Below are 144,179 nucleotides of genomic sequence, written 5' to 3'. Positions count from 1 at the left end.
AAAAGGGTCACAAGGCTAGTGCTGACTTTCTCTTGGCTAGTGCTGACTTTGCTACAACTATTATCGGCCAGCCTTGATACTTACCTATATATGTCGGTATGCAGCCATAAAGGTCTTCAGGGTCCTCTCACCGAGTACCTATGGAAATTAACTGATGTCTTGCATGATAGTTTTTCATTGTGCATCAATACACATGCATTGCAATGAGCATTCAAACTGTCTTGTGGTCTATTGTCATGGATACCCTAGTGATATGTTTCAGATATTTACCATACTCGTTGATATATACACATTGTAACCAGCGGCATGCGCTCTGTGTTCTGTATAACCAATTCCCTACGCGCATGCGCCTTTTGTCATTGTGGTTGGATTAATTACAGCTTGTGATGGGGTTATTTATTTTATTATTTTTTTGTAGAGAGCAACCAAATTGCCTTGCCAGCGTCTGGTTTATTCAACACGCCCCTTGGTCTATTAACAGGGTTACTCTAGCAGTATTTCCCTGCGCTTGCCGATATGTACATATTATAATTAGCGGCTTGCGCTGTGTGCTTTGTACAATTCACCTTTATACAGATTCGATCCTGCCATAGCGGTTGAAGTAAGCAGCTGCTCTCGATCACGTTACATTCATGAAGTGTAGCTCCCTAAACACGCATGCGCGAGTCAGAGACACCGGCCGTATTCATCTGCATCGGCCGGTGCGTGCAACGCGCATGCTTTGAAATGAGTGTCTCGAGTTGGGGCATGCTCTATGTGTTCTAATGACAGTACACATACACTGCACGTCCTCGCACCTGATTCGGATTGAATCGTTTTAGCATAATCAAGGCGGGTACTTAAGGATCCTCTCCCTTCCTGCCGCCACCTCCCAGACAGCTCGGAGGCTAGTCTGAAGTACCGATGGACAGGTAAGGAAGGGGGTCCTCGTGTTCTGGTGTTTGGTCTGTTATTGTCAGTATTAAGAGGTTTCCATTGAGAGCTCAGTGTTACTTGATCAACATCTTTATGCTGAACTCGACCTATATCATTTAGGCTCAATTTAGTCTCATTTTATATAAAAGGCGTTTTTATTTCTTTGTCTAGGGGTCAACACTGTTGGCAATTCTTTACATTTAAGTTCACATGGAGACTACTTTAGTTTGAGGGTTCTTTTAAGGGTTCAGAGTCACCAGATTACATCCCCTTGTTGAACTTTGCTTGTGTAATCTAGGTGTAATTTAATTTTACTCAATCATAAGGTGTCTTTGTTTCCATGTTGGGGTTCAGGTTGGTTGACATCTATCTAAAACATCTTATATAGATAAAGATTGTGCTTCTTCTTGAACCCTGATACATTTGGAAATGACGAAACAGTTTTTGGAAACATCACTTGATCTACCTGCAACAGCATGCCAGTGGGTGTCTTCTTTAGGTCTTTGACATTTTAGTTTTTTAGGTTTATTAGATTGTTTAAAGTTATGTGTATAGAGTTTGGACAGATGAGTATCAATATGCAACTTGTCTGTTTGCCCTTACATTTAAACAGAGCGGTGCCTCCATCTCCGAGCAGTCAGCTGGGTGAGGTGAGGCGTTTCTCCCACAAAAGGCTGGGTGAGTTCAACAATAGCACGTATGCTTGTTTGTTCATACCAATAATTTTGGGTTATTGTAAAGATGGCAGTGCATAATGGCCACTGTCGAATAGCGGCCATGAATGTTGTGAGTTATGTGTAAGAGTTCTTTTTTCTGACGGTTGATTCTCCGGATTCTCTCTAGGAAAGAAGATATAGTTCTTTCGTCCAAGAATGAGATTGCTTGTCCGGTAGGGTGGCTTTTGCCACAAGTTTATTTGACGTTTGTACTTCCACCCTCTTAACTTTTTTGTTTATAAATCACAATTAAGGTGTTTTTCCTGCAGTAGCTTTAATTTATCCACCTAGTTTTTGGTCCTGAAGAAAGCCGGGTCAAGTGACCACAACGGCTGAAACATGTCGACCACATAAAACCACGCCAAGAGTTAGTCTATTATTTCAAGACTATAGGTTTTTTTAGATATGGAACCTGGATAATTTCTAATAAACATATTTTTTGCCCAGGTCTTCATTTTTAATACACTTTCACACTTGAGCACTGCACACCACCGGAGTCCTCAGGGTTTGAGCGCACACCCTGGCAGGAGTATTTTCCTTTCTGGGAAGTATCAGGCTGTGCATCTAGCAGAGCCTTTGGCTCATGATTGTGGGCCCAGTCTGAGATTCCCTAGAGTCACAAATGACGAAGTTCCGCCAGTAAGGGTGGGCCGATGGACTCTTAACTCCTGTCGGGTGGTGTACTAACGATCCGAGGCGTCCCTTGCACTCCTTCACAGTGCGTAGTGGCCTGCTATTTCTTTTGTATGGACTTTGCACCTTCTGTTAGTTGTTGTAGAATCTCTGACAGCGCCAACACCATAGCCCCCTCAAGAAAAACAACAACACCCACGCCAAGAAAGCTAGATGGTTCACCACCGAACTTCGAGAGTCCAGATGCACTTGCCGCTGCCTCAAAAAGGCCTGGAGGAACACCTAATCCACAGAAGCCCACAACAACTTCAGAGCTGCCACCAACGCCCACCACCAACTCATCAGAAAAATTAGGAAAAAAGTGATTGAAGACAGAATCTCCACTCATGCACACAACTGCAAAGAACTCTTCAACATCATCAAGGAGTTCGCCCAACCCACCAGCGAGTCCACCGATATCTCTCCCTCACAAGACCTCTGTGACAAACTCAGCACCTTTTTCCACCACAAAATCAAGAGCATCTACGACAACTCCGACAAAAACAACTAACACACTAAATCCTCACCAACCACCCCCGATGCCCTGAAGCCAGCGATCGACAACTGGACAGCCCTCACCACCGAAGACACACTGAAGAAGATGAAGTCAATCCACCCCGGGGCCCCCACGGACCCCTGCCCCCACCACATTTTCAACAGCGCCTCTGACACCATCGCACCCATGCTCTGCCACACCATCAACCGCTCCCTGGCAACCGCCTCGTTCCCAGACGACTGGAAACACGCTGAGATCAACCCCCTCCTGAAGAAACCCTTGGCGGACCCCACCGACCTCAAAAACTACAGACCCATCTCCCTGCTCCCATTCCCAGCTAAAGTCATCGAGAAAGCCATCAACAGCCAACTCGACACATCAATCCGGCTTCAGAAAAAACCACAGTACGGAAACCCCCCTCCTCACCGCAACAGATGACATCCGCACCTTACTGGACAAAGAAGAAACAGCAGCCCTCGTCCTTCTTGACCTCTCAGCGGCGTTCGACACAGTCTCTCACCGCACCCTAATACGCAGACTCCACGATGCAGAGATCCAAGACAAGGCCCTCGACTGGATCCGCTCCTTTCTCTCTGGCAGAATGCAGCGGGTCAGACTCCCCCCTTTCCTCTTGGACCCTACACTTACCACCTGGGGAGTCCCCAGGGGTCCTCCCTCAGCCCTACGCTCTTCAACGTCTACATGGCTCCGCTCGCTCCCATTGTCAGAACCTACGGACTCAACATTGCGTCATACGCAGACGACACCCATCTCATCCTTTCCCTATCCAACGAACCCAACACCGCCAGACACAACTGTGGAGAAGACATGGAAGCTGTTGCCAAATGGATTAAAATCAGCTGCCTACAACTAAACACCAACAAAACGGAAGTACTCATCATGGGCCCAAACCCCGATGCCTGGAATGACACCTGGTGGCCCCCCGCCCTCGGAAGCCCGCCCACCCCCACGGACCATGCACGCAGAATCATCCTGGACTCAGAGCTCAAAATGGACCGCCAGATCAACTCCGTCTCGTCCTCCTGCTTCCACACCCTCCGCCTCCTACGTAAGACCTTCAAATAGATCCCCCTCAAACACAGAAAGACCGTCACTCACGCCCTGGTCACCAGCAGGCTCGACTACGGCAACGCACTCTGTGCCGGAATAAACAAAAACCTCACCCGCAAGCTACAGAACATCCAAAACACCGCCGCAAGACTGGTCCTCAACCTGCCAATACATTGCCACATCTCCCAGCACCTGCTCACACTCCACTGGCTCCCCATCGAAGCTAGAGTCACCTTCAAGATGCTAACCCACGCTCACAAGGCCCTCCACGACACCGGACCAGCATGCCTGAACAGCTGACTCAAATTCCACGCACCCCAAAGGACCCTACAATCAGCCCAGCTCTCATACGCCGTGGTCCCCCGCACTAGAAAGACCACATCGGGAGGCCGCTCCTTCTCCTTCCGCGCGGCCAGAGCCTGGAACGACCTTCCGCTCCACCTCGGACAGACAACATCGCTCTCCATCTTCACAAGAAACCTCAAAACCTGGCTCTTCGGCAGACCCCCTACTTGATGGACTGGAACCTGCGACCCCCCTCCCACCCCCCCCAGCGCCTTGAGACCCTTACGGGTGAGTAGTTGCACTTAACAAACACCTGATTGATTGATTGATTGATTGATTGATTGATTGATTGATTGATTGATTGATTGATTGATTGATTGATGCAGTTCCATACACACTGCTACCAATCCAATTGCCGTCTACACCTTCCATGTGTGCAGTGCTCTTTTAGCCAGCCATCTCAGGATGGCTTTGCCCATCGTTTATTGATAGTTTGGGGTTCCAAGCTTGCCTGCATGCTGAAAGTAAACCATGAGCCAACTTGAAACATTAACTAAAAGGTCTGGCCACTGCAAGGTACGTTCTTTGTGGTGGAGGTACAAAATGGCCCTCGTTGCTGCTCCTAAACGCACCAGCCATCTTGAAATGATAAATCAACGATATGCCAAAAACATTTTGCACGTACGCTTAACAGTGGCGTCTTTGAATAGTGTTTGTCACATTGGTTTGTGGCTATAAGATGGGCAATATGTTGTTTTCAATACATCAACCATCATGAAACGATAATTAATGAATAACGGTTTGGAAAATACCAATCTAAGATGCATGTATGCATGTCAACAAGCATTAGAAAAGCCAGCAGAACTGCAGGTGGTCATTAAGAGCCAGCTCCATGGGATTTACCAGTGCTTGTTAACTGTATAGTTTTTGAATGGTTTTATTGCACGCAAACAACTTGTTCACATTTGTCCAGAGGGTTTCCTTGCTGTGCAAACCAAGCTACAAAAAATGAAGGGAGCCCTTTAAAAACAACCATTGGCAAAACCAATCGGTCTCACCTATTGGCAAGTTATAGGCTATGCCAATCAGGTAGAGGTGCACAACTGTAACTGAGATGATCAAAATGAAAAGTTCTGGCTGTGTCATACTGCTTTAGCACTTTTTTTATTGCTGTTCTGGGGAGGGGAATAAGCATAATCAACAGGGACAACGAGGGGTGGGAGGGAATTAGGCAACATGGACAATTATGAAGTGGGAGGGGATGAAGCAACATGGACAGGTATGAAAGCGAAAGAAGCAAAAAAGACAGGGGGATGGGAGGGGACAAAGCCACGCGGATGAGGGATGGGAGGGAAAGAAGGAACACGGACAGAATGATGGGAGAGAAACAAGCAAGAAAATACAAAAATAATACCTCTATTAGAGTGCCAGAAGGGGAATGACCCTAATCCTGATATAACAATCAGTACTTGGCCCTTGCTCCAGCCGAAAGAAGAGGAAGTGAAGCTTAGCCAGCTTGCACTACCTAATTAGAAGCCAGCAAATGAGAGTGACAATGCAGCCCATGAATGGTAAGTATTGAGCGGGCTACAAGCCCATTGAAGAACACAATATCTCTCGCAAGCGAGAGATTATGGGCTAGGGCATGCGCTGTCGCACGCAAGACCTAAAAATGTGGCAGCTAATTTGCAACTCGCTTTAATTCTGTGACCTCTATCCCAAAACATGTGCCAGCTCAATTCCATAGAAGAGGTATTTACGCATACATTCCTAAGTATTGACAAAACTGGAATTGCTCACATGTTTGCCGTATATAATGGGAAACCAATATATTCATTCATTTCCTTGCCAAAAACTACTAGTCAGTGAACAATGAATAAAAGTTATGTAAAGCATTGTATGCTCATCCCACGACCTCAAAAAGTCACAGACTTTTCACATTGGGCAAGGCTCACTTTACAGAATCCATGTAATTAGGAACATCTGTCTTTATTCATTCCTTATGCTTTTCGTAGGCAGCTAGGATTTTAATCTGCTTTCTTCGCAACGGACCACACACTTAGTCGAGGAAGAATCACATAGATAAGTGATGCTAATACAGATGGAAAGAGTTCTTTGTGACATAGACTGCACAGTTTCTCGAGCTTCCTTTTTACTACACGTGTACATATAGGTATATCGAAACCAAAAAACTGGTTTTCCAAAAAAAAAAATTGCTTGCAAAGAAAATATCAAATTAGTTCTGTCCCTTAGGTTGACACAAGCAAAGATAAAAATGTTGTGATCTCATACTGCTCTCTTTTGACTAATTCTCAGATTCCCTCGGTAGTTTGTTCTCCTGAACTATACATAGCTCTTGGTATTTTTGATTAATGTTTATGAAAGATTATGCTGCCCCTTTACCAATTCATGTCTTTGGTGACACTAGCCTGGGCGTAGTCACGTAAGCCAGAATGCAATGGAATAGATTCTTCCCTGGAACCAGTGGTTCCAAATGAGATGTTTGTGTTATGTTTCCCTTTGCCATCATTATGAGTCGCCAGTAATGGTCCCCAATATTTCTCTTCCCTGGAATTACTATAACAGGGGTCTCAATAGTTACTGAAGGGGGAAAATAATGGTGATGACATTTTTTTGAGGAATAACATGTAGGAATCCGATTTATCATCCCCTGAGTTTCACTCAGTGGTGTCACCTTTTTGAAGCAGATGAGCTGCATGGGTGAAACGCCAGGGGTTGTGTTACACCATTGCCCCAGTGGGGCAAGGGGTGTGTGCTATTGGTTTCTGAGCCACCATAACACCTTGCTTCTACAGGAGGAGCTGCAGACGCTAAACACCGATCACACTGGTACTACGTATGCACCAGCGCAATGTCAAAGGGTTGTTCCCTCAATAAAGGAACTCTCTGTGTATGCGCCTGTGTCGTATTATAGGTACAGAGACAAAGGTCCTCTCAAGAGGTGTGAAGACTGTACACCACAAAGAGGTGCCTACAGTCATTGCACCCCCAAGGTGGACCCTTAAACGGAGGGATGGATGACCCACCAGACATCCCCCTGCAGGGGGAGCAGTCACTCACAATCATCCTGTAGGGGAATCACTTTGTAAGGCAGGCCATGTTGCAGCCTACAAAGTGAAAGATTGGCTGGCTGTTTCAAACAGTCATTCCGCCTTTCACTAATACGTTGCCCCCAGGGCAGACACAAGTTCACAGCTGCCCATGGGGTGTAATAAGGTGCATGTGGTATCCTGTGTAGAACTATATGTGCACGGTATTCCACCCAGCTTCTTATGTTCTGAGAATGATGGTAATGTTGTTATTCAAAAGGTGACTGTTGGAGGAGGCCGAAGAAGCTGGATGGGGTGATACTTTCACCTGAGGATAAAGTTCTTCTGAGAACTATCCACTGCCTTCGCCTGGCGGTAAGTAAAGATGCTAACCTTTGTGAAGAGGAAGGGAATGCTTTTGGTGGGGAAACTTATAAGGAGGAACTTCAGATGTGTGAGGATACCGGTGGAGCCATATTAAATAGTGAGAGTGAATAGAATTGGAGAAGGACCAAGGGGCATATCAAAAAGGCGGCGATAAGCCGCTTTTGCGGTCGTGTTCGGCCGAAAAGCGGCGATAATTTTATCGCTATATCAGCAAGGTCACGCTATCACGTGAATCCTTGCCTTAGCGCCCTTTCCCGTAACGCCCACCTTTGCATCTCTAATGAGATGCAAAGTGGGCGTTCCAGCTCAAAATAACTGGAGAAATGTCGCTAACCGACATTTCTCCAATTATCAATGGGCACGCTAACAAGCATAGCGATAAGAAAAGTAGCGCTAACCATGGTTATCGCTACTTTCCTTATGCCTGCTTTTAGTTTGACTTAGCCATGATATCCAATGGAAGGTGGATATCATGGCTGAGTCTGCCCTGCCCTATCAGCAAGCTATCGGCAAACGTTGTGCGATTATCGCTGTATTTCCAGCGATAATCGCACAATTGGCAGCTTGCGCCTGGAATTTTATCGCTTTTGAGATAAGCGTTGCTAATAGCACGCTATCTCAGCGATAAAATTCGGCGATAGCTGGTGATAATTATCCTAGCGCTAAGTGCGCTTAGCGATAATTATCGCCGGTTTTTGCTGATATGCCCCCAAGAGTTGCAGCAGGCGATTTAATTAGTGGTGACTTGTTCTGGCTGGTGAAGGGTGCAGGCGTGTGATCAGGTACTGAGGAGCTACTGGGAGGTGAGAGATTAGTTATTGGTCAGAGATGGTCTTCTAAGAGGGGATAAGTTGATTCCTCCCGTCATTTTGAGAGCTTGTGTAATTTCGCACATGAGAGTAATCTCTGTACTTCTACGACAAACATTCGGGCTGATTTCTGGTTGCCAGGTGGGGATATGATGATGGGAAGGAAGGTAAGGGAGTGTGCTGAGTGCCTGAAAAGTGACAAGATTTTGAAGTGTGGAACCCAGTCCATGATTATCAGAAAGTTACCTGCTGGTCAGTTGGAGAAAATCTATTTGAGAAGGCCAGAGGTAGCGATAGTGAACTCAATTGACTCAGGTGTGGCAATTCAGTTTCTTAAGCCCCTGTTTGATCGGGAAGGGTATCCTTCAGATCTCCAAATGGATAATCAAGTTGAATTTATATCTAGAGAGATTGCAAATGTTCTTAAGGAGGGGGGTATTATTCATAAAAAATCTGTGGGTGTATCATCCCGAATGGAAGGGAATAATTAAGAGGTTTAATAAAGTACTAAAGGAACCTATACAGCAATGATAGGCAAGTGGTAAATTGTGGAAGGATGAAGTCAGTGATAAGGTAAAAGTGTACAGGCTCCCTCCCCATTCCACCACTGGGTTAACGCCCTTAGAGTTATTAAGAGGCAGGAGCCCAAATTGATCTATGTGCCCAAGTTCGATGAGGATAATGAAAAACTGTGTTGTAGAAAGGAGGATGATGCATGGAAAGAAAGGGTCATGGAGAAGATGCAAAAGATTTGAGAAGGGTTTGACAGTTGTAAGGGTTTGAAAGTGACTAATGTGGTAGTTGGAGATTCAGTGACGGTTAGACTTCCCGGTGTGGGGTCAGGAGGATACATATTTGGCAAACCCATAAGAGTGATTAAACTGTTTAGGAATGCAATCAAGACAAAGGACCACGGGGTGTGAAATTTAAAAAGAGTTGCCATATACGATGAAGAATGATATGGAAAGTAAGGCTTTGAAACAGGAGAAGTGTGCCACTAATCAGAAAAGTGTGTTAGTTGATGACGGTTTAAGAAGGAGTTCAAGGTCAAGGGTTGTACCACTGTGCGTGAAAGATTATTCTATGAATTGATTGTATTTTACTCAATAAAACATATTAAGGTAAATGTTTAGGAACAATCCTTGGTAAACCATGTGGTCAGGTATATCCAATATTATGTATGTATAGTGTGTGTAGTTGTGTTGTTGTTAAGAAGGGGAGGTGTGTGGTATCCTGAATTATATGTACACGGGATCCCACCCAGCTTCTTATGTTCTGAGAATGTTGGTAAAGTTGATATACAAAAGGTGACTGTTGGAGGAGGCTGAAGGAGCTGGATGGAGTGATATTTTCCATGTAAGATTAAAGGGGCATATTAACAAGCCCATTGAAGCCCATGTTAGATGTCCTTCACATTTAACATGGGCTTCAATTGGAATTCCATAGAGCATATTATCAAGCCCATTATCGCCGTTTTAGCGGCAGTTTTCTGCCGCTAAAGCGGCGATAATTCTATCGCCAGGCTTGTTAATATGCCCCATAGTTCTTCTGATAACTATCACCTGCCTACGCCTGTACATTTCTACAGTGCACTGATTAGGTCTGAGGCAGGCAGTAGTTAGTTTGAGCTGGTGGTTGCTGGTGGGGGCCACCCACGCTCTTGGGGGCTGGCATTTATTTTTCTACATTAGACATATTCTGACAGCAACAGAGCAAAATATAAACGAATCAGAAAGATGAGGAAGAGAAAGATGGGAAACCGTCATAAGAGAAAAAGCAGGAACCTGCAAGAGTAAGATAAAGGGGCAGGGAATGGCTGGTGGTGGATTAAAGCGACACAAGGTGGTTTCAAGACTGCGCAGCCTTGGTATCTAACACACCAACATTTGATTGCACCAGTCACAGGCTTCTGAGCAGAGTCTGGGCACTGGCACTCAACCTTTTACAAACTAAGCACTGGTGTCATGTGCACCCAGTTAAATGTGCGCCATAATGCAAACCAGAGCAGTATGTCCAGTACACAATACAACTCCAGGGATTCCAGAAAAACTTCAAATTCCAATGGGTCCAGTTTTACTCAAGCTACTGGCCTCAAGAAATTATCGGACCACTCATAATGAGGGACTAGATTGCCAACTTACACCTTAAAGGAAAATATCCTGATTTGTATGTACTATGTTTTTAATGATCTCTTTTTTCATTTATTTTGCCTTATCTTTAAAGCATGTGCCATCTTTATTTGCTATAGAAGAGTACAGTGCATACTTGGACAGAAGAGTTTATTCAGACACTGCCATACCACCTCCAGAAATGTCCTGAAGTCATTGATGATAACTGTAGAGTTACAAACATGAGGAAGGAGTCATGAATATGTGCGTCCTCTTTAAGCTGTTAACATCCAAATGTGCAGCTGTTCCTGGATAAGCAGTTGTGCACCTCCCTTTATCCTGCCTCATGGTCTGTGGGGGAGCCAAGCAGAAAGCAGTTTGGTACATGAGTGATTTCATGGCAGATGCTGCTGATCTGATTCAGAGTGACACTAGTTTTATAGGGAGATTTTGTTTTTATCTACATCGTTAAAAAAGTATAAATGAAACCATTTTACGCACAAAAGAGAAAGCTGCTGGAAAGATTATTACACACAACGAGAGCCGATTAAGTGATAGGGGAAGGCGGCACAGCATTAGATTTACACAGGCAGGAATTCATCCATATTACACATAGCAATTATGTGAATATCTGGAATCGCTGGAATAGTAGATGCCCAGCAGAAGACCCATGAACCCATGGACGTGTGCCGAATACTTCAGGATTGATATGGAAGCAAGAGTAGAGGGTCCAACTCCTGGAAGTCCAGTCCAGTGTGCAACAGCTCACATTGGCGCACCATACACCAGCTTGAAGAGGAGAAGGACAGATGTCTTGCTCATTGCCTGTTACCAACCCTGTTCAAATCCTTTTTTTTCTCAGATCCTTCTTGACGGATTACCTCAAAACTTTGCATGAAGAAACCAGCCAAAAAGAGAGAATCTTTTTGGAAAGTGTTGTGAAGAATCGTTAAATTCCACTAAAGTTATTAGAAAAACAAAAAAGGCATTTCTATAACTATAACTGCCATTGGGTAAAATAAATAAATGTATAAAAACCCAGTAGCGTTCTCGCGAGCATCCCTCGAACCCAATTTCTTTAAATAGAGCATTCTGATTGGCCCAGGGAGTTTTTTTCCCCTCAGGCCACTTTGCTCCCATGGGAGACACACTCCTACGGGAGTGAGAGCTCCAATTGGCAGCCAGCAACATGAGAAAATTATTACTAGCACCTATTACAGGACTCGCAGACTTAGTCTACTGTATATATATGCAGGGTAGTAACATCCTGGCCCAATAGGCGGGACCCAGAGAGACCTCCCAGACCAATTTTCTTTCTTTAAATCTGCAATTTTTGCTGCAATCCCTAGGGGGGCTCAAGGGATTGCAGCAAACAAAATTATTAAAAGTGGCCTGCCATTTTATTATAAATATAAGGCGGTAGTGTCAGGTGGGCCCCCCTTTCCCTTTGCTCCTATCTAGGGAGAACATTTTTAAATCTCTCATAAAATAGTAGTAAAATAGTAGTAAACACTAAGTTTGCTCCCAGCCCATGGGAGATTTAAAAATGCTCCCATAGGCTGGGAGCAGACTTGTGTTCTGTTTACCTGTCTCCACTCCTCCAGACAGTGAAACAAAACACATATTGCTAACGCTCAGAGGTAGCATGCAAAAAGCAGCTGCCCCCTCAGGGCAGGCATAATCTCGGCTCCAGCTCCATGCATAGCAGGCAGGGGCCACAGGGGCCCTGGGGCTCCCACCGTGGTACCAGCATGTTGGTTGGTGGGTGCACCGGGTGGGCTCAGGGTCGCCCACCTATTACAAAGAGAGGCCCCCGGAAATGGCGTCCAGGGAGCCCGAGATAGCTCAGGAAAGGGGGCCACAGGGCCCCCTCCCCTTTTTAATAAAATACAGTTCGGGGAATGGGGTCCCAGGTGCCTATGAAGGCTCGATCAGGGGGCCCTCAGAGGATCGGGTCCCAGAGGCTCAAGAAGGATCAAGGAGAAGGGCTGCATGTCTCCCCTTCTTATTGGCTTTGTCCCCGGCGGCTGGGGTCCACAAGGCCTATTATGGTTCGAGGAGTGGAGCCACAAGGCCCCCTCCCCTTTTTTTATTGTATTTGGCCTGGGGGATGGGATCACGGGGCTTATTAAGGCTCAGGGAGAGGGGCTGCACACCCCACTCCCTTTAGATTTTGGCCCGGGGCGATTTGAGATGTTCTCAGTAATGCCATAAATGTTGCCACAGAACATGTTATGAGTGATGTAATTTGTGAGTTCATAAGCAGTGCATGGCAGGGGCACCAGTTATAGTTAGCAGAGCTAACTATGACTGGTGAATTTCTGTGGTTTTGTAGTTTAAAACCTCAATGTTGTCACCAACATATTTACCTATTTACAACGTTACTTTAACCTTTGGGTTTATTCTGTGAATTTTTAAACGAAAACAGATCTTTATATCACACATAACTATAACGTTATTTTAACCTCTGTTTTTTTCAGTGAATTTCTAGGATTTTTTTTTAACGTAAAGTAATATTTTATTACCATGCGTACAGCCATCTACTTGGGGGTGGGTTGGGTGCAGGTCCAGCATCAAACCCCTCTACCACACGATGCACAGGGTCCCAGAGCTGTGTGCGGTTTTTTTAAACGGGGAGGGGCCCTTAGCCTTTTTAGACCCCAGGGACCCATTCCCTGGGGCCAAATATATTAAAAAAGGGGAGAGGGGCTGCGTGGTCCACTCCCAGAGTCTTATTAAGGCCCATGGACCCGACCCTCTGGGATCACATTACACTATAAAGTGGAGAAAGGCCACTTTACTCGCCCCCTCAAGCCTTACTAGGCCCTGGGGACCCCATACCCCGAGGCCGCATTACAACATAAAAGGGAGGGGGCTGTATGACCCTCCTCCCAAAGCCTTATTAGGTCCCAGTAACCCAATCCCCTGGGGCCTAATATATTTATTAAGGGCCCCTGAAATAACCTGAGCTGGAATAGATTAATTCAAACTCACAAGGGGGCGGGGGGGGTAAAGGCAAAAGTCCTGCACCAGTCAATGTACCTCATCTAGGCTATATTTCCTATCTTGAGATTGGTGCAAAGGGCCTGGGTATTGACCTCCATTTGCCCCAAGGAAATGACATACAAGTCACTTGAACAAATTAAACAATGTTTCGCCCAGCACTCAAATAAGTAAACTATAAGTAAATATTGTTAGTTAACCATAGTCACAATGCAAGAGAGAACAGTCCGTCAAAATCTTCCCAATCAAAGAAAGGCACTGGTAGATTTTGATTGTAGGTGCAAAAATTCTTTTTTTCTTTATTGGAATACAAATTCTTAAAATGTATGATCGCCAAAGCATTTTGTCTTCATGCGGACTTCTTCAGGGCTAAAATATGTACAAACAAAACAATATTTACAACAAATACACACAAATATTAAGACATAACGTACAGATGAACCAGACAAAATATAGCTCCAAAAGGAAGTGGAGCTCATTTACACATTTGTAATAACACAAGCCAAATTCTTTACATTCGAGAGAAGATCACTGATGAGCACAAAATTGACATAATTGCACAAACCAACATAAGTATATAAATAAAATATTCCAAAAGAAAGAAGCACATAAAGAGCGCAAGAACCTAAGATTATTACAGTTAGCCATAAGGTAAACAATATTCCAAACAGATCTAAAAAAAATCAAAATATGCAAACATATATCGGGAAAAAGCAGAGAAATCCAGACGAAAGAGCTAAATATCTGAACCCGCTATCTAATCATGCAGGCATACCGTGCTACAGTCAAGAATTTCTTGAGCTGAAGTATTAATAAAAATTCAATCAGGTCAAAATTGCAGAGTAAGTTCATCTGAAATGGAGTAAGACACACATTGTCCTTCAGTTTGTTGATACAGATGCCTGGTTCCATTCCACCTATGTTGCATAGCATTGTTAAACAATACTTTTCTTACACTGGAGAACAATGGTCATATTCTACTATTACATTTGAAACAAAAATGATTGTAACATTATCCCTCCTCAATTATGTTTTCCTTCTTCTGCCCCAATAATTGGAAACATTGCCTAATGAGCAAAGCATTTCATCACAAAAGATGTAAAACCCACAGAGACACAGACATTCCAGCACAATAATCTATAACATAATGTGATAGCACAATTTTAAATAGCGAGGTTGATGAGTAAACTTACATGAAATAATTCTTACAATTACGTACATCAAAGTCATGTCCCGAAACCTTAGAAGGCCTGATTAGCACATGTAGTCCTTTAACAACAGTGATGTCTGTGAAAGATTATAAAAAATATATATATATGTATAGAGATTTGTTCACCCCGCCCTGTCATTACAATATAAACACACAAAGCTCGAAACATCGTCAAAAAGTTGGGATATAGACAGTTATACAGAGTTCTCATTAATACTTCCAAAGGTAAATGCCTATCAAGTTGTCATTAAGTTAATGCCCATATTAAGCGTATAACTGTATCGGTTATAAATTATAAAGTGGAATCGTCATAAAGCGACTACCGCAAAACAAGAGCACGTATTGTTTTGCTAATATTTAAAAAGCTCCACAAAGGGGAGCGCCATGTTAAAGCGCTCCTTGGTACAGCTCAGGGTAACCGTTAAGCAGAGAAACTACACTGACGCATAGATATATTCCATAGAGCTTAAGCGTCATGATTCAAAAGTAATCAAAGTGCACAGAAGGGGTGAGTGATGAATTAACTTTGTGAGGTTGAACGGATTATACCTATGGTAAGCTTAAAGGACATTATCAAATAGCAGTTCCAATGATGACATGACATATATTTAGTAAAGCAATAATATCTTATTTTCATATAAACTAATGTTAGAAGCCACCGATAGGTGGAATATATTGCAAATAATATTCTATAAAACTATATATATATACATATATATATATCTACATATACATATATATATATATATATATATATATATATATATATATATATATATATATATATATATTATCTACTGGCGGTCGCCAGTAGATAGTTATAGTTAGGACCGTGTTTCCATAGGAAATCCGCAACATTCTATTTGGAATAACTTTGGCGCCGGTTGACGAATCCTCGTGAAATTTTCAAAATAGGTGGGGCGCTCCGCTCCTTCCCTTAAAGTCTCGGGGGGATTCGTCAAGCGGGGGCTGAGAAAAAGGGGGGGGTCCCAAAACGTGTTTTCCCATGCATTTTTCCATAGGACCTTTAGTCCAAGCTACAGCCCGAACGGCTGAACAGAATTACTTGAAATTTGGCAGAGAGGTAGTCCTCAGGTCAGGGATGTGCCTTTTGCAGGTCTGGTGTAAATCTGTTCAGTATTTCCAGAGAAAATAGCATTTAAATCAATATATATATCTATGAGCGTGCACCGTGCGCGTACGGTAAAATGTACCGTACGCGCACGCTGCCGTGCGCGAGCGCGATTCTGATTGGTTGTTAGATCTTAGTAAACATTTGAATCGGTCGAAACCAGGAAGTGTCGGCCGCCATTTTATCCCTCGCAGTCTGAGGGGGTGAAAAACAAAGGTGGAGAACGTGAAAAGGGGGCAGGGTGGACAGTTCCTGACCCCCTAGCCTTGGTCAGGGGGTCCCAGAAGGACCCCCAAGGGCCAAAATTTATTTTAATTTTTTTCGAAAAATCGCGGGGTACGCGTAACGTGCGCGTACGGTAGAAACGGAAAAATTCCGCGAAATGCGTAACGTGGGCGCTCGGTGCGCGAAGCGCACCGAGCGCCCACAGTACGCGCACGGTGAAAAACCTTAAATAAATAAATAAATAAATACAGAACTTAGCATTTAAAAAACGTACAAATTCACTGAAAAAACCATAGGTTTCACACACGTTATAGTTAGGAATTAGCATTTAAAAAACCTTGCAAATTCACTTAAAAAACCATAGGTTTCACACATGTTATAGTTAGCTGGACATTTCACTCGTGAAAAACCATTGAAATTCCCCCGTTATAGTTAGTGCATGCAACTATAACTTACGCGACCGCAATCCTCTGCTGATGACGTCAGATATTACATCACTGATTACATATGTGTCTTTCTGAAAAATAAATATTTGTAATATATGTATAGCTAAAGATTAATGGAAGAAGACATGGGTAAATAGGTGTCTAAATACAGTGATGTAATATCTGACGTCATCAGCAGAGGATTGCGGTCGCGTGAGTTATAGTTGCCTGCAATAACTATAACGGGGGAATTTCAATGGTTTTTCACGAGTGAAATGTCCAGCTAACTATAACATGTGTGAAACCTATGGTTTTTTAAGTGAATATATATATATATATATATATATATATATATATATATATATATATATAAACATATCCATAGTATAGGGAAGCACAACATAAGAATAGTGTCAGGGATCGGGTAGTGCACGCCTGCCTGGCCTACAAACCCCAGAATGCTCGAGGACCGGGTGGGGTAGGAGCCGCGTGTACAAAAGGATCGACGCACGCACAGGACGTCGTGTGTAATTCCGGAGTGCGAGACCGTTCCAGATCTCGTTTGGAGAAGGGAGAGCCCGGCATCGGTTCTCTTTCACGGTGAGGGACAGAGCGGACAAGCTGATCCCAGTCTCGGCCGTATTTCAGGTGCACTTTGAAAGCAGCAACGCTGCTGCTGAAGACGTCAGTGCAACACAGCCCCAGGAGACTACGGCTGTATCTGCCAGATAAGTGTTGGTTGTCCACGCGTCCGGCGGGGGGTTGTCTCGTTGCTTTCCCTTCATGAGACTCCCGCTCACACGGAGTGACCAACTGCTTTGAATTCGTAGGTGTGGGTGAAACATTTCTTACTTACACGCCCGGTCTGAGACCTTGTTAACGGTGTTTGGGGGAGAAGTCCAGTACTTTCCTTTCGTTTGGAAGCACATTCCACCAGCGGTGTTATAACCGTATTCTGTAGACTATTTGATTTAATCTCAATTCCGGGGGGTGTTTCTCTGAACCTTGTCGAAACGCTGTGTGAGGCCAATGAACGCAGCGAGAGGTTAATCGCCAGTTTTGTTTCATGAAGCCCTGTCAACACATTTCAGTATACAAGAAGGGGAAGGGGCATTATTTTCCCTCAGTTGCTGTCATGCCATGGATAAATGTGTGGTGCTGAGGGGGGCTGGGCTCTGTGATATTCGCTAGTATGAATGTGAGAACATATTGGTGCTAACAGTAATCAGTATATGAGTAAGAGCTTGGTATCCCAAAGAGGGGGTCTTCCTTTGTAGTGAGACTTTAAGAGAGTAGTCATTTTTAGTGAGAATGTAAGAGAGTAGCCTTACATGACATTACCATTGTATTGTTTCGTGTTTGTATGTTGTTTTTCCTTTACAGGTTCTACTCCCCGCTGTTCCCTTCCTTCCCTTCCCTCACTTGATCACCCTAACCTTCCGTGCCATCAGTGCAGGAGTTGGGGCTGTCGAGGGGTGGAACCCCTATTGCATCACCAGAATCCTGAGGAGAGTTGGACTGGGGGACAGAATCGTAACAAATAGTGTATATGGATGATCTCATAATAGGAAACATTTGGAGGAAAAAATTAATCAATAAAGAGAGCACGCTACTAATGGCTCAGTGTAGTCGCTCCAAACCAGCGCCATCTTTAAATGGCTATTTCGAGTTCATTCAATATACGTCTGACAACTTAAAATCAAGGCTGAGTCCCTTTATCGTTGCCAAACAAATAAATATAATGGATTCTATACACACACCACAAGCCTTTAACCCCTTGTGTGCTCATGACAAGCCCAGCTCATCATGAGGCACAGTGGAGCTGTGCTCATAACGAGCTGGGCTCGACATAACGGCCGCGCTCCGCCCACGCGCGATTGATTCCCCGCCTGTGCGGGGAAATCAATCAGTGGGTGGAGTCGTGACGAGCTCAGCTTGTCATGAGCACAGCTCCACTGTGCCTCATGACGAGCTGGGCTCGTCACAAGCACAGCGCCGCCGCTGCCCCCCCACGCCGCGGTGGAATTACCCCCGCGGCGAAGGGGTTAAGCCCAAAAAAACAACGCGTAACCTAACTTAAGTTTTAAACATTCTACCCGCTCAATAAACTTACGGGAACTGTATCACCCATGCTTCTGTGAGGCCGTCTGGTTCCGAAAGCAGAATCTAACCGGATGCCTCGCGGTGCCACAATATATACTCCCAGGGGAGTGGAAAAATGAAAACACCTGTGAGAAGATGTGTGAGTAGTGTTGCGGTGTCCGGCGCTTATTAAAGAACGTCACTGCCCCACGGTCACGCCATATTGGAATAGTATCAAAGGATCTTAAATACAATCAATATGTTTAGATCGGATGTTTGGTCTAGTTTTAACATTGACGTGATCCTAGATTCTTTATACATTAGAAAACAGAAGCTCTTACCACGTAGTACTGAATGTCAGGAGTTATATACAAAAGTTATTCTTAAATCGGCAAAGTCAAGTAAACTTCAGTTATGAGATCAAGAGGCATCAGTCATTTAGATTCATGCCATCTTTGAGTGGTGTTGGAATGCGATAATTCCAAACTAGGCATATGGATTTAATTGGAACCCATTATGAAGCCACATATATAATATTATTGGGGCTACACGAATATTGTATTCTTGGAACCCATTCCGATGCCACATGTACTATATTTTAGGGACTACAAGAACATTATATTCTTGGAAAGAACATGACATTTATTAGCACTCAGATAACGTGAACCTGTCCCCACATTTTTATGAAGCTGCGCCATCCCAAAAAGAAAAAATCAGTAAGAGGGCACATTCAATATCCGAGCCAGGTTAAAGAGGGGCACCATCCTGAAACTGCCAACAAGGCAAAAAATAAAATAAAATAAAAGTCTGCATCCAATATCACACATCTGATAGGTGAAAAGGTGTGACAGACATAAACAACCTACCATATCTACACAGAGGGTAATATATAGTGAGAAGGGTACAAGTTATATTCTAGTTTGACCCAAGGACATGTACAAGGCGAATGGAATCAAGTACCAGAAGAAAAACACTATATCATTATAATGACAGGAACGAATATGTACACGCAAATAAAACATATGGTATTGCAGAATAGTAGATTTCGGGGGACAGCTTGTGGCATGTAGCACACTATTGTCCCTTTACAGCGTACTGTAAAGGGACAACAATAAAACACATTTTATTTCCAAGCTTTGTAAGAGGACCAAAGATCATATCTTGAAATTGGTTGCCTAATAAACCACATGGCTTCTATACGTGTGGCAACTGCTGTGTTTGGAACTATGGAGTAAACAAACTCACCAGTTTTAAATATAACAACTCAAGAGAATTTAGGATTGCATCGTTTATCAACTGCAATACCACAAATGTTGTCTATTTGATAAAATGTTCTTGTGAGAAGGTATATGTTGGTAGAAGTATACGCAGTTTGAACATTCGTATTCAGGAACATGTGAGGAGTATTAGAAATAGGGATGAGAAATACCCTGTCGCACAACACATTCATAGGATTTACCCTGAAAATACCAACATCACCTTTCATGCATTAGATCATATCAGTGTGAATGATAGAGGTGGAGATAGGATCAATTATCTTAGACAAACAGAGGCACGCTAGATCTGCCGTCTGAGGGCTGTGACCCATGGTCTGAACATTAACAATGAGATTCACCATTTTTTGGGAGACTACTGTGCCTAGATAGGAGTATGTTCTGGAAGTTTTTCCCCACTTTTGTCCACTTTAGTTGGAATTGTACGGTTGCTTTTGGCTAAATTGACTTTCTGTGCGTGTTTTATTTGGGTGTACATATTTTCTCCTGTCATGATAATGATACAGTGTTTTTCTTCTTGTACTTGATTCCATTCCCCTTGTACATGTCCATGGGTCAAACTGGAATATGACTTTTATCCTTCTAACTATATATCACCCTCCGTGTAGATATGGTAGGTTGTTTATGTCTGTTACACCTTTTCACCTATCAGATGTGTGATGTTGGATGCAGACTTTTATTTTATGTTTTGCCTTGTTGGCAGTTTCAGGATGGTGCCCCTCTTTACCCTCGCTCGGATATTGAATGTGCCCTCTTACAGAATTTTTCTTCTTGGGATGGTGCGGCTTCATAAAAATGTGGGGACTTGTTCACATAATCTGAGTGCTAATAAATGGCATGTTCTTTCCAAGAATATAATATTCTTGTAGTCCCTAAAATATTGTACATGTGGCATCGGAATGGGTTCCAAGAATATAATATTCATGTAGCCCCAATAATATTATATATGTGGCTTCATAATGGGTTCCAATTAAATCCATATGCCTAGTTTGGAATTATCGCTTTCCAACACCACTCAAAGATGGCGTGGATCTGAATGACTAATACCCTTTAATTTCATTACTTGACTTTGCCGATTTAAGAATAACTTTTGTATATAACTCCTGACATTCAGCAATATGTGGTAAGAGCTTTCGTTTTCTGATGTATAAAGAATCTAGGATCACGTCAATGTTAAAACTAGATCAAACGTCCGATCTAAACATATTGATTGTATTTAAGATACTCGGATACTATTCCAATATGGCGTGACCGTGGGGCAGTGACGTTCTTTAACAAGCGCGAGACACCGCAACACTACTCACACATCTTCTCACAGGTGTTTTCGTTTTTCCACTCCCCTGGGAGTATATATTGTGGCACCGTGAGGCGTCCGGTTCGACTCTGCTTTCAGAACCAGACGGCCTCACAGAGGCACACGAGATACATTTCCCATAAGTATATTGAGCGGGTAGAATTTTTAAAACTTAAGTTAGGTTACACTTTTTCTTTGGCTTAAAGGCTTGTGGTGTGTGTATAGAATCCGTTATATTTATTTGTGGGGCAACGATAAAGGGACTCAGCCTTCATTTTATGTAGTTAGACTGAGGGCACGTTAATGTATATTGAATGAACTCGAAATAGCCGTTTAAAGATGGCGCTGGTTTGGAGCGACTACACTGAGCCATTAGTAGCGTGCTCTCTTTATTGATTAATTTTTTCCTCCACATTATTCCTATTATGAGATTATCTATAGACACTATTGTTATGTTGTGCTTTCCTATACTATGGATATGTTTATATATATATATATTTTTATAGAATATTATTTGCAATATATTCCACCTAGCGCTGGCTTCTAACATTAGTTTATATAAATAAAAATAAGATATTCGTGCTTTACTAAATATATTTGTCTTGGTATCATTGGAAATGCTATTTGATAATGTTGTTTAAGTTTACCATATGTATAATCCGTTCAACCTCACAAAGTTAATTCATCACTCACCCCTTCTATGCACTTTGATTACTTTTGAATCATGACACTTAAGCACTATGGAATATACCTATGCGTCAGTGTAGTCAGTGTAGTTTCTCTGTTTAACGGTTACCCTATTGGTACCCTGAGCTGTACCAAGGAGCCCTTTAACATGGCGCTCCCCTTTGTGGCAAAACAATACGTGCTCTTGTTTTGCGGTAGTCGCTTTATGATGATTCCACTTTAAAAATTTTAAGGGATACAGTTATACTCCTAATATGGGCATCAACTTAATGACAGAGTGATAGGCATTTACCTTTGGAAGTATTAATGAGAACTCTGTAGAACTGTCTATATCTCAACTTTTTGACGATGTTTCGAGCTTTGTGTGTTTATATTGTATTGACAGGGTGGGGTGAACAAAGCTTTATACATATATATATATATTTTTTTTTTATAATCTTTCACAGACATCACTGTTGTTAAAGGACTACACATGCTAATCAGGTCGTCAAAGATTTCGGGACATGACTTTGATGTACGTGATTCTAAGAATTGTTTCATGTAAGTTTAATCATTAACCTCTCTATTTATAATTCTGCTATCACATTGTGTTATAGCTAACTGTTTTACATCTTTTGTGATGAAATGCTTTGCTGATTACGCAATGTTTCCAATTATTGGGGCAGAAGAAGGATAATATAATTGAGGAGGGATAAGGTTACAATCATTTTTGTTTCAAATTTAATAGTAGAATGTGGCCATTCTTCTCCAGTGTAAGAAAAATATTGTCTAACAATGCTATGCAACATAGGTAGAATGGAACCTGGCATCTGTAGCAACAAACTGAAGGACAATGTGTGTCTTACTCCATTTCAAATTAACTTACTCTGCAATTTTGACCTGATTGAATTTTTATTAATACTTCATCTCAAAAAAATCTTGACTACAGCAAGGTATGCCTACATGATTAGATAGCGGGTTCAGATATTTAGCTCTTTCGTCTGGATTTCTCTGCTTTTTCCCAATATATGTTTGCATATTTTGAATTATTTTATATCTGTTTGGAATATTGTTTACCTTTTAACTAACTGTAATAATCTTAGGTTCTTGAGCTCTTTATGAGCTTCATTCTTTTGGAATATTGTATTTATATACTTATGTTGGTTTGGACAATTATGTCAATTTTGTGCTCATACGTGATCTTCCCTCGGATGTAAAGAATTTGGCTGGTGTTATTACAATGTGTAAATGAGCTACACTTCCTTTTGGAGCTATATTTTGTCTGGTTCAACTGTACGTTATGTCTTAAAATTTGTGTGTATTTGTTGTAAATATTATTTGGCTTGTTTGTACATATTTTAGCCCTGAAGAAGTCCGCATGAGGACGAAACGTGTCAGCAATCATGAATTTTAAGACTTTGTATTCCAATAAAGAATAAAATAATTTTTGTACCTGTTAGACCTGGCACATTGGCGTGAGTCTCCCTTCCATTTTTCGCTGTGCCTCATGTATTTTTTGCTGGTGTTAGTTGCTCAGGGCACTGTGCCACTGCTGTCCAGTGCCACAGTGCAAGTGCTCCCTATTGTAAATTAATGTATGATTTGTGATTCCATGATTGGTTGGTTTGGTTTACTTGTCAGACCCTAGTACAGTGCACCAGGAGTGCCCAGGGCTTGTAATCCAAATACTGCTGGTGGGCTTGCAGCACTGGTTGTGCCACCCACAGAAGCAGCCTGTAAACATGTGTCTAAGGTCTGCCATTGCAGAGCCTGCGTGCAGTCTGGTACTGTCATGCTGACTGGACAAGTGCACCCACTTGCCAGTCCCTAAACCTTCCCTTTTCTTCATATCAGACACCCCTATGGTAGGCCCAAGGGCAGGGTGCATTGTAAGGATAAGGTAGGACATGCCCTGGTGTGTGTGGCATGTTCTAATAGTGAATTACAGCCATTTTCGTTTTTCACTATTGCAAGGCTACCTGTTCTCCATAGGCCAGAATGGGCAGTTTGGTTATTAGATTTTATAATCCTAACTGACTCAGGGAACATGGTAGAAATTCGAATTTAGTGTGCCTGAACTCAGGATGATAAAATACATCTTTTAGTAAAGTTGGTTTTAACATTCTGTGTTTGAAAATGCCACTTTTAGAAAGTAGGCATTTTCTTATCTAACCATTCAAACTTGCCTCTGCTAGGCTGTGTGTACTCCTTTGTCTGGAGTTTGAGTGACAGGGCTGGGGAATTCCAGGAGACAGGGTGAGGTGTCCCAGTGGTCAATAGAGAGATCTGCATCCAGATGGGTGGGAGGAGTTGCACCTGGGACCTGAATAGGGCTGTGCCTGCCTTCCACAATGCTGGCTCCACCTCCTGGGGAGCGGCTGATGTCTCTGCCCTGCACAGTGAATGAAGAGGAGAAATCCTGCCAACAAAGTGCTCCAGAGCTGTACTTGCCTTCCACAATGCTGGCTCCACCTCCTGTGGGGCGTCTAATGTTTCTGCCCTGCACTGTGAAAGGAAAGAAGAAGTCTGGTAAACAGAGTGCTCAGGAACTGGTTTGGACTGGGCAAAGGCCCCTCTGCCTTCAGAGGACAAAGGATTTATGGGTATAAATGTTGGGACTCTGATCCCAAGAAATTAGATCACTTTGGGAAAGCAAGAAGAACCTTTGCTGAGGGAGGAACCACAAGAAGCTGAGGAGGAAAATATCCCTGAACCTGGGGGATTGGCCTGCATTGGTTGCCTTACTGCCAAAGAGAGGAGAAAGGAACTTTGTGTGTACTTTTGCTCAACTTGTGAAGGATCTCCAAGGGCTTGGAAAAGAGCTTGCCTCCTGCTGAAGTCTCAGGAACAACAGACTTCACCCCCCAGCTCCCCAGAGTTCTTTGGAAGTGCCTGATGCTGTTGTTGGGCCTTCTGAGGGACTGCGTGTCGCAAGGAGCTGGAAGCGCGACTCAAGAAGGAGAAGCGTGCCGCCATCAGAGCTGTTGTCGTCACATCTCGTAAAGTGTGTCGCTGCTGCAGCATGACATCGAGCGGAAGCGTCTCGCATCATCCAGGAAGTGTCCCACAACGCCGAAGAAGCATGTCGCCATCGCAGCCATCGTAGCTGACACATTGCACCGCATCAAGAGAAGAGTCTCGCATCGAGGAAGAAGCGTGTCGCCATCGCAGCCATTATAGTTGTCGCATTGCACTGCATCAAGAAAAGCGCCTCGCATCCACGGAGAAGTGTGCCGCCGTCGGAGCTGCTGTCGTCGCATCGTGTAAAGGGGTGTCGCCGCTGCAACATCGCATCGAGCGGAAGCGTCTCGCAAACGTCGGAGAAGAGTGTCGTTGCCAAGGCCGCTGTCGTCGCATCGCGAAAAAGGGTGACGCCGCTGCAGCTGAAGCATCGAGTCGAGTCTTCTCGCAACATCGGAGAAGCGTAACGCATCTGGAAGATCTTCACGACTTTATTTCTTTGCACCAAAAACTTCATCGCATCAACATCGTTGCAACACTTTCGTTGCCCTGCGTGTCGCATCTAAAAGGTACATTGACTTAAAGTGTCGCATTTAAGAACTTCCGAGAACTAAGCAAAATTCTACTATCTAAAGTAACAGTATTGTGTGTTTTTGTCATTTAATGGTCTTGTGGTAAATCTATATATAAAGAATACTTATTTTTTATATAAAGCCTGTGTGGTGTCCATTTGTAGTGTTGTCACTTGGTTACTGAATGTGTTCACAAATGCTTTACACACTGCCTCTGAGATAACCCTGTCTGCTCGTGCCAAGCTACCAAGTGGGTGAGCAGGGGTTATTTTAGGAGTGTACCCCCTTACCTTAACTAGAGGAGAGGGTCCCTATTTGTCACAAGTGCATACCTGTGTCAACTAGAGACCCCCAAGTCTAACAGTACCTACAATCAAAATCTACCAGTGCCTTTCAATGTTGAATATGTAATTTAGAATGTTTTGTGTGGGCTTGGTAAGGGAGTTCCACACGGGTCAGTTGGAGAGCTGGCGGATGAGGACGACTGCACCAAGGCCATTTTATTGGAATAAATGTAAGTGTTTTTATCAACACTTCATGGAGTGTGGTAATTCACAAGAGTCCCCCTTCCCGAGCTGGAACTGGCTCACTTACTGTGTCCGGGGGAGCCCACCCTTGGAACACAGAAGTTTACCTGCCCACACTACCTCGGTCAGGGAAACGTGTTTGGTCTTGTCTGGCGGGAGCATTTTTAAATCTCCCGTCAAACAGGAGCAAACAGGATGTCTAGTCCCAGTCGTCAGGAGCTAAAAAGAAATGCTCCCGCTGACTGGAAGCAGACTTGTGTTCTGTTTCTCTGCCTGTACTGATGCACCCTCGCCCCTTGATCCATACTTTGGGCCCTGGGGATGGGTTACCTGGGGCTTAAAATGGCTCGGAAGGGTGGCTGCATGCTCCCTCCCCTTAAAAAATAGATTGGGTCCGAGGGATTAGGTCCCTGAGGTTTAAAACAGCTCTGTGAGGGGGGCCACGCACCCTCTTCCCCTTAAATATACCCAGACCCAGAGAATGGGGTCCCAGGGGCCCTAAATAGGCTGGTGACGGGGACCTACTGACATACCCTCTGCATATTTATATTAAAAAATAGCTACCTTTGTTTCTGGTAGTGAGACCTTGTTTTCAAAGTTGCCAATGATTATCTCCAGAATCTTATTCTCACAGGAAATGAAGAAGAATTTAGTTTTCGTATGTCATGTACGTGTTCTCCAGAAAGAAACCTGTGTGCCTGCACAGCAAATCTCATAATTAACTAAACAGCTAAACACAGTGTTGGCACAACTACTTTGTATTGTATTCTCCACACGTCTGATGACTTCAATACTATCCCCATTATACCACTGTAAATCACACTGTTATCTAAGACAGCTGAGCATTTGAAGCCTAGGAATCATTAGGTGTAGTGCACAGCAGAGGTGTAGATGAGAAAGAACAGGTCACATGTGTCCTATTGAGCTCTGACAAGTTTGGATGTTTCAGCCCTTTGTCTGTTTTTTGTCTCGGATGCAACCACATGTTGCTGGTGCTAAATGCTAAGCACTTTATAGTTGAAGGGGGACACAGCATGGTTTTAGAAAACACCACAACACAGAGTCAGCCCTGGTGATAGCAACAGAGGAAATACGAGAAGTACTCCAAAGGGGTGGGTCAGCTGCACTGATCCTCTTGGATCTTTCAGCAGCTTTTGATACGGTCAGCCATGAGATTTTGGCTGACCGTATGCATAGTCTAGGGATAGAAAAAACAGCTTTTGATCTATTGCTATCTTTCCTGGCAAACAGACAAAATAATGTGAAGATGGGCCAATTTGTCTCCAGGTCTTTTTCACTGCCCTGTGGAGTTCCCCAGGGCTCAGCACTGAGCCCAACTTTGTTTAACCTTTACGTTACTCCACTTGCGCCCATTATTAAAGAATCTCGCTTCTCCCTGGCCTCATATGCCGATGATACCCAAATTGTGGTATCATTGGCAAATCCTGAAAGCAATTTGGGTGCAGCTTTCAGTTCATGTATGAGTATTGTGAGCAATTGGATGGACAGCAACTGCCTTAAACTGCATGCCAATAAAACGGAAGTTATCATCTTCGGTAATAACCCTTCTTTCTGGCCACCGGACTGGAGGCCACCTGAGATGGACTCTTTATCCGAACCCTCAAACAAAGTAAGAAACTTAGATTTCCTGGTAGATACGGAACTGAAGTTTAAAGACCTAGTAAACAAAATAACTTTGGCCGCTTTCTGCTCCCTAAGGCTAATAAAATAGATAGAATTCTTTCTGCCCCGCGAACTACTCAAAACAGTAACAATGGGTCTCGCAAAGAGGCTTCAGATACTGCAAAACACTGCGTCTCGCTTCCTTTTTAAAATTGCGAAATATGAGTCAGCCAGAGGAGCAATTAGGAAATTACACTGGTTGCCAGTGAAGCAACAATGTAGTTACAAAGCTCTCTGCATGGCCTATAAATCTCTGCATGGACTCGGGCCAGACCTTTTTAAAAAGAAACTCAAATGGTACGTCCTAGCTAGGACACTTCGATCAGGCTCTGCTAGGAACCTAATTGTCCCCCCATTTAGGAAAGCCACCTGGGTTGTAAAGAGTTTTTTAGGGCTACTGCATGCTTTGGAATAGTCTCCCACTGACATTAAAAGCTGCTCCCTCCCTACTAGAAAAGTCTTAAAGATCTGGCTTTTCACACAGGAATAGAAGTTATTTGCATATCTGCCTGATCCGACTAGGACACTGTCACAGCCTAATCAGACTTCGATAGCGCCAAGACGCTCCAGGGCATGAGTTTGCGCTTTATAAGTTACATTTACATTACTAGTGTTACACAAATTCAAGGTCTGCTGATATTAGGAGTCCAACTTCTCACCCATTAGAATTCTAAGTGCATACCAAGATTTTACTTTTTTACTATTGTCCACAAAATATCCTCCTGCCCTGTGGTAGTGCCCACTCGTTGCTCTTCGCCTAACAGCAAATGGAGGCTATTGACGGACTAAGGACAGTTAATGGAGTCATATGTGATATGTAATTTGGGGGCTCTTTTTTTTTTATTACTTTCTAACCCTGGTACTTTTGCGAATTATCTGCCCCATCCAAGCGGGAGAAACTCGATATTTGCCAACTGAGGCGCGGGTTTTAGAAACTGATGTGATGGTAAATACTGAGAAACAAACAGTTTATTAAGATACTGAATTTGACTCAAATTGGTGTCTTGGATGAGATGAATAATAAATAAAACTTTTCTCGAGAATTAATGAAAGTGGAATGTGATGAAAATACAAGCAGATTGCACCTGTCACAATTAAAAAAATATGCTTCTAAAGGACGATTTCTAAGATAAACACGTGTGTGTGACCAAAACTCATATATAGATGTGAGTGACATTGTTAGACTGTACGCACAATATCGCAGGCCTTGGCACTACATGCATAATGCATTACAGAACACGGATGATGAAAAAACTGAGCCACGCGTTTTCCACATTAACAAACTGAGAGAGCAACTCTGTTGGGAATTTGTTTGCACTCATTGTATCGCGTTTTCCTAGCCACCAAGAGCTTTGATTTAAAAATTTATTTTGGAAAGTCGGTCAAAAAAATGTTTGGAAAAGTCAAACGCATGCATGTGTTGCAAGCCCGCATTTAAATATCGCAGTTGCTGGGCATATGATCAGTGTAGCGGCCGCCTGGTCAACTTTCTCCACATCGTTCATGAATGTTGTTTTCCGGTCGCCCTCTAGAGAGGTTTGAGTATTTCTAACTCAGGACGTGATTCTTTCTAAGAGCAGGCGAGCTATCTGCTGAGTTCAGGTCTGTTCAGATCCGTCAGCCCTCCCACTGTTTGATGTGGCGCGAGAGCGGAAATGCAGATGGTTGCGTGACTGGAAGACGTTTCGGAGTGATCCCTTACCTCTTGAACCCGACGTTTTCATTTCTAAAAGGGCTATGATCGGGTTGACAAGTGCAAGCCAATACTCAACGGGTTTACATTTAGTTCATGTTCATTGTGCAGTAATGCACGAACATCAATGCGCTGGCTTGCTAGCTATCAGTGCGAGTCAAAAGGTAACGGGACTGGGGGTGGTGAAGGCCACCACAGCAAGCATGCCAACCCTCCCTATTCCGGCGGGAGATTACCGATTTCAAGGCTCGTATCTCGCCTCCCTATTCATGAAAGAAGAAACAAGATTCGGGGTGCCGAATCATAGGGTGATGGAAACAAGGCACCTTGAACTCCTAAATATATATCCTGAGTCCGAATGTTGTGTCCTCAGTTTTTGGAGGGGGAGATTAGAGCGTGAGGAGCTAGACATTTAATTTTTGGCAGTTTTACATGATAAAAAACAGAGTTTATAACTCTGGGGCAGATTTACAAGCCCTTTACGTCACTTTTACACCGTCATTGCATCACTTTTGTGACACAGCGGCAGCGTAAAAGTTGCGGTCCATTTACAACGTGACGCATCTAGGGAGATGCGTCACGTTGTGAAGCTCTGCGCCACATTAAACCTCCGTCAGGTTTAATGTATGCAGGGTGGGCGTTCCATCGCAGGAAGCCCCGTAAAAGTGACGCAATGAAATCTACAAGATTTCACTGAGTCAATTTTATGTCCATGCTCCATCAAAACCCTGCGCCTGCTTGAAGCAGGCGTAAGGAGTGACTCAGCATGTTAGGCATAGGGCGCCCCTGAGCATTGCTGGGGTTGCGTTGTGCTTGAGACACGACTCCAGCAATGCGTGACTTTTCCGTCAACAGATGATTCAGAATTTCTGACGCATCTGACAATCCTTGCGCCATGGTAAATACGGCGCATCCATGGTGACGCAAGGATTTCGCATGTTGGCGCAGGGAAAGTGACGCATCTATGCGTCACTTTATTGTAAATCTGCCCCTCCTTTTTTGTTTGTGCTATGTTATAAAACTGCCAAAAATGAAATTCTGATTGTCTGTCACCATACATGCCAAGAGACCCGATTCAGACTTGCCATACAGATTTCCTCTGCTTCATTCTAAGTCCGTGGGGAAATACATTTTTTTTTCTGCAGATTTATATAGCGCGAACTTGACCCCAAGGTATTGGAGCGCTTTACATGAGCACCAGTTCTGTTACACAAGGACACATTCATTTTTTTGATAGGCACAGAGAGATTAAGTGATTGGCCCAGAATCACAGGATGTGGAGTCGACCCTGAGGCTCGAATCTTGTTTTCCCAACTCCAAAGTCGGCAGTCTAGCCCCGAGACCACATCCTCTCACCGATATTGTTTAAAATCTCCCACTTGCCTGCTCAAAAATATAGCCATGTATGCGTGACTGTGGGATGTGGTTATGGCTCCAAATATGTCTTCTGTTCCAGCTACTTCAACTGCATATGTAAGATGATTCTAAGACTGCAAACAGAAATGTGGTGTCTATTTTTCAGTGATAAAAATGTAATATGGCTCCGTACGAAAGTTTACAAGAAATTGACACCAACTTGGGAACCAGGCTTGCCAACTTATTGGTTGGCCCTGATCCTAGTTCATATGACCAGCTCCATCAGGGTCAATGCCTGGCAAGGTCCATGGGATGCCGTGAGTGCCGTACCTCATGGGCCACTTGAAAGATGCACGAAGGCATGCACTTCCTAGAACCCTACCCCATTACTGAGTCCCTTATTTATTAACTCGGTGTAGCACCAACCAACCAGCGGAAGACATACAAGCTGTCCTCCATTGAATCTGAGAACCAAGAAATAAATCCTAAAAAAAATGATGGGTGACTAATTAGCATAAACAATGACATCACTTCTTCATAGGAATGTCTTTTACAAACTCATCATTCCTTTAGTTGCTATTGGAGCTGAGACACATTATCTATGCATGCAAATATCTAACTTGGAAGATATATTTTCATACATAACCCTTACATTCATTTCTATCCACCTACTACAGAAAAGCAGTAAATGAGGTGCTGCATGAGCCTACATTTGAAAAAAATGCATTCATCTATAAATATTCAACCATACCTGCCATGCAATAAAACAAATTATGGAATGCAAATGTTGCTTTAAAAACCTATGCACTGACATTAGCTTTAACAATGTATATCACTGACAATGTATGATATCAAATGCACATATTTGTGATTTATTATAAAATGTGTGCCATAGGAAAAGGGTTCTGCTTTACATGAGGAGCTCTCAGATGTCTGTGATCATGTGATTTTTATTAGTGATCTGACGTGCTTCCTGACTGTCTTGGCACCATGCAAAAAACAAATGAGATAATACAACAAATGGAAAGGTAAAAATATCATTAAAAAGCAATTTTGTTTATTGTAAATCACATACATGTTTTTCGCATGCTAAGGGGTTGCGAGGTCTAGTGGAAAGCAGTTCAGGTAGGAGACTCCTTGTGTGAAGTAGAGATATAGAGTATTTTTAGCAGAATTTGTATTATATTATACATGTGACGCATATCATAAAATATTTCAGCTCTAGTCAGCAATAATGAAGTCTGAGGAGAGTAAACTATTCACAGTTCTCATGTGAATCATGCCTGTGGGTGGTTGAGTCCTTCTGTGAAGAGTTAATTTGTGTGCTGTTATTTGCTCAACGTGCGCTGGACCAGAGGGTTGGAACTAGAACAAGAATGTATTGATGGTTAGTGGTGGTTAACAGAAGAGTTGAGGGTTTGGATCTCGGCAATATTTCAGTCTGTGTGACTATATAGGTAGCTTTGTTCAAGGTTATGGTCCTGATTACCTTGAGTTGTTCTGGCACTATGGTGTCTGGTTTCATTCCACAGGAGGTGTTTGGATGATAATGGAAAGATGGTGGAATGGAGAAGAAAGAGGTGGTGGTGTAGTACTCAATAGGGATGCAATCCTTGGTATCACTGTTAACGCCCATAACTAACTTAGAATCTTTTACGGTCATCAGTGTATAGAGTTGATATGAAAGTGAGAAGGCACTGGGCCTTTCTTACCAACTGTCTCCGATCGATAGATTTGTTTAGAAGCCTGAGAGGAAAAGTCGGTTAACATAAATTTAAATTTCAGATTACAGTGGGTAGTCTTTACGACCACACGATAAACTCTGAGTCCGTAGGAACGTTTAAATGGTTTATTACAGACTCAAAGTCAAGCTGATATAAATGAGTTGCAGTAACATATTGTAAAAATACAGAATTACTAATGGAAATCCAAAGCGTTGAACAAAATGTATCCTCAATAACAGGAAGCATATGAGGAGTTCAGTAGCCACAATGAAGAAAATGAGAAACAGAATCTGATCATTAGATAGCAGGTTTCAATCCTCCTGCCTATTCATAATGATGTCTAGGAAAATGTATTAAGCCCTATTCTAAACTAGGGATCAGGAAAACCCTATTTAAATCAGGGAAGCAAGAAAGGTGTCAGCATATTGGAGACTTCAGTACAAGTTCTCCAAGTCAAGGGGAAAGCATAGCAAAGGTCAATACCTCTCCAAGTCTGAGGGCATCTGCTATCCAACCAACAATGCGAACGAGTATTAACACATATAAAATCTGCATCATTATCTCCAGTAAAATAGCATCATCTTCACAATTGAAATTGGCTACATCCACTGATTCTACCACCTTAAAATTGGAACATCAGGGAGACCTTGAGTGTCTGTTTCAGTCATGGGAATCAGTCTTCTACTTCATTAGCACGTCTCCTTCTTGCCAAAGGATTCCTCCTGTACCTCGCTATTTCTACATTACACAATACGCCTTTCTCTAACTAATGAAGCCTTAAAACTCCACCAGCAGAGTGCGCTAGGTGGCGCTGGCCAAGATGGCCGCAACAGAGTGAGGCTCTCGGCTGCCGGACCCCTCAGCGCTGATCCTTGCTCGTGGATGCCGTCCTAGGTCCCATCTGCAGACCGGCACGGGTGGGGAAACTGCAGCCCTACCCTCAGCCCGAGTTTCACCGGATCCGGCGCCCCAGCGGTGGAGTTAGACGGCCCGCGAGCCGCGCCGGACACTGACTGCATCCCTCCGCTTCTGTGCGCGGCGCTGTCCGCTACGTGAGGCCCCGGCGCGCCACGAGGGGCGCGGGCCCCACGCTTGTTGCTGGCTGCCCTGCCCCTGCTGAAGATTACCGGTGCTCACCTGGCGGAGGAGGGGCACAATTCGGCGGGGGGGTCGACCCGCATTCGCCTCGGCGGCGCTGGGCCGTCTGGGGGTCAGTGCCTGCTTGTCCCCGTTCTCTCCGGCCGCTTGGCCCTGCTGTCGCCCCTGGGAGGTGGATCGCCCAGATCGCCCCGCTGTGCCCCCCTGCTGAGTCCTTGCCTGCCGGAGTCCGGGGGTGACACGGGGGAGAGGAGCTGTCGTTGAATGCCCCACGCCCGGAGGAGCTGTGATCCGGGCCCCAGATGGCGGCGATTTCGAGGTGAGCTGGGACGGGTGCAGCTAGAGGGGCGCTTCCTGGGGGTGGCGAGGCCCCCGTCGGCGGGCAGGCCGGCCCACGCGGAGAGTCCCAGGCTGGTGGGACGGAGCTGTCGTGTTGTGGCTGCCTGCGTGGGAACCCCCCCTGTTGGCCCCCCCTGTTGCTCTCTTCTGGCGGACTCCCGGTGGGGTGATCGGGGGGTGCAGCGCCTGGAATACTCATCTCTCTACGGCGCCTACCTGTGCGGACTGCTGGGGTGACCCCCTGAGGCCCTGAATCACTGCCTTGGGACCGCTGCCGGCGAGGGGTGGGGCCCCCCTGTCGCGCCCACTCTCCGGTGCCGCATCGTGCCCCCTGATCTGGGAGGGGGCTGGGCTGTCGGCCCTGGAGTTGCCTGCTGTCCTGGTCGGACGACGTCTCGGTGGCCCCCCCCGCGGCTGACCGTTGAATGCTGGGTGGACGTTCTAGCTTGGGGCTCCCGCCGTTGTGACGACGCCCTGGTCCGGTCCCGACGAAGCAGTTGGGTGGTGCCCGTGCCCTTATCCTCGACCTCACCCCTTGTTGAACTGGTGCGGGGAAGTGCGCAGTTCGCAAAGCGGGAGTCACCGGCTGCCCTCCGGGGTCCCCTCACGGATCGGGCCTATCTTCCCCCGGTCCGCCATGGGCAAGGAAAAAGGCCCCAAGCTGCCGGGCACGTCCCATCAGACGAGGATCGACCAGTTTGCCAGCTCGGACCCTCCGGGTGGGGGAGGGGCTCCGGCCCCGAACAAAGACTTGGCCGTCATCCTTCAGGCCATTGATGCCTCCCGTACCTCCCTGGAGGGGATGGTCGGCGAGGTGAAGGTCGATGTTGCGCTCCTGCGACAAGATCTCCGCAACGCCACGGCCCGCATTACAGAGGCAGAGTCCCGGATATACACGGCGGAGGACGACATCCACCTGCTGCAAGACCAGGTCAGAGAACTCACAACCCATTCTAAAGAACTGCACAGGCGGGCAGAGGATGCTGAAAATCGTGCCCGTCGCAACAACCTTCGCCTGGTGGGCTTTCCGGAGGGAGTGGAATCTGGCCGCGCCGACGACTTCCTCGAGCGATGGTTCAAGTCCTGGATGCTGGAGACAGGGCTGTCGACCTGGTTTGTGGTGGAGAGGGCGCACCGGTCTCTGGCGGCCAAGCCTCCGGTCGGGGCTCCCCCGCGCCCGTTTATCCTGCGGGTCCTCAACTGTAGGGACAGAGACGCTATCCTGCGTGAGGCGCGTGTGCGTGGCCCCTTGACTTTTAACAACCACACCATTATGATCTTTCCGGACTACACCCGGGAGGTCCAGGAGCAGCGCCGCTCCTACACAGAGGTGAAGCAAAAGCTGCGCTCCCTGGGTCTTCAGTACCAGCTCCAGTTCCCGGCCCGCCTTCGTGTTGTCTTTCAGGACAAGACTCTGTTCTTTGATACCCCCCGGGCGGCCTGGACCTGGCTCACGGAGGAAAAGCCTCTGCGCCAAACCGCGGCGGTGTCGTCCACTGCGGGGGCCCGGGGCGGGGAGGTACTTGGCGCCCGACGGCCACGGCGCAGGAAACGCACGCAATCCCGGCTGCGCCGCGGAGGGGCGACGACCCGGACCCGGTCTGCCAATGCTCCTGAGAGACGTGTGAGAGACTCCTCGGCCTCCTCTGGGGCATCGTCTCATGTGGCTGGGGGACCCCGGCGCTGCCTGTCACCCAGGCCGGGGGGATCTCCCGCCCCCCTCACTATACAGTCTGACTTGTCTGACCTCTCTCGTAGTCCCGCCATGTAACTTGTTGTCGGATCCAAGTTTCCACAGGGAGAGGTGACAACCTTCTTCAAGGGAAGGGAGGAAGGGGCTCTACACGCCTACGCTTTCCCGCAAACACCTAGGACGCATCACTGAAATCCGTACTTCTGGAGGGGTCCACTACGCTCCTTACACCTGAGCATCTAGGCTTGGGGTCTTGTGACTGTTGGGTTGTTCGGGCGACAGATGCTTCCGTTCTGAAGTGTAGGGTGGGGGGTGGGGGTCTGGGGTTGGGGGCCTGTTGGCCGTTTTCTCTTGGGGAATTGTTTTGTTTGGGTTGGATTTGGTTTTATTTGGGCATCTGTTACTGCACCACACTCTATACACTGCTGTGCCCCTCCCTGCGCTCACCCGTGCTGGCCCCGCCGCCGCTTGCCCTCATGCGCGCTCCACTGGCCCTCCCTGGTGCAGGACCCGTGGCCCTGGCTTCTTCTGGCCGCTTCCTCTCTGGCGTGCTCTGCTCCCATCGCTCCCATGGCTGATCTCCCCCCCAAGGCCCATATGCGCATTTTGTCATGGAATGTGAATGGTCTGCTGGATAGACTCAAGCGCACTGCAGTCCTTAAGTATGCTGAACGCAACGAGATCGACGTACTTCTTCTTCAGGAGACCCACCTGCTGGGCGAGAGGTGTCCCTTCATGGCCAGATACGGGTACGACCGGGTGTGGCACTCGGGATTCTCTCGCGGATCTCGGGGGGTCGCCGTCCTGCTGCGCCGTTCTGTTCCCTTTGTCTTTACCCGGGTGGCCCGTGACCCCCAGGGGATGGGGATCGCTGTCAGTGGCACGCTGGAAGGTCGGCCGCTTACTTTTCTGTCGCTATACGCGCCGCCCACAGGGCTGGCTCAAGCATTGTCTCATGCTGCGTCCCTGCTGGCCGCTCTCCCGCCGGGTGCTGTTGTTCTGGGTGGGGACTTCAACGCTGTCTCTGCCCCGCTGCTCGACTCTTCGGGCCCGGTCTCGACGCCCCGCGCCGCACGGGCTAAACAGCTGGTGGGGTGGGCGGAGGCCCAGGGCTTGTGCGACGCCTGGCGTGTCTGGCATCCGCGTGTGCGGCAATACAACCACACTTCGGCCGCCCACCATACTCACGCGCGGATTGATGCAATCTTTGTCCCATCCACCGAATGTGCAGGCATCCAGGACGTTCGCATTCTCCCCAGAGGGATCTCCGATCACTCCCCTGTCCTCCTGGGTCTGGGGCCCCTGCCCCACGGGGCCCGTCAGATGTGGCGCTTCAACGCCTGGTTTCTCCGGGATAAAAGACTCTGCAAGGAAGTAGGGTCCGCGCTGGCGCAGTACTTTGGTGATAACGATGGGTCAGTCTCCTCGGCGGGCACCCTCTGGGAGGCGGGTAAGGCCACCATCAGGGGGGCCGCCAAGGCGTTGGTGGTGCGGCACCGCCAGGCGCAGCTTCAGCACCTCACTGCCTGCGAGGCCCGGGCGTTACGTCTGGAACAATCTCTATCCGCGGATGGGGGTCCGGCCGAGGATCGTCAGCTGCGGCTTCTGCGGGAAGAGATTCGCCAGCGGTCACTGGATGCGGCGAAACTTCTTTGGCAGTCCTCGGTGGCGAGGGTCTATGGGTGGGGTGACAAGAATGGGGCTCTGCTGCACCGGTTGGTCTCCTACCCCAGGGCATCGCGCATTATCCCGGCGATCACCGACTCGAACGGCCAGCTTCAGTCCACCTCCGTGGCCATGGCCAATGCCTTCGCTCAATACTATGCTCGGCTGTACCGGGCCCGGGCGTCGGACTTATCCCTAGCTTCGCTGCTTGCAGCTCACAGTTTAAAACTTCCTTGTCTTCGGTCCAGTGACTGGGAGAGTCTGGAGGCGCCCATCTCTCTGGAGGAGATCGGGGAGGCGATCGGGCGCACGTCGGCGGGGAAAACCCCGGGGCCGGATGGATTTCCGCAAGAATTTTACGCCGCCTATAAGGACCTTTTGACCCCTCGGCTGAGCGCCCTTTATGCTGAGGCGGTTGAACACGGCTCCTTCCGCCCTGAGGCCGATGTGGCCACGATCGTGGTTCTGCCCAAGTCCGCGCCGCCCTCCTGTGACAGATCGGCTTACCGGCCGATCTCCCTCATTAATACAGATATCAAACTCTACGCGGCGGTCCTGGCGCAGAGGCTTCGGCCCTTTCTGTCCACCCTGGTCCATCCGGACCAATGTGGCTTCATGCCGGATCGTGGTACCCGCCACTGCCTCCGTCGACTTCACGTGGCCCTGGCCCATCGTCACCGCATATCCCCGTATCTCACGCTCCTACTCGCCGACTTCGAGAAGGCGTTTGATTCGGTTAGGTGGCCCTATCTCTTTGAGGTCCTGGCTCATATGGGTTTCGGCCCCAAATTTGTCGGAATGGTGTGGGTCCTCTACGCGCGTCCTCGTGCCCGAGTGCTAGTTAACGGGGCGTTGTCGAAGCCGTTTCGGATCGGCCGGGGGACGCGGCAGGGGTGCCCACTGTCGCCTCTCCTCTTTGCCCTTGCCATGGAACCCCTCGCTGCCCTCGTCCGCGCGGACCCTCTTCTTCGGGGCTGGGAGTGGCCGGGCCTTGCGCCCGACAAGATAGCCCTTTATGCAGACGACGTGTTGTTGTACCTTAGCGACCCGGCGCGATCTGGTCCCCGTGCCCTCCATCTTTTGGGCCTTTTTGGCCGTGCGTCGGGCCTCTATGTAAACCCGCATAAATCGGTCCTTGTGCCTCTGCACCCCTCTCGGGAATGCTTTGACTGGCAGGATAGGATTCCCCTCCGCCGGCTGTCATTTAAATACTTGGGTATCTGGGTCTCCCGGCTCCCGGAATTGAGCTGGGCCCTTAACGTGGCTCCCCTGGTCAAGAAGGCCAAGGCTGACCTGGTGCGCTGGCAACCGCTCCCACTCAACCCGCTGGGGAGGGTGGCACTCTACAAAATGATGATCCTCCCCCGGTTCCTCTACGTATTACAAAATACCCCCGTGTCCTTTCCGAGGCCTTGGTTCCGCGAGATGGACGGGTTGGCGACTCGATTCCTCTGGGGCGGTGGGAGGCCGCGGCTGGCTTTGTCGACGTGTCGTCTACCCACCTTTGACGGAGGGTTCGGTATGACCAACCTCTACCTCTACTATTTGGCCACTCGCCTTCTCGTCATTCACGATTGGTTCGGCGGGGGATGGTCCGACCCGGCCTACAGGGTGGAACTAACAGATTTGGGTTTCCCCTGCATTTTGGATCGCCTATACGGTGCTCCCATCCCCGCTTCTTGCCCCGGAATCACCAGGGCGGTTATTTTGGCCAGGCGAGCGGCGCTTTGCCATACCCAGTGGACAGGACGGCTGACTCGCGCCACTCCCCTGTGGCACGGGGCGCTGTTGCGGGATGTTACTGCCTTGGAGGGCTTTCGGTCATGGGACCTGCTCGGCATCTCCCAGCTGGGAGATGTCTGGCGAGGGGGGCGCATGTGCTCATACGCAGAGCTGCAGGACCGCTTCTCCCTTCACTCGTCACAATTTTATAAGTATCTCCAGCTGCGCCATGCCATACGCACCTATACTCCTTTAGACGTTCGATTGCCAGACCACAGTCCCCCGGAAGCGCAGGTCTTGCTGGGTAACCTGGGGAGGGGGGGTATTTCCCGTATACACCGCTCTCTTATTAACAAAACCCCCGCGGTTCGGGACGGCCTGAGGGAGAGATGGGAGGGTTGGGTGGGACCCTTGGATGAGGTGGATTGGAGGGACGCCCTTATGGCCCCCCGGCTGGTGACGGCCTCCGCCAAGTTGCGGCTGATTCAAATATACTATCTCCACACTGCATACCTCACACCGGAGCGTCTACACCGTGCGGGTCTCTCTGCTGACGCATCTTGCCCCCGCTGTGGCTTTGACCCGGCCGACTTTATCCATATGGTGTGGTCCTGCCCGGACCTAGGAGATTACTGGAGGGGCATAGAGGCTGACCTCACGGAGGTGTTGGGCTGGGAGGTACCACACAACCCTAGACACGCCCTGCTGGGCATCACAGATGGTCTACATGGCACCCGCGCAGAGAAGCTGTTTCTCATGACAGCGTTTATGGTGGCAAAAAGAGACATTGCAGCGGCATGGAAACACCCGCGACCGCCTACTTTGGCTAAATGGAGTGCTGGCGTGGACTGGTGCGCGGCCCAGGAACGAACTCTCTATCAGGCGAGGGGCTGCCCCGAGAAATATCGTAGGGTATGGGGGAAATGGTTGGGCAATATACTTTGATCGGGCGCTTTGGGGGGGCGGGGGTGGGGGACGGGGCTTCGGGGGGGGAGGAGAGGGGGGGGATCTCACTCTGTGTGATTGTACAGTGGTGGTTTGTCAGGTGCAATGTTTTCTCCTGTTGTGTTTTCAAAATCTCCAATAAAAATTGTTTATCAAAAAAAACTCCACCAGCAGAGAGGAGAACATGCAAAGCAAACAAACTTTCACATTGAAGGTAAATCACGAAATCCCAAAAGCTTAAGGCCTTTGGTCATGCTAACTTTACTAAAACAAATGTGCACCCGTCATTTACATAAACGTGCACAACCAGTCACAATATTATAGTGAATTTGTGAGGGTAACTTAAGCAGGAATCATGACTACATTGTTTAATTCAATTTAAACTAAATGTTGCACAACTTAAAGTATATGTGTAACTACATATGAGAACTACGATTTCATGATTAACTTGAACATTAATATTTTAACATAACGGAAGGTGCACTCAGAGTCAAGTCCCAGTTAGTACATAGATTCCAAAATAAGTTTATCTTCCTTTATTTTAGAACCAGCAAGCAGCCAACGCATTTCGTTCCCTTACCACAGGAACTTCTTCAGGGCGTATTAGTAACTAGATGGATATAAACCATTCCATATGATTTTAACATGAGGCAAACTATTCAAAATTCAGTTTGACGTATGGAATATTTCAATTTGCGTCTTCAAATACGTAGGTGTCAATGTAACCCCTCAGGGGAAATAATTGTTGTATATAAGGAAGTAATCCCTCAGACGAATAACAGTCCATATAAGACTATCAAATCAACGAATCCCAAGGTGACGGGCGGCATGATAACCAGCAGCTGGTTTATAGTCTTATATGGACTGTTATTCGTCTGAGGGATTACTTCCTTATATACAACCATTATTTCCCCTGAGGGGTTACATTGACACCTTCGTATTTGAAGACGCAAATTGAAATATTCCATACGTCAAACTGAATTTTGAATAGTTTGCCTCATGTTAAAATCATATGGAATGGTATATATCCATCTAGTTACTAATACGCCCTGAAGAAGTTCCTGTGGTAAGGGAACGAAACGCGTTGGCTGCTTGCTGGTTCTAAAATAAAGGAAGATAAACTTATTTTGGAATCTATGTACTAACTGGGACTTGACTCTGAGTGCACCTTCCGTTATGTTAAATTTTTGGATCCTTTGAACGTCCAACAACGACGGATGTTGGAAGTTGTTGCACCACATTTATAAATCTGCTATATATTCTTTACACGAAAAAAGTTTTGGGGAATTTAAGTGCTTAACAGTGGTCCGTCGTTGGTGTTGCTTTGTTTTTGAACATTAATATGTGTATGTTATTAAATCTCTAATATTCTACAATGAAGCATTTCAGAAATACAGTTGAATACTCCACTCTCATTAATGACGCTAAAACATAATGCATGACTTATTTATGAGAAGTGAAGTATCGCTGCGTGAAAACAGCGATGCGTCAGTTCTCAGTTCGCCCTCCTTGCGACATGATGGATTCGTCATATTTACTGTATGACGCATCATGTCCAAGGAATGACAGATACTATCAGTATTACTGACGTATCTGTCGGCGTAAAACTGACACATTGCTAGGGTGTGTCTGAAAACAGACGTAACTGCAGCAATGTGTCCGTTCACATGGGGCAAGCCCCATGTGAAAGAGCCTGCATCAGTCTTAGGACTGCTGTGAGGGAGGCGTAAGATATTGACGCAGTAGCGTCCTAGAAGTGACCACTTCTACGAGGCTTGGATATGGGGGAACGCCCACCCTGCATACATTATACCTGACACAGGTATAATGTAGCGCAGGGGTTTACAGAGTGACGCATCTATCCAGATGCGTCTCTTTGTCAATAAGGCGCAACATGGCGCATTTTTTACACCGCCGGTGCGTCACACAAAAAAGTGAAACACCGGCGGTGTATATGTTTTGCAAGGGATCATAAATGAGCCCCTGAGTATATAAAGTGTTAAAGATGAAGATTCCCATTTCTGTTATGTTTAGGGGTTAAGCTAAAATTACGTTGCTCCATTCCCCCCTCAGATCGCAAATCAAGCCATCACATCATAACTATCTCTTATGTGAAGCCATCTAGAACCGTGTGGTTTTTATAATTTTTCATCTAGATTCCTCCACACATTTCATATCATCATAGTATTTTCACTGACTCTCATCCAGCTCTACATCCGCTCTCTATCTTTTCACTCCCTCACTTGCTTTTATCCTCCGATACATCTTAAAGAACACAACTATAGATATTCCACAGAGAGCAATAATCACAAGAGGCTTAAAGATCGAACTTACTATTCCACTTCCCACATTTTCAAACCATTTGCCTACTGCACTGAATCAATTATCAATGGCTTCCCATGCACCTGTTGCCACCAAACCCTTCAAATCTTTGTGTAAGTCAGTAATATTCTTAATATACTTTTGCAAGTCCTTACTGTTATTCTGGACTATAAATCCAACACTGTTGAATTTTCAACAATCAACAGACTCCACCCTCCTTGGCGAAAAGGATGTCTAAAGCAAGTGTATTCTGCAAAACCATAGACCTAATTGCAACCATTTCAGTATCTATAAGCAACAAAGCTCCAGAATTACTAGTAGATAGCCTGCCAAGTACAGTGGACAATTTTCTGATCTTAATATCATGAATATCACTACTACCAATGGGATGGTGGCACCAAAAATATCTCTCACAATTTCTCCAGCACTAGCTCCTCGTTTGGGTCTATTTCTCTGCTCCCACACAGGATTATCGAAATTTTCTACATGACATATTTTTGGAAAAACTACACCTAAATAGCATGTGCAATACCACTTCTTGGGTAACATAAGGTAAACATACTTTCCACAAGTGAAATAGACTCCAGGAATCACAGGATCCTCTACATCCAACAAATACAGTGTCTTACTAATTTATACAATTTTGTCCACATAGTTTACCTATATAGTGCTAATCTAAAGTCAACTTTCCCATAGTCCCTGCTCTCTAATGTTTCATTTCTTCAAGTGACCATTAGGTATCCTTGTTAGCCTAGTGGCATTGGCCATCACTGCTCTGTGTCTATCCTCCACTATGTTTAGAATTATGTTCTCAATTTCAGTCAGTAGGCAAGTCAAGTTATGTCTGTAGGCATAAGCAGTGTCTAAGGTTTTAACAGGGACAAGATATTGTCTGACTGTGTCACTTATTTGTGAATATGCATATTTATTTAGGTGCTTGAACATAGGAATTTTTCGGAGAACTAAATCATAGTTCAAATAATAATACCGGAAATGACCCTGTCCATAGAAAAGGCTCAACAGAAGACTACAAGAAATACCATATGCCAAAGGTATATGGTGATAGGTTATTGCTTACTATTGCAAAAATGGGGGGACCCCCTCTAAGGGATACTTTTAGGCTAGGGAAGAGAGGGGAGAAAACCACAAACAACTAAATATATTCCCTCATAGCCTTAACATTTACAAAAAAATGTAATTAACCAATTTAACTCATCTATTAATTCACAATAGTGACAAGAAACATGAATTATTTCATTGATTTATTATTTTCATTTTCTTCAATATTTTTCATGACATTATAATTTTGTCTTCAATGTATAGATCTTTTTTTACATGAAAGAAACATGATTATTTACAAAAAAATATTATTCCATATCCACAATTACGTACAAAATAGAAAAATGTCCCTATAAATGACTCAAATAAATACAAACATACCACATTCATTCAAAGCATCCATACTCTCACAAAAATTCATACAATCAACATCTGTTTATAGGAAAAGATAATGTGTGACAAATAACACTTCTACGACCAATCAGATGTACTATTACAGAGCAGAACAGCTCAGTAAGCGGTTTTGTACGTAATTGTGGATATGGAAAAATAATGTTTTGTAAATAATCATGTTTCTTTTTTGTATTGTGTATAAATTGTGATTATTTAGTTTCTTTAAAAAAAGTAAAAAAGTAAAAAAAGATATTTACGTTAAAGACAAAATTATAATGTCATGGAAAATATTGATGAATATGAAAATAATAAATCAATGAAATAATTCATGTTTCTTGTCACTATTGTGAATTAATAGATGAGTTAAATTGGTTAATTAAATTTTTTTGAAAATGTTAAGGCTATGAGGAAATATATTTAGGTTATTGCTTACGCCACTGATGTGGGTAACAGTATACAGACATAGCAGTCCCTTGAATCCATAGTGTCACCATATTCATAAAACAATCTAGTAAAGGCGTTTAAAGTGTAATCTCCTCTAGATAAATCTACATGTAAGTCTTGATCGTCTAGTGAATAAAAATCACCATCAGTAACATGTAATGATTTGGGTTAGTTTTTTTATTTATCCTCCACTACACTAGATTTAGGTAAATATAATCCTACATGTAAGACAATTATTACCACCACTACAACTAATACTGCACCCCCTCTTATGTATCTACATATACGAGTATAAAGGTTAGGTTCCATTACTTCTCCAGCAAGAGAATCTTCTCCGTCAATCTCCACCTGTGCAAACAGAAAAACCAAAGTTTGTGTAGAATGTTGCAATTTGATATTAACAAATCTTTGTGAGACTTCTCGAGCCCTACTCCGTGTTCTTCTAAGGGACAGCCATCTGTTTTTTCAGCAACTCCGGTCTCGGTACTATTCTTACTTCTTTTACAAAGTCTATTTAAATGTCTCTGACATGAAATTGTTCAAGTTTATTTACAACTAGTTCCAGAATTAAATGTTTCAATTCCCCTACGAGCACAGAGAATTCACTCACATCCAAAAAAGAAAATTCAGCAACATCCAGGATAAGGTTTCTCAAGGCACTTAATCTTGTTAACAAAGGAAGTTCAAAGGTATGATCAAATTGGAGAACAAGTTACTAAAGTTTCAGTTGAATCCTCACCGTTATCCCAGGTCTCCCAGAATTCACTCTGTCTATCATTTGCAACAAAATAAGTCCATTCAGGGTAAGAATTCCTTTGACAGGGTACTCTAGTCTATTTTGATCTTCTGAGTAAAGTTCCTTCACTTTCTCCGGCACTCAAATCCGACTCAGAGTTCTCCAGAATGGGCTGAAGTTCACTCTTTGCTGGCAAATTCAGTCTTCCTCTTTCTTGTTTTCTTGACTAATTTTCTCTAGCTGCCTCTCGCGGTTCTACAGCACAAGCCCCTTTGTGGGGGTCAGACTGTGGCTTATTCACTACCACAGGATAAGGCTCTCCTTCTTCAGCTCCAACTGTTGATTCATCCAGACCCCCCTCAGGCCAACCAAGTGCTGTATCAGTTTCTGACTGATCCCCTACAGCTTGACTAACCTGCTCCCGTGGTCCTTGAACCACCACTGGTGCTTCTGGGAGAGGTGCTGTTACATCATCAAGGGGACACTGAACTCTGCGAGTATGGATAGCATGCTCCCAGTTGGGGAGACATCCGTACTTTATAGCAGTCGTGGTGATGAGAATCACCTGGTAGGGACCACGTCAGCAAGGCTAAAGTCAACTTTTCGTTACATTTTTCTTCACCAGGATCCATCTACCAGGATCAAGGTCATAACACTGCTCCGATGAGGTGGGACTGTGGCTCCTTCAACCTGACGAGACACAGAATGCACTACATTAGCCAGCCCTTTGCAGTAATCAAGAATCATGTAATCTTTAATATTCACAAGCACATTCGCAGGCACAGCTGCAGTCTCATAGCCCTGTCCATGGTGATTTCATGAGGAGACAATCCTGTCTTCCAATCAGGAATACTGCAAAGACTCATCAGTACAAGATGCCTGGCATCAGGCCACTTCAAGGATGTAGAAGCACACGCTTTAGACAACTTGGATTTAAAAGTGCCGTTGACCTCCTCCACTATTCTGGAAGCCTCAGGTCAGTAGCTTCAATGTAGTCTCTGCTCCACCTGCAATGCTGCACACAACAGTCTCAAGACCTCATTATTATAATGAGTTCCTCAGTCTGACTCCAGAGAAGTCGGAATTCCGAACCTAGGTATAAGTTACCTCAACAACAACTTAGATACTCTGAGACTATCATTCCTTCTGGTTGGATAAGCTTCAACCCAAGGGGAAAAGATGTACACAATCACCAGGACATATCTCAAACCATTACACATGGGCATCTCGATAAAGAACACCTGCATTCTGTTAAATGGACCTCCTGATTTCCCTGTGTAACTCAATGTTACTACAGTCGGTTTTCCTACATTCATCTGCTGGCACACAATGCACCTATGACATAATGCTTCAGCCATCAATCTGAATCTGGGATTAAAATATGTTTGTCGAAACAAATGAACTATGGCATCTTTCACAAGATGAGTCGGGCCATGAGAATGCCTAGCCAGAGGTGGCATCAAACTATTTGGCAACACAGGCCTCCCATCTCCTGAAACCAAAATGTCATCATCTCTCTTAATACAACCTGCTCAAATCCAACTCTGCTGTTCTTCCTCTGAAACAACTTCTTGCAATCTCTTAACCTCTTCCTAAGCATCAAAAGTAGTTAACAAAAGTTTGCAATTGGTTTCATCTGCTCATTCATTGGTGTATTCTCCATTAAATGTACAAGCATTGTAGGCCCAATGCCTTGGAACTTCATCTGCATACTGTTTTCTGACTGCAACTTACTAGGGCATTTGCAAAACTTCCACTTTGTCACTTGTTCACTGCTGTGAATGGGGGACCTTATGAGGTCATGAATCCCTTCTGGGACCATAACTCTCTTAAGTCATACACTACACTAAAGTCATACTGACTATCAGTGAATTGTCACCTTTAGCTGATCTGAAACCCAGCATTAGCTAATAGGAGCAATACATTCGCCCACTTGTACAGAGACTATTCCTTGAAGCCAAGCAGCTTCCACTACTCCTGAAATGGTACATACTGCATAAATAGCTCTAAAATTTCCTTCATAGTCTTCTATGCACGAGCCATCCATAAACAATATGTAAACAGTCAGGTAGTTGCTCATCCTGTATGTCCAATCTCGGCTTGGTGCATAGTTCAGTGAGATCGAGACAGTCATGTGCCACTTCACCATCATCAATATCGTTCTCTGGAAGGGGTAACAGTGTAGCAGGGTTTAGAACAGCACAGCGCTTCAACGTTACTTTCTCAGCTGTAAGTATGACCTGCTCATAGTTCGTGAGGTGACTGTTTGTGAGGTGCTATGGGCGTGTTCTGGTCAACAAAATTTCAACTGAATAGGGAACATATACAGCCAGGGGATGTCCCATTACAATGATCTCACATTTCTCTATGTGTCATGATTGCAGAGAAAGCGGACGGATTGCCGAGATCGGATGCAACATGGCGGCTCGCTATCGCGCATGCGCGACAGCGTCAGGCAAGTAGAAAAGCCTGCCTTCCGGTAGTCTCGAGGCTTCGTGTTCCAGTGTTGCCCCGCAGGCTGTTTCTTGCAACTTCCTGTTTTGTACTCGGATTTTGAACTCCTAACGCCTCTCGGCGTTTGCATCTCTGACCTCCGTTTTTTGTTCGGTGTTTGTTGTAAATTAGCTGTTTACCTTCCGTACAGCTATTTGTTCAGAGCTCTGTTTTTTCCCGGGACATCCTTTGTTTATTGTACGTGTAGTTTCCTACACGCTTGGTACTTTGCAGTACCTTCGGCTCCCTTCGGTTGGGGCTTTCGCGAGTTGTGGTGTGCTCCGCCCGCCTTGCCGGATTTTGTCCTGTGGGCCGGCCGGGCTTAACTACTCTCGCCTCCAGTCCTTGGACCTTTTGCAGACTGGCAAAATCCTTTGCTCCTATCAGTTTACTCCCTTGCCTCTTCCTACGCTGGCACCCCTGGAACAGGTCTTCATCACTGCTCCGTGTATTGAATGGGCTAGGTGAAGAACTCCACCTCCACCTCTGGACCTGATGTGACCCTGATTCGCCGATGGACTCCTCCAGTTTGAATGGACGGTAACATTGCACTGGGTATCAGGGGTATATAGTTGATCTCTTTCTCAGCACTATCTAATTTCTGCTCCTGTTTTTAGGAACCTTATTCTTAGTAGACGATGGGAGACTCCTCAAAGCCTCTGCGCTTTCCTCAACCCTGTTAACCCTGTGCCTTTCCTGTCTACTTCTTCAGAAAACACTACAACAGTCGTCACTGTTCGGGAGCTAGGTATCCACTACTAGTAGACATTCCATATTCCATTTAGGTGGGTTGGGGGGCTTAAGTAATCACCCTGTATTTTGTACTCACTCTGTATTTGTACTCTCCTAGATACACGGTTCCACTGACACGCAGATGAGGTGAAGACAGCAGCTCCAGGGATTGTTACCCCTCTTTCCTTGTTTTGTTTCCCTTCTTTCCCCTATTACCTGTGTACTCTAGGGTTCGATAGAGGCACTAGGTGGTGGTGGAAGGTTGGGATCTTTGCAACAGCCTCTTGGAACTCTGTGGCGCTCCTGCAGAATCTTCTCCCGGTAAGATCTTTACAGAACGCGAAGCCCAAGTGGTTTATTCTGCCCGAGCGCCATGGACATGCAACAGGTGACATTAGCAGATCTAGCTAATATGATTGGGAATCTACAGGTAGAAACTCAGGCATTGGCAACTCGGGTTAACGCCATACAGAGGGAGAGACATGGGGAAGGCAGTTCTAGAGATCCCGCCCAGGTAATACACGTTACTACGCCCCCATCCATCCCTCTTGCTCCACCCAAAAGGTTCTCGGGTCAATCATCCAAGTTTGCGGTGTTCGTCAGCCAGTGTCAGCTGCATTTCACATGTAAGGCTCATTGTTTTCCTACTGACCAAGCGAAGGTGGCTTTTGTAATTTCCTATTTAGGGGGGTCCGCAGCTAATTGGGCGATTCCATTGATTGAAAGGGACGACCCTTTATTACAGGATTATGGGGCCTTCAAAGGAGAATTCAAGAAATTGTTTGACAAACATACCTATACCCATTCTGCAGATACAGAACTGCTCTCCCTCAAGCAAGGGACTACTGATCTTGCTTCCTACATTACATCTTTCTAGCGGTTGGTGGTCGAGGCGGGTTGGCCAGAAGAGAAACGTAGCACTCTGTTTTATAGAGGCCTTAGAGAGGATATTAAAGATGCCTTAGCCCAGATAGTGGATCTCCCCAGCTCTTGTAAAGAACGTATTGATTTAGTGGTCAAGATGGATCATCGTATACAGGCACGTAAGAGGAAAATCTCTATCTGCGAGAATATCTGGACACTATGTTGGCTCTGGGTTTTATTCGTCCTTCCAAATCTCCTGCTTCCTCATCTCTGTTTTTTATACCCAAACGTGAGGGTGGTCTACGATGCTGTATAGATTATAGAGCATTAAATAAAATAACAACCAAGAACAGATACCCTCTCCCACTCATCTCCTCTCTCCTTGATAGAGTAAAAGACGCCCAAGTGTTTACGAAATTGGACTTGCGGGGGCGTACCACTTAGTACGGGTTGTAGAAGGAGATGAGTGGAAGACCGCCTTTTGTACAAAGTACGGGCTTTTTGAGTATCTTGTAATGCCCTTTGGGCTTTGCAATGCCTCCTCAGCATTTCAGTTTTTTTTCAACGAAGTCCTTAAGGAGATGTTAGACGACTTTGTTATCGCATATATTGATGATTTGTTGATCTACTCCCCTTCTCTACAAGAACATATACCCCACGTAAGAAAGGTATTGAAATGACTGCAGGACAATCATTTGTACTGCAAACTAGAGAAGTGTACATTTCATGTGCAAACGGTCCCCTTTTTGGGTTTCATCATTTCACCACAGGGGTTAAGTATGGATCCACAGAAAGTAGAAGCCATTCATCGGTGGCCGCCGCCCCAGAAGGTAAAGGACATACAAAGTTTCATTGGCTTCGCCAATTTTTATAGGCAGTTCATTAAAGGATTTTCAGGATTGGTAGCGCCTATTACAAAATTGTTAAGAAAGGGGGTTCCCTTTTTGTGGACAAATGAAGCCGACAAGGCGTTCAACGCTTTGAAAATAGCTTTCACCCAAGCTCCAGTGCTGCAACACCCAGATCCTAGTTACCCGTTTGTGTTGGAAGCCGATGCTTCCCAAGCAGCGTTAGGTGGGGTGCTGTCTCAGGCGGACAAAACTACAGGGGAATTGCACCCGGTAGCATTTTTTTCCCACAAACTAACACCAGCCGAATTGAACTACGCCGTTGGGGATAAGGAACTATTGGCTATTAAAAAGGCATTTGAGGAGTGGCGACAGTATCTGTTGGGCGCTAGACACACAGTGACGGTGTATACGGATCACCGTAATTTACAGTTTTTGAAATCAGCCAAGGCTTTATCCATGAGGCAGTTACGCTGGGCTCAATTCTTTAGTGAGTACGATTTCACTATTCAATACCGTGCAAGAAAGGAGAATGGCAAGGCAAATGCATTGTCCCGGCTAGGGTTTGATCTTCCAGAAGAACAAGTTGAACCACCCCTCATAATACCTCAGAATCGATTTGTGGGAGGGACATCAGAAGAGGAATTCCTCACGAAGGTAAAAACAGACCAACAGACTGTGAGGGGACAAGAGTTGGTAGATGCTTTGGAACACGTTCTTAAAGCAGGATTTATGTACGTACAAGGGGGATTGGTTCTGCCGACCTTAGATCTGCAAAAACAAGCATTGGAATGGTGTCATTCACACCCCTTGGCCGGACATCCTGGGATTAAAAAGACCATTGCATCCTTACGAAGGTGGTTTTGGTGGCCTACCTTGGGAAAAGATGCTGAGCAGTTCATAAAAACATGCCATGTTTGCGCCCAAAGCAAGGTATCCCATCAAAATCCCACGGGGTTGCTTCAACCGTTGCCTACACCTCCTCGTCCATGGCACACAGTGTCTTTAGATTTTATTGTGGAATTACCACCCACTTCTAAGGGACATACTACTCTGTTGGTGGTAGTTGACCTGTTTACGAAAACAGCACATTTCATCCCTCTAAAGGGTCTCCCTACTGCTGCAGAACTCGCCACTATTTTCCTACAGCATGTGGTCAGATTACACGGTTTTCCCTCTGCGGTGATTTCGGACAGGGGTACCCAGTTTGTTTCCCGTTTCTGGAGGAAACTATGCTCCCTTCTGCAAATTGATGTGCGACTGTCATCTAGTCACCACCCGCAAACTGATGGACAGACCGAGAGGGTAAACCAGTGTTTTGAACAGTATATGAAAAGTCAATCGTTACACTCACGTACAGAATGGGATAAGATGGTGTGGGTAGCAGAATTCGCGTACAATAACAGTCAACACACGTCCACCAAGTACACCCCTTTCTTCTGTTCATACGGTTTTCATCCTAAATCCTTTCTCTCTATAACTACTTCAGAATGCACCGCTCCGGCAGTCAGTGAGTTCATTCAGGACATTCAGAACATACACCAGCTCACACAGATCAATTTAGACCAAGCTAAGGCCAGCTACAAAAGAGGGGCTGATTTATATCGGCAAGCAGAACCTTTGTATAAACCAGGAGATGAGGTGTGGTTATCCTCCAAATACATACCACTACGGGGTCCTTGTAAATTTAAGCCAAAGTTCCTTGGACCATACAAGATCACAAGAGTAATAAATCCAGTAGCTATGGAGCTGAACCTTCCTGTGACTTTTAAAGTGCACCCAGTCTTTCATGTATCCCTGTTAAAGCCTGTGGAACCTGGCACCCGGCTTCCTACGACCCCTGCTCCAGTGTTAGTAAACGGAGAGAAAGAATACGAAGTGGAAGCCATCAATGACTCAAGAAGGAGTAGACACCATTTGCAGTATTTAATACATTGGAAGGGTTACGGTATAGAAGAACGCACCTGGGAACCGGCCAGTCATGTGCATGCCCCTAGACTAGTGTGTCTGTTCCACAAGAGACATCCTCACAAACCCAAACCTGTGGGAGGTGTTCTGGGGGGAGTGTACTGTCATGATTGCAGAGAAAGCGGACGGATTACCGAGATCGGATCCAACATGGCGGCTCGCTATTGCGCATGCGTGACAGCGTCAGGCAAGTAGAAAAGCCTGCCTTCCGGTAGTCTCGAGGCTTCGCATTCCAGTGTTGCCCCGCAGGCTGTTTCTTGCAACTTCCTGTTTTGTACTCGGATTTTGAACTCCCTACGCCTCTCGGCGTTTGCTTCTCTGACCTCCGTTTTTTGTTCGGTGTTTGTTGTAACTTAGCTGTTTACCTTCCGTACAGCTATTTGTTCAGAGCTCAGTTTTTTCACGGGACATCCTTTGTTTATTGTACGTGTAGTTTCCTACACGCTTGGTACTTTGCAGTACCTCCGACTCCCTTCGGTTGGGGCTTTTGCGAGTTGTGGTGTGCTCCGCCCGCCTTGCCGGATTTTGTCCCGTGGGCCGGCCGGGCTTAACTACTCTCGCCTCCAGTCCTTGGACCTTTTGCAGACTGGCAAAATCCTTTGCTCCTATCAGTTTACTCCCTTGCCTCTTCCTACACTGTCACCCCTGGAACAGGTCTTCATCACTGCTCCGTGTATTGAATGGGCTAGGTGAAGAACTCCACCTCCACCTCTGGACCTGATGTGACCCTGATTCGCCGATGGACTCCTCCAGTTTGAATGGACGGTAACATTGCACTGGGTATCAGGGGTATATAGTTGATCTCTTTCTCAGCACTATCTAATTTCTGCTCCTGTTTTTAGGAACCTTATTCTTAGTAGACGATGGGAGACTCCTCAAAGCCTCTGCACTTTCCTCAACCCTGTTAACCCTGTGTCTTTCCTGTCTACTTCTTCAGAAAACACTACAACAGTCGTCACTGTTCGGGAGCTAGGTATCCACTACTAGTAGACATTCCATATTCTATTTAGGTGGGTTGGGGGGCTTAAGTAATCACCCTGTCTTTTGTACTCACTCTGTATTTGTACTCTCCTAGATACACGATTCCACTGACACGCAGATGAGGTGAAGACAGCAGCTCCAGGGATTGTTACCCCTCTTTCCTTGTTTTGTTTCCCTTCTTTCCCCTATTAACGGTGTACTCTAGGGTTCGATAGAGGCACTAGGTGGTGGTGGAAGGTTGGGACCTTTGCGACAGCCTCTTGGAACTCTGTGGCGCTCCTGCAGAATCTTCTCCCATTAAGATCTTTACACTATGCTGACACCTGTCACTGACACAGATTTGAGACATCTGGGCAACGGTGCATCCACTGGATATAATGTGGCTTAGAAGTAGTCAACTGGTCTCTCTCTCACTGCAGAAAAGTGAAAACTCTTTGTTGTAATCAGGCTTTCCAAGTGCCAGGTTGCAGCAGAGACTTTCTCTCAGCACTAGGAATGCAACCAAACGATCGTTATCCCAAGGTACCGAATCACACACATCCTTTTGTGTCAGCCTCTGTAAAGGCTTGACCAGTATGGAAAAATTGGGTATCCCCTGGAGATAGTAGCCCACCATTCCCAAAAACATCCTGACTTCCTTCTGGCTCTTTGGTGGATTCATTTGCATGATCGCTGAGATTCTCTCTTGTGACACCTTTCTTGCACCTTTCTCGATATGCTCACCTAGGTACAGAACTTCTCTAAAACAATACTGTTACTTAACATGTTTTTTGTCCATTCTCAGCCAAGTGGTTCAACAACGCAATGGGGTCGGTGCTGAAGCTTCCAGAGTATCTGACTCATAACAGCAGATAATCAATATACTGGACAAATACTGAGTTATAGGGCATAATTAGGGACTCCAGTTTATTTTTACAGATCTTATTAAAGATGGACTCTCTGTACACCCTTGTGGAACACGGCACCATGCCAAAACATAGCTGCCGAACCAAACACTGTTCTCATGCAATGGTTTGTAGAAGAACACCTGCCAAGGATACATGACAGTAAACCACTCACTCTCACATGGAATCTGAATCAGTATGACAGCTGGATTCAGTACCACGGAACAACAAGGGATCATAATACTATTTATCTTTCACAAGTCCTGGATTATGCTGTACTTTCCGCCGGGCTTCTGTAGGCCCATAATGGGTGAGCTACCTGGACTCCCCATATTCACCTTCACAATACCCTGTTGAGTCATGATCTCGATCACCGGAGTAACCCTAGCAATCATTTCAGGGGTTAAATTGTATTGCAGGGTTCTTGGGTACTCAGCATTTGACTCAACTTGTATCTGGACAGGGCTCAACTATTTTGGTGAGTCCAATGTCCTTTCCTAAAATATCCCAGTCTTCATTCATCATTATTGGGAACAGTTCAATTATTAGGTTCTGATTGGCCAATTTAAAAGCAACGTCCTTCTCATGAAGCTGGAATTCTATATCTTCCAGGGTACATAATTGGTACAATTCAATTTGCACAGCAAGTCACGTCCCAACAAACTCACCAGACTCGGATCACACAGCAAAAATTGGTGATTATCCTTTAAATTCCCTATTTTCACTGGCACATCCTCAGTGACAGGATTAAACATTTGCTTATTTGCAACACCTTTGACTGGATTCATTTTCCCGAGAGGAGTAGATTTGGAACTTCCACTGTTCTCACAGTAGAACGGATAGCACCAGCATCAACCAAGAATCATACGGTGTGGCCATTTACCTCCCCATCTACAAATGGGCCACTCTGGTCTACCTATAAAATGCGCCAAGCACACAATCCTCCTCCCCTCAGGTACCTTCAGGAGGGCTGATCGATGCCGTAATTGTCAACTGTGTCAAACATGGGATACTGTTGGTAAAGGTTTTTATTCTGAAATGCGCTCTGATTCACATTTGGGACCTGATTCAAAGCGAACCTAGGATCATTAACGGCTTGTTATGGTATTGGGGGTTGAGGAACCTGCATCACTGGGGCCTGTGCTACATTAACATTCTGAGACCTTGGTCTTACTGTGCATACCCTGGATTTTGATCTTGATTTGCAGGATTAAGACAGCATTACGGCTTCCAATGCCAAAACATATTGCAGTAGTGGCACAGGTTGGACTTTTTTACTGTAGCTATATTAATCCCAGTGCTTGGATCAATGGAGTAGGAAAGTGGGTTTCTGTTGCAGTACCCCCCTCCACTTTTTTGCCTGGCTTTTGATGCAACTTTGGCTGTAGTGTACTGGGTCCCTGCTAACCTCCTTCCCAGTACAGTGTTCTTTACCAAAAGCACAATTGGCACCACTCCAGTTACCCCTGTAGTCCCTAATAGCTGGTACACATGGTACCTAGAGCATGGGTACTGAAGTGGGTCCTCTGGGGCTGCAGCACTGGTTGTGTCACCCCATTGACCCCTCACCATGGCTGTGCACCCTGCCATTGCAGGCTGCATGTCGTTGTGCAGAAAAATCCAAAGAGATGACATGGCACACAGCCCTGTGTGCCATGCCTCCCATACACGGCATGGGATATAGGTAAGTCACCACTACTGCAGGCCTTTAGCCCTAAGACAGGGTGCACTATATCCTATGTGTGGGAATTTTAGCATGAGCAGATATGCCCCTACAATGTCCAGTCCATTCTAAGATGTTGTAAATGCACAGGGAAGCCATAAAGCGTACATGGGCTGGATGTTTGAGTTATCTAGCTCTGTGATGGCTTCACTGATTTCTAAGGTGTTTGGTACCAAACATCTTGTCTTAATAAATCCTCACTTATGCCAGTGTTGGATTTATTAATACGTTCACAAAGGAGGCCCTTTTAGAGGGTCCCCTGAAAACCTACCAAGCACTGATGTGGTTCCCCACACTACCAGACATGTATCTGGCCTCATGGGGTGAGAGCCAGCGCTCTCAGAGGACAAAGACAAAGCCTGCTCTGAGCTGAGGTGCTTCACACCTCCTCCAGGACATGATGGCCTTCCTGAGCGGGAATCTTCGAAGGCAATGCCACCTTTGAAATCTAACCCAGGAACCTCCTGATAGTAGGGGAGGCCAGGCCCCCTTTCCTGCTCCACTTTCGGAGGGAGGAAAGGTAGGAAACTTAGCTAGATTAGGAGGAGGGTCCCGGGGCGTGGCTTGAAGCTGATGTGAAAGGATGCTGGTTGCGGAGCTATGTCTGCCGCTAGTACCCGTAATCACTAATCCTAAGCCCCGATTGCAGACACGAACACAGATCTGTGAACCAGAGAGACCCGAGAGCATGGGGCGACAGGTGGAGTGCCTCGTTTTGCCCCAGAGGAGCCCAAACCTGTGGGGATCGGAGTGGGCTAGCGAGGCTGTACTGTTCCCAAGATGGCACCCATCGCTTGCTGAGCCCACTGAAGGAAGCAGTATGCTCCTAGTGGGCAGCGGAGACACTGAGGGATAGGGGCACAGACAAAGCAGGGAAATTCGTGAGGAGGGATGCTCTGCTGACAACCAAGATCTGTGACTGGGGGTGAATGTTTTGCCAATGTGCAACATTCCGTCCATCATCTTGTGTGTTTTGCTGTTCGCCCTATGTGGGAAGGGTATGCCAAGACGTGGGTACCGTGCTCACTACGCCACTGGAGTCAAGCTCTCCTGGCTGAAGAGGGGTGAAACCCCGAAACCGGTCCTAGGATGCTTGATTCCGATCCAGGGAAGACATGGCTTGGCAGTTCGGGCTGGACTGTTCCCATTAGGCACAGGGTCAAGACTGATTTGCATATGGCCATGTCTGAACTGGGGTGGCGTGGTGAGCAAAATAACGATGGATTAAACCCAGATCTGTGACTGGGGGTGAATGTTTTGCCAATGTGCAACATTCCGTCCATCATCTTGTGTGTTTTGCTGCTGACAACCAGGCAGCCCAGTGCTCAGCGGCGTAAGAGTGGGGGCCGCGGGCTGTGGGACTACGTTGGACCATTCTACGCTCAAAGCCGTCTAACCAGTGACCACCATATGGGTGCACAAAGGAGTGAGGACTAAGTGCTTCCAGAGTCAATAGCAGTTGGTAACAAAGAGGGGGTAGTCTTCCGGAGAACCCACGGCGGCAGTAACGAAAAGGGCAGCTGCGTGAGCGCTGGAGGCACGATACAGACAAGCACCCACTGCAATATCACGTGATTGGCCGCTACTGTGAAATGATTGCCCGACATTAGAGAGATGGCGCCAGAATCTACTTGAGGCGATGGGGCGAACGCAAAAGAAGAGAGGATATACAGTCCTCAATGTTGAAGCCCCTGGTGCCCAGACCGATGATGAAGAAGAGGTAATGGAAACGAGTAGCGGCACGACTCCCAGGAAACTAACGCTGACAGATTTCATGCAAGCGATCACAGCTTCCAGAGAGGCCCTGGAGGAAAAATTAGGAGCGATAGGCACGGACTTAAGCCTATTAAAAGATGACCACCGGAAGCTCAAAGACCGGGTGATAACCACGGAGAAGGAGCGTAGTGGCCTCCCAGAGAAGATGGCTGCAATGCAGAAGTCGCTAAAGGACCTGGAAACTAAAGTTAAAGTGCCTGAAGTGCGGGCCGAAGTCAGTGAGGGGCGATCCCCCAGGAATAATATCCGCGTCATCAGAGTGCCGGAAAAAGCGGAGGGCACAAATATGGTGCGTTTCCTGGAAGATTGGCTTAGAACAGAAGTAGCCCCAGAGGGACTGTCATTCTTCCACGCATTGGAAAGAGCCCATAGAGTCCCTGCAAGGCCTCCTAAACCTGGAGCCCCTTCCTGCCCGATAGTAGCATGACTACTGCATTTTAGAGACAGAGACCATATACTACAGCTAGCACGACAAAAACAAAGATTGCAAATTGACAACAACGCAGTAATGATCTTCCGGGTCTTCACAAGGGAAGTTCAGCGAACCAGAGCATCCTTTTTAGATGTCAAGAAGAGGTTTCACCAGTTACAATTGCCGTATGCAATGCTGTTTCCTGCGCGGCTTCGAGTGGCGGATACTGCGGGCCCCCGATTTTCCACAACACCTCAATAGGCCTGGGAATGGCTGGACACGTGGAGATCACCAGAGCATCCCAACTCCACATCAAACTGTTTGCAGCAGAGCCATCGCAGCAGCAAAGCAGGATACAGGGCTCCATCTCCTAGGGAACTCAACTTGGAGCGCCGCAGAGTGCTGCAGGAAGTAGCGCAGCATAGTCAACAGGGCACTAGTCCCATTTCAAGCAAAGCGGAATTGATGCAGAACGATCGGTAGGTTCACCAGCTCACAGTGAAAACGGTTCCTCAGAGACAGAGTTGCCACAGGTCACACCCCAGATGGCAGACAACATTGTCTGATGGAGTAGATCGGGTGCACTGCATTGTAGACGTCGGAGGTATGCCACGGACTTGGCCTGCGAGAGAGAGAATAAAGGGATATGTTGTTGGTTTCGAGGCAGCAAGGGATTTCGGGTGTCTACACCGGGGCGATGAAACTGCTGCAGGTACCGGGGGGTAGCAGGCGGAGAGGGGGAGCCAGGACTGAAGGCTGATCACCCCTGCAACCACTAGTGGACTTGGTGAGATTATGTAAAGTTTGTATGGGAACTAGTTCACTGGCGACTGTCCTGTGGAGGGGGAGTTGGGGTTTTTATTTGGTTACTGGGAGGTTTGTTGGGAAAAGGCGTGTCACAGTGGCAAAACATAGGGGAGGTAAGGAGTACCACATGCAATGGGACCCCCACTAGATCTTAAATGTATTACATGGAATGTGTGGGGGATGCACTCAATGGTACGGTGTCATAAAATGTATGCATACTTGATCTGTAAGGGGGGTCAGATTGTGCTGCTCCAGTAGACCCACATTATGGCAGCCAAAGGAGCAGCGTTGCAGCGTAGATGGAAGGGACAAGTATTCAATACCAATTACTCAGCATTTGCATGAGGGGTACTGATCTGGGTGAGGGTGGGAGTGACCTTTAAATGCAGCAAACAAATCATAGATCCAGATGGCAGATATGTGGTGGTATCCAGTAAACTGGACGGCAGGGACATTAGTCTGGGGAGTATCTACGCCCCTAACTCAGATCAACCAACCTTCTTTTCTCACCCCTCTGGGAAATTGGCCTCTATTCTCACAGGCTCAGTACTTTTCGGAGGGGACTTTAATTCCAATACTGATGTTGCTTTAGACCGCTCTCATCCGCAACTCCCTGATGCCCCCATGAATAAAGTAGCAGAGTCACGGTGGAACTGGCAACAGAGGTGGGGATTGGTGGACTCCTGGAGAGCCCAGCACCCGGATACCCAGGATTACTCCTTCTTCGCAGCACTTCATGAGCTCCATGTTCGTTTAGATGCCATATTGTGCTCCCCTGACATACACGAAGGGGTACACAGTAGCGAATACCTCACCCGGACGATCTCTGACCATAACCCAGAATTGGTAAGTTTGCAGTGGTCTCGTCCGTGGCCCAAAATACCTACATGGCGTTTGAAACCCAAGGCCCTAGAGGACCAGGTGTTTCATGAAGAGATAGGGGTAGCCATTAAACACTATTTCCAAGACAATGCTAATTCAGCATCGAGTTCCCTGGTAGAGGGGGACGTGGCAACCTCGGTTACCATGTGGTTCCTCGTGTTTTCCTGCTTGTAGCAAAGGAGGTAACTCTGACATCAGGAACTGTAAAGGACAACGGATGTAACCCATTCAGAGTGAGCGCTTTCTACACCACTCTGCTGTTGGGTTCCCATGACAACGTGCCATGCTGCATCACTGCAGCGGGCCCGTGATTACTATCGGGCTGCGTAGACGCGCATCAATGACGGTGTCACGTAGCCCACATGACTGAAACTATTCCGGGACACTGGGATCGCCTCATCAATATAAGCAGTACGATCTCCTAGCTGCCCCACACACCTACATGGCGGGAGCAGGCGAGCACCGATGAGGAAGAGCACCACCCTTGGAGTAGTAAGGAGATGGGGGAAAAGGGGGCACACAAGTCTAATTCTGTTTGGGTCCTGGTATCATGGCTACTTTTGACCAACGGGAGTTAAGGGGCCCCTCTGTAAAGGCCATTTGATATCGAAGAGAGGTTTGCAGAGAGAGTACATGAGGATCGGTTGGTATACCGCCGCCATTCCGATTGAGTACATCAATTACGGAGACATATGGTGGGTTTGGGCAAATTCAACACTGACACTATGAGGTTTGTGGAGTTGATGTGATGTGGGCATAAGTCATGGCGCCATTGCTACAGGCCTCTCTGCATAGTTTTGCCACAGGGGAGCTCCCAGGCTCCATCCAATACGAGAGCTCCCATATGGGATTGAAACCACGGGGCATTCACCTTACAAACCTGATACTGGTCCGAGAGAGCTAGCAGGTCACATTGGATCACACAATAGAGGGGTTTAACACTTACTCCTTTAATACCTAAACCGCATTACTGTGCTTCTGAAATGAAAAACGATTACAATGTCTTTCCTCCCCGAGTGTTTTTTTGCCTCCCCAGTGTGTGACAACATGGGGCCTCTCCTTGCCAACCACCAGTTTTAATATGATTTAGGGGTAAACTCGGTAAGTACACACTTTCCGAGACCCCTTAGAGAGCATGTGATTGGTTATATGATTTTATAGTACACTAGTGGCTCTGGAGACTACACCTACCGATTCGGGTAGAATCTCTAATTGGTTAATTTAAGAATGATCTGGATAACCATGAAGATTGGATCTCTTGTCCTCAGGGTGACACACCCGGTGTAATGGTGGTATTGGTATTGGTATTGGTATTGGTAGTGAGCATGGTAGTGAGCATGCCAGTGAGTGTGCGTGCATGGATGTATACTCACATGATAGAGAGTAATGAGAGAAAGATTCCTTCTAACCCTTTTCTCCTATGTCTCCTGTCTTCTTATTCCTTACAGTAAAAATCCACATTTCTCTAGAGGAAGTTCCTCAATGTAAGCATTAGGTTTTCTGATACCTACGAACCTCGAACAGAGGACGGAGCAGTACATAATATACTGGGACCGGAAGGGTCCTGAAGAAGGCCGGCGTGACCCTATGTATTGGGCATATACAGACGGCCAAAACATGTTGGCTACCTGGCAGTAAGGAGGGGTGTAAGGAGCACATTATATCTCCCTAGCACCACCATTCACATTCACATTTGTAATCCTGGCCGGAGGATCTAGGAATAAAATATAGGTTTATGGATACCTCCGAATCAGTTTTAAACTCACACCTCACTGCACTTTCACTTCCATCGTTCCCAGTCACGATTGAAATCATTGTTTTCTCTCCTTTTATGTTGTGTTTGTCTTCCCCTACCCTATTGCTCTACCCCAGGCGTTGGCTACGCCGCGGTGTATTGTAAGCAGCCCTCTGATGAAGCATGTCACACACCTGTGTGAGTGAGGGCAGTATTAGGACAGACAGCACGTGCCACCACCAGACCACAACACCACATTTTTCACTCCCTACTCCTCTCGGTGTGCATACGTTTTTGACAGGGGGTTCGGAGTAGGCGAGTTCCGTACCCTCTCCCCTTCCCTTTTGTGTGATATGGGTTTAAATCAGTCATCAGAGGGCGCTGTATATTGGGCATGGTGGGAACGCGAGGACCCTACCACAGGACATGCAGAGAGCGGACCAACGCCTAAGAGAACTAGCACAGGAACGGCCAGATAACACTGATAAGCAGGTAGAGCTCCTAGAAACTAGAGAAGCAGTGGCAGTACAAGTGGAGCAGCTTCGCTGCTTCGACTATAAAAAATATATATCCCGAGCTCACATGGAGAGGGATAAGTCGGGAGCTCTGTTGGCTTGGCTGGCTAACCCAGTCAGGAGGGGTTCGGTTATATTGGAGATAAGAGAGCAGGATGGGGTGGCAAGGTATGACCAGCAGGGTATAAACAACCTGTTTCTTGATTATTATACCGACTTATACAAAAGTAGATTGTCACCAGAGGAAGAGGGCATAGACGCGTTCATAGGTGACGTGGACCTGCCAGTCTTAGACAGAGATCTTGCAATTGCCCTGGGCCGAGATGTGGAAACTGGAGAAGTAAGGGGAGCTATTAAAAGCATGGCACAAAACAAAACACTGGGAACAGATGGACTGCCCACTGAATTTTACCTAACATACATTGACTTACTAGCCCCCAGACTGGTACAGCTGTACAATCATGCTAGGCAAGTGGGATACCTACCTGTCTAGACCAGGGCGGCGATTATCATTCCCCTGCTTAAACCGGGGAAACCATCCTGGGATCGAGCAGCATGCAGTCTGCTGTCCATGCCTAACCTGGACTACAAAATCTTGAGTCATATACTGCCTACTCGCCTACGCCCACATATAACAGCCTTTATACACAGAAACCAATCAGGGTTTATACCCACCAGAAATACAGCCCTTAATGTGCGACGCCTCATACGGATACTAGAGGCAGACCTATATCGGAAAGAGGTGGCGACGGTCTTCTCAGTGGATATTGCGAAGGCATTTAATAGCCTGGAATAGCTGTATTTATTTCATGTGATGAGGAAGGTTTGGCTGGAAGAGAGGTTTGTGGGCTGGACGGCTCTCTAATATACTAATTCTACTGCTAGGGTTAAAACAGGGGGGCTAATATTGGACACCTGTAATGTTGGTCAGGGAACGCGTTGGGGGTGCCCGCTTTCCCCCCTTCTGTTCGCACTAGCGATGGAACCATTTGCACCTCAGGCTAGGAAAGGGCAACTCTATCAGGGCCTAAATATCCATGCCCTCTACACGGATGATATACTGCTGTTCCTGGCACTCCAGGGTGCAAAAGACTTGCTACAGGCCCTAAGCAAAGTGGCCGGGTTGAAGGTGAATTGGGCAAAGTCATGTCTGTTTCCAGCGATGGAGGGTAGGGTAGGCCCACAGGAAACTGAAGGAGTGATGCAGCGAAGTTTACCAGCTCTACACATTCATACACACAACACTCATTTGGGCCCATATACATTCATACATGCAATGAGCTGGCAAATATCCACTGGTCATCAATTTTATGTTACCCTAGAAAACCTTTACACCAGTATTCTTACCATTCCTCTCTCCTGAGTAAATGAACAATTCGATAGATCTAGTAGTAGACTAGAATAGGGAGGAAATACAATAATTCATTTTAACTTTCATTTAAAGAACCACAGACTCAGAAGAAGTTTTAAAAATGTATCTGACTTAATATTTGTGTGAGTCAAATCAAAATACACATGGATATACCAGAAGTCTCCATCAGGAAAAATAGTAGTTAGCCTATAATCAGTTTGCATTAATACATTCTTTCAATGACAACACCTGAGGAGAGAAAGAACATAGAGCAAGTACGGAGCATTAACCCTACAGTTATATTTACCTAGAATGGTGTGAGGACCCCGACATCTGAGAGTCAAGGATTCAGGACAGGTTCAGGACAGGGAAAGGTGACCTCTTCTAGTGTAACGCCAGCATCACACCCCTCTCTGGTGCTATCCTCTCCGGCTCGTCCGGACCCCTTCCTAGATGTGCCTCTTCGGTTGTTCCGCGAATTTCCCTAGTGTGGGATTCTTCAGTCAGATTGCAGCAAAATCGGGCAGCGTCTCAGCATAGCATCAGCATCTCAGCATCAAGTGTGTCTCACTATCTAGAACTTACCTCTGTTATACCAATTTCAATGTATGATCCACCCCCAAATGTTTCAATTCCAATTTTGATTGGGCCAAGCAGTGGGGTGAGGACATCACACCATACTAAGTGCAATCATTTTCTTTAGTCTATTGTCTAATTCTCCGCCCCTTAATTTTAATACCACAAGCTTTATTCCCACAGACAATTCAAATGTGGATCGATAAGTTTATTTTACAATGTTTCTTCTCCTTCCTTTCGTAGGGTCAAAAGTTGGTTTCCCATGTCCTTGCTGGGCTTAGGGTTTGGCAGCCGGTCAATTTCCTTCACTTGTTCAGAATTAGCAGACGTTTGTGAAAGCATAGAAGCCACAAGGAAACAGAAACGCGGTCACCCTCCAAGGCCCAAATGTGGACTATTAATAAAGTCAAAGAAAAACACGTTAGAATACAAACTTAAATGAATTCACTGTATAGCACTTACTTCTACTCTAACCCCGTTTACTTAATACATCTTTGGCATTAATGGCTTACTAGAACTTGCATAGGTTAGTTTCAGCACGGCATGTGCATTATTGCGTTACTTTAAAGCGGCCATTTTAGAAGCTATTGCGCAGCTGCAAGTTTTCCCCCCAAGCGACAGAAAACGTCATACTACGTAGATGTAGTAGACATGTGCAGAAGAGTTCCCACGTTTTCGGCGGCCGTTTTAGGAAACTCTGGTTATTCATTAATAAGGCACATAGGAAAGCGTCCCCTAGATACAATATGTTGAATGTGGTGCCCTGTTAGTACTCACGGACAGATTGATTATAGTGTTACAGGTCATTCAAGAGAATTGCATACGAGCAAGTTTCTTTTTATGCGAAACCTTGCACCATCAATCCCCTCTCTGATGGCACTAAATTCTATTAAATCAGATGCCAACTTTACCATTCTACCACGTCAAAGACTCCAAATCTTTTATTCCTTCCTTTATCTTTCTTAAATTGGATCCTTTCATTCTTTTGTAGATATTTCCCTTCAATTCTTCAAGTTGTATTTCTTCTAATTTTCTTTTTCTACCTTTCTCATTCACTTCGTACCTTTTTCTTTTCCCACTGCATTTGCGACAACACATTATCATCAGGACTAGCAAAGTTATGCCCATGATTGGCAATAATATTTGACCTAAGATACCTTTACCTATATTAGAAAACCAACTACTGATGGCGGAAAAACTATTTGTTATTTACTTCCATACACTGTCAACCTCCAGTGGTTGCAGTTCTTCTTCCAAATGTGTAATATTTTTAATATATCTTCCAATCTCTACACTTTTGTCAGGTATATACGTGCAACAATGTTGTGCTTTCAGCATTTTACAGACTCCACCCTCTTTTGCCAATAAGATATCAAGGGCAAGTCAATTTTGCAAAACCATAGATCTAACAGCAACTAATTCTGTACTGATCAGTAGAAATCCTCCATCAGTGTCAGTAGATAACCGATCAACAACTGTTGACAATTGACACATTTTTCGAGAATTTAGCCGAACCCCCACTGAAGGTATCAATGCACCAAATATATCACATACTATTTCAGAAAAACTAGCTCTTTTATATCTAGTTAGTCCACTACTGTCATTATTGTTTCCAGTGATTCTTTTAACATGATAAACTTTAGGGAATACTATTCCGAAATAGCAACTCCCATACCAGTGATCAGGTAACCTAAAATGGGCTTTGTTTCCACAAATATAATAAATTCTCGGAAATATTGGATCAGTTCCTCTTTTTAGTCCCCAACCCCAAATTATTAGGAAATTATGTTCACATTCACTGGAACCAATAAATATGTTATGTTATGTTATGTTATGTTATGTTATGTTATGTTATGTTATGTTATAGTGTGTTTATATAGCGCACGGCTACTCCGAGGAGTGTCCCGGCGCTTTCCACATGCAGCTCAGTGTATAATAACACAACAGACAAACGACAAAGCACAAGGCAACAAGGGAAAAAGAAACCTAAAGGTTAAAAAGCCAGGTCTTCAGGCTCTTCCTGAACTGCAGCAAATTAACAGTGCTGCGTAGAACCAGCGGGAGCGAATTCCAAAGCTGGGGAGCCTTAAAGCTAAAAGAGCGCCCCCCGTGCGAGCCTTCCTCACCCGCGGAACCACGGCCATGAAAAGAGAATCTGACCGCAGTGAACGGGCTGGACGGTAAAGAGACAACCTCCGTTGCAGATATCTTGCGCCAGAGCCAAAAAGTGCTTTGTGCATCAGCGTCAAGGATTTAAACATAATCCGCTTCCGGATAGGCAGCCAGTGGAGCGTCTGCAGCAGCCCAGATACTCGCGCTCGCCTGTGAAGGCCAAAAATGGCACGAGCAGCAGAGTTCTGCGCCACCTGCAGGCGCTGGACCAAATAGTCCGGGAGACCAAGGAAAAGGGCATTCGCGTAATCTAACCTGGATCCAGTCAACGCTTGCACAGTGATCCGCCTGTGCTCCACAGAAAGCAATGGTAAAAACTTGCGGAGCATCTTCAGAATGCCAAAGCAGGTGCCAGCCAAGCCAAGAACATGCGCTCTCAACAGCAGTTTATTATCCAGTTTAACTCCCAAGTTTTTGGCAACCAGCGATGACTGTGCAGGAGGGCACATGTCCGACGGCCACCAATCCTGCCACTCCGGGTCAGTGGCACAGCCGAAGAATAAAACCTCCGACTTACTGGAATTGGCCTTCAGACTATTCTGTTGGAACCAGTCGAAGACCATCCCCAGGCACCCCCGAATGCTCTCTCCATCAAATGCCTGATCTTTTCCGCATGTGAAGAGGAGTTGCGTGTCATCTGCGTAAGACACGATCTGGGCCCCATGCGCCTCCGCCAAGGCCGCCAGGGGAGACATGAAGATGTTAAACAACGTCGGGCTCAACACAGAACCCTGTGGAACTCCGACTCCCAATGGCGGCATCTCGGCGGCGCTCTGGGAAACCCAGATCGTCTGGCGGCGGCCCTCAAGAAAAGATGTAAACCATTTGAACACCGTCCTCCTAAGGCCGATGGCATGGAGCCTGGCGAGGAGCGCCGCATGGGGGGCGGTGTCAAAGGCCGCCGACAGGTCTAACATGACAAGCATGGCCTTACCTCCAGCATCCAAAGTCTCGCGAATAACCTCCGAGACCTCCAGCAAAGCAGTTTCCGTACTTAAATTAGGACGGAATCCGGATTGGGATGGGTGAAGTAGATTGTTTGTTTCTAAAAAACCCGACAGGATGCCATGCACATGTTTCTCTGTAATCTTCGCCAGAGCCGGAAGAAGAGAAATTGGCCTGTAGTTGGCCAGGACCTCGGCATCCAAACCGGGCTTTTTCAGAAGGGGGATCACCATCGCCCTTTTCCAGGTACGTGGGACACTCCCCTCCCTCAAAGAGGCATTAACAAGAGAATTAACCAGTGGATTCACCACCGCTGCCATCCTAGCCAAAAATTTGGCAGGGCAGGGGTCAAGCGGCGAACCCGATTTCAAACTGGCCAACAGCAACAGGGACGCATCGCTGGAAACAGATGAAAAATCCGACAGCACGGCAACAGGCGTGGGCGATGGAGCGCGTCCGGCCCCAGAGCCGCAACACCCCTCCTCCGACCTGTCCAAGAAAGAGGCCTGAATCGCCTTAATCTTATCTGTAAAAAAACTGGCAAGATCACACGCCCACACGTCAGGTGAAACTGGTAGGGGCAGGTTGGAGCAGGGGGTCGTGAACTCCTTCACCACAGTGAAGATCTCCTTACAGGAGTTCACCGACTCCTCAATCCTCCTAGCGAGATAATCCTTCTTAGCACACAGGATATCCCGGTGATAAGCCTTCATAGCCGACCTATAGGCGAGTTTGGCCTTCCCGTCATACTGACGGCACCAGGCCCGCTCAGCAACCTTACATTGGCTGCGAGCCAACCGCAGCACCTCCGTGAACCACGGCGCAGATCGCCGAATTGCCGTGGACCGGGGGGACGTCATTGGGGCAAGATCGTTCAGCCTTTCAGTCAGCCATAGCTGCAGAGCCTCAGTGTCCTGTTCCAACACGCCCGAAAAGGGGCATGGATGATTCGCAAGCGCCTGCTCGAACATATCGGGTGTCACTCTATGCAGCGCTCTCACAGCTGGTCTGGGCAGTATGGGGGCACTGCTGTTCGTTCGCCCGTTCTCCAACACGGAGAACCTGATCAACCTGTGATCCGTCCAGAGCACAGGCAGAGTTTCAATATCCGCAATCGGGACCGACGAAAACACTTGGTCCAGGGTATGCCCTTTCTCATGTGTAGGGCCCACCACAAAAGGTGCAAGGCCCAGCGAAGATGTAATATCCAGCAATTTAATTGAGTCCAAATATAACAACAGAATATGTTGTTATATTCTGTTTTAAGTCTATGGAGACAGATTTTCCCTTTCTTTTCAAAGTCCAGATACATAGCAGCATGAGTCTTGCCAGTTACTAAAAGGTCTTCTCTTTCAGCCCATTAAGGTATCTGAGGTTATGGTTCAGAGGGTCTTCTTTGGAAATCCTGTCTCCTGTTTTCTGCTAAATTCAAAAATATATTTTCTTCTTCGTGCAATTTACATGTTAGGTTGCCCTTATATGCATCAGCTATATCTATTGTCTTCATTGTTAGGAAATATACATCCATGAATTTTGAGTCTCTAGTACTAAGGACAGGATTCATGCTCTTTCGCATGGGAACTTCTGAAAATATTACATCTACATTTGAATAATATAATGCAGTTTTCCAGTTCTATAGAATGGACTAGCCAGTACACTACATGAAATTCCATATGTCAAAGGTAAATGATAAGTTGCCCCTTCAGCTACTGAGCTTGGCAATTTCATGCAAACGTAACAATCACTAACTTCCATAATTTCTACATAATGTTCTAAGATTTGCAAATACATTTAAATCAGTTTCATTCGTATCTACAGTGTGGTGTAAATCTAACTCATCTGGGGTTTCTCAGTCTACTCCATCTCCTTAAAGGTTTGCAACTTCTGTATGTGCATTCGTATTATTTTGTTTGTCAGTAACCATCAGGTAGGGAATAGCTATTGCTAATATCACCCATATTATGAGGACTAATATTAAACTACATATACAGATCCTACAACACTTCTTTATACAGCTTTGTTTTGGTTTTCCAGCAACATTATCATCAGACATCTTGGGGCAAGAAGATTATATCTTCTTAACTTCAGAACCTGGTATGAGATAACAAGTTTCAAGCTTTATTCGACAGCATGTCATAAAAGCAAATGAACATCCTAACAATACTATAAATACTAGAATAAGATACAATATGTACATTTTTAAGAACTCATTAAATCAATATGCTGGCGAATAACATAACATTTTTTTAAAAAGAGTTAAACATCATCAATGATATAAAAACAGTTCAAGAAAAATAAAATCTTAGTGTTAAAAATTAATCTTGTATTGTGTAGAGTCCGGAATTCATTGGCCAACTTCTAAGGACTTTAAGGTGCGAGAGCGAATTATCCAGGCCCACCCTAAAAATTTTGCAACAATGGCCATACAGGGAGTGCAATCAGATTCAAGTATTCTTAGGGCCTCTTTATACCTGCGTGTTCCCAAATTTATACACACTGGTTTTAACCACCTATAGCGTGGGTTGGTGTACAGAGGACATACAAACAACAAATGACCTATGTCCTCGATCAAATCTTTACAATGGTGGCACTTATCATCCTGGGTGGATGACCAACTATGGGTAAATGCTTTTACAGGAAGGGACCCGATTCTAAACTGGAAATACAGTTTTCTATCAATGGTCCTTTCTATAATATCCCAATACGCCTCACAAAAGGGTATAGATTTGATATCAAGAAAGCGACCTGTTAGTTTGGCATTATGGCCAGAGCTGGAAACAGATGTCAGGATCATATCCCAGTACATTTTTTTAAGAATTGACTTAGATGGGAAACTTGAACCATTTGAGTCATTCCATACATGTCCTAGTTCCAGTTTTATTAACAGGTCTCTAACTTCCTTGAGCCACAAGATGGAATGAAAGCGGTCAGCCCTAATATTATCCTTCAGGGCAATAGCATAATGAGCTAGTTCAGGAGTTGTCAAAATCCGTCTCCAATAAAGGAGTGGGCGTAGTCGTGCCAAATCCTCAATTTTTTTCCTGCCTAGGTCATATGCAAGCGGAATCGTTGGGGTACTTTGGGGAACTCCAACTAGGCAGCGTAAGAACTTGTTTTCTGCCAGTCTTAATTTGTTCAAATTAGCAAAGTCCCACAGTTCCGAGCCATACAAGGAGGCACTAATGACTTTCATATTATAAATTTCTAAGGCAGGGGTAATGGGCTTGGTCAGGGAGGATTTAAATTTAGAAGTAATAGCACCTGCCAGCTGGAGAAATTTTAAGGCAGCCATGTCAATATGATTTATCCAACTCATGTTGCTCTGGAGGGATATTCCTAGATATGTAAATGCCTCAACCTGTTCCAACGGAATGCCATTAAAATTGATAACACCTCTAAAATTTTTCCGCTGATTTAGGCACATAAACTTAGTTTTAGAGGTATTTATCTCAAGACCACGTTTTTGACAAAAATCACCGAACATGTTTAATGCCTTCTGAAGCCCACTTGGTGTCCGCGAGACTATCAGCGTATCGTCCGCGAACATGAGGACTGGTACACGAGCCCCTGCCAATACGGGGGCATCCGTAGGGGAACAACTAAGGTGATTGACAATACCGTTAATATACAATGAAAACAATGTAGGAGCCAAAACACACCCCTGTCGAACACCACGCTCAACAGGGAATGGGTCTGTCACCTCCCCCTGACTTCCCCAACTAATACGTGCGTAATTGTTCTCATGTAAGCGGACAAGTAACGTTAACAGTTCTGGCGCCATCCCTGCTTCAGCAAGCACCCTCCAAAGTTTAGATCTGGGCACCAAGTCAAAGGCTGATTTTAGGTCTATAAAGACCGCATAAAGGGTCCCATTGGACAGTCTCACATTCTTCCAGTAAAGTGCTAAAAAATAAAAGACCTGGTCAACAGAGCTGGTACAAGGGCGAAACCCAGCTTGATAAGGGGATAAAATATTGTTTTCTTCTACCCAAGATTGCAGTTTATTTTGCACTAATCGACCTATAAGTTTTTGAACTGAGTCTATAAGACTGATAGGTCTATAGTTGCTAGGTAGGGATTTATCACCTTTTTTAAAAACTGGGATTATTTCCGCACCTTTCCATGTAGGGGGAATAGGCGCACCCATAGCCACGGAATTAGCCAACCATTGAATATATTGGCACCAAGATAATCTGTCGGTTAAAAACACATCGGCTGGTATTCCATCCATTCCTGGAGCTCTACCCCCAGTTACACAATCTAATGCTAGATTAACATCTTTAATTGAGAACACCTGCGTTTGATAGTAGATAGTGGGGGGAAGTGAGCACGCACCTTCAGATGGGTTAGAAGCATATTGCGGTCTGAAGAAATCAACCCACTGATCTTTGGCAACATTATTTTGGGGGGATGGTGCAATCCCACCTCTGTCCCACTTGACTATAGCCCAAAATTGTTTTTGATCTTTGGCTAAACAGGCATGTTTCAAGTCTTGCCAGTGCTCTTCATCCCACTGTTTCTTGGCCACTATCTGTGCGTGCCTATATATCTTTCTAGCAATTCTCACACCTTCAATATTTCTTAATCTAAGTTCTACACTCAGGTTCTGACGGGCAACTTTACAGGCTTTATTATACCATCCAGCCTCAGGTAATTTTTTCTTGTTAGCCTTTTCATTCTTAAAGGCTGCGTAAAGAACCCTTGGAGTTTAATAAAAAAAGAGGGTTTGAGCCTCAAGCATGATTAGGGGGAAGTTTTGATTAGCAGATTGACTGTTTAAGTTAGCCACTTCGTCGATCACCAGTTCTTTAAGGGCCTCTAGCTTCTCTGGCTTCTCAATGAATCTGTCCCATTTAACATGGCGCATATTGTTCGATACAACAACATCCAGAGTGGTTTTCTCCCCTCCAAGTTTGGGTTCTCTAAGCCCATTGAGAGCTTTAAATTCCATACAAAGGGGATTGTGATCACTTTCCACCCTTGGGATTATGATCATATCGCTCAACCTATGCCAATCTCTAATATCCACCAGGAAGTAATCTATGCGACTAGCGGACCTACCATTATCAAATAACATATGTCCACTCAGGATCCTTGAACTTGTTATTCAATGTCTTCAATCTTTGACTCCTTCGCTTTGGTATTACCTTGGATGGTGCAGATTGACTAGTTACTTCATTTACTTGATCAGGTTCTTCATTGATTATCTTAAATCGGTATCTCAGTCTCTTGATAATTCTTGGCCAATTATTACCTTTTCGACTTCTCTTAAACTTCACTGCACTGACAGGTTCTTCAAGACTCCTCTTATTTTCTTTAGATTTTGGCACAACTTGATCAGCTTCTTCTTCAGAGTTTCTCTCTATCTGACCTTGTCCAGGGCTTATTATTTCAGCCTGTTCTGCATGGATAGGTTCATCTATCTTAATCTGACCCTGTTCAGGATTCGTAATGTCTGTTTTTTCTTCTGTATCCTGAACTTGCGTTTCTATGCCTAGCTGGTCCTGTTCAGGTCTTTTTACCTCTTTACCTTCTTCTGCCTGAACGGTTTCTCTAAATCCTAACTGTCCCTCCTCAGACTCTGGAATGGGGCTTTGAGTTTCTTCTGTCTGAGTATATTGTTCTCTCCTTAGCTGTTCCTGCTCAGGCTCCCTAACAGTCGTTTCCCTACTTTCCTGAGCGAGTTCTTCTATTCCTGTCTGGTCCTCACTCTCTTCCTGTCTATCTACTTGTGTTTGATTTCTAGTTCTTATAAATACGTCAGGTATATCCACCACTGGAATCCAGTCGCCCTGATAAGTGCTCGGTTGATCTTGGGCAGCTACTTCAGGATCTTCTTTAGGAAGTTCTTCAGCTGCACAACCTTCAGCACCACCGATTTCTGGTTTCAATTGTAACTCTTCTTCTTCAGGAGCTGGTACCCTTTTGGTATGGCTTGCATGAATCCAATTAGGCAGCCCTGCACATTTTACAGCTGTTGAGGTAGTCAGAATAACTTGATGCGGTTTATCCCACCTTGGTGCTAAGCACGATTCTCGAGTGTGATTCTTCACAACTACCCAGTCACCGGGATTCAGATCATGCAAGTGGCTCTGCTGTCTGTTGAAAGCGTCCTCCCCAACCTGATGAGAGATAGAATGCACTCTGTCAGCCAACTCTTTGCAATACTCCAAAACCAAGTCATCAGTTATATTCAACAGCTTGTGTCCTGGTACACATGCTTGTCTCATTGCTCTTCCCATGAGTATTTCACGGGGACTCAATCCAGTATTTCTGTCTGGAATACTTCTGAGTCCCATCAGAACAAAAGGCAAAGTATCAGGCCATTCCAATGGGGTGGATGCACACACCTTTCCGAGCCTTGACTTGATTGTGCCATTCAATTGTTCTACCACTCCAAAAGCCTCTGGACGGTAAGCGCAGTGCACTTTTTGGTCGACTTTGAACGCTTCACAGATTAGTCAAATTATTTCATTATTAAAATGAGACCCTCTATCTGATTCAAATGTTGCTGGAAAACCAAATCTAGGAATGAGTTCTCTTAATAAAAGTTTGGCCACTGTCAAGCTGTCATTTCTTCGGATCGGGTATGCTTCCACCCAATTTGAAAATAAACAAACTATGGCAAGCACATATTTCAAACCTCAACAAGCAGGCAGTTGACTGAAGTCTAATTGAAGTCTCACAAAAGGACCCTCTGCCTTTCCAATCTTTCCCATGCAGACCACGGTTTTCCTGCCAGGGTTAATTTGTTGACATATTAAACATCTTTGGCAAAGGCTCTCTGCTACATTCCTTAACTTTGCGTTAAACCAATCTTGTCTGAAAAGTCGAATCATTGCATCTCTGCCCACATGTGTGTCTCCATGGTACATTCTAGCCATTGGCGCAAGCATACTGTCTGGCATGACTGGTCTGCCATCATAACAAACCCACACACCATCTTCTGCCCTTCTTTGACATCCTATTTTCACCCACTCTTCCTTTTCTCTCACGTCTACTGCATCCTGCAGATCTTTCACCTCCTCCCAGGTTCCCACTCCTGCAAGTAGCATAAGTTGGCAGCTGATTCCACAAGTTTCGATTTTCTTGTTTAAGGTAACCGGCTGTCACATAGTCATTTCCTGATTGGTGAGCAGCACACTTAACCACGGCCACCTCTTTTGGCAAATTGAATTGCCTCCAGTAATTCTTTCACAAAAATTCCATTTTTAATAGGGGTCCCTGAAGAAGTCAGGAAATCCCTCTGCATCCACAGTTGGCCAAAATCATGCACAACCCCATAACCATATTGACTGTCAGTAAATATGGTTACTTTCCAGTTTTTCCCATTTTTGCATGCTTTAATTAAAGCGATCAATTCAGCTACTTGTGCAGATCTGACCTCTGGTAAATAGGATGCTTCGACTATTCCAGTTAATGTACATACAGCGTAAGCAGCACTCAATCCTCCCTCCTCGTGTCTCATGCACGAGCCGTCTACAAACAGCCCATGTTCTGCATTTTTCAAAGGTTCCTCTTGTATGACAGGACGTGGTTTGGTGCTAAGTTCAGTCACATCAAGACATTCATGCTCAACCTCATCTCTCACTTCTTCTTCGTAAGGATCAAGTAGTAAGGTAGCTGGATTAAGAACAGTACACCTCACTATTGTCACATTTTCAGCTCCCAGTATTATTCTTTCATATTTTGTCAGCCTACTGGGAGTTAGGTACTGTGTTCAGGTCCTGGTCAGTAAAATCACTACTGCATGAGGAACATACATCTTGACAGGGTGTCCCATCACAATTGACTCACTCTGTTCTAAGCTTACACAGGTTGCAGCCACAGCTTTTAGGCAACCTGGTAATGCACAGGCCACAGGATCCAAGGTAGCAGAAAAGTATGCCACTGGCCTCCTCATTAATCCGTGTCTCTGTGTCAGAACTGAAAGCGCACAATTACCCCGCTCATAGCAGAACAATGCAAATTCTTTTGAATAGTCGGGCATGCCTAAAGCATGTGTTTCACAAAAATACTCGCGCAACTTTCTAAAAGATCCTATACTTTCCTCATCCCATTCTATAGGATCCTTTGCTCTTTTTCTGGTCATTTGTATCAGAGGCTTGGCTGGTAAAGCAAACCCTACAATCCATTGTCTACAATACCCTACAACTCCAAGGAACATTCTTATTTCTTTTTGGGTTCGTGGCAACTGCATTTGTCTTATTATTCTGATTCTTTCAGAGGTCACCCTTATAATTCCTCTTTCTATTTGATGTTCCAGATATTTAACTTATTTTTTACAAAACTGAAGTTTTTCAGGGGACACTTTATGTCAACCCTTTGCCAACTGATTTAACAATGCAATTGAATCAGTAACACAGTCCTCTCGTGTGTTTGACGCCACCAATAGGTCGTCAATATACTGCACCAGGACTGACTCTCTGAGCAATACAAGAGATTCAAGGCTTCTTTTGAGAATCCGATTAAAAATTGAAGGACTTTCTGTGTACCCTTGAGGCACACGATTCCAGACATAAACATGCTCTTCAAATTTGAACGAAAATAAAAACTTGCTATCTGGATGCAATGGGATAGAAAAGAATGCATGACATAAATCGATCACTGTGAACCATCCTGCTTTCCATGGTATCTGATAAAGAATCACCGCTGGATTAGGCACTACTGGGAAGCATGGTGCAACAATCTTGTTAATTTTCCTGAGGTCTTGAACCACCCTATATTTCCAGTTAGGTTTCTTAATGCCAATTATTGGTGAATTCCAAGGGCTACTCATTATTTCTTTCAGGATACCTTGTTCAACCAATCGCTCTGTCTCTGCTGTGGCACCTGCCTTTTCTTCTGGACTCATTTTGTATTGTCGGGTGTTTGGGTAAACAGCACCTTCTTTCACAGTCACTTTTACGGGATCTACATTTGCCATTAATCCTATTTCTTTTCCAGTAAAATCCCATATTTCTGCATTTACAGTCAGTTTGACTTCTGCAGATAATTCATTTTGTGTCATCATCGAATATAATTCATTTACTTCTGTTCCTTGTTTAGCTAACATGAACATGTAAACTCCATCTTCATCTGGAGTTTGTATTGCAACATCATCCGGTGTGCAATATACAGTGCAATTCATTTTGCACAACAGGCCTCTCCCAAGGAAGTTCACAGGGGTTGAGTCACAGACCACAAACTTATGCATTTCTTTAAAATTACCAATTCGCACCTCCATGGGTTCTGTAATTGGAGTGTTAATCCATTTGTTTGAAACACCTACAACTTGTATATTCTCTCCCAAAAGGGGCAGGTTAGGAATGTCTGCTGTTCTCACAGTAGACCTGGTAGCACCCGTATCCAACAAGAAGGTGATATCATTTCCCTTTACTTTACCCTCTATGTAAGGACCTGACTGATCTACCAGTAGGGATGCGCCAAGCACGCACTCCCCTTCCTCCCCCCTCGGGCACCGTCATTCCTGATCATAATCAATCAGTGGGTCCTGCAAAAGAAACTGTGATGTTACAACATTTTTCTTACCACTTCCTTCTGGAAATCCGGCGTCCACACTGTACTTGGCTTGACTCACAAAATTTGATTTAGGGGCAAGTGGCAATTGACTCTGAAGATCGATACCCTGTTGCTGATGACTCATTAACACCTCATTCTGCGTCTGTGGATTTTAATTTTGATTTGGGGCATTATTAATTTGTATAGCTTTACACTCGTTCTTCCAATGCCCCAACTTCCCGCACCCGTGACCGGGAAATTTTTTCTTTGCCTCTTCCCGATTTAATCTTCCCTGTGGCTTTCCTCCATTACTGTCACCTTGACCTTGTGCTCTTCCTTGATTTTCTGACAGCTTATTTAGTTGGAGCTCTTGCTGTTCAGCTAATTTTACTTGAGCCCACATTACTTTTTCTTCTAAAGCTTTTCGCTTGTTATCAATTTCGTCCCCACAATATTTTGCATATTTTAAAATTTCGTCAATGGGCTTTGACTGCCAGCACAGCATGTGCTGCTTAATCATTTGAGATATATCCAATTTCAGCCCAGACACAAATTGATACACAAAATGAGTCATGTCTTTATTTTCTAAACTTTCAAACCCACTTTACTGTTTGAACACCTGTAAAAGACGTTTGTAATAAGCATGTACAGACTCATCCTTTTCTTGATTTGTTCTGTCTATCTTTACCCAATCGGTTTCTTTCGGGGGAATTTTACTCTTTACAAAGGTGATTACCTGATGATACTTTTTGATTACATCCTCTGACAGGGCTCCTGTTTTTGAGTCCCTTGGATATTCCTCACTAGGCCAATCCACAGTTATCTTACATTCTGTCCACATATCTGCAGGTACTACTATGTAAAACAGACCATCCAGATCCTTCAATAAAACTTTTGAAACTTTCACAAACCTCTCAACTTGTCTGTACCACTCCACTGGTTTCTCCCTCAATTTTGGGAAATCATTCGTAAAAGACAAAATATCCTGTCTATTACATGGCACATGTACGTACCCACCTCCGGGTACTTCTCTCATCGGATACAACCTCTCAGCCTTTTCTGTTTCTCTCATGACATATTCAGATGTCGTTCGATTTACCTGTGCTTCTTCCTTTTTCTTTGCCCATCTAACTTTCCATCTTTCAAGATCTTCCCACTTTTGCAACAGAAATAACAATTCCCTGATCTGCATTTCTTCCAGACTCATTCATGTTTTCCAAATCCTTATCAGAAAATTCTGCTCTATATGGTTTCTGCAACACCTTTGATTTCCCTATATCAAATCCCATGTCCAATGCCAAATTTGTCAGTTTTTCATGGAATACCTTGGTGTTTCGTGTAATGCTTCTACAAATAAAGAGTAAGTCTTCCTCACTGTATGTGTTTAATCTGTTTAGGCCCACATTTCCAGCAACCATCTCTTCCAATTCCACTCTCAATTTAAAAATGTCTAATAATTTTGGCTGTGACTTTGGCTTCTCTATTGCTTGAGACCATCTTTCTATATCTTCTGGGGTTACTATGGTGGCACTTCCTGATTATGTTTCTAGTCTAATTTCCTTTGAACAACTGGGCAGATTTCTCTTCGGGGTTTCCATTATTGACTCTCTTATAGGCAAATCTATCAATGATATTACTGATTCACATTCACTTGCTTGATCATCTATTATTACCTTTTCTTTTCTAGGTTCTATACTTGGGGTAGGCATCACAGGATTTTTGGGACTGTTTGATTTTTCACCATACAATGGAACTACCGGACCTATTGTCACTGGTATGATCAATGCTTCAGGATGTGCGTTTATCTGAGCTATTCTCTGAATCAATTTGTCTCTATTTTTATTTATTGCTTCCCTTTCCTTTTCTTGAAGTACCCTGTCTGCGGTGTCATGTGCTATCTGTGGAACCAAAGGTGTTCCTATCATCGGGGCATTCTATTGAATCCATCATTATAAGGTGGAGGACTTTTCATCAATACGTCCTCTAAATTCCCTTCTTCTGTTTCTCCGCTATCTATCATGGTTAAGTGCTTGGTCTTCTCTGTACATTTACCTCCCACCTGCTCTTCTGATGTTAACACAGGATATAAACCTTCTGCCACCATGGCCTGTCTCCATTGTTTCATTTGACTATCTCTAGTCTCTCGGGGAAATTTCGGGTAATATTTGCTTAAAGTCCTGTTACTTCGTGGTCTGTCACATTCAAAGGCTTCCATTTCCCATTCTTCTAAAGTTTCCTATTGAGTCAATCTAGGTCTGGGTTCTAATTCATTTATTCATGTTCTTAAATTGTACAATATTCTTCCATTAAAACTTCTGTATTCGGGAAAAGCTAATATACCATCATCCTTTGTATATTCTACCCAATTTTTTAACCATACACAGGTATGATAGCCTCTCTCCACCATCATGTATGATGCAGGCATTTTTGGAGGAGGAATGAGAATCCCCTCTCTACTCTTAATGGGTTTGTCCTTTTTGAAATAATTCTTAACCCGTTGCATAAATGTCATTTTTCTCTTTTCTCCGTACATTGCGTGCTTGTGCTTGTTAAGGTACTGCTCATAAGCAAACCCTACAAATCTTCTATCTGGTCGAGTCCCTGTTAATGTTGGATCGTACATGCAAAATCCACTATCTATTATTATTCTCGGGATTTCTATTTTGTCAACCAATCAGACACTTGCTTTAATTCTAAAATTCTCCAATACCAGCACGTTTTCTAGTCTGAAGTCCAATCAACTTCTACTCTGCTCGCTCGCTCAGCCAATGCTTGAGCGGCTTTTCTGTGACGTCAGTATCACTCCTTACTACTGAGCCCTCCTTTACAATTTTTGCATCAACAGTATGCCCGCTGTTTCAACCAATCCCAGCGCGGCTCTCAGAGACGTCAGTGCAGCACCCGCAACTGACCCCTCCTTCACAAGGTAATGCGAAAACTTATTTTCTCACAATTCTTCACACAAATTCATTAATTAACAACGTATAAACATTCACTATTGTGCCTGACCCACTAATTCAAAGAATAGTAAAATGTATTTCACTGCGAGTAAAACCCTTCTGCTTACTCTTCACACACTACGAGCAAAACCTTACTGCTTACTCTTCACACAAGCATCAGAAAACCTGCTACTCCTTCAGTATTACCCTTTCTAGGTGTTAAGTTATGTTATGTTAACCATTCTTCTATAGCGCACAGCTGCCCCAGCAAAGGGGCGTCCCGGCGCTCTGACTAGCAGAAGAAGAAACATAGACAGAAAAGGAGAAAACAAAAGAAAAGAAGCAGCGGGGCAAGAAAAAAGGTCCTATACAGTATAATTAAAATCCAGGGGGGAAAAGATACATTTTAATAGCCCTCCTGAACGTAAACAAATCACCCAGGGCGCGCATATGGGCAGGTAATGAGTTCCAAAGCCTGGCCGCCAGATAGCGGAAGGAGCGCCCTCCCGCTCTGCAGCGCTTAAACTGTGGAACTGCTGCTAGATTTTGACCCAATGACCTCAGGGAACGAGAGGGGACATAGGGAGTGAGAAGATGCTCTAAGATCAGAGGAGAAGACAACTTAAGAATCTTGAAGGAGAGACAAAGTGTCTTAAACTCAATCCTTTGGGCCATAGGCAGCCAATGGAGTTTCCGGATAGTTTCCTTAGCAGAGCAAAACCTAGGTAAGCCCACCAAGGCTCTAGCCGCCGCATTCTGCATGCGCTGCATCCGGATAACTTCCGCCTGATTAGCCCCCAACAGGAGTGAACTCGCATAGTCAAGCCGGGAGAGTATGGTGGCCTGAATTATCAGCTGTCTAGTGGGGGCATCAAAAAATTTCAGGGCTGGCCTAAGCCCACGCAGGATACCAAAGCAAGTAGCAGCAACTTTTTTAGTGTGTCCACAAAAACTCAGGGCGGGATCCAGCCAGACACCCAGGTTTTTAACCTTGGGTACCGGGATGGGGGCTGGACCCAGCTCTGGGGGCCACCATTGAGCACCCCAGAGGTTGCTCAGCTTACCAACAATAAGGACCTCCGTTTTCTTGGCATTGAGTTGTAAACAGTTAGCCGTCATCCAACCAGCCACTGCCCTCAAACCCTCCCTGAACCTAAGTGCCTCAGAGTCGGAGTCCCCTTTAAGTGCAACCACCAGCTGCGTGTCGTCCGCGTAGGAAACCAAAGTCAGACCCCAGTTCTTGGCGACCGCAGCCAGCGGCTGCACATACAGATTGAACAACGTGGGGCTAAGTGCCGACCCCTGAGGCACTCCCTGCTCGATGAGATGAGGTTTAGACTCAAAAGGAGGTGTAGCGACCCGGAATGAGCGACCTGCTAAAAATGACCGAAACCAGTCAAGTGCCAAGCCAGAGACACCTGCTTCCCCCAGACGCTGCAATAGTATCACGTGTGAGACCGTGTCAAATGCGGCACTAAGGTCAAGTAACACCAGTGCCGCAGTTTGGCCGGAATCAAGTATGGAGCGCAGATGTTCCGTCATCGCAAGGAGAGCAGTCTCCGTACTATGGCTGCCCGAAAACCATTCTGGGAGGAATCCAGGATATTAGCAATCTGGAGATGTTGAGTCAAGATTCCATTACCATGGGCCACCGCAACCTTGCCGGCCCATGGGAGAAGAGAGATCGGACGATAGTTCTCCAGTTTGAGAGGGTCCAAGGCAGGTTTCTTCAGGATAGGAGTGACATAGGCTTGTTTCCACTTAGTAGGTACCATCCCTGAAGACAGCGAAAGATCGATAAGTTGGTGCACAGGGGGGAAACATAAAGCAGACGATTCTCTGAGTTGTGCGGGTCTAAGCGGGTCGGCAGGGGACCCGGATTTAACTTTAGCCAACAGCCTATCAAACTCTACCTCAGAGATTTCAGAAAGTGTGGCCAAAGCCACATTAGCAGTAGAATTCATCCTCAGGTCCTCACACTGAGGGATGATAGTAGGAAAAGAGCGATAGATGGTATGTATCTTTTCCAAAAAAAAAGGTGGCAAGCTCATCACAATGGGACACTGAGCATATCTCATCTGCTGAAGCTCTTTTAGCGGTTAGATCTTTAAGAACTTTAAAAATCAACTTCGCAGGATTAGGGCTGCGTTTGAACTCCTGGGAATAGTAGGCTGCACGAGCTCTACATATGGCTCTATGGTAGATTTTTGTTTTAGCAAGGTACAGTATTTTCTTCTCGATATCATAGGTTTTACGCCAGTCTCTTTCCGCATGTTTACATGATTTTTTTAAGAGCAATAGTGCACTATCATACCATGGACTGGGTTCCGAGGACCGACTTTTACTCCACTTAGCAGGGATCAGGGAGTCAAGTGCCTGGGTAACCCAATCACAGAAGAGATCATAGCCAGATTCGACGTCGTTGAAAGGGCCCAGCGGGTATTCGCTGAGTACCCGAAGAAAATCCTCAAGCTTAAGTTTCTTCCAAGGACGTTTGAAAATAGATATATAAAGGTTCTTAAGAGGAGGATTTCTGATCACAAGGTTTAATTCCACTAAAAAATGGTCTGACCAAGCTACCGGCATCGGCGGCAAAACATTAGCCATTGGCAGGTTGGTAAAAATGGGGTCCAGAATATGTCCACCCACATGCGTGGGGTGGGCGACCACCTGACTTAACTGCAGCGCCTCTAAATCTGCAAGAGTACTACTGATAGCAGGGGTGTGGCAGAGGTCAAAGTGGAGGTTGAGATCGCCAAGGACAGTAAAATTGGCCGATCCAACCGCAAGAGAGCTTACTATTTCAGGAAGAGCTTTTCTGGAAGGTGAGGTCATTGCCAGGGGGCCTATAAATCAGAAGCCCAGAGAAGGTAAGGTGGTGATTTACCGTAATACAAAAATGAGCACTCTCACACCCATCCATAACTAATTTTTTCCAGATACAGGGGTAGCATGATTTAACTATCACTGCAATACCCCCACCCCTGGAATTACGATTATGAGTAAAAATAGAATATTCTGGGGGGATTGCTAAGTTCAGTTCCACAGCAGCCTCATCATGAAGCCAGGTTTCGGTCATGAAAAAGATATCGGGAGCCTCCGCTAAGATGAGGTCGTGGATTGCGGAATGGTGTTTAATCAAAGACCTAACGTTGAGATTCCAGATTTTAAGATCCCGAGGAACCGAAGGTTTGCTGGCGGGAATACCTTAAGAGGGGGCTCACCTAATGCTCTAATAGGGGTAGGGGAGCTAAAGACGAAATTGCCACAGGGGCATCGGAAAGGGCCACATAACGGATCATAAGAGGAGTACTCGCAAGATGAGGACAACTGCCGAATACCAAGTAACTCATCTCTCGTGTATTGTCCGCCGGCAAGTTTATGAGGCACACTGACCCTGGTGCCAGGCGCCTCCTTAGCGCTGACGGGCGCGGACGGGCAGGACTCTGGCACGACTCCGGCGCAGATACGGCGCGACCGCTGATCGCGTCCGCTGCGCGGAGACATGACCGTCCTTTTTTATGCGCAGCTAGAGCGCGTCCCAGCGAGAGCCCACACCCAATATGGCTGCCGTCAAAGACTCGCCCACCCGCAGCTGGTCTCTCAGCGTCGGTACTCGGCTGAGAGTGGCCAGGCAGCGAGGGGGGGAAAGGTCTCTTAGCGGATGTCACCACAAAATAAAGGTAAGAGCTGATGGTATCACGCAGTAGAACACGCAATAATCACAATGACACAAACAATTTTAAAATAGACACTAAAGAGATAGAGAGATCTGCCGGCATCCGCCTCAGGAGGGTAAAAATACCGAACTGCCTAGTTGAAGGCAGGGCGTCCAAATGCCCCTTTTATGCGCAGCTAGAGCGCGTCCCAGCAAGAGCCCACACCCAATATGGCCGCCGTCAAAGACTCGCCCACCCGCAGCTGGTCTCTCAGCGTCGGTACTCGGCTGAGAGTGGCCAGGCAGCGAGGGGGGGAAAGGTCTCTTAGCGGATGTCACCACAAAATAAAGGTAAGAGCTGATGGTATCACGCAGTAGAACACGCAATAATCACAATGACACAGACAATTTTAAAATAGACACTAAAGAGATAGAGAGATCTCCCGGCATCCGCCTCAGGAGGGTAAAAATACCGAACTGCCTAGTCCTAATACTAAAATTTCACCAGCGAACTCCTCGCTACCAATTATTCTCACTAACATACAAGAAATGTTCCCTAACTTAGTGTTTCCAGCCCTGCGTAACTTTCAGCACTTTCTCGATCCAGACCAATAACCTCACTGCAGTGTGGCTTCCATTCACCACCCGCTATTCAATATTCCCGGGAATTTCCAGACAACATAAAACAATACATAACGGGTTTTGGTTAAAACATAAATCAATAATTCGAAATTTCAAATACAATCCTCACCTAACTAATTATACTAACCATGGAGGAGCGTGACTTGGCCGGCTGCAAGATGGACACACTCTAAGTGGGCTCTGCCGGCCAAGCGAATAATCCGTCAATATCCTGCAGATGACGGTACTTCTACTGCCTACAACCGGCATCACCTGCTCCGCTATTGCCTGAGGCATCATCTGGTGCTGCTCCTGACCTGAGGGCTGCGGCGGGCTTGAGCCTCGCGGGTCGGCGAGGCCCGGCCCTTCTCCTGCTGCGGCCTGCTGTGTGGCCTGGTGTCCCGCGCTGCCTGAGGGGTTTCTGGAGGATCAAGGATCGCCCTCCCAGTGAGTGCCGCTGCGGTGATTCGCGGCGGGGTAGGGGGCCCACCCGTTGTGATGAATACAGGCCCCAGCTAGGCCCGCAAGACACAAGGGTTCGCTCTCCTGTAACGGGATCTATAAGGAAGTTGGCACGGAAACTGCAAAGTACAAAACAACGTTTATTAACCCTTAAGGGTGGTCCTACAATCCACACAACACTCTTCAGTATTGCATGGAGTAGCACAAAGAACATTCGTACAGAGTCCCTTTTTATACACAACAGAGGGGCTCATAAGTGGGTGGATACAACATGAGGCCGAAGAACATTACCATTTATGGTCATTCTCGATACTGAATCAATACATGGGCGGAGCCAACACACTCCTTGAGCCCGCGAAAGGACATGGTCAAGCAAAGATAATTATAACAGATGTGGTCAAGTCTGGGCATGCGCCAGACGGACAAGAGAGAGCTATTTATAAACTGTTGCTAGGCAGATTACAAGAGCAACTAACACAGAGGTCGGACTCTCCTCGTGGTGAACACATGGCAGCATGCCAATACAAAATGGAGTCCGGACTTCGGTCAACATAACGAAGAAAACATGATCAAAAAGGGGAAGCATTAATGTTTTCAGTAAATGCTTAATCACATTCTGCCTTAATTTACAACAGACGACCCTTTCAGCATTTACTGAAGACATCCGGTTTCCAAGAATAATCATCATATATATCAATTATCATCATTCCCTTAACCTCTTTAGCTAGACCCTTCTGTCGAGCAACATCGGCAATAGCTTTCTTATCTGGAATGCAGAATGAAATGCATACGGAACAGCACAATGGTCCACATTGAATACACATACAGGAAAGGAACAGAACTGCTATAATAATGCAGAGACCAGTTAGGACCTTCCATCCCCAGGCAGTAACCAACGCCCAAAACCATCCAGAAAAAGACCAAGTGCCGTTTTCTGTGTGGATTTCAGCTGCTATTTTATGCAGCTTGTTAATGGCGTTATAAACGGATGGCGTATGATCAGGGATGAACACACAGCAGCTACTTCCAATAATTTTACAGGCTCCACCTCGATCAGCTAACATTACATCTAGTACCATACGATTCTGCAATGCAACAATCCTAGTTATTTGTAATTCTTCCGTAAGATTCCCAAGAGCGGCAGCAGTCTGATTTGTCACAGCTTCTACCACTCTTGTCAATCTTCGGATCTTCCTACTGTTCAAAGCAGCTCCAACAAAGAAGAACAGTCCTAAGTTAAAATCAATATACTGTTGCAAGCTGGTATCGGTCTGATCCACATCATCAATTGATAGAGTACGTTTATATCTATTTACAGTCACATTATTCAACAGTTTCAAATCCTTATGATATGACGCAGGTGCTAAGAATACAGGAGGTAATAGGAATGATACATAGCATACCCCGGACCACCCAGCCGGCAAACGGTAATAACCTTTATTTCCACATACAAAATAGGTATTATGGGACGCTAGGAAGGTACTGTTGTTCAGCCCGTCGATGTTCAGTACAGTTATACAATCACTGACACCAACAGGGATAAAACCCACACTCTGGACACACAAATCCGCTTGAGCTTGTGCTACTTGGATTACGAATTTGTCCTTCCCCACAGTGTCTCTTGTGTTCGTGAAGATATAGGGGATGGATTCATTGTCCGGTCGGTACTCTTCCCATTCCCAAATTGTCCCATTCGCTTGTGGATACCCATTCTTGTCTTGATGGCATTCTCTGTTAAGTCTAAAAAGCAATCGTCCCACTGTCGGTTTCCGAGTGGCAAACAGCAAAGTGTACCATGCTCTACAAGAGCCATTATGAGAGAAAGGAAGTGGTATGAATGGCGTTCCTCCTTTCTTCTGATGGGCTGGCATCATCCCACATATCCAACAGTTCGTAGCGTTCGTAGCAACGTGGGTATGATGCAGCATCTGAATGAAAGTGTTATTCAAATAAGATTGTCGATGCTTCAACTCTTGATATGGCAGTGTATAAAAGTAGTGCTCCGCAGGCACCGGAGTCGTCAACACAAGTGTCTTTCGAGCAGGAGTTGCCTCCTCCACAAACCATGTGGTTATCCCAACAATAGCTACTGTTAGCATGAACCCCAACGCACAAAGGATTTTCTTCTTCTCCATGTCAAAAGAAACAATACCCTGATATCTTCCTGAAACTAAAAAGTCTGTCAGAACTCTTCCCCTTGGGCAGCGGTTGATTTCTTCACCAGCGGGCCAAGACGGGTGTCACTACACTAATGCAGGGCTGATCCCCCCCCCTTGCCTCATTGGCTCTCCGTTTCACTAACCCAAGGGCCGTTCTGACAGTATGTCCCGGCACTGGAAACCTTACTTCCTTGGTCGAAGATGATATCGCCTTCCTCCAGAAGTCGTGTGGTCCGGAAAGAGCTCCTCAGTGTCATTCGGCTTCGCAGCACGGCCTGTCTCTGCTGCTAGGATTTCTCGTTGATCGGTCAGCACGGCAGACTCCACCAATCCGGGCGGTACCTTTCGGCAGTGCAAGGAATGGATCCAATTCTTCCGGTTCGAGACTCGCACTGCCGTCCTCGTTGCAAGGAGGACTTGTTCAGGTCCTACCCATCTCGGCTCCAAACTGTTCGTTCTGTCGAAAACCTTCACCATAACATGATCTCCAGGCCGGAGACCATGTCCTTCACCGGTAGACCGATCAGGGAGCGCCTCTCGGACCTGTTGATGAATAGAAACCAAATTATCCGTTAACTGTGCCAGATAATCGCTCATCATTACACAAGGTACATCATACACAGCCTTAGGCCTTGGTGGACCCCAAATATTCATTGGGCGTCCAAATACAATTTCATAGGGCGTAAGGCCAGTTCGAGAGTGTGGCACCGACCTAATTGACAATAACGCCAGTGGCAGGGCGTCTGGCCAAGTCAAAGATGTTGAAGCTTGGATTTTGGCGATCTTAAGCTTCAGTGTACCATTATACTTCTCGACTAGTCCTGCAGACTGAGGGTGGAACACGGCATGAAACTTCTGAGTGATGCCTAGACCCTTCAAGACATACTTTATAACATCCGCTACAAAGTGAGGGCCATTATCACTCCACAGAAGTCTACAGACGCCGTATCGAGGGAAAAACTCTTTTAGCAGCAGCTTCGCCGTGGTGATTGCAGTATTGTCTTTCGTAGGGTACGCCTCAACCCATTTGCTGAAAGCGCAAACCACTACTAGAACATACTTCAAATTGTTACAGCGCTCAAGCTGGATGTAGTCCATCTGCAGAACCTCAAAGGGTGCAGTGGGCGTCGCAAATCCTCCTGCTGGAGTTCGAGTGCCTTTCCCTGGGTTATACTTCAGACAAATCATACAGGTCTGCACCACCCTCTTTGCTGTGCTAGCAATCTCTGGATGCTCCCAGACTTGGGTAAGCAATTTCACAATTGCGGAAGCTCCAACATGTGCTAGCCCATGTGCCATTTGAACCATAGGTTGTACAAAAGCCGTGGGTAACTTCCATCTATCCATCTGCTTATTTCTCCAACAGCCCTCATCATCCAACTCTCCCTCGCTAGCCCATTGCTCCCGCTCTTTATCAGAAGCGGTCCTTTGCATTTCTCGCACTTCCTCCTTCGCATCATGCCATCTTTCCACCTGTGACTTTACTACATACATGGCAGTAGCGCCGGGCTGCATCGCAGTCTCCCGTGCTACTCGGTCTGCTAACGCATTCCCTTCTCCAACTTTATCAACTACTTTCCTATGGGCACTACACTTAACAATAGCAATTTTCTTCGGGTATGTCAATGCGGTTAAGAGATTGTGGACTAACTCCCCATGCATTATCTGTACCCCATGTGACGTTAAGAACCCTCTCTCCTTCCAGAGTAGGCCGAAATCGTGCGCTACTCCGAAGGCATAGCGGCTATCTGTGTAAACATTCACACACAATCCTGTACTGAGCTCACATGCTCGTGTTAAGGCTATCAGTTCCGCTGCTTGAGCTGATTTCTGTGGTATGCGTGCTGTCTCCACTATCGTGTGTAATGTGGTAATTGCATACGCTGCTGAAGTCGTACCATCTGGTAGCTTCAGGCATGATCCGTCTACCCACAACTCTCCATCTACCTCTGAAAAGGGCGTATCCTGGAGATCAATACGACCCTTTGTTTGTTCCTCAGTCACAAGAATACAATCATGCGCTTTCTGCGCCTCAGGCTGGGTCTCGGGGTATGGCAACAATGTGGCCGGGTTTAATGTCACGCACCTCTTTAACGTAATATGAGGAGCCAAAAGCGTCAGCTCATATCCCGTTAAACGGGCACTGGTCAAATGCTGCGTCTTTGTTTGATTAAGCAGGGCATCCACAGCATGGGGAACTAACACCAACAATTTATGGGACAACACAATTCCTTCACTTTGGCGTATTGACACAGCTGTCGCCGCTACCGAGCGAAAACACCCTGGTAATGCTCGGGCGACAGGATCAAGCACAGCCGAAAAGTATGCACAAGGGCGCTGCTTGTCGCCGTGCATCTGTACTAAGACTGACAATGCACATCCATCTTTCTCATGCACATACAACGAAAAGGGTTTTGCATAATCAGGGGTCCCTAACACTGGTGCCGAACAAAGGGCCTGTCTCAATTGCTGAAACGCAGCATCACACTCATCTGACCAGGGGATCGGAATGGGCGTGTCTTTTGTCAAAAGAGCTAGTAATGGCTTAGCTATATGTGAAAACCCCAATATCCACTGTCTACAAAAAGAAACAAGACCCAAAAATGCACGCACATCCTTCTGCGTGGATGGTCTCGGTGTGTCCAAAATTACTTGGATACGATCTGGTGTGAGTGCACGCCCCTCCTTAGACAAAAGGTGACCTAAATAAGTCACCTTTGGTCTACAGAATTGCAATTTCTTCCTAGATACTTTATGATTGTGGGAGGCTAAAAAGGAAAGGAGGGATAACGTGCTCTTTTCACACAACTCCAGGGTGTCAGCCGCCAACAAGATGTCGTCGACATATTGAATGAGGGCGACCCCCTCGAGTAGAACAAAGGAATCCAACTGTCGTTTCAAAGCCTGACCGTAAATACTAGGGCTTTCTGTATAGCCTTGGGGAATTCTACAAAAACGATAAGATCTATTGTTTAATGTGAACCCAAAAAGAAATCGGCTATCAGGATGAATGGGAATAGAAAAGAAGGCATTTTTCAAATCAATCACTGAGAACATGGTCGCCGTAGGCGGGACCAAGGTAAGCAACGTCGTGATATCGGAAACCACCGGGTACTGAGGTATCACGATCTTGTTTACCTCCCTCAAATCAATTATGAACCGATAGACCTTTGCATCCGTGTCCTTTTTCAAAATTGGGAGAATCGGACTGTTACAGATATTATAGGGAACTTCTTCCACTACTCCTACTGCGATCAAATCTTGCACAATCTGTATGAGAGCTTCCTCGCCCTCCTGGGAAATACGATACTGCGGGAGGCGTGGTAGCACCGCCCCCTCCTGGACACTAATGTGGACCGGAGGAATCACCCTCACACCCTCAGGGGAGCAGCGGATTGTAGCCCTAAAGTACTTTAACATATCAAGGCCCATAATGTTATCCGGTGTATATGGAGCAAGCAGAAACGGACAGGGCGCAGAAAAACAATCAACTTTAAATGCAAGGGGCTGTGAAAGAGGGCTTCGGGAGAGTGTACCGTCAAACCCTACCGATGTAACTATTGAGCCGGATGGGGGAGCCCCCGGAACCAAGTACCTAGACAATGCACTACGTGTCGCTCCTGTATCCACTAGGAACTGATCAGTAGAACCTAAAACCTCAGCCGATACATAAGGACCCGTCTGATCGACCGGCACCTCAACTGATTCGGACCCCCATCCAACGCATTCCTATGCATGCTGAGAATCATGATATCCCGATTGATTGATGTCCGATACATGATACTGGTGCTGGCGATCAAAAACATTTGAGCCATCTCGGTGCCGCCCGGCAGTATCGAAACGGACATTATCGTTAGAATTCCCTCTGAAGTTCGAGAAGCCCCCTCTACCTCTCGGGCCACCCGGAGTATGCCCCTGACGCGAAGCACGCAACGCTGGGCAATCCCTGGCCCAATGGCCCAACTGCTTGCAGTACGCACACTGGTTCCTATTCAAATCAGATCGGCCCGAAGGGGGACCATAAGATCCGCCCCTTCCTCTATTATTATTACCCCGTCGGGGCGGGCCATATACTTGTGCTAACATCACCTTGGTTTTGAGATCTTTCGATTTCTTCTCCTCCTGGCCCTGCGCCTCGTGCTCCTGACGCTCATAATACTGAGCGATAGTCAGAAGGGCCGTCGGCGTCGCGGAGGACCAGGAACTCTCGCTCGCTTTTAACCGGGCCGCAACTGCTGGTAGCAGATTAGCCACATATTTGTCCGCGAAAAGGTGGCGGCCCGTGTCGTCAGTAAGCGACTGGCCACTAAAATCATGAAACGTCTCCTCAAAGCGCGTAAAGAAGTCCGCAACTGACTCGTCAACTTTCTGCTTACATGCAGTTAACATATTCCAGTCAATCTTTTTAGGGGGGATAATCGTCTTCAACTTAGCCACAATAGCCGCAGGGAGATCTAAAATATTCTGGGGTGGTTTCTGTGCAGGCTTCCGTTCCCTATCCTCATCCTCAAGGTCGGACCACCGGGCCTTGAAGGCAACCGCATCATCTACCTTTCGGACAGAGCGCCACGTATCCGGCGGTAGGATAAGGCCAAAGAACAGGTCTATATCCGCTAAGGTCATAATGCAAGAATTCAAGGCCCCCTCGACTTCTTCATAGAAGGCCGCTGGATTCTTGCGGGGGTCAGGCAACGCATTCTTTAGTGCCATAACATGGGCCCTATGCCATGGAGTGTAAACCCAGTTATATACAAAATATCCCCTTGCATCGGCGGAGTTAATATCCGAGCTAGTCCCTGCTCCCTTAGGAGGAACATACAAAGGCGCTGCCTCTCGCATTGGTTTAGCATGCACTATGTCATCCTTATCTGACTGGGAGGCGGATGGGTGGCCCCCTGCTGCAGACGAATCCGACTGCTTCTCCTCCTCCGTTTGTTGACGTGCTTTCTCTCTAAGGGCCAGCGCCTCGTCCCGCAAAGCGAACAGCCGCCGAGCCGCCTCAGGAGCCTTAGGGGGAGAAAAAACACCATTACGTAATGCTCCGGCATCCGAAGACACTTCGTCAGGCTCAAGGACACTAGAATATTTTCGGAAAGCAGCAATTACTTCATCTGCGAAATGAGACAGAAAATACACCCTCTCTCTATCTTGCCACGACCCCCAAGTATGGAACAACTCCTCCTTAGACATCTTGCCCTTAAGTGCACGGAGGGAAAGTTTCCGAAGCTCAGCCATATGCTCGGCCGATAACATGGACCGTGTGTCTACCTTACCCGAAGCCGGGCCAGAATCTTGCGGCCGCGGAGCAGATGCGCCAACATAAGGGGGCGGAGAGCGATCTAGTAAATAAAAATCATCATCAGGATTATTAAGGACAGGATAAAGCGGCTGGCGAACAACATATTGACCCGAGACCTGTAGCCTACGCTCTTTCTCTTGTCTGTCCGTATGCTCTTTGTCCTCCCGACGCTTCGCTTCCTGCGCTCGCACATGGTCATTCTTCCGTTGCTCTTTATCAAACAGCGCTTTCTCACGTTTCTCTCGCTCACGCACTTCCTTCACCCATAATCGCACACACTCAAACATATCCTGACGAGCACGTCGCTTACACATACACTGTTCCACATACTCAATCTTACGTATATCAAACGATCCATACAAAGGCCATCGCAACTCAGGATCCTTCCTCGTGTATTTCCTCCATAGCGTGCTGTACATTATGGAAGAAAGACCATGCTTCACATACATATCTCTATTAGGAGTCCCCTCTGGGGGAGCTGGAGCAGATTCCTCGAGGTTCAACCGGTTACCAAAACAGCAGCACCACTTACGGAGTGCGCTGAAAGCAGGCATGCTCAGAAATAGTGCAAAATATGCAATATTATACGGAAAAATGGCACTTAATCGTTGCGCCGTTCAAAGTTTACACAGCTCCTGGAGAAATTTCTCCACATTACCTGCCTATATGTGTTGCAACGCATATATTTTCACAAAGACAAATTCAAAATATGACTAGTCATCATCAATCAAAACTCAAATAGCCAACCCAGGCTTCAAAACTCGGAGCAAGTACCGTACAACGGTTCTTACCAATCAAGAGTCCAGGTTCCAACTGCCAAGCTCCACAATCGCCCAAACGGCTCTCACGGCAGGACCGACAGAAGAGGTCTCAGTCGATGACCGGCGCCACCCAGACGGTCAGCTCGGAAGGGAAGGAAGAAAAACCTCGGGATGCCAGGGCTAAGACGCCGCTGGCAGTGATCACGTCCCCGGCCAAACTCCTCACCTTCGTCGCGACCAGTCCTTCGAGCATCCGAGTCGCCGATGAGCCCCACGTGACGGGCGCCAATTGATGAATACAGGCCCCAGCTAGGCCCGCAAGACACAAGGGTTCGCTCTCCTGTAACGGGATCTATAAGGAAGTTGGCACGGAAACTGCAAAGTACAAAACAACGTTTATTAACCCTTAAGGGTGGTCCTACAATCCACACAACATTCTTCAGTATTGCATGGAGTAGCACAAAGAACATTCGTACAGAGTCCCCTTTTATACACAACAGAGGGGCTCATAAGTGGGTGGATACAACATGAGGCCGAAGAACATTACCATTTATGGTCATTCTCGATACTGAATCAATACATGAGCGGAGCCAACACACTCCTTGAGCCCGCGAAAGGACATGGTCAAGCAAAGATAATTATAACAGATGTGGTCAAGTCTGGGCATGCGCCAGACGGACAAGAGAGAGCTATTTATAAACTGTTGCTAGGCAGATTACAAGAGCAACTAACACAGAGGTCGGACTCTCCTCGTGGTGAACACATGGCAGCATGCCAATACAAAATGGAGTCCGGACTTCGGTCAACATAACGAAGAAAACATGATCAAAAAGGGGAAGCATTAATGTTTTCAGTAAATGCTTAATCACATTCTGCCTTAATTTACAACAGTTGCACCACCCGGCCCGGGCCCTGTGTCTCTCTAGTGCCCTTTTTTACCTTCACTGGTGCCGACGCTACTCCCGGGCCCTGCGCAGTGAGTGGTGTGCCCCCCTTGTTTCCTCGCTGCGTCTGCCCCTGCCTGGCGCGTGCCCCGGGCGACATCCCTGCTGTGCTGTGCTGTGCGGCGAGATATCATCACGCACCCACCCCTGCTACCTTCATCAGCGGCCCACCGCACCACGTTCACGCCGCTCTGGGCAACTATTCACGGGCACCATCTCTGCTCATCCATGGCCTCCCTGCTGTGGCTCCCTCCCATGCCTGGCGTATCGCCTTCGGCTGCTTTCTGTGCCTGCCCTGGAATGGGAATCAGATATCGGCCACGGGGCTGAGCGGTTGATCCTGGGCCTGCAGCTCCCATCTCTACCTCCTCCAGAGGCCCTCTACGTCTTCCCCTTACGTCTGCTGCCTGGAGTGTCTGGTGCACTACCCGCTCTGACCTTGCCATGAGCCCTTCCAGCTGCCACACTTCGCCTAGGGCCTGCTTCTCTCCTTTACACTTGGCATCTGCTGGTGTGCTGCCCTGTGGGGTGAGGGTCTGCCACCCTGGAACTCTAGGACCTGCCTGGCCTTCTGTTCTACTGCGGCATCTCCTTGGCTCTGTCCGCTTTATGTTGGCTTTACACCTAGGCCAGCATCCCTAGGGTGGTGGCTACTGCGGCGCGGCCTGTGGAGTGCCCTTTTGAGTTCCTTACGCTCTCTAACTAATCAAGCTCGCTGTCACCGCCTTCACGTCTTTGGCCCTAAGCTGGACTGTTGCCATATCCCCTTGTTGGTCAGGGGGTCCCCGGAGACCCACTCGGTCCCCCTTGAGCTATCCTGACGGGTCGCTGCCCCAGCTCCTGCTACGTCTGCCGAGCCCCACTGCCACCACACCACGTTCTTGGGTGACCTGGACAGTCCGCAGCCACCCCCTAGAGAGAGGGACCCTGCCATCTCCACTGCTTGGGACTGCTGTGCGGCTGCCTTCGTATACTGGGCTAAATACGCCGACCAAATTTGACACCCTTTCCCTCTCTTATTCCCTGGTGTGATTCCCTTCTGTCTCAGCCTGCCATGGGGAGGACTGACCCCAAGCAGCCCAAAATCACTTTCGACCAGCGCAGATCTACGCGCCACGATGGTGCGGGATCGGATTGCGGCGATCTCGCGACCAACATGGAGGCTCTCCCTGGTCGTGACGACGACCTGAGGGCGATCATGCTCGAAGTCAAGTCCACGGTCACCGAAATTGCTGTTCAACTGGACCACCTGTCCGCCCGCCTGGACTCGGTCAAGGCCCACGTGGACTCATGATTCCCGCCTCCTGCATTTCGAGTCCTGGGTCTCAGACGCTGAGGACGCCACGACTCAGGACCGCCAGTAATTATTGCAAATGGACAAAATCCTGGACATTTTTCAGAAAAGAAATGAGGATTTGGAGGCCTGTTCCCGGCGGAGCAACCTCCGCATCATGGGTGTGCCAGAATCCACCAATATTCCTCATATGGAGGACTTTGTGGAGCAGCTAATCAGGGAACTCTTTGGTGACATTCTCTCCCCCGTCTTTATTGTTGAGCGGGCACATCGCTCCCTCGGCCCATGCCTTGGTCCCTGATTACCTGCTCGTCCTATAATTGCGAAGATTTAGATTTTTAGAGACCGCGTTGCCAATCCACGCACGGCTCAAGACAGGGGCAAAATAAGTCACCAAGGCAAATCGCTCTCATTTTACCCAGACTACACCGTTGAAGTCCAGGCGGCCCGACGTGAATTCCTCCCAGCTAAAACAAACCTTCAAAAATACGAAGTCACCTACTCATTGGCGTACCCGGCAAGTTTGAGGGTCCAACAGGGCGCAAAGACACATGTTTTTTTGGATCCCAGAGACGCTCTTGTTTTTGCTAAAAAACTTGACAAATCTCACCGTGCCTCACCTTCTAGCTCTCAAACTGCTGCGCCTGACCACCTCAGTGGCAATGATTAACTGGTTGTGCTTTACTGGCTTCATTTTTCCATTCCGATGTCTGAAGCTCTGGTAGCTTGGCCACCCTACTTTACTGCGGGGTAGTTCACTGAGCCCTGCCATGCCCTCACGGGATAATTCCCATATTTAACATGGTTTCCCTTTTTCCAAGTTGTGGGCGCCTGAGGTGGGTTTGGGTGGTATTGCAGCCTGATTGGGGGGGGTAGAGGGGCTTCTGGAAATGCTTTTTCGGTTGTGGGGGTGGGGCGGGTGGATCAGGGCATCTGTTGGGAAATTGTTGTTTCCTCCGTGGGCTACTGTATTGCATCTTACTGGGTGCATGGGTGAAGGTTGGGTTTGAGGGAAGTTTAAGTTTGCTTGTTCTCATTTCTTGCATCTCTTCATTCAGATTATATCTCTCGTCTGGACCGGCAAGCAACCTAGGATTGCCTACGACATCCTCACACTCCCCATGTCTGTTGGTGGCATGGGCGCTCCCAATTTTAAACACGGTGCTTTATGCGCCCAGGCCAGCTTTCTTCACTTTTGGATTCACCCCTTCCTTTTCAGCCACATGTCGCGGTCAAGACTGACCTCGCGGCACCTTGGCCATTGAACACTGCCCTGTTCGCCCTGGCCACTCGTCTGCGAGCTGAGGTGGACACGGTTGAGACACTGCGTTGGGCCTGGCTGGGTCTGCGTCGCCTCTCCAATTCCCCCATGTTATCTGCTAACGCTATGCCGATTGTACGCCACCCTGCCTTCCCTCCTCTCCAACCATCTGGCATGTCCAGGCATGCAGCCCATCTTGGACTTGCGACACTGGCGGATCTATACCCTGGAAATTCTTTCTATTCTCTTCCAGCCTCCTCAGGCCCTTTGGACACTTTGCTCTTTTATCAGTTGCGGGCGATTTGCAGGGAGTTACATCCCACTCTCCTCCATCGGTGCCCACTCTCAACTTCATTTATTCCTCCCCCTCCCCCAAGAAGCTGGTGACCAAGTTATATGCCATCACCCTGTCGACCGCCTCCATTTCCACCGACTGCTCTCGAGTGGCGTGGGGTGAGGACCTTGGTGAAGACATTTTTCAAGCTGACTGGCTTTATTGCTGCAACCAGACTAAAAAACTATCTCCCAATTATCGCCTTCGTCTTATACACTTTAAATATTTTCACAGGGTATATCGCACCCCCGCTCAGCTACATAAATTGGGACTCGTCCCCGACGATAGATGCCTGTGCTGCTCTGCCCCTGCTGCTGATTTTGCTCATCTGGCCTGGCTCTGCCCCAGAGTGTCTGATTTTTGACGGGAGGTTTGCGCTGCTATCTCTGAGATCACCTCTTCGCTGGTTCGGTCTGACCCACCACTTTGCCTGCTGGGCTTTGTTAAATTCTGCCCGGACATCTCTCGCCGACTGACTGCAATGTTGCTTGTTCTTGCGCGGCACAGGGTGGCCATGTGTTGGGGGCGCAGACCGGCACATAAATTCACCCAGTGGCTCGAGGATGCCTCTAGATGTTGGACCCTACTATCGGAATTCTGGGATCTTATGCCTGCTAGATCTCGTCCTCTAGACATATGGGGTCCCTTGGTGACATACCTTCATACCCGTTCTCCTCCTAGCCAGACTGCCTACCCCGTGCTCCCCGCCGGCACTCCGCCCGCGGCGGCCGCCGGTGCTGGTCAGTAGCTATCTCCCCTTCTCTACCCAATGCTCTGGAGTCGGTCCTGCTCTCTCCTCTAGGTGCTGACATTACATTATCCCTGTTCTGTTTGGCCTTTTGATGTGTTTTTCGTATTGTACTGGATTATGCCTTTATTTGATCGGCCTCTTTACTCTGGTGTTGTGCCATGTAATTGATTCATCATGCATGATGCTCTAATTTGATGCAGATTTGTATTCTGGTTATGCTGAATCTTTTGATAAAGGTTTTTGAACATTTTAAAAAAAATTATACTAACCATGCCTCTGCTACCAAGTAAAACTGATGCAGCGGAGTTTACCAGCTCTACACAACACTCATTTGGGCCCATATACATTCATACACGCAATGAGCTGGCAAATATCCACTGGTCATCCATTTTATGTTACACTGGGAAACCTTTACACCAGTATTCTTACCATTCCTGTGTCCTGAGTAAATGAACAATTCGATAGATCTAGTAGCAGATTAGAATAGGGAGGAAATACAATAATTCATTTTAACTTTTATTTAAAGAAACACAGACTCAGAAGAAGTTTTAAAAATGTATCTGACTTAATAATTTGGTGAGTCAAATAAAAATACACATGGATATACCAGAAGTCTCCATCAGGAAAAATAGTACAGTTAGCTTATAATCAGTTTGCATTAATAAATTCTTGCAATAACAGCACCTGAGGAGAGAAAGAACAGAGAGCAAGTACGGAGCATTAACCCTACAGTTATATTTACCTAGAATGGTGTGAGGACCCCGACATCTGAAAGTCAAGGATTCAGGACAGGTTCAGGACAGGGAAAGGTGACCTCTTCTAGTGTAACACCAGCGTCACACCCCTCTCTGGTGCTATTCTCTCTGGCTCGGGCACGTCCGGACCCCTTCCTAGATGTGCCTCCTCGGTTATTCCGCGAATTTCCCTAGCGTTGGATTCTTCAGTCAGATTGCAGCAAAATAGGGCAGCATCTCAGCATAGCATCAGCATCTCAGCATCAAGTGTGTCTAACTATCTAGAACTTATCTCTGTTATACCAATTCAAATGTATGATCCACCCCCAAATGTTTCAATTCCATGTTCACCTGCAATTTTGATTGGGCCAAGCAGTGGGGTGAGGACATCACACCACACTAAGTGCAATAATTTTCTTTGGTCTTTTGTCTAGTTCTCCGCCCCTTAATTTTAATACCCACAAGCTGTATTCCCACAGACAATTCATATGTGGATCGATAAGTCTATTTTACAATGTTGCTTCTCCTTCCTCTCGTAGGGTCAAAAGTTGGTTTCCCATGTCCTTGCTGGGCTTAGGGTTTGGCAGCCGGTCAATTTACTTCACTTGTTCAGAATAAGCAGACGTTTGCGCCTGCATAGAAGCCACAAGGAAACAGAGACGCGGACACCCTCCAAGGCCCAAATGTGAACTATTAATAAAGTCAAAGAAAAACACGTTAGAATACAAACTTAAATGAATTCACTGTACACCACTTACTTCTACTCTAACCCCATTTACTTAATAAACCTTTTGCATTAATGGCTTAGTAGAACTTGCATAGGTTAGTTTCAGCACGGCATGTGAATTATTGCGTTACTTTAAAGCGGCCATTTTAGAAGCTATTGCGCAGCTGCAAGTTTTCCCCCCAAGCGACAGAAAACGTCATACTACGTAGCTGTAGTAGAGGCATGTGCAGAAGAGTTCCCGCGTTTTCGGCAGCCATTTTAGGACACTTGGGTTGTTCATTAGTAAGGCACATAGGAAAGCTTCCCCTAGATACAATATGTTGAATGTGGTGCACTGTTAGTACTCATAGACAGATTGATTATAGTGTTACAGGTTATTCAAGAGGATTGCATACGAGCAAGTTTCTTTTTATGCGAAACCTTGCTCCATCAGGAGTGAGATGGAAGAATAGGAGCCTGACATACCTAGGTACTAAAACACTCAGGGAGACATCCTGGAGGGTAACATAGGGAGAGCTCTCATGGGCACAAAAAGTAATTGTGATTTCTGGGGTTCTTTGCCGGTGTTGGTGTCTGGCTGGGTGGCTCTACTTAAGATTGTGACCTTGCCGAGATTGCTCTATTACTTTGGAACCCTGCCGGTTTGGATACCAATGAGATACTGCACCAAACTTAAGTCTATGATCTCGGGGTTTCTGTGGAAGAATGGTAGGCGAAGAGTGGCACTTAGCGTTCTCATGCGTCCAAGAGCAGAGAGAGGGTTGGGTGTGCCTGACTTTGAAGCCTACTACCTTTCAGCACAGCTACAGTGACTCACGAAATGGACGGCAAGCCGCATTCGGCAACTGGAGGAGCCGAGAGAGGACTCCGTGACACTGAGAGTGATATCCCAAATTATACTGAGGCTAAATGTTTGGCCTTCAGCTCTCCCCCTAGAATTACGCACGGCCCACCGGTGTTGGCATAGGTACCTGAGACATGCCAAAATTAGATGCCCTTATGCCCTGGAAATCCCACTAATTATGTGCGAGACCTTGCCGCATGGAGGAAGTTGGCAGAGACTGGAGACTTGGTCTGAGCTGGAGTTGGATACTTTAGGTGACTTATATGAAGAGAACACCATGATCCTGTTCAACATTCTGCAAGACCGATATGACTTACCCAGGGAGACTTCCTATTGCACACTGCCCGCACCGCGGCCATACGAAAACATTGGGGGGGAAGGACTCACTGAGCCACCAACGTCATTAGGAGGTCTGTATCTGGTAATGGCGGCAGGGACGATTAAAGCGGTCACGTGTATATACAGGCAAATAATGAGGGAAACGCTGCAGCCCTTAACGGAGCTGCGATTAAAATGTGAAGCGGACTTCGGCAAGGATATTCCAGAAAAAACAAGGGGGGGGATATAGTTGAGAGGCCTTGGAAGAGCACTATAAATGCTAGATTCCAATTGATGCATTTTTATATCTTACACAGAGATCAATCAGTATTTTGATTCTCAAGAGGTAGCTTGTCCGCGATGCAACAGGGAGGGAGCTGGTTTTAGTCATATGTTCTGGGATTGCCCACAGCTGGGTAGCTTCTGGGAAGAGGTAGCCATGCTGCTGGCAGATATCATTGACAGGGAAGTCGAGGCATCGCAGGGATATTGCCTGTTACACTGGTTCCCACACACAACAAAAAAACAAAATCATGAGCAAATTCATAGATATGGGCTTAGTTTAGCCCAAAGTGATGCACTGGAAAGCAAAACGAGGTCCACATTTAGCCAGATGGAAGAAAGAACTTATTAAGTTAGCAGAGCGTGAAGGGATAGTTTAGGATGCAGATAGCAAAATGAACAAAAAGTGACAAGACACTGGAAGCAGCACAAGCATGGGAAGCCCTGGTGGTCTTACTTCGGCTCCCAGATGAGGTTGATGATGAAGAATCGATTGGAGAGCCTCAGATAGGGGTAAATTAGGCCCTATACATCCCTGACCACTAAGTAGCACAGGAGCGTTGGTTAGCGCCCATGGGGCACCGCCGTCCTCATAGGCCAAGGGTTCCTAAAATGGTACCTCTGTCAATTGCAAAGCACAGCCTGTACAAAAAGCTTATCACAAATGTGCAATCTGTTTATAAGTGACACGCCAGGGGGGAGGGCAGGGAGGTGAGTTAGTTGACGGGAGGGAGTTTGAAGTTGAATGTGTCGATGTAGGTAATAACCCAAGAACTGGGCTGGGCATATATGAACCTTGACCGTTGTATACATGTAGGAGTAGAAGGGGTCTTGTGAGTACAGCAAGAACCTGAGTGTCTTTCATGTTGTTGCATTATTGCTCTCTATGTATCAGAGAACCGCAACTACATACCCGAATACATGATATACGTGAAGTATTGATGGTCTCTGGATAAGTCTGTAAACCCCAATAAAGTTTGTTTCCAAAGCAAATTAGGAGGATGGTCCCCACTTAGACTACACCACCCTTACGGCGGGACAGGCTGGGAAGAGGTGTGGTGCAGCGGCCAGGGCGCCTGACTCCGTACCATAGGGGCTCATGGTTTGATCCCTGGTGCCGACGGCAGGTAAGGCCAGCACCATGTGACTCTGGGCAATAGCTTGCTTAATCTTCCCGATGGCCCCCAGCGGAGGTAGCTGTGCTCTTTACAAATGCTGGATTTCATTTTTTCATTTCATTTTCAAACCCCGCTCCTGAACTTCCACCATCTTGGGTTGGTGAGAAAACTTCCTATCAGGACTAGAATAGTGCCTCTTCACACAGGAAGTGGTCCCTAAAGGGTGTAGACACTGTAAAGGTAAATAGCCCATCGGTTACTGTTGGGACAGGAAGTCTCCTGCATTTCTCTAGAGAGAGTGCTTCCCCCACCTTATGCTAATCTCCAGGCAACTCACTCAAAAGCTACGGTATGGTTTCTAGATCCCTACCTCAGTGAGCATGACAATCATACATGTCCACTGAGGGTCTCCCTGTTTACATGGATTGAGACCCTAGAGTTTGGCTCTGAGGTCAAGGGGGCATGCCTAGTGCACCCCTTTTTTTCAGAGAGTGGCTACTGCCCTCTCCATCCAGGCTGTGGTAGACTGACAGTGGTGGCAGCAATAAATCTATAGTCAGGAGGGGTGTGTCCCTAGCCACCCTCCAGACCTAGTCTGTGGAGTATGCCATGCCTGTGGTCCTGTTGCCTTTGTCTACCTGACGTGTGTTTGAGAGCCCGTGGGTGTATTGAGGAAGAATGGTGAGCTGAGCCAGTGTGAGGAATGTGAGCTGTTCCGCTGTACATCCCAGCTCACCCCATGTCCCTCCCCATTTCCTTGAAAAGGCCTGGTGGACTGGGGTAGACACTCAGCTATTATCTGGGTTTAGCTGCACTAACTCTGCTAAGAGGACCCTCCCCCACTGGTCAGTGCCTCCTGGTCTGGAGTTAATTAAAATTCCTCTTTAGGCGATTGCACAGGCTGGTACCAGGAAACATGGAGGGTAACTGTGCGTGCTTTAGCCATGCATTGAACATGCCATGAATGGTTTATGATTGGAGGTGTATTCAGGATGCAAAAGTAGCAGACCCTCTGATTGGATGAGCCTATCAATCAGAGGTGATAAAAGTCTGGCCTGAGTGGTAAGCTGTTGTTCAAGACTGGTTTTATAACTGAAGAGGCGGTCACACCAGGTCCGTTCGAAGAAGATACCCAGGCGCGACCCGCAGTGTGAAGGCAGGAGATAAGACACTGCTCACTGCGTCTGGCACTTGAGGACGTTTTCTCTATGACGGATGGAGTCTGCTGCCAAGAGTTCAATGAGAATCCAGGGCATCAGCAGCATGGGAGAAGACCAGCTGTTTCTGTGAGACTTGTGGAGCATGCACTTTTGAACAAGGAAATTGCAGACAGCTGCCTGGGGTGTGGAAAGGAAGCTTACAGCACATCAAGGGAGTTGATGTGGAAAGGAAGCTTGTGGCACATCAAGGAAGCTGGTGTGCAAAAGGAAGCTTGCGGCACATCAAGTAAGCTGGTGTGGAAAGGAAGCTTGCGGCTCATCAAGGACGTTGGGGTGGAAAGGAAGCTTGCAGCACATCAAGGGAGCTAGAGAGGGGTAAGCTTGATTCTAGTCCTTGAAGGTGAGATCAAATCCCCTCTAGGCTCCTCCCCTGCACTGTGGGAGCCTGTACAAGCAGTATCTGGGAATAGAGGACAGTGAAACAGGCCCTCACCTTCCTTTTTGTGACCTCTGGGGGTATCAGGGTAAACTGGCACTCTGTCCAGCCACTACCCTCCTACAGCTAGCCAGTGGCTACTGGACTAGTGGGACTCCAGTAAACTGTGCCAAGACATCAGGCACCTGTGATCAGGTCCCTGTGTCCTCACTCAGAACGGGAGCGCACTTCTGTTGCTTTGGGTGGGGTTATGAAGAACCTTTGACTTCACATCATATGCTGAAACCATATTTTTTCAATCCAAAGACTGGTATCAAGGCTCTAGCGAATGAGAGCAGCCCTGTTAAACATGGTCTGTAATATGCAATGCTAATTGTGTGTTTTCATGTTAACTGTGTTTTTATAGTGCTTGGCGTCTAGGTGCTATAATACTGTTTGGGGTCAGAACGCTGGCCCAGAGGGTTGTAGAGACATCTGTTTTCACTGTTTATCCTAGTTTTATGTGTAGTATAATTATCTTGTGTGCATTAAAGTACTTTTCTTTTATAAAAAGTGAAGCACTGACTGGACATTGAGTTTATCAGCTGGTAGTACGGTGTGCACTGTATTCTGAATGTCTAACCCCACCTCACCTACTTGATTAAGCCTTGGACTGCTCTGTCCCGCTACCCTGAGAGAGTCAAGTGCTGGATTTGAGAACTTGGTTATCCAGTTTTGGGTCCACTAGTACTGAGGCCCCAGGACAATACTGGGGGAACACTCCAGTTGATGCGATTGGAGCACAGTACCCCTGAGTGCCCTGGTGCCCAGGACGCCGTGTCTAACAGTTACTACCTGTCTCACCTTGGAATACCCCTAAATTCAGTATGTAGGTGGCACCCCGAGACCTGAACATTAGATTCAATAGACAAGAGAAGACCAGGACGAAGAAGACCCACTGCTCGAGAGCTGAAACCCTTCTGCAGAAGGGAAAGACGCCAAACCCTGCTTGTTGCTCCCAGGACCCGACAATCACTGCTGCTATGCCGTCCTGAAACCTAAAAGGACTCCAAGAACTCCAGAGCAAACCAGCCTTCATGAAATCACCATGAAGCTCCCTTGGAGTGAAGGTATCACTCCCGTGCACACCACAGGTACCAGTCCTGTGAAGTTCGGTTTGTCGACTGGCTGATCCTCGACGACCTTGATGCAGCACCAAAGCAAAAAAATGTGCAACAGCTCTGGAGGGTCAGATCTGCCTCTCCACCACGTTTTGAACCACCAGGACCTACCGGTGCAGCAGCGTACCAATACCCGGGTTACCGTATCCCCAACAGCAAATGCTGAGAAGAAGAGTCCACTCCAGACTTTCAAAGCACCTGTTGAGGCACTTAGAGACACCCAAAACTCACTTCCTGAGTGGCCCAGCTGTCCCGAGATCGCCTCTCCAAGTTGCCTGCTCCTGACTGCGAGGACCTCAAGGACCCACGATGCCCGGCTGACCTGTTTGCTCTGCAACTGCCCCCCCCAGACCCCAGCACCAACCAACTGGCCCTCCCATGGTCCCCAGCCCTTGCAACCTCCTCCCTCTAAGGATACTCACAGGACTTACCTGTAAGTCACTCTGTGCAGTGCTTTTTCAAGTGGCCCCCTTCGTATTTGCGCCCCAGCTTCCAAGACATCAGCACCTCTGCCCCTGGCTGACCCGGTATACTCCCGAACTTCTCCTCCAGGAATTTTGGACCTCGTCCTGACATTGACCTAAAACAAGAAGGTGAACTTCGTTAAAGCGTAGCCTGAACTATGAATCCATCTTCTTTTTCTCCATTGAATCCTATGATACTTAATTGTACACAAAAGTGATACATTTGACTAACTTTGAAAAATCGAAACTCCAAAATTACTTACTTTAGAACTGTGCTCTTGGTCTTAAAAATCGTATAAAATTAGACATAATTTTTACAAATTGGTCTCTGATTTTTTTCTTGAGTGTGTCTCATTTATTGCCTCTGTGAGTTCAACAAATGTTAACACTACCCTCTGATAAGCCTAACTACTCACCCATACTACTACAAAAAAGATAGTATTATCTACTTTTACCTGTACCTTCCTTTTGGGGATTTCTTGCACTCTCTACTTAGTGTACTTCATTTTAGGACACTGTACAGAGAGGTGGTTTCCTATAAATGGGGAAACCCCGACCTCTACCCTGTTACTGAAATCCACCTCCACCTTACATCGTCAAAGCTCCTTGCTGATACACTTCCTGAATACGGAGAACACCACCTACAAAGGTTGATTTTTACCAACCCTATAAGCAGCCTACATTTATGCTACCATTAGTTTCTCTTACAGTTTTTTTGCCTCATGTCTATTTCATTGTTACAAACTTGGCATAACTCAAGATCTATGCTGCTTAAATTCCTGCAGCAACTGCTTATAATATGCACGAGTTCTCTCTTTTGGTTCCTGGGTCTTTCGGTCAATCTTGACCCAGTCAATATCCTGGGGAGAAACTTTAGACATCAACCACATCATCACTTGGTTGTACTTTCTCATTACTTTGGGTGACGAACCATTAGTCAAAGGATCCCTTGCTGGCTCCCTCTCCAGCCATTCTGTGGCTATTTTACTCTCTGTCCATAAATCACTTGGAACCACAATATCACACAAGGTATTCAAATCAGTTCATAAACCTTCGAGATTTTCACAAACCTCTCAACTTGCTTGTACCACTTCATTGGCTTCTCCCTTAACCTCGGAAAATCATTATTGACTGACACAAGAACTGTCCCACTCCAATGTACATGTACATAAGCTCCACTTGGTACCTTTCGTAAAGGGAAACGTGTAGCTTCTGCTCCCCTCTCTCGGAAAGTAGGCAGTTCCCCCATCAATCTTTTAAGACTTTTCCTTTTTGACCATTGGTGCCACCTTGTAAATATAGGAAATGGTGTTAGGCCACCGAAGCGTCAAATAAAGTGACGCTTCGATGGCGATAGGGGCTTGTACATATGACCCATAGTGTCTTCTATACTGTTTAGTATTATCCCGGGATTTTAGGCCTCGTCAGACCTGATTACAAATTAAACTTCTCTGCATAAAGCGCCACATTCACACAACAATTTAAAACATCTTGGAAAAACACCACACAATCTTCACCACAACACCGCAATCTAAATGCAAGTCACTGCAACACACAAACCTATTAATATTCACTCCTCCACGGTTACAACTCTTTCCCGTACTGCTGGAACTCTACTGATCTCCCAAGTCGAAACATGGGCACTAGGGATTGGAGTTGGGTCTGGACTAATGTAGAATACAATTTTCACCCCCGCCCCTCCTCCCCACTTCAGGAACTAACCATCCTCGCTATGCTACTATCTGAGAGGGCCCAGGATCTTTCTTACCATCTATCTCCGGTTGCAGATTTTTATAGTAACCTGAGAGGTAAAGGGGGTTAACATCAATTTAAATTTCAGATTACAATGTAGTCTTTACAACCACACAATAAAAGTCTGGTATGTAGTAAAGTTTAAAAGGTTTATTACAGACTCAAAGCTGAGCTGATAAAAAAGAGTTGCAGGAATATATTGTAAAAATACAGAATTACTAAGAGGAATCCAAAGTGTTGAACAAAATGTATCCTCAATAACAGGAAGCATATGAGGAGTTCCGTAGCCGCAATGCAGAAACTGAGACACAGAATCTTATGATTAGTTTGCGGGTTCGATCCTCCTTCCTATACATGAGGATGTATAAGATAATCTATTAAGCCCTATTCTAAACTAGGTATCAAGAAAAACCTATTTATATCAGGGAGCAAGAAAGGTGTCATCATAATGGAGACTTCAGCACAAGTTCTCCAAGTCAAGGAGGAACATTGCATAAAGCCACACAATGAGGAATATAGCAAGAAATCTGTACTTCTCCCAGTCAAAGTTCATCTGCTGTCTAACTAACAATGTGTAAATAAACAACGAAAGAATGATATTCAAATAAATTATTTTTTAGTGCCAAGGTCGCACACTCAATGACAAATTGTTTGGGTGTTTGGAAATCCCACGTTGTAGAATCCAAAGTATCCCCTATGACCTTGATGGTATCATCCTGGGGGATGCTCGAGTAGAGGCTCTCGATATCTAATGACACAAAAATAGTTACATCATTATCCACCCTCAAATCTTTTAATGATGCCATAAAACATTTGGTATCTTTCAAGTAAGTGGGGGTGTTTTGAATCAATGGTTTCAGGAAAAAATCACAATAAGTCGAGAGGGGCTCTAAAAGGGAACCTATACCCGAAACTATCGGGCGACCCGGAGGGGGTAACTTATTTTTGTGAGTCTTCGGCAGGGTAGAAAAATAAGGAATCGTGCCTACTCCTTTGGTCAAAAAATCTGCCTCATGTTTGGTAACATATCCGCTGGATTCGGCATGTTCAACAAGGTTGAAGATTGTGGCCTTTAGTTGCGGAGAGGGATCAACAGGAGCGGGATTACTCTTTCTCAAACGTAAGCCCTGTCTTTCTCTTCTTCCTTTGAAAGTGCGCACTACTTTTGTAAAGTGTGTTTACTTTAATGTTGGTTTGCCTAGTTAAAGCGATATTTGTAGTCAAGTCCTTGTAATCGTTTCCAACAGTTTTCATTAAATATAATACTGATAAACTGTGGTATCGAGTAAACTTACTCGTTTTTTATGATCATTCAGAAGATTAGTACACAGAATTTTCTCTTCTGATTTTGTCTAGTTCGGGCACACACGTAGTAATGTCAGTTCGTATGCCTGAATAATGAGCTTATCATTGATTTGAATATTTGACTGTGACATTTCATTAATTTTTTACGAAGTAATTGAACATACTGATGAATGGTGTGCAAATACATATTTTCTGCACCCTGAAATGTATGTTTCTTTACAGACATTTTATGGCTTTTGGGAAGTGCTTGAAGGCCTCTTCAAAACTGTGAGTTTCTTCAGTTCTTTTGCACCCGAGGTTAGGGTAAGCCTTAGCGAGCTTATACCGCCAAGGTGCCTTTTTGTAGGTCCTGAAGAAAGCTTCGTGTAATCACGCCTAGAAGCTGAAACATTTCAGCCAATACATAGGATGTACCTGATCAATTCACATCAGTGATTGACATCCATTTTTTCACTTGTTTTTACTCTGTGCCGGGTTCACCGCCATTAAAAGTGTTTTGGACGAATCCTGTGTATATTTTAACCAGCACTCATTTTTTCTATTTTTTGCACTTATCACACATAAAAATCCCTTCTTGTTTGATATTTGCGCTCCGCTATAAGTAAGCGTGGAAGCACACCAGAGGTGCAGTAGGCATCCCTGGTGGAACCCTATGATGAAGCATGTCACCAACCAGGTTGGTGAGTGAGGGTTCTTTATCCAAACTTGATTGATTTGTCATTGGCACATTGCTATACACAGAGACTTTTCTGTATACATTTACATTTCTTCTATATTCTTTTTTGTACTTGCACACTCTTTCGTTGTTTATTTACTGTTTTGGGTGATCAAGAGTGTGTCTCTACCCTCTCTCTCCTGTTGTTTTTTCATAACTAACAATGTGAACACCTATTAACACATACAAAATCTGCATCAGTATCTCCAGTATTCCATTGTCTTCATGGTAGCAAGTGGATACATACTTCGATTCTCCCACCTACCAATTGGAACATCAGATCAACCTTGAGCGTCCAGTTAAACAATAAGAGTTGGCCTCCTACTGTGTTAGCTCCTCCCTGAGCCCCACCTTTATTAACGTCTGCAAGGCTCATCATCAGGAACGCTGACGACACCCAACTGATCCTCTCGCTCACCAATGAATCCAAAACCACCAGAAACAACTTCCACAGAGGGATGAAGGCCGTTGTCACCTGGATCAAAAACATTTGCCTCAAACTCAACTTGGACAAGATGAAGTCTTCATCCTGGGACCCATACCCTCAGCTTGGGACGACTCCTGGTGGCCCGCCGCATTGGGAACCTGTCCACCCCATGGATCACGAACAAAACCTCAGCATCATACTGGACTCCACACTCCTAATTAACCGTCAGATCAAAGCTGTCTCCTCATCATGCTTCCACACACTTCGCCTGCTCTGAAAAGACATTCAGATGGATCTCCACCAAATCCATAAAAACATCTATAGCAGCGCACTCTACACTGGCGTCATCCAGAAACTCCTCAGAAAACTAAAGAACGTTCAAAATACCACAGCCAGACTGGTCCTCGACATCCCCCGCCACATCACCAAACACCTCCGAGATCTCCACTAGCTCAAAAATCACTTTCAAGCTCCTCACGCACTCCTACAAAGTCCTCCAAGATGCAGTACCAGCATACCTGAACCACTGCCTCTCATTCCACATACCCACCAGACACCTCCACTCTGTAATGTAATGTAATGTAATAGGCTATTTGTAGAGAGCGACTGTCACTCCGAAGAGCATCATGGCACTGAGCGGAACCCAGAAATGTAGGAATAACTGGTTAACTGCTGGCGGTAAGAAGGAGGCATCATATCAGAGTTTTGCAAAGAGCGTCCGATGCAGAGAAAATCCAGGTTTTTAGGGCTTTCCTAAAGAGGATCACTGATTTGGTCTGGTGGAGCTGAATAGGAAGTTTGTTCCACACCTTAGAGCCTATCACTGTGACCGATTTTCTTCCCTTCGAGGCTAATCTAAAGGCTGGTATTTTCAACAGATTAGCGTTTGACGATCTTAGACTCCCAAAGGGAGGAACCATAAATCTGGTTAGAAGATATTGAGGGCCCAAGGAGTGGAATGCCCTAAAAGTAATAATGAGGACCTTGAACAGGACACGTTTATGGATTGGCAGCCAGTGGAGTGTTTCTAAAGCCGCTGATGCAGATGACCTCCTAGGCCATTTCAGCACTAAACGTGCTGCAGCATGCTGGACCATTTGAAGCCAATGTAGGACCGACATATTGGCACCTGCATAGAGGCTGTTACAATAGTCCAGTCTGGATGAGATTAAAGCGATGGCTGAGATGGGAAGCAGATCAAAACATTTTTTTTAGAGTTTTTATAATTTGAAAACAGGTACCAGCGACTCCCAGTGATTGCTGTTTAAAAGAGAGAGTGGCATCACATTTTATTCCCAGGTTTCTAACCATGTTCACAGTGTTTGGCGGAGGGGTGGTATTTGCTGGCCACCAGGACTTGGGAGAGAAGGAATTCTCTTGGCCTAATGGTAAAATTTCAGTTTTTTCGGAGTTACACTTAAGGTGGTTTGAATTCATCCAGCTGAAAGTAGCGGTGAGGCACAGGCGTAGGTTTTCTTACGCCTGAGTGGTGTTATTTTCCAAAACCAGAATTAGCTGCGTATCGTCCGCATATGAGAGTCTCTATATTAAAGGACGATATCAGCCTAATCAGTGGGGCCATATAGGCATTGAAAAGGGTGGGGCTAAGGCTCGAACCCTGGGGTACACCGGAGAGCAGTGTTTTTCTTGCGAGTTGTATTGGCCTACTGTGATCACTTGTCTGCGATTCTGCAGAAAGTTCTTTATCCAGGCCAAAACTGTACCAGAAATGCCAAAGGATGCCAGACGGTCTAGGAGGATTGCATGTGAGACCGTGTCGAAAGCAGCTGACAGGTCTAACAGCACCAAGACTGCTCATTTTCCCTGGTCGAGAGCTGCTCTTAGGGATTCAGCCGTGTACAATAAGGCAGATTCTGTGGAATGTTGGGCTCTGAATCCAGATTGATTGGAGTGAAGCAGATTTGCTTCCTCCAAATATGCTGTGAGTTGAGTATTGACAAATGTTTCTGTAATCTTACTAAGACAAGGTAGGAGAGAAATAGGAAGCAGATTGGAAAGGGTGGCGGGCCCATCTGTTGACCCAATTCAGGAAGGATCTCAAGACCCGGCTCTTCGGCTGAACCCCAGCGCACAGATGATTCCGCAGTCCCCCCGCCCTTCCCCACCCCAGCGCCTTGAGACCATCACACGTGAGTAGCCGTGCTTCACAAACCCTGATTGATTGATTGATTAGCATGTCTCCTTCTTGACAAAGATTTCTTCCTGCACCTCACTATCTCTACAATTCACAAAATGCCTTTCTCTAACTAATGATGCCTTGAAACTGCACCTGCAGAGGAAAGAACATGCAAAGCAAACAAACTTTCACACTGAAGGTAAACATGGAAGCCCTAAAGCTTAAGGCTTTTGGTTATGCTAACTTAACTAAAACAAATGTGCACCCAACATTACCATATATGTGCACAACCAGTCGCAATATTATAGCGAATATATAAGGGTAATTTAAGCAGGAATTATGATTATGTGTAATGCAATTTCAACTAAATGTTCCACAGCTTAATGTATACGTGTAACTACATACGAGAACTAAGATTTCATGATTAACTTGAACATTAATATGTGTACGTTAATAAATCTCTTACATTTTACAAGAAGGCATTTCAGAAATACTGTTGAATACTCCACTCTCATTAACGACTTTAAAACACGCCGAGTATATAAAGTATGAAAGGCACATGAAGATTCAAATTTCTGTGACATTTAGGGGTGCAGCTAAAATTACGCTGCTCCAAAAGGATTGGATCATGGCCTTCCTATTTCCTTGCAGGGTGATGTGTAGCTCATATTTCTGGCTATAGCAACTGCGTTAGTACGTTTTTACTTATAAGGAATTTTTGTGTTCTTTGAGACAATGGATTCACAAAATCATTCATGCTACCGATTATGTTCTACAATCTTGGATGTACAAAAATGTAGTTCACAGTTGTGAAACCATTTGCACTACTCCATGTTGAGTGTCCTGGCACATACCCCTTTGTCCTTTTGCTCACCCAAAAAAATTCAATCTACACACCAACAATTCTGGAGCACCTTTCCACACTGGCTTAATCTGGAATTACACAAACTAGGTGGGGGGAAACCAACATTCATTACTAGGCTTTATCTCAGAGTGCACATACAAATGCGATGATATGTGGGTGTTTAGATCACCCATCAAAAGTATTGAAAGGTGTGTATATATAATAGCAAACCTATCTTCTAGTGTTTACAATACTGGTCGAGAAGCGTTCTGTTATTTCAACCAGAAGGCATTTTCGCATGAAATGGTTAGTTCCACGGCTAATAAACTAACTTGACTAATTGGAGAGCCAAGTCTGGTGTAAGTACATTTCTTATTTACTTATTTTAGGTTATTGGAGGACCATTTCGTCCATTTTATGGATAGTCTTGATTTAGTCGCCAACTACGGCAAATCCCAGATCATGGCCTGTGGCCAGGGAGGATCGCCAACTGCAGGCTTGTCATTAAGGGTCCGACATTGCTCAGCGTAAAAAATCAAAATGGGAGAAACATTTGGCCTCTTATGAAAGTAGACGCCACGAACAGCACTTACCTGCTTGGAGACTGCCTCTCGCCGTCCTGTTGCCAGTGCCGCTCCTGCTGCCCCTGGGTGCCTTCTTGCAGCGTGTCTCCCCCGCCGCCGCTATTTCCTTTCGCGGCTGAGAGCGGGGGGAGACTACAGCCCCCAGAGTCCTTTGCGGGCTCTGACGCGATACACGCGCCCGGAGGCATAAAAGCCGGTCGCTCCTTCCAGAGAGCGGGAAACTAGACGCCACGAACAGCACTTACCTGCTTGGAGACTGCCTCTCGCCGTCCTGTTGCCAGTGCCGCTCCTGCTGCCCCTGGGTGCCTTCTTGCAGCGTGTCTCCCCCGCCGCCGCTATTTCCTTTCGCGGCTGAGAGCGGGGGGAGACTACAGCCCCCAGAGTCCTTTGCGGGCTCTGACGCGATACACGCGCCCGGAGGCATAAAAGCCGGTCGCTCCTTCCAGAGAGCGTGAAACTAGACGCCACGAACAGCACTTACCTGCTTGGAGACTGCCTCTCGCCGTCCTGTTGCCGGTGCCGCTCCTGCTGCCCCTGGGTGCCTTCTTGCAGCGTGTCTCCCCCGCCGCCGCTATTTCCTTTCGCGGCTGAGAGCGGGGGGAGACTACAGCCCCCAGAGTCCTTTGCGGGCTCTGACGCGATACACGCGCCTGGAGGCATAAAAGCCGGTCGCTCCTTCCAGAGAGCGGGAAACTAAACGCCACGAACAGCACTTACCTGCTTGGAGACTGCCTCTCGCCGTCCTGTTGCAAGTGCCGCTCCTGCTGCCCCTGGGTGCCTTCTTGCAGCGTGTCTCCCCCGCCGCCGCTATTTCCTTTCGCGGCTGAGAGCGGGGGGAGACTACAGCCCCCAGAGTCCTTTGCGGGCTCTGACGCGATACACGCGCCCGGAGGCATAAAAGCCAGTCGCTCCTCCCGCATCGCGGGACGCGCGCGGGCGGCGCCGGGAGAAGCCCGGGACAAGGGCGGGACCGTCTGAGGCCGTCCGAGGTCGAGCGAGGACGGGACGGGCCACACCATTGCCGTCTGTGACACTGAGCTACCTCTTTTGGGACTGCCACAAAACAGGTACTGTTACTGATGATCACATCTATTGTTTAGGGTTACCACTTCCAGATTTATTTGCAGATAACCGCCACATATGGATACAATGTCCAAAGCAAGGAACTCTACAATGACTAATACTATGGACAATTATTTGGTCCAGATTGTCAGTAAAATTAACAACGATAGGAGGACTTCATTGGGGTTAACATGTTCTCCTAGCTCTCCACCACTGATTCCTTTGTCTGGTTTACCGTTGGTTTCTCCTTTACAGGCAACAAGTAGCATGTCCCTTGATCTAATGAGTGTAGATAGTGACATACCTGATTCTTGTCTGCCTTTAGCTCCTAAGTCGCCACTAGAAATTGTATTAGATATAGATGAGGCGGCTACAGGAGCTGACTTGCAGTCGCCCGCTCTTCCCTTGAGAAGTAGGCTAGTTAGAGCATGCAGAAAGTCCCAGTTTAAAAGTAATGGGTCTCGTACAGGGAGGAAAAGGGCTACTATTGTGAACAAAAGTATTAGCAAAGAAGATGCATCAGGGTCAGTCTCCAACATAAATCCTGATACTGAGCTCTCTGAAAAGATCAGAGACATGATCGATATTAAAATAGGAGGTATTATAACCCCATTGGTAGCCAAAATTGACCATCTTATGGCAGAGATAGCTAGGTTGAACGCCATAATAAACAGACCTGTGGATGAAGTCGCTAGAACTATACCTATATCCCCAAATGTACGTATCTTAAATGGGGTACCTCCGAACGGAGGGCAAAGAATAATAGGAAATGTGATAGCGAACATCCCAATCCAGCCACCTGGAACTAATAAAAATCTCCCGAAGGCAAGCACAGATACCCCTAAGGCATTAACAGTGGCAAATAACCAATTTCAATGTATTTCCCAGGCAGAACCTCTTACATTGGTTCTTGCCAATGTTCCTGCTTTGACTATTGACAAATCGGAAACTACATCTTCTCTGATCAGTAAATCTTTGTATTGGCTGGTGAATAACATGAAGATGTCTCCTTGGGGTAAGCAGAAACTAGCCAGGGAAATTATTATGGCAAGAAGGGTCCAATGGCTAGGGCATCACCCGAAAAAATTTAAAGGGGATTGTGTGGTTTTAAATTTTTCCAATCCTGATGTCCTCCCTGATATCTTGGCCAATATAAACCCCCCGCAACGAAGACAAGGTGTCATCATCCCGTTAACCCTCAAATATTTTTATTATAAGAGAAACCGAGGCAATCACAAAGGATTACCAAGATCAGGGTGGACACCGTCTCCAAGTAAAGGGGGTAGGAGCGTCTCCACCAGCAATTGGAACATTAGCCTGGAGAATAGGTTTGAGGTGTTGTCAGGCTTAAATGATTGCGATTGACTCAAAGATAGAACTAATGTGGTGAATACGGATATAGGGTTGGCCGTAGCTGGGGCAGACCCCATTCCTTTTGCTAGCTTTAGAGTTACTGAGACATTAGGGAATTATCAAAGAATTCAGACTGATGTCATTGACCCATTGGGGTCTAATTCCTTAAATAATCTTGGTGGGATGTGTTTAGCATTCGATCCATTGGAAAGTGTTTTACCAGCTAATCTAAGTGTTACTATTGATTGTCTGGGTAAGACAACAGGTGAGATACAGGATCCACTGACCAATAATTTACTTGATTCCCTAGCATTTGATTCATTGGTAAATGTCGCATCAGATATCTTAAGTCCCACTAGTGATTGCCAGGACAGGGAAACTGGTGAGACCATAGGACCATTGATCAAACACTCTTTCTATCCTCCTGCAACTGATTTAATGTATTTTTAAGCTATTTTACCTTAGTATTTATGGAATTGTTAGGATGTATTTGCTTTTATGACATGCTGTCGAATAAAGCTTTTGAAACTTGACTTGAAAGTATACAATGCACTCTGTGTTCCAGTTGCCACATATGGATCGGGAATTTGGGGTTGCCATAAGAACTCCCCCCTCCAGTTAGAGGAAAACCATATATATATGCCAGAGGTTTTTACACCTTCCTCTGACAGCCTCCAGTTATATTATGCATGTGGAACTAAACCAGCGAGATTCAGTAGAGTTCAGTGAGCCCCACTACTACTGTGGGTTACTGTGTGCACAACTTTGAAGAGACATCATTCTGGATTGTCTTAGCTTCAACAAATGGGGTGCTATTCTCTGATTAAACTACATCTCGTGTATATTTCAGGAGTTGGAGTTAGTTTCTCTTTTTTTGTCCCTGAAGAGTATCAAGAAAGATGACAAATTACTGGTCAAAAATCATTGTGGGGGATTTTGTGAAGCTTGAAGGTTGCAAACTGAGCTATCCAAAAATTCGGCGCAGGTCCTTTATAGATACCTTCCTATCGCGGAGCACGTCTTATCTTACACTTAGCCTTACTCAATGAGAGAGGTCCCTCCTTTTTCGTTTTAGAGCTGGTTCGGCTTGGCGGCTCATGAGCGCAGGTAACTCAACTGACATCTTGGGGGACCACTTTCAATGTGTTCTTGTGATGGCATCTCCGAGCAATCGCTATTACATTATATATGTTTTTGCAGCTTTTTCAGCTACTATCGTAGACTCTTGCTCACACCTCTTGTAAAATAATTGGACCATCGCAACTGTAGAGAGGCAGAGTGGGCTAAAGAACGGTGATGGATTAAACCCAGATCAGTTGACTGGGGGTGAGTGCTTGCAATGTTCAACACTCCGTCCATCATTTCCTTTGGTTTTTGCTTTGTTCGCCATAAGTTGGCAGGGTATGCTCAGACGTGAGTCCCTTGCTCACTTTCCAACTGGATTCAAGCAAGCCTGGCTGAAGACGACTGAAATGCCAGAAACCGGTCCTAGGAAGCTTGTTTCCGGTCCAGGGAAGACATGGCTTGGCAGTTCGGGATGGACTGTTCCCATGAGGCACAGGGTCAGACTGATTTGCATATGGCCATGTCTGAACTGGGGTGGCAGAGTGGGCTAAAGAACGTGATGGATTAAACCCAGATCAGTTGACTGGGGGTGAGTGCTTGCAATGTTCAACACTCCGTCCATCATTTCCTTTGGTTTTTGTTAAATATTTGACATCATTTGTATCCCTTTAATGGCACCCGGGGAACGCGAAGTACCATGTGTATTTTTGAGAATTGATGTGATTGTATTATATTGATTTGTGTCTTTTATGGCCATAATTGGCCGATCAAAGATTTGTTGATGATGATTAAACTCCATTCATATGTCCTGTGAATTCTGGGATGGTATCAGGCATAAATATCAGGAAATCAGGCGACAGAAAGTGTTGATATAACCACGTTTGCCATAAAGCCAGTAGGGCCAAGCCCTTGAACCATTTTAGTGAAGGATTATTCAAATACAGTGATATTTCAACAGACTAAGCCCAAGGCCTCATTAATATGTGTTGGATTCGATGGTTTAAACATTAATTTAGCTTGGTTGGCACCCAGCATCTTTTGTCTTTGCAGTCGCTTTTCAGTGACTTAGATTGACCCTGCTCAGGCTCAAACACTGCCCTTTGATTTGTTGACACAGTAATCTGCAGCTTGCTGATTTCATCAGATAAGCCAGGAGAGTAGGAAAGAGCATTACAAGTAGTCTATGTTGGGTTGCGGTGTGCTGGAAAATATGCTGCACATCTGATGGGACTGCCCTGGTTTTCAACCATTGTGGTCAGATATAATTGAGGACATGAAGATGACATTAGGCTATGCTATTCGAAATGATTAGGCTGTAATCCTTCTCAGGGCTTGCATGCCCAACCTACATAGCAATTAAAGGCAGACAATATACTATTTTGGAACTTCCAAGAGGCAGCAAACGTAGCATCAGCATCCCAAAGAAGAAAAAGGATGCTTTGCCTGTTATACATTGGCATGACAAAAGTCAAAAGGTTTTTATTATGATTTGGAATTCAAAGAGGTCCACATGAAAAAGACAGAGCTGTTTACAAGACCAAATCCCACAATTAATAATATACAAACTTAAATACATTGGCCTGCAGGTCAATGGAATGGTATAGCCATGGAAAAGCTCACTAAAATATGATTGACCAGTCTACTGAATCATTATGAAGCCTGGTATTGAAATCACAGGGGTGTCCCTTTCTGTTCTACCCAGCTAAACTCAAAACACTTAGCCTGTCACTTATTAGAAGTGTAGCTTGAGAGCAATGATTTCTAAATTGCATTAGTAGACATCCCACGGACTTCAACATCTGCACATTACCCACCATCCACTCACGGCAGCTTCATGACTAGCCCACTTAGATAAAAATGGAAACATGCATTTTAGAGGCACCAGTAAATCCCAGTGAATGTCAGCGGTAACCATAGTGAGGGGAGAGAGGGAGGAGTGGGAATGGAGTTTTAGTTGAACAGATAAGAGCTGGGAGCATAGTAATGATGAAGCAGAAAGACTTATATTTGCTGACAGAGGATATGAGTGACAATGATTCTGTAAATGGTTCAGATTCATATGCTTTACTTCGACATGTCATGTTTTGAAATATTCGATCAACAACCAATAGCATGACATGTTTACAAAGAGTGCATCTTCATCTCCTTCTTGAAATTGAAACAGTCTATCGGCAGTCCTGGCGGACACAGGCATGTCATTCCAGACCATGGGTATTCAATGGAAAAATACTGTTGCCTTGTTTTTATCTTTTTAAGACTTCCTTGTCTGCAGTCTGATGTTGTCCTTGGATGCAGTGCTGAGAGCACCGGGGATGGTGAGTTGGTCAGCTAGATAAGTAGGGGTGCTGGCTATAAAGTAGTTATAGATTATGCAGCTGCCTTTGTAGATAGACCGGGCTGGCAAGGGGGGTCGATGAAGATGATCGTAATGTGATCAGATTTCTTCTGGTCAAGGATGATCTGTGCTATGGCACTTACAATGCCTTTAGGGGGGGCTTGTGAGAAGTCTGAAAAAACATGGAGCAGAGAGTTGACACGCTCTAGTTAATTGTCAATGTAATTTGTGCTTTGGTTCACATTTTTGATTTACTTGATTTAATTAATCTCCTTTGTGGTGAGAGAGTCTACAATAAAAATGCTACTTGGCAATTTCTTTATCTAATTGACCATTACAATGCAGAGCCATAACATTACCTTTTTGTTTGATACTGTAATCCAAACTCTTTGGCAATTAAGGTTTCTGAAGTTGGTCTTGGTAACTATTACTATTACTGTACTATTACTATACATAGTAATTATTATGTAATTATAATCACCTACTTTAGCTGGAATAGGCCTTGCATATGTGAGTTTGAAAGAAACCATACTCACAAGTTTCACCCTAGAAAAGTCTCAGTTTCTTAGTCAACAACCACATGCCCTTGAGCCAGGAATCAGCATGCCAGCTTGGATTTTTGTCTTCAGGTTGTGAGAGTCCCGGTAGACAATAGAGACAAACAACGATCACCTAATTGAAGTATTGTTTACATTTAAATATAATTTGTAATAAAACAGGCATTGACAAAGTCAATTGGTTTCACTTTGCCAATGCATTATTGTTTGACACTACTGGCTTTGCCAAGGCTTGTCCAATTGAGCTGGCATTGGCAAAGCCAACAGCTTTAGAATGCCACCTTTAACGTGTATTTTCTATACTTTTAAAATGGCTATTGTGTTGCATACATACACAATGTGGCCATCTTCAATAAATAGAAAAAAAATATTTGGCTGGATTGGAAAGTATACTTCACTTATGACTGATGGGTTGCAATATGTAGTGCATTGGCCATATTGGTAGTATAGAAAATACACTTTTAAGAAGGCCACCAGGTTGTATTAAGCCATTTTTTAATTGCATTATGTCATGCAACATGGCGGATATCTTGGAAGTATAGAAAGTGCGCTTAAAAGATGGTCCGCCATCGTCTTCCACCGTGCTAATGCCACAAGAATTTTAGAAGCATATGACATTGGCAAAACCAATAGCGACAAGCAGTGGGAGGTTAGAGTGTAGCGGTGAAAAGAGGAGAGAAAGCCAAGGATGGTAAGAAAGAGGTTGAGGTTGGCAGAGAGTGAGAAATCAAGACCAAGCCACAGCAATGCTCTCTGACAGACTGAGGGAACAGCAAAAATGACTAGGTGATGGAGAGAGAGAGAAAGAGAGACCAGAGATGGGGGAGCAAGGGAAAAAACATGCACATGACAGGTGGGCAATAAAAAGATAATCATATAGGATGGTAAGAAAAGAAAAACTTGTTCCTTGACTGAACCGCTGAAACAAGGGTGATGAAACCTAAATGATCTAGATACGGGGCATACACAAGAATAGGGGGCAAAGCAATCAAAATAGGAGCAGCACTCTGAAATACACAAAGAAGCCATTCAATAAAGATTAAAAGACTGTAAGAAGTAAAAAAAAAAGCATGGACTGCGATGCTGTCTGTAGCACGACCTCAAAAAGTAGTCTTTTAAGTTGGTTTGAGTGGGTGTCTTTCTAAATTCACTGGCCTAAACTCCAGGGCACTTACCTTCTGTATGCACTTCAACCCTGCTTGTAAATGAAGACAACTGTTTCAAATAATTCAGGTCAAGCATCAAGGCCATCTTTATGTATTAATTTTACAAGTTCATCTCACAAATAAATGTTATACAACATGAGCTTTGAAGCATGTTCATGTTAAAATCTTGGGTGATATCAGTCCAAGTGTACAAGGCATTTTGGCCCAATTATCTTACTTTCGTCAAATAAATGCCGTCTTATTTGTCTTACATGACTCAATCTAAATTCCTTCACAAGAACTGAATTCTTTTCCGCAGACTCAGTACACATATTTGTCTTGAAGGCACATAGTGTGCAGTGCACATGACGCATGGAGATGGTGCCAGCAACATTTCCGTTGTGCGTCACCGAACGCTGCCCTGTATTCGTGAAAGATATGCAGTGTAGACCATGGTACATGTTCCATCCAATCTTAAGAAACGTTACTATGGCAACTGCACACATTGTTTTGGCCACATTACTTGGGAATCAGCAAAGTTGACTCTGGCGACGCCTTTCCATTCTCTGTATGGCCAGCCCAATGCCTCAATGCTGTGCCATCTGTGCATAACGAAGCATATTTTCAAAATCAACACTCAACAATGTTAAAGAATCTGCTGTTTTCTGAACAAAAACAAGCAGAGACGTTTTAATGCAGGGGCAAAGTGGGCTCTGGCCCAGGGCCCCAGCCTTTCAAGGGGCCCCCTGACAGAGTCAGCTCCGTTCTCCAGAGTTTTGCCCTAATGACCTTGAATATTTCTTAAACAGATTATTTTAAATACTGTTTTCCTTTCATTTATTTCTTATGTACCTGATGTGTGAGTCTAGTACAGCCATTTTGCAGAGAAATGTTGTGTTTGTTTCATGAAATATACAAAAAAAAAGTTTATTTTAGATCAAAACAAGGTCTAACATATAAGAAATGGGAGGGCGTCACAGAGATTATTTGCAGTAATATTGCTGAGCTGCTGCTGTGTTACAATATTGAAAACACACATCACTATCCCTGAGTATTAGATTTAAACTCATTTAGGGCCTTATTTATGAGAAGTGATGCATTGCTGTGTGAAAACAGAAATGCGCCACTACTTAGTGCGCCCTCCTTGCGACTTGATGGATACGTCATATTTACTGTATGATGCATCATGTCGCAAGGAGTTACAGATACGTCAGTATTTCTGACATATCTGTAGGCGCAAAAGTGATGCATTGCTGGGCTGTGTCTGAAAATAGACGCAGGTCCAGCAATGTGTCCTTTCACATGTGGCAAGCCCCATGTGAAAGGGCCTGCATCAGTCTTACGCCTGCTGTGAGGCAGGTATAAGATATTGACGCAATAGCGTCCTAGAATTGGTGCACTGAGTTCTCAAAGATTTCAATGTGCCACTTCTATGAGGCTTTTTGCGGGGGAAAACCCACCCTGCATACATTGTACCTGGCGCAGGTATAATGTGGTTCAGGCAGATCTTTTGGCCACCAAGAGCTCCAGCTAGGCGTTTCTGGATTATTTTATGTTATGTTAGTGGGTTTATAAAGCGTGACAGCTGCCCCAGCAAAGAGGCGTCCCGGCACTGACAGCAATGAGGTGACCAAGATCAGGGAGGGCCCAAGGAGGCCTACGAAGTCGGAAAGAGAAAGGTTTTGATGGCTTTCCTAAATTTGAGGTAATTATGGAGCCCCCACATGTGGGCCGGCAGTGTGTTCCAAAGGATGGCCGCTCTGTTCCGAAAAGAACTACCTCCGGCACGAACCCTCCTAACCAGGGGGGGCCACCACCAGGTGTTGTCCCATGGAGCGGAGCTGACAGGAGGGAACATAAGGTAGAAGCAAGTCAGTCAAAATATTAGGAGAGGCAAATTTCAGAACTTTAAAGGCTATACAGAGAGCCTTGAACTCAATCTGCCTAGCCACAGGCAGCCAGTGGAGACGGCGAATAGCGTTTGTCACTGAGCAGGCTCTGTGCAGACCGAGGAAAGATCTTGCGGCCGCATTCTGAACTCTCTGTAGCCTATGTATTTCTGTCTTGTTTGCTCCCAGATACAGTGAGCTGGTGTAATCAAGTCTTGACATAATCAAGGCCTGGATTATAATTTGCCTGGTGGGAGCATCAAAGAAGCCCAGAATGGGTTTGAGCCCTCGCAACAACCCAAAGCAGGTTCCCGCCACCTTTTTCGTTTGAGTCTGAAAGTTAAGGGAAGCACCCATCCAAACCCCTAAGTTCTTCACTGCCTGCTTGGGGGAAGGGCAGTGCCTAGGCTCTTGGGCCACCAGAGCTCATTCCATAGACCATGGTCCTTTCCTATTAACAACACCTCCGACTTGTTGGCATTAAGTTGGAGACAGTTGGCGGTCATCCACTCGGCGACTACCCCAAGATCGCCTTGAAATTTAAAAGCATCCTGCTTAGTCGCTCGAGAGAGCCACCACCAACTATGTGTCGTCGGCATAGGAGACCATGGTCAGCCCTCTGCTCTTGTCTACTGTGGCCAGAGGTTGTACATATAGATTGAAAAGCAAAGGGCTCAGGGAAGAGCCCTGTGGCACCCCTTGCTTCATGGGAAAGATGCCAGAGGTATGCGGGGAGCTATCACCTGAAACATCCTATCAGCAAGGAATGAGGCCAGCCACTTCAGTGCTGAACCAACAATTCCAGCCTTCTCCAGGCATCGCAACAGAATGGCATGGAACACTGAATCAAACGCGGCACTGAGATCCAGAAGGATCAGTGCCGATGTCTGTCCAGCATCCAAAGCTGTCCAAAGATGTTCTGTCACCGCCAAGAGAGCCGACTCTGTGCTGTGGCCAGAGCGAAAGCCATTTTGGGAAGGGTCAAGCCTGTTGTTGGAATTCAGGTGGTCTGTGAGGAGGGAGTTAATATAATATTACCAAAGAAAACAACTTCAGTTTTGTCAGGATTGCACTTCAGCTGATTGATCTTAAGCCAGTTAAAAACCTTTGTGAGGCAAGACCTAATCATTGCCCTATCAATGTCAGTTCCTTTTTCACATGTAAAAATCAGCATAGGAAACAATTTTGGCACCCTCTTCCTCTACCAGAAATGCAAGGGGGATAGATATATATTAAAAAGGGTAGGACTGAGAATGGAGACACCTACATTCATGGCCGGAACCGGGGCTGGGAAAGGGGGGAGCCAGATGTCCTGAGATCGGTTTGCCAAAAAGGATGACATCCATGTTAAGGCGGTCCTCCCCAGGCCAATGTTAGCAAGTCTCTCCAGGAGCTTCTCATGTGGGACCGTATCGAAGGCTGCCGACAGATCGAGCAGTATCAGAACAGCCTTGCCTGCCTGGTCCAGCTTACCTTTGACAAACTCAGTCACTTCCATCAGAGCGGACTCCGTACTGTAGTTTGCCCTAAAACCGGATTGGGACTCAGGAAGGAGCTTCCCATCTTCAATGTGTTTTTGGAGGGCCTTGTTTACATGCTTCTCTAATACTTTGGTGGAGAGGTCCGGAAGAAGGGAGATTGGCCTGTAGTTGGCAGGGTCCGTCGGTTTGGCTGTAGCTTTTTTTATCAGTGGGAGAATCTTAGAATTCTTCCATAAATTTGGCACGTTGCCTGAGGAGAGGGAAGCATTAAAGGGCTGGTTTACCATGGGGTTTATGGTGGGAGCTAATAGGTTCAGGATATTCACTGGACATAGGTCGGTAGGAGAGTCGGAGTTAATGCTTTGGAGAAGGTTCAGTGACTCTTCAAGCTGAAACTCAGGGAAAGCTAGTAAGATGGAGGATCCAAGAGGGAGAAGGTCAGTTCTTCCTCTGAGATGTTAGTGAAGGCTTGTTGGATCATGGAGATCTTTTTGTGGAAGAATTGAGCTATTTGCTTAGAACATACTTCCATGCATGGCCATTGGTTTGTGCCGGCTTTTGGTGCGGTAAAGAATTTAACTATGCTAAAGATTTCCTTACTCTTATTTTGGGCATTTTCTATCTTGGTTTTAAAGAAGTTTTTCTTGGCTGCCTTCACAAGAATGTAATGAGCTTTTAAGGTGTCTTTATACACCTTCCTGGCTTCAGGTAGATAGGATTTACGCCATTTCTGTTCCATTTTTCTACAATTTCTTTTGCTAGATCTGAGGGAATCGTTAAACCATGGAGCTGGTGGGACCAACCTCTTTGAGGAGCGGGAAAATACCGGTACCGCTGCACCAATGTTGGTTCGGGGCCATGAATCTATTGAGAGGGCGTCCGAGTCGGGGCGGCTAGACAGCTCTGGTGAGGAACGACCGAGGGAGTCTGCTAACATCGGGATGGATATTTTATGGAACGTCCTGTAATTAGGGACCCCCTGCCCTGCGTTAGCCCGAGGGGCTGTGGCAGAGTTGGGAATTACGAATTTTAATAAGAGGTGGTCAGACCAGGTAATGGGAAGAGGTAGGCTTACTGATATGTCAAAGTTGTGAAAGATTTGGTCTAGGGTATGGCCCTTTCTCATGGGTGGATGAAGAAATAGATGGAAACATGTTGCACGCCTGCAGCATCTCCAATAAGGAAATTGTTTGAGGGTCATTTAATTTCATGAAACTTTATTCGGTGTGTAGAAACAACCATAAAGGTATACAGAAAATACAGTACATCGCGAGTAGTTCATAACATAAAAACTCATAAAATGTCTTTAAAAAGATAGTACAATTACATCAAATCAACAAGAATTCAGCGCTCCATGGGAATAAATATGCTTTTACGTATATTAAGTGCATTTATAATAAAAAGCGCCATGTTAAAACAGACCCTAGCATCGCTGAGCTCGGCCAAAAATTTTGCTGCACCAAGATGTGATCCACCACCAAATGCGAGCAAAAGTGGTTTAAGGTAGTAAATTCTGAAACCAGTATAAAATTAGCAAAACAACACAAAGAGCACTGTGCTCGGTTTACTTTGTCCATCGCATGGGCACGGAAACGTGTTTGAGGGACAGGATTTTTATGGGAAAAGCAACCAAATGATGGACAATACCCAATCTTAGTCCAACTAGGACAAAGCGATGCATGGGATTGTGTATATAGGTCAGCTAATCCTGGCAGCCCTGTACTTGGTTAAGCGTTAGATAAAACATAACTGATGGTTTCTTATTCTCACTAACTAGCCGGGTTTCCCTCCTAATATTCATATATAAGTTTCTCTGATGAACAATTTACTAAGTGATAAAACTTGAAGGGGGTTATTCTGGATTGACATATTAAACATTTTGCTATACACAGAATTGATATAGCTTAGCCAAGGGATCATAATGGCGTTGTCCAATTTAAGACTGTCTTGGATAATTGCTTTGGTAAAGCTGGTTTTGTCTTTGGACCATAGAGAAGGCCAAAGCAATAGGGGGCGTGATGCAACTACATCTGTGAGGTACTGTAGTCCGACTTCTCTGAGAATAATCTCAGATGAAGCTGAGGTAGGCAGACAAAGTAAGCGTTTTAGGAAACCATTTTCCTTAGTCTGCAAAACTTTACTATTAAAATAACCCCATAAACCAGCCCCATATGTTGCAATGGATAAAACCCTTGCCTTATAAATTTCAGTCATCTCCTTAACTGGTCTGGAGCCCAACTTGGCAGAAAATCTAAAAATGCCATGTGTACTTCTGTCCATTTTACTCTTAACATTAATGAGTTCACGAGTCCAGGAGCCATTACCAGAGAAGGTAATGTCCAAGTAACAAAATGAATCAACAGAAGCCACTGGTAATTTATCCAAAAGGAATGATCTACATTTTTTAACCTTGGACCGACATGCCATTGTGTAAGTTTTACTTTTGTTAATGACCAGTTTCCGTGCACCAATAAAATTCCCAAAAGCATCCCTTAGACGTTGCAACCCCAGAGGGGTCGTGGCCGGCAGGACCGCATCATCTGCGTACTGTAGTACCGGAATGGGGCACCCATCCACTTGTGGGACATCAGCATGGACAGTTTGCAAAGTCTGATCCACCCCATTAATAAATAAAGAAAATGAAATAGGGGCTAAAACACAACCTTGTCGAATTGCTCGTTTAACTGCAAAATTATTAGTGCATTCTCCCAGAGAACCGTTGCACTATAGGGGACCCCCTCTAAAGGCTAGGGAGAAGAGGGGAAAGAACCAGAGACCACTAAATATGCTCCCTCATAGCCTATCTATTCCTTACATCAAGGGCTTGCTCTCTCTTACATATAATCACAACAGTGACACTTGACATTTAAATTTTCATTCATTTTATTATTTCATTGCTTTATATATTTTATAACATTTCACTTTTCTTTTTATGTATATCTTTCTTTCATTCAAATAGAAAAAACTGATTATGAAAATTCGTACAAAAAACAAAATCATCACAATAATTACATAAAATTTCACATGCACAAATTCATTTAATAGAAAAACAACCCTTGGACTAACTTCAATAAATACATCCATATCACAGCCATTCGAACACATGCATACTCTCACAAACTTCATACAACCAGCATCTGAACAAGGTAGAGGTTATGCGTGACGCAGAAAACCTCCACAACCAAATAGATTTTTATGTTCAGAGAACAAGGCTCAACATAAGGTCGACGCGCGTTTCGGCAGTATATGAAGAGTAGTTAGACCACCTTCATCAGGACCTTTCCAGATACCCACATCAATATCACAGCAACCAGGGGACAGGGTCAAAGGATTTATGGAAAATTGACAAATGGCAGCTATTCATATGGTCTCATTATAAGCGAAAGAATCCTCCCTATATTTCCAAGGCAAGTTCCTTAGCAAATGCGTAGTTTCAATATGTATTAGTCCTGGGGCCCAATGCGCGAGGAAGCCAAGCTTTTTCCAAAAGTTGTTGATGGGCAAGACCATAGAAGACCTTCTACGTTTTTCTTTCATCAATTTGTATTCCTCAATCGATTTTTTTCTTCCCCCACTTATATATGTTAGAGATTCAGAGTTGTTACACAACTCGTGCGTTCTGCTGCTCAAAGTACGGATGTCTGCACGCGATGGCCCACAGTTCTCCAATTGAGAACCATAATTGCTTACCAAATTCTCATACAGTCTGGCCAGGAAGCTCACAATTGGTCTAGAGCAGTGGTCTTCAAACTTTTTTGCTCGGAGCCCCCCATAGCAAAATGTTTTGGAGTCGGGGCCCCCCTGCAAAACTTTATGGCAAGGATCGGAAAACAGGAGATGCAGGGCTGAGCGCAGAGGCAGAGCTTTTGAGATCATATCATGGATACTTTTTTTTGTGGCTCATAATCCACAATAAATGTGAAACATATAATAGGGAAAATCATCAAACAAGAACAGAAATTGACTAAAAACTGTTCTCTCCATAATTTGGTTATTGTGAGCCCCTCACACTCCTGGGCTCCAATGCTACTGCACTTACTGCACTAATGATAGCTGAGGCCCTAAGTAGAAGTCTACCCTTCTCTGCCTCTTTCACAACTTACCGACCATGGCCATCACTCCAATCTTGAATCAGGTTATCCATCCCTTTTTTGGTTTTTGGAGGGAGGACCTGGCCCAAGGGTATTGGAAAACTTTACAAAAGCACCATATACATTACACAAACACTATTTCATATTCATTCATCGTATATTTTTTTTTATTTTAGGCATTGGACGATTAAGTGATTTGAGTTGCGCTGACATGAGGACCTGAACTAGGTTCCAAAGTAGGCAGCTCTCGCCATTAGGCTACAACTCCTCCCTTTCAGAAAAAAAGAGCTCCAGCGTGTTGCCCCCACCTTTTTGCAGCAAAGGTGCTCTCATCTCTATATGAAAGGTCCTTTTCACAGCTTGACTAGTAGGCTTTTTGCTATATTTGGGTATTAAACCGGTATTAATGAGGTGAAACCTATGCCCAGATAGTTTTTGCCAAATGTAAAAATGACAAAATAACAAAATAAATGTATGATAAAATGTGCTGTATAACATCACATAATTTTCCTTTTCTTGCCACATAATTTAGTCAACCCTGCCACATAATTTGGTCCTCCCCTGCCGCATAATTCCGGTGAGCCTGGCTTTAATTGGCCTCATGACGCTGGACCCTATGCAACTGGTTAAGCAACACATACAAAAGCTGCTGAGGAGCTAATATATGCTCTAACTGTTGGAGTCAGAGTGCTTTTTACCACAGGCATGGAAGTTGTAGCTCTATAAATACACTAGTTACTATTTCCCACTTTAAAAACCAGGATTCAAATCGGCGACTCTCTGGTAAGACAGAAATCTGCAGTTATTGCTTTAGCTAACTGAGGTTTATAACGTAAGACAGTATATTTTCAAAACATTTGTTTCATTTGCTTTGTTTTTTCATTTATTGTGTGTGTCTGAAGACATGTGGTCTAGGAGCACCCATACCAAGCAAGGTAGTCCAAAGAGTGAGGTGATCTACTAGATCAAAAGCGCTGCTCAAGTCAGCGAAACAAAGATATAATCTTCCACCTTTGGCACAAGTATACTTGCCTATAAGCAGGTCAAGATTCACGCATTGCTCGATAGACCCTAGGGCTTTCCGGAAACCAAACTGCGCAGGTGAGAGAATTGAACAGTCCCTGCCCATTCTTCTAATCTTTTCAGTAATACCTTGCTCATCACTTTAACAGACGAGTCTAACAATGAAATTGGTCTGTAATTTTTGGGGTCTGATTTATTGCCCTACTTATGAATATGAGCTATGATAGATGCACCCCAAGTAAGAGGAGGAGTTGATTCTGCAGCCATATTAAAAACTCTAGTTAAAATTGGTGCCCATAAACTAACATTTTGCTTAAAAACATCCACTGGTACCCCATCCAGGCCCGGTGCTTTCCCCTTTTGCTTTCATTCAGTGTCCAAACCACTTCCTGTAAGGTATTTATTTATTTGAAAGATTTTATATAGCGCTGGCTAGACTCAGAAGTATCAGAGCGCTTTACATGAGTATCAGACCATAGTTGCAGGTTACATCGTTACAAAGGTTACACAGTTATTCAAGCATAGCTACATAGTTACATGTTCAGTCGAGACTAACAATAAGGGCATATGCGTAAGGGAAAAAGCAGGCAAGGGGAGCGATTCAGTGGGGAGGGGGTAGGAGATGGGGAAGTAGACAGCGAATGAAGGAGGGAAAGAGGAGGGGGAGGGTGAGAGACACAGCATGAAAGAAGAGGGGGGAGGGTGACGGGGGCACAAACCAGTAGACAAGTAAAAGCTGCGTCCAAAGTCCAGTAAGCTGTGATCCCAGGGGAAGTGGTATCATTCCCCTAACTCAGATGCAAGAGCCTCCCTTTACACAGTGGACTCTCTCAGAGGGGTCTCTGAGACTCCAAGGCCTACCTACTGGATCCTTCCCCAAAAAGGGGAGAGGGAGTGCTTTGGCAAGGGGCGCCATACCATGCCTCAACTGTGAGTGGCTCCCTTAGTGCTGTGGACTCTCTGATAGATCACTGAGACTCCAGAGTATAAGTAGTTGGATCTTTCCCCAACGAGGGGAGAAGGAGTGCTTAGTTAAAGGGCACAAGGGACAGGGGGCTAGGAGGAGGGTCGGAACTGGCAGGTCAACAGAGGGGGAACAAACGGCAAAAGAAAATCGCATTAATTACAGAAAGATAACACCTACAATACCCAGATAAATTAGCGATCCAGAAAAAGACAGGATCCACTAAAGGCAAGGGTCAGGGAGGACAAAGGGAGGGAGTCAGTGAGTTGAAGAGTCTCACTAGGAAGATCCGTGTTAAGCTTGGTAGATTTCGCTAGGTCGTGGACCATTTCCAGGTTCCTGAGTATCATGTCCATTATGCTGGTACCTTCACCTTTAATATCCAGAGGTAACGATGGATTTATCAACTGGCCCCTTCTTAGAGTGGGCACCGATCCTGCTACAGGGGGATTAAAGATACTAGTGAAGTGCGCCACCCATGCCTCGCAGGTGACATGCCAGGAAGTCAGGAAGGGAATCATCCTTTAAAAAAGACGAGTTAACAGTGTCCCAAAAATAACTTAATATCCCTTATCTCCGCCGCTTGAGTCAGTTTTGACCAGGCTATTTCCTGCAATTCTTTTTTCCTTGCTAGAAGTACCTCTCTTTGTTTAAATCTAAGAGATTTAACCAGTAGGCTATCTCTAGGTTGTTTGAGGGTCTTTTCCATTGTCCATATGTATATTGAAATCTCCCAGAATAAGGCAGTTGTTGTATTTTAAGTCCAGGGAGGTGGTGGCTGTATTAAGTGTAGTAATAAAATTTCCAATTGCACCGAGAGGTCTGTAAATCAGAAAACCAGCTATGCTATGAATGGGGGGATAAGGTACAGCGGAAGCCTAAGGACTCTGCACCCTCGATGTTTTCCATTGGGATGGGAGAGCAGTCTAGTTTTTTATTGTAAATTATGGTGACACCGCCCCCCTTCCCACTCAGTCTGTCCCTCCAAAGGATTTTATAACCCGTAGGAATGGCCGAGGTGATAGTAGGGTTGGAGGCTTCAGACAGGCAGGTCTCAGTGAGAAATAAAAGATCAGGCTGTTCGTCTCAAAGTAGGCCATAAATGTGTGGTTCATGCTTTTGCATAGAGCAACAATTTAAAAGGGTGGCCTTTAAGTCCTCTGCTTTCTTATTGTTTTTACACTTATTGTTGCGTGGGAGGATCTTGGGTGCGAGTTTCCTGGGCTGGAGGAGAGACCAGTTGCACTTATTGCTTCGAAAGTCTACCTCCAAGCTCATATCAGCCGCTGTACACTGACATAATGGTAGCTGCCTAAGGCTAAGCAGTTTTCCCTATTGTAATATAGTGGAAGAAACTCACCAGAGGGAAACTGGGCAGCATGGCTGGCGCCGGACGCCTCCGCGAAGCTGACGGGCGCAGACGGGCTTGTCTGTTTGCATCAGGAATATATAGGCTAATGCCTGTGATGCAAACTGGATCACTAACGCAGCTGAGGAAGCGGAAACTGCGTGGGCGGAAGTGAGGAGCCCGGTAGTAGCCCCAGCCCTCCGCACAATCTGCGTATAATCCGTGGCGGACCAGGACTGGAGGAAAAGCGAGATGCGAATTGGAGCAGCTAAGGAGGTGTAGGCAAGCAGAATCAAGTAAAGTGCAAGTGCGCGTAGGTAGGAGAAATTGTTAAAAAGCACAGAGTAATTCAGCCCCACATATACAATTTAAAAAGTATTAAAAACCTAGTAGCAGGGTAGGAAACACTAAATCCTGCCACTGTCAGTTGTGTGCGTCCGTTTGCAGCGGGACTATATAGGCTAATGCCTATGATGCAAACTGGATCGCTACCGCAGCTGAGCAAGTGAAAACTGCGTGGGAAACAGGGACTCAAATTGGATCATAAATTCAAAGCTGTTCTGAAAAGGGGCCCCCAAAATATGTTTGGCCCAGGGCCCCCAAAATCCTTAAGATGTCCCTGAAAACAAGTACATACTATGGAGCTTGCTTTGCCCTACCTTACTTTATAAGGCCGCGTGCATAGAAAGACTGGAATCCCTATGCTTCTAAGTGATTATATCTCTCCAAAACTAAAGGGAAATGAAACGCTAGGTCTAGGATAATTATTACAATTCCTAGACAGCAGTCAGGAAAGTTACCATTTGAGCATGAAATGGGTCGAATCTCTACGCATTCTTAGGGTGCAAAGGATTGCAGAGCACAATGTTTAAGATGGAAAGTACATATACCGTCGAACATGGACATATTAACAGACACTGGCACTGCTAGCTGGACGTACTATAGCTACATGACCTCTACACAGAAGCACGCAATAGGAAGAAGCTGATGCTCAGTCATGAGTGCAGAGCAGTCATGTCTCATGGGAGACAAAATATCAGGAGCTGTATTTTCAAGTCAATCTATCAGGGGCTTCTAAAGCGCGGCTACTCACCCGTGGGTGTCTCAAGGCACTGGGGGGGGGGGACTGCTGGTCGAGCATCATTCGAAGAGCCAGGTCCTTCCTGAATTGGGTCAGTGACCCGGTTTGCCAAGTGACACTATAACAGGATGATTTGCTGAAGAAACATTTAGGGGAATGACTTCAGAATATGGATGGAACAGGCAAGTGCAAGTACAGGTGTGCCCTCCAGCATAAGCAGTGTGTGAAGAGTTAAGCAGCAGTATGATAACCCGCTAGGAAAAAGCAAATACCACAGGGAAGCAATAATCTGGCACACTTGCAGGAGGATGATGTAGTACTCATGTTGGTACTGTCCTTGGCAGCACTGACAGGGGCAATAGGTCCTGACGAGGGCCCTGCCACTTACGTTTTTTCACAAATTAAGCACTGCTTGTGTTACAGCCCCGCCAATCTTGAAGCGCATTGCCAAGTGATGCGTCAGTGATCAAACCAATGCTTCAGCAGGAGGACAAGAGGAAGGGATGGTTTCAACTAGAAGGAAGAAAACCACTAAAACCTGTATTGCAATCCGAGACTGCTAAGCAGCAAAGGTTGGGCTAAAGTACAGAAAAAAATTCCAAGCAAAATTGCGTTAATACAGCAGCAAGCAAACTAAAAAATAGGAGCAGAATATCCCAAGAGAGAAAAGACTCGGGCCAATGAAAAATGTACATCAAAAAATGTGACGTTCCGTACAGTTTTATACCTACATTAAGGTAAAAATCAAAAGGATTTATGTCGTTCCGGGGGCGCTAGAGTATACTTTATAGGATGCCCTGACCCTAACAGATGGAGGTGGCATGCTTCATCATCAGGTTGTGCTCCACGCTGGGTGGGCTGTGCAGTATGGTGCTGTCTTCTCTCACTCCTGCCCAATACTCTTCCCTTGGTGTGAGGTGAGGAAGCCAGCTACACTAGCTCCCCACCCTGCTCCGGGCTCCACCCTGGGCACGGGGAGAGACAAGAAGGCGGCGATTGCATCTAGGCCCAGGATACCTGCTGCAGGTTTTAAATCTCCACGCATGAGCGGCACATCCTTGGTCATCACTAGACTGAGGAGTAGTTTACAGCCACCAGAGACAGACTCCAGGGGCCGCTTAACACCTACAATCATCTAGGAAATTCCTTCTACCTACTGCTTTTGCCTCCTTAGCAGAAGCTTAACTAAAGGGGACTTGACTTGACCTCCTGCCGGCCCTGGTGATAACCACCTCTCTGCGACACCACTTCCGACCCCAAAGTCCTACATGGAAACCACGCTGCTTCCCTGGACTCTGTAGCCACCGGAGTTTCTAGTCACTTGCAAGGTAACTGTGCACAACACAAGCGTTCTGAGTGCCCACTCATGGGAGACCACAGGACAACACCCACGTTCAGTCTCAACTGTGCCTGGAGGGGTCAGGGAGCTGATGGGATCAGCCTTGGAGAGAGTTCGCAAGCATCCATAGGACAAGTCTAGTGTTATGCTAGAGCTCTGTGGGTTGCATGTTCCTGTGATAGCTTGTCAGAAACTGCTTCCATCAGAAAGTACCCCGAGTCATGTTGTTGTCCTTCATCTTTTACCCCTACTGAGTTGAGCAGGACTCCCAAGAAACCCCAGAGTCATGCAAGCCCCCTGCTATGTTACGATATAAAGCTTAATGTCACCGAACGGTCTCTTCTCTTGGCGCTAAGATTTGTCAACAACTGGAAAAAATAATAGAATTAAGTGAAATAACGGAACAAGAACATTTTGAACGAGTGCACTTACAGAATTCCAAATAGAAGGTGGTGGGAGAGAGATGGCATGAATTTCAATGTGAGATGTGCAGAACAGGGGAGTGCATGAAAGAATATGAACAGGGGAAAGAAGAGATGTGGAAGTACCGGGGTACGCATTTCGCAATGAATGTGGGGGCTCTGGCATAGAGGGAGTGAAGAACAATGCAGAACACTTGAGTGCGCGCAGCCAGTGCAGGGATGGTGTGGTGGAATGGCAGTGCTGCTGTCACTAATAGGCAGCTTGTTTTCGGAAAGGCTGAGGCGTGCAAACAACGATGCTTTGATGTCAAACTAGAGACTGCTACAGTAGTCCAGTCTAGAGCTTATGAGTACAGAGATTACCCCACAGAATCCTAAAATTGTTAAACGTGTCAAAAAGACTGAGGTAAGTACCAAATTTAGAAGACCAAAATTAGGGGAGCCGGAGATAGGTATTGTTGCAGACATCAGGATTCCTGCCCTCACAGTGTTCAATTTCAACTATTGAGGGATCATCCGCTGCCAGAAAATGATGCTGAAAGATTGCAGCTCCTTTACAAGAATCTTCTGGTGGACAGTGTCAAATGCTGCTGAGAAATCGAAGCGCATCAAGGCATGAACACTGTCGCTCTCTACAAATGTTGATTGATTGCCGATAATGGCTTCAATTTGAATGTCATCTACAATCTAGATAGAGACTACCTATGCACTATTATTGGGGTTAAGGCCCACCTGGTAATCATCCTGAATATCAGACTGGTCAACAAAAGAGCATACTTATGCAGCCACATGAGTTTCAAAGGTTTAGCCACCGCAGATAAAGGAACGTTACTTTAAAGTCCCCATGGACTACCAGACACTTCTTAATCAAGCATTGGCATAGCCAATAGGTCTCACCTTTGGGACCTTATAAGTGTTTAGCCATGCAACACTTGATGTTGTTGCACCAAGGATATTGTGCTGGTTAACTAAACACTTATAAGGTCCCAAAGGCGAGACCTATTGGCTATGCCAATGCTTGTCTTTTTTGGAGCTGTCGACAGAACTAAAAACCTGGGAGCCAGGGTGTTGAACTTTTTATGACCTGTTTTTCTTACTATGTTTATTTCTGGAGTCTGTTTTACTTTTGCTTTTTAATATAAAGATTAGTGCTTGCAGGCACCCCAAATTTTTGCACAAGTATGAAACTGAAGTTGTGTGATCCTGGGCAAATCAGATAAATCAATTTGCCCAGGATCACACAATTAAGGCACATTGCCCAGCCAGACTTCAGGCTTGAAGGTCAGGTCATATGACAATATGTTTGGCATACAACTTCACCAGAACGACTGCTTTTGATTTTTTAACATATTCGTATTTCAATGTTTGAACACCTACGGTGTTGTCATCCTCTTCCAAACCCATCAGTGATGTCAATGGCCTCATCTGACATCATCTATCAAGCGCAAGCAAAGGACAAAGTGATATCAAAAGTCAAATCAGTAGTTGGGATGAGGGAAGACAGTCAAAGCAATTTAGGCTAGTGGGAACAAAAGATGATAAAACAAACATGTGGGAACAATACCACCTTGTGGACAGTTGTAGTAACAAAGAGCAACAGGGAAGCTATCGACTTCAAGAATGTGAAAGAAAGCTCTCGTATCTTGAAAGCGGATGACACATGACGAGAGAGGAAAGCCATATGGCGCCTCTGCTTGTAAGCGCGTGCCTGCGCACATGCACGCAAGCTCTAGGCCACAGTGTAGCACTTTGAAAAGCCCCTTACTAAAAGTCGAGCAGTAGCGCATGCGCTACTCTAGGCTTGACCTAAAATCTAGGGGCACTGTCTAATAGCAGTGAGCAATAGAGGATTTCCAGTGCTAGGGGAACTAATATATTTCCCCGCTATTGGGTGGTTGAAAACAGATCTAGTGGAGATACAGATTTGCACTTAAAAGCAAGGAGGCTTGTCCAAGAGGCCGAGCCAAAACTAAAGGTCACAGATTGAGCTAAGAATATGGGCAAGTACTTTAGCAATGAGCTCGCTAATATTATTGATTTTGGATATTAATAACGCAGCCAGATCATTGCTGAACTGTTGAGAATATAAAGTAGGAATGAATGGTGTGCTATAATGAGATATTTCATTAAGTAGTTCAAAACGTTTTTGTTTAATATCAACAAGAAATGTTCAGGTAGAATAATAGGATGATGAGCATCTTGTAGGTTCTTTTGGTATTGGCCTCATTTTAAATTTGAATTTCGAACAACAGGTAGCATAACCAAAAGTTCCAGAAAAGCTCACAGCATCTTCATCTTAATCTTCATGTGAACCCACCCATATTGGAAATTAAGGTGAAGGATTGCAGAGTTCCCTGGCGGAAATCTTTGAATTTGCTGCAGAACACCATGTCCTTTGTTTTCGTATTGTTTTGTTTTTAGTGGGCAGACTTCTCAGGCCTGTGTCTCCAGCCCCGCTGGGCCAATGTTAACACATTTGGGCTCATTTTGCTTATGGTGACCAGCACCAGCCAGCAGGAGCATTCTTTTTAGATGTCCTTGCATCTAACGATGCTTTTTAAGGGCAGCTAGGATTTTAAGGGCCCCTTGCACCAGACCTGCACTCTGCATGTATCCTGGCACTCTTCTCCTGCTCATGGGGGTATCTTGCCCTATCTCTAGGAAGTCAGCCAGGAAAACACCCTCCCTGCTGTACTCCCCACGTTCCAGAGCATTTTAGCTTTTTGAAAGACATCCGTGGGTCATCAGAGTCCAGGAACAGTTAACAGAAGTCTTGAGGGGACCATCCATGGTACACCAAAAAAGCCATTCCCCCAACAGTTCCTAATAAGGAGACTAGCCCCACTGACCTGGAGTGAGGGGGACTAGCCCCACTGACCTGGAGTGAGGCATCCTAGCCCTGGGGTCAGCTGGAGTCAAAGTCCATCTTTGTAGGGCATCAGGTGGTTTCCACTTCCAACTGGGCATTTTTTCCCATCTCACTCCCAGGTCAAGTGTCTTATCATCTGTCTCTCCCTTGTATGGGGGCTTTTATGTGGAGTGGAAAGTGCTAGAATCCAGGCAGCCCATGTCAATTCTAGGATGCCACGTCATCACTCCACCCCTGTCACAACCCCTTGCACAGCATTCTGGGACAATCCAATATGGCGACTTAAATTTGTCTACAGATAGAGCTCCCCTGAGAGCCTCAGCTCTTCCCCTAGATGACACAGCTGCTTGATCCCCTCCCACCAAAACTTCCAAGGCAAGCCCTTCCTGTTGAGGCTACAGAGGTCTGACCATCCACTATTGTTACAGTGGGTCTGGGCTATCCAAGCCCAGGTGCAAAATGACAAGCTAATTGCCCTATTATGTGTGAAGGCCTTTGATGCCTCCACTGAGGAGCAAAGTAGTTAACTTGGCACAGTAGGAAGAAAAAGGCCTGGAATCTGATTCTGACCTGAACCAGGAAAATATGACAAATCTTAAAGTGTGTAAGTGGGATTTTAGGGACAGTAAATTCACACTTGCCATGCATACTTATCCCCAGATTGGTACCTCACTACATCCTGTAGGCCTAAATACAGCAAAATTGTACTCTAGGGCAGATTTTGCTTATAATATGTATTGCTGTGTAATCACAACAGACCTTCAATGAGCACTACAGACCTACAATATGAACTCCAACTCACCATATAAGTCCTACACCCAGGTCAGTACCAATCCATAAAGAGTCCATTCAGCACCAGCTTACCTATGCATAAATAAGGGGTAGTACAAGACAGTAGTCTTACATGCAGAGTCTGCACATGCCCGCACATGTGTTCCCGTGTAACCAGCCGAGAACCTCTAGCCCTAGCTGTACAGCAGGGACATTCTCTTAAAAGGTGGACACCGATGGTTAATGCTCTCAATCTAATTACCGTAAATTTAACATGAGTGAGACTCAAGTTGTGAGACCCTCACAGTAAAAGTCCCAAAACTAGGTTGTCAAATGCAAAATATCTAGGGGTAACTAAATGGGCAGAAGCCATTTGCTACTCAAGTTCAATTTGGTGCTTTGGAAAGTTTGTGCTATAGCAGGGAAACACCAATACACCACAGTAAAAAAGGAAACTAGCTTTGTATATTGACCTGTCCATTAACAGGAACAATAACAAGTACATTTTAATAGAAGATTGAATAGGGGCTCAAAGGACAACTAGAATATGTGATGTGGTAAAATACTGATCATCTTGGAATAGGTCAGAATGTTAAAAATGTGTTTGTGTGTGCTAGAAGGAAACACAGTCCCTCAGAAAAAAATAGTTGCAGGAACAATGGTTAGTTAAAAGGTAGTGTATATTGGAAAGCAGCTCTGAAAGTACTAGCAGTATGCAAGGCTTGGCTTCATGCAAGGTTCCCCTTGTTCCATTCAGTAAGGTATGATAACATCACCAACAAGCAAGATTCCTAATAGTGGCAAAATTCCATCCCCAGAACCCTCCAGATGGTAACCGGAATCCGAATATCTTCAGTCTCATATTCTCTCTCACCCTCTTACACACTTTCCCTTTCACATTTGTTTCAGGCTCTGTATTTAGGTCTGGTGTTCTCATCTGTGTGAGGGGGTGTGGTGGTATCCTCATCACTGCTCTTGAAACTTGAAGGCAATGGTTAGTGAGTGTACTTGGCTAATGTCTAGAGTGGGTGCACATGCCAAGCTCCAGACAATGGTTTCTTCAGATACACTTGTCCTTCCTCTCTTTTTCCAGGCCTATTTTGCCCCTGTGAGCCTGTGCCAAAACTCAAACAGGAAGGTGGAATTTTCTATGACTAGTAGGGCATCCAACCCACCCGGTGGTGCCTTATTACCCCTCCACCTCTTAATGTTACTAACAGGAAACATATTGCTTCCTGTTCAACCCATTTGCTGCCTTCAGGTCAGGTTTAACAATGACAGCTCAATCTAAAAGTGAGGCACATCCCCATCTCAGTGACTCACCGCCCACCCTGATCCGACTGTTCCCTCCTACATTCTCCACAGGACGCACTCCTGCCAAACAGAGACAGTTATCTTTAAATCAAGCCCTGGCACACATTTGTAATGGTTATAACATGTCAATAACTTAAGTATCAAGGCAAATACATAAAGAAAATGAATAATTTAATGATTTTCTTGTTGTTACTCCAACCAACGCGTGTTTCGTCGTTCGGGACAAGACACCCGCGACTTCCTCAGGGCTGGAAAACATACATAAAGAAACAGAGTGTAAGCCCAACCATTCGGGCATCAATAATACAGTCTTTGTTATGTGAATGGTAAGTGGTCCCAACTGTGCTCATCAAGTCACATCAGATATCCCTAAAAAGCGTGCAAATGCATCCAACATAGGACAGTGGAATCAATATATCCTGTGTCAAGAACATGTCAAATCATCACCATCAAAACCACTTTATTCGATTATTTAAAATCATAAAAGTATACAGTACATGATTGAACAGTTTAAAAACATTCCAACAGTTTCATAATTAAAAAATAAATTATCTTGGTGGATCAGATTTATAAAACCTAATTAATTTCCTCCAATGCTGTCTGTCTTTTCCTTCTTGACCTAATGGCTGCAACGAGAAAGCTGGCAACACCAAACATAGTCGCAGGGGATTCCATTAATTGTAAAAACAGCAATGCAGGTTTAACTTGTACAAAAACTTTCCCCCTCAAGATAGGGAAGATAAACCTTTTCCTAGCTTCCAGATACAAAGGACAAAAAAACATAAAGTGCATTGTATCTTGGAGAGAAAAATCATCACATTTACAAGGGGCCACATCTTCTGGCCTAGACCAACCATGAGGGACACTTAATACTAAATGGATCTGGTTGAAACGGAATTTAGTCAATAGCCATTTATGATAAAAGTTCGTAACTGTTGACAAATATGGGTGCATAGCTATAGATAAATTAAGCAAGAGGTGAGCTCTTACTGTAGGTTCACATAACTCTTGACATTCTCGCTCAACCTCGCAGTGCTTAATATAATAAGTTTTAACCCACATTAAATCGGCTTTACATAGGCCTTCGGGATTGGTGAAAAGCTCTGGGCGTCCAATTTTCTTAGATATCAGTTTAATATAGGACAGCCACTGAATTTCCTTCATATTATCTAATTTAATACAATCTTTCAGGATACTATGATTCAACGTAAGATCCGGATTCAACCAGATTCTGATCCATAACGGAATTGAGCAATTTTTATAATGTCAGAAATATATCCTGCCCCCAATTCAAGATGGACCGAATGTGTCGCAGTAGATTGGGGAAGGCCAAGAAGAGCACAAAAGAATTTATTCTCTTCTATTTGTATGGGATCAGTTTTAATGAACCCCCAAATTGCGGCCCCATACCTGGCTATTGAGACAGTTTTAGCTTGGTATATATTTAGAATAGCCTCACAGGGTTTCCCTCCCAACCTTTTCGCGAAACCCAATATTGCAGCCGAGGAGCTACGCACCGCATTCGCCTTGATCGATAATTGAGGAGCCCAGGTACCTTTGTCGTCAAAAACGACTCCTAGGTAGGTGAACACTTTCACTCTAGTGATAACTTCTCCATTACAGTAAAAGGTTTTAGGGAGGTTCTTTCCCTTACCCAGTGCCATAACGTGGGATTTACCATTGTTAACCACAAGGTCCAAAGATTTCATAAAATCCCCAAAAGAATTCAATAATCTTTGTAGCCCGAGCGGAGTCCGGGCCAATAAAACTGTATCATCCGCATAAAGAAGTACGGGTATAGGAGTACCATCTACCCGTGGGATGTCAAGAGATGCAGTTAACAGATTGTCTTCAAGGGAATTTATGTACAATGTGAATAACATAGGGGCAAGAATACAACCCTGACGTACCCCTCTGCCAGATTTAAAACTAGCAGTACATTTCCCCTCCTGAGTCATCCTTATTGAGGCTTTCAGATCTTTATGTAATTCTGCCAAAAAGCACACAAGGGGCCTATCCAAACCCAATTCCAGGAGCATAGACCATAGCTTAGACCTGTTAACCAGGTCAAAAGCCGTAGACAGGTCCATAAATCCTAGAAAAATCGAGCCCCCTGAAGCTTTTGTGTATTTTGCGACAATTAGGTGTAAATGAAGACATTGATCCTCTGTTCCCTGCCCTGCTCTAAAACCATACTGGGCATTGGAGATTACTCCTTTCTCTGTAGCCCAGTTTGATATCCTAGCCAAAATAACCTTTCCTAGGATTTTAAACGAAGAGTCCAGCAGGGATATGGGCCTATAGCATCTAGGGTCTCCCCTTTGGCCCTTTTTAAACACAGGGATTATAATCGATTGGGACCACGACTTCGGGAAAGCTGTTATGGCCGCAGAGTTAAAAACATTTAACAATAATTTAGCCCAGTACTTAGGGTCAGCCTTATACATATCAGAAGGCACCCTGTCTGGGCCTGGCGCCTTGCGCCCGGCCGTACCCTCGACAGCTTTCTCAACCTCTTCGATAGTAAAGCTAATAAAAGGGAGGGGAGGACTAGAAATTGGCACCACAAAGGATTCCTGCTCAAGGTTACTCCCATAGATTTTTTCGAAGTGACCTAACCAATCCTCCTCAGAGATATTCAGTTCAAGCACAGAGTTCTGGGAGCCAGATAACAAAGGGGAATTAATAATTTCCCAAAATTTAGAGCTGTCTTTCAGGATTGCATTATCCATTAAGGCTACCCATGCATCTTGTTTAATTTCCCTTTCACGTGCCTGAATTACTTGCGAATACTCTTTCCTTAGGAGCATAACTAGCCCTTTATTTCTAGGCTTGTTATTAAGGACTTTTTTAAGTCGATTATGAGCTGCGGAACAATTATGATTAAACCAACCACAGGCAGGTTTATTTTTGTTAACCCTGCCTTTCGTAGTAAGTTCATTGGCCACTTGTGAGCAAATAGCTTCAAAGGCCGTTATTACATCCCTACCATAAGATGGCGGATCAGCACATATGCTTAAATGTGGGCCAACCTTTGAGATAATTGACTTAAAGAAATCTTCAGGAATTACCTTATTCCATTTTAATCTCCTCCCCTGATCTTTAACTTTCACAGTAAGTAAGGCAGGTCTCAGAGCTGATTTATCCATTAGGGGGAAAACATTAGCTAATATCATTACCACCGGGTTATGATCACTAAAACAGGAACGTAAAGCATTATAAAAAATCACATACCTTAAAAGTCCTGCAGATAAAAATATGTAATCTATAATAGATTCACAGTCCCTAGCATCATACGTAGGGACACGGGTATTCTTATCCGGGAACCCTACTTCATACAGTTCATTATTAAACTGTTCAATCATGTACTGTATACTTTTATGATTTTAAATAATCGAATAAAGTGGTTTTGATGATGATGTCAAATCATCATATTAATGTGTCAATCAATAGATGGTGTCTAACATGCCAAGCCAACCAATATTGATGACCGCCCTAGGGACAAAGGGAGTGGGACCATGATAGGTTATAGAGAATGGAAATGAGTAGTCATGCAACTCATAACCAGCATTCAAGTGACATCCCATATGCATATTGTATGAGGGTCAACTTTCTGGGAGAACCCAGGCCTACCTTTAGGTCAATGAAACAGTCTTATGTGCCTAAAAATCAAAATAGAAATTTATAAAGTGTACGTCCTATTAAGATTACATCCATGTAGATATCAACCATAAGGTAAAGAACATACATTCTGACTGGTTATAATTCCGTCCCAGCCTGAATATGGCTGGGCAAGTTGCATGTATTCCACGGAAAACGGTTATTCTAGCATATATCTGTAAGAACATAACAAAATCCTATTTAAAATAGCGGGGCAGAATGCTCCTAAATGCAATTATTAGCACAAAGCATGGAGTGCATGCTTATAGTAAAAACTTGTGAGAAAGGTTTCCAATCATTGCACCAACCAACGTATCCATTAGGTTAACTATTTATAGTTATCTGCCAATGTGAGTTCTAGTTTCATCGCTACTAGTATTTTGTGAGGGTTGGTATATTCCAATAAAAAGAGTTCAAACCGTGAAGCTTATTGTATAGTTCACACAGTCACCAAGATCAAAAAACCATTGGATATAAAGAAATCCCAGTATAAGAGAAATAGCCATGAGAACACATTAAACGGTTCCCAGGCACACCAACTTTGTGCACGAGTGACCAGTGGAATTACAGAAAACCCATGTACTTGGTAACAAGCTTACCGTCGATGCACGATGTGGAGTAAATCTCGTGCTGGTGTAGGGGCTGCGTATTCAATCAGCCCGCGACGCGCTAAAATTTAAAAGGAATTCACAGAGATTCAAATTTCCTATTTAAAAGTATCTACGTCCAAATTCAAATTCTGAGTGCACAGGCAGGTACATACCTGTATTGAGCAGCGTTGGAATCTATGTTCGATCCACCGGCACTTCAGTTTGGCCGCAAAGTTCTGCAGATAACCGGAAGTGCCTCTTTTGGTGTTTACGAGACCAAATGACTAGCACGTGAAAAGCGGCAACAGCGGTAACGATGTCGGCCGCCATCTTGAGTATCTCATTAGATTATGTGACCCATGTAGTTGCTCTCCGTCATACGTATCCTTCTTATATTATGTCCATATATGTCCAAATATCCCGGTGAGGACTTACTTAATGTGTGTAAAAAATGTATTTCTTAAATCCAAGGCACATCTATTCATTACTATTAATAGAATTGCCACAATATGTAGTTAATGCGGGCTGATGGCGTCGGTAGTATCGATTCCGGCCGCCATCAACGCTGCTCAATACAGGTATGTACCTGCCTGTGCACTCAGAATTTGAATTTGGACGTAGATACTTTTAAATAGGAAACTTGAATCTCTGTAAATTCCTTTTAAATTTTAGCGCGTTGCGGGCTGATTGAATACGCAGCCCCTATACCAGCACGAGATTTACTCCACATCGTGCATCGTCGGTAAGCTTGTTACCAAGTACATGGGTTTTCTGTAATTCCACTGATCACTCGTGCACAAAGTTGGTGTGCCTGGGAACTGTTTAACGTGTTCTCATGGCTATTTCTCTTATACTGGGATTTCTTTATATCCAATGGTTTTTTGATCTTGGTGACTGTGTGAACTATACAATAAGGATAACGGTTTGAACTCTTTTTATTGGAATATACCAACCCTCACAAAATACTAGTAGCGATGAAACTAGAACTCACATTGGCAGATAACTATAAATAGTTAACCTAATGGATACGTTGGTTGGTGCAATGATTGGAAACCTTTCTCACAAGTTTTTACTATAAGCATGCACTCCATGCTTTGTGCTAATAATTGCATTTAGGACCGTTCTGCCCCACTATTTTAAATAGGGTTTTGTTATGTTCTTACAGATATATGCTAGAATAACCGTTTTCCGTAGAATACATGTCTTGTCCCGAACGACGAAACACATGTTGGCCGGAGTCACAACAAGAAAATCATTAAATTATTCATTTTCTTTATGTATTTGCCTTGATACTTAAGTTATTGACATGTTATAATCATTACAAATGTGTGCCAGGGCTTGATTTAAAGTTTGTGCAGATCTGCTGATCTGAATGTTGAGGTGTTGGATGATTACCCTCTCGCTGGGCACCTACAGTGATAATTTGAGCTACTAAATACTTACTGCAAATAGTGAGCGCCAATTCCATCCAGGGTACAATCATCCCAATTAGTAATCAGAGACAGATATCTGTGCCCTTCTATTGTCAATAACTAAGAGCATGTCTCTACTGGATTAGATAGGAAGTACAGGAGGATGGCAATGGAGATTCCAACCTTGCCACCTTCCTCCTGCAAGAGATGTATCATCCTCCTAGAATGGGCCTGTCGCCTCCTGGGTACCTTTTTCCCCTGCATGTGTAGCAAATCAATTAGCTCTCAGCAAGAGCAAGTCAGCGCAAAGGATAAGTCATTAACGGTGGACTCAGAAAAATATGCTCAATATAAATTAACTGAAGGAATCCAGATATATTAAAAATGATTTCATATTTAGGTTTTAGTATCATTCATTTTTGTACAAGCCAGCAGCAAAAACCAAACATAATGCACAGTGCCCAAGGAAGGTGGTGCAAGTCCCCTTAGTCTCACATCAAAGGATAACAATTTAGATTGGGTTCAACCTGCCACACTACCACCTATGGGCAGGTGCCAGGAGTTTGAAGATAGCACATGTACACCCTGCTTCAATCCTTAAGTCTAACTGCCCACAGATGGGCACCGGAGATTATATCACAAAATTATTTTATAATAACAGAACAGCCAGTTAGACTCCAATTGAAGAGTCCCATACCACAGCAAGGGGCCAAAAAGCGGAGGTTTAAAGAAAAACAAATTGGGGGGTTTCATTTATAGAATCCACTTCCTCACATAAGCCAGGTCAGCTTGGAAAAGGGAATGAAATTAATTAATCTAGTCTATAAGTGTAATCCCTTCAAACGTAATCACATGTAGGAGTGGGTTAATCCCTTACAGAAAAGCCTCTATTAGAACATACTTCTAAGAATTCTACTCTGACACAAAACCAACACCCTCCTTAGGACCCACTTGCCTGACCAAGTCATGAGTAATGTAATATGTGAGATAATTAGCAGTGT

Source organism: Triturus cristatus, chromosome 4_1, assembly GCF_964204655.1.
Source record: "Triturus cristatus chromosome 4_1, aTriCri1.1, whole genome shotgun sequence".
Lineage (NCBI taxonomy): Eukaryota > Metazoa > Chordata > Amphibia > Caudata > Salamandridae > Triturus > Triturus cristatus.
Note: the sequence above shows the minus strand (reverse complement) of the source record.